Below are 104,416 nucleotides of genomic sequence, written 5' to 3'. Positions count from 1 at the left end.
CAACATTTTATTGTCTTATCAGATATCATACTATATCTTCTTGTGGCATTTAAATGAAGAATAGCAATGCCCTTGTTTTAATCAATCAATATATTTGCATTGTGATTGATCAAAAGTAAGAGTTTTTGCACTGTTACACAAAAAACATATATTAAACAAGCACAGGGGTTCCCCAAGCCTGTGTTAGCTCCCCAATTTTGTTTACACTGTTTACAAATGACTGTGTAAGTCATAATTCCAGTAACTTTATAGCAAAGTACTCAGATGACAGCTGTAATTACAGCACATCTGGAAAGTATTCATAGCTCTTCACTTTTTCCACATTTTTATGTTACAGCCTTATTCCAAAATAGATTTAATTTATTTATTTCCTCAAAATTCTACACACAATACCCCATAATGACAATGTGAAAAAACATTTTTTTAAATTGTTGCAAATTTATTAAAAATAAAAAAAAAACCTGAAAAATCACATGTACATCAGTATTCACAGGCTTTGCTCAACACTTTGTTGATGCACCTTTGGCAGTAATTACAGCCTCAAGTCTTTTTGAATATGATGCCACAAGCTTGGCACACCTGTCTTTGGGAATTTTTGCCCATTCCTCTTTGCTGTACCTCTCAAGCTCTACCGTTGCCCCAGTCTGAGGTCAGGAGCACTCTGAAGCAGGTTTTCATTCAGGATTCATCTGCATTCATCTTTCCTTCTATCCTGACTTGTCTTCCAGTTCCCGCTGCTGAAGAACACCCCCACAGCATGATGCTTCCACCACCATGCTTCACTGTAGGGATGGTATTAACTTGGCGATGAGCGGTGCCTGGTTTTCTCCAAACGTAACGCCTGGCATTCACTCCAAACAGTTCAATTTTAGTCTCATCAGAGCAGAGAATTTTGTTTCTTATGGTCTGAGAGTCCTTCAGATGCCTTTTGGCAAATTCCAGGCGGGGAGTGGCTTCCATCTGGCCACTCTACAGGCCTGATTGGTAGATTGCTGCACAGATGGTTGTCCTGTAAGGACACAGAATGCTGGAGCTCAGACAGTGTGACCATTGGGTTATTGATCACCTACCTGACTAAGATCCTTCTCCCCCGATCACTCAGCTTAGATGGCTGGCCAGCTCTAGGAGCTTCCACTTATGGATGACAGAGGCCACTGTGCTCATTGGAACTTTCAGAGCAGCAGAAATTTGTCTGTAACCTTCCCCAGACTTGTACCTCAAGACAATCCTGTCTCGGAGGTCTACAGACAGTTCTTTTGTCTTCATGCTTGGTTTGTGCTTTGACATGCACTATCAACCCTGGGACCTTATATAGACAGGTGTATGCCTTTACAAATCATGTCCAATCGACTGAATTTACCACAGGTGAACTCCAATTAAGCTGCTGAAACATCTGAAGAATGATCATTGGAAACAGAATATACCTGAGCTTAATTTAGAGCTTCACGGCAAAGGCTGTGAATACTTATGTTCATGTGATTTTTAATAAATTTGCAACAATTTCAAAAAAATCTTTTTTCACATATTATTATGGGGTATTGTGTGTAGAATTTTGAGGAAATAACTGAATTTAATCTATTTTGGAATAAGGCTGTAACATAAAAAATGTGGAAAGAGTGAAGCGCTATGAATACTTTCCGGATGCACTGTAGCCTTTTGAATGAACACAGTAACCTCTCAGTTTAGAGGTTGAAAGCCTTGTGAAATGGTGAGCTTCAAACCATCTTTTTGTCAAAACACTGTAAATCCCGCTGTTGTCATTACTAAAGATATTAAGTTAATATAACTTGACATTACTTAAAATAACAAGTTTTATGGCATCAAAACTTAAACAAGTGTGTTTAAATTACTCATAGGCAGCAAAAAAGCTTTTAATTAATATCTTAAGATCTCTAAACTTAACATTTTAATTTCTTTAAATGATTCACCACGTTTCTGTTTAAAATGATTGGTTGCGCTTGAAGTTCTGCCTTGACAACCACACTGGGGTGCTTTCTTAAAAACCATCGTTAGCCAACTAAGGTCACAAGTTCAGTCATTACAAACATAGTTTGTTGATTTGGCATTTCCCAAATAAAAAATCTGCCTTAACCTTAAATTTCAGATGTTCAATATTCAAGTTAATAAATTGAAATTAAAAACATTTTTAACGGCATATACTATTTAGTTTTATTAAATTGCAATTGTCAATAATTCAAATGAACAAAATTTATATTCTTATCGTTTTGTCATATTTTAAGCTCCATAATATGAAAACTAAAACAAAATGTAATTTTAAAATTAACTTTAAACATTTAACAGTATTAATATTTGAACTGTGTCTTGATCATATAAATATTGCAATAGTGAGCACAAGAGATGACTTTAAAATACAATTGTCGACTTCAAACTGTTGTACAGTATAGAATAACTGCCAATACAGTTTTGCTTTTTGTGCATTATTTTTGGATAAAATTTAGGATTAATCAAAATAATATATTTTTTTATAATATAAAAACACTACATAATAATGATAATAATAATAATAATTATTATAATAGTAATAATAATAATAATAACAATAATAAAAACAATAATAATAATACTCACAAGCAAAACTAATTTGAAAGACATAATTACATTTTATTGATATCAAAACAAAACCAAGAAACATTGTATCTGATTATACAAGCTACACAAAAATATCACAATAATTAAATACAACCACTGCATCAATTTACAGACATCTGAATTATCACAGAACAAAGCTTTTCCCTATAAAATATACTAAAAAGAACAATCATCAGAAGTATTCACAGTTTATAGTGTGGTTCTCAGCTAGAACTCCCTGTAAAACAGACACAAATCACATGTGAGCAGATGGATGGTGTACCGCAGTCATAATTTACCAGCCACACATCTTAGCTGTCGAATTGGCTGAGAGCAAATCCTATAAGATGGTCTCAATTTGTCTTCAGATCGTAGATTCTCCATTGCTCTGTATGTGTGGTTCATCCTGTCAAAATACAAGAAATGCATATCAGCTGTTTATCCTTAGATTAAAATAATTTTGAACAATTTAATATTTCACTCAAATCACTGTACATACAGTTGAAGTCAGAATTATTAAACCCCCTGAATTATTAGCCCGCTGTGTATTTTTCCCCAATTTCTGTTTAACAGAGAGAAGACTTTTTTCAACACATTCCTAAACATAATAGTTTTAATTACTCATTTCTAATAACTGATTTATTTTATCTTTGCCATGATGACAGTAAATAATAGTTGACTAGTTATTTTTCAAGACACTTCTATACAGCTTAAAGAGACATTTAAATGCTTAACTAGGTTAATCAGGTTAACTATGCAGGATAGGGTAATTATATAAATATATAGGGAAAATAAATAGCTGATTTTTTTTATTATTAAAAACTGCTTTTATTCTAGCCAAAATGAAACAAATAACTTTCTCCAGAAGAAAAAATATTATCAGACATACTGTGAAAATTTCCGTGCTCTGTTAAACATGAAATATTTTAAAAAAGAAAAAAAATTGAAGGGGGTTTAATAATTCTGATTTTAACTTTATGTATTTTTTACTAAGCCAATAGGTGACCTTCATTTCTGCTGAGGTAGGGAAATCACATCACATTATAGGGAGGAAATAAGTGGGTGAGAACAGAGCATGAAGTGAATGAATCTGCATTTGCAAAAATCAATCTCCTCATAGGCCTCAACGGAGCACATCAGACTGAGCTAGAACTGTGTCACAGCCATATTTTAAGCGTCTAAGGAGCAGGTCAGGACCTTTCATTAGTCTATTTCAAATTAAGTATTTGGAGCTAATTTTGAGAGACTCGCTAATTGTTAGTGCCTCACTTAAATGGTTCTGTATGTTGACACTTTAATACCATAAGATATTATGGGAGTGCTCTGGTAGTTAATGCCTCACTTGTTAAATACTTCAGTACATTGATATTTAAATACCACATCATATTAGTAAACAGACATATATTAAAAATGTAGTATGTAATATTTGTATGTGTGTGTTTTTGTGTGTGTATTTGTTTGTTTGTTTTTATAAAATATACCAGTTTTTAAATAATTATCAAATACATGTCTGGTTTGTGAATAAGAAATGTGTGGTTAATTAATATATTTTAAATATGCCATAGATCGCAATAAATTCCCAATTCCTAAAAAGTTTTGTAACATGCAATTAAATCAAGAATGTGTTATTTGTTCATTTTTTATATTTGTTATTTATTTGACAAAAGTAGCGCAAATATATTCTTATATATTTGTTGACAAACTTCAATGTATTTTGTTAATATTAAGTAATTTAGATGTTGATGGCTGCAACAGACTACAAAAAAAAAAGCTAGAATAGATGCAAAAAAAGTGAAATTGTTATACATATCGATGCAATCCAGAAACAAATTTCAACTGGTAATATGTGAGGGTTTCAGGTTTGGGAAAAAAGAAACATCTCTGTGTTTGGAAACATAAATAGATCATGGTTCATCTTTTTGATTAAAAGTCATGAGATAATCGTCAAACAAATATAAAAAAAAAATACACATATCTCAATCCAAAACCGCAGAGGTCACAAAATAATTGAGGTCTTTCAACAATCTTTGAGCCCCTAGAAGGCCAATCTAGCCACATGGGCTCAGGAGTACTTCAGTAAATCCACTAGACATGGGCCAGTATGATTCTGTTATGATAACCTTGGATAAAAATATCACGGTTTCATGATATTGTGATCACTGCTCTAAAATATGTTCTTTTTAAATGTCTGTGTAAAAAACTAAAATTTTTTTTTTTCCCTTTGAACACAATATATTTTATTTTGAAAAACATTTAAAATATTTTGGTGCAGTAAACATGTCGGACTAAATAAATCAAATAAATCATTGACCTCTGCTGTCTTCATTAGTTTCTAAAATAGATTACTTTACAATGTAAAAGGCATCTTTGAATATCTTTTCTGTTGGAGATACTTTTGTGCTAAAAACAACAACAACAACAACAACAACAACAACAACAACATACCTTAAAAACAACTATCGTCCCATAGCTAAAATCCACTGTCACTTAACATAAATTATGTATACATTCACCTATTTTTATCTGCATTTTCGAATATCACATAAAAAATGACATTGAGAAATTTTAAAAATGAATCCTACAACTGAATAAAATAAACGTTTTATCCAATAAGAAAACAAAAATGTCTGTCATTGTCTGCCTCTGCATCAAGAAAGGCAACCTGAATTATATTTGTAGCTTTTGTTAGTTATTTGGACCACAGCTCATCTCAGATAATCAGTTGGAATCAGTGGAAATGTACACTGGGGTCAGATGAATCCACATTTAAACTTGTTTCTAAGAAAAACAAACAATGAGTTCATAGTTGCAAATGTAGCAGTGTCATAAAGGCATATAATAGAATTGCAAAGAGACATACACTCCTGGTCTCTCTCCTATTGAAATTTAATGGCCCATCATGAACCAGACAATGATAAGCAGGAACTGTTGAGCAGCTAAAGTTTTGTATTGGCTCAGATTGGGAAAAAAAGGAATGAAAACAGGGCTTGCTGTGCGTCTATATCAGCCAGAACAGTATTACTGTCAGGACACCTCCTTCCATCATCATTCATCCAAATGAAACCAAGCAATAGTATTTACCTCGACCCAACACAAACAAAACACAATGAGTCTTCATCTCACCATATATAATGGGTTGTCGAACACATTCTCGATATCCACCTCACTCTGTAGCTTTGACGTTTCAGTCTGTATGAAGGAGGAAGGAATTAATACAGTTTAATGATAGATACAATCACAACTTACTGGAATAACCGTTTGGCCAAATCACAGGTTCTGTCTCTACACTAGCATGCTGCACTGTATGAAGGTCACCTGTGGGTTGGTGCTGTTTCTTATTGTCTCTCTAACTCCTCTGTGTCCTTCTCTCCCACATACTCTATTTCTTCTTCCTGTCACATCTTCAGAATAACTCCTGGTGTGTGGGTGTGTTTGGGGCGTTCTGTTGCTACAGTGTTTTAACAGCAGCATTATATTGGAATTCCTCTATCATTTGGGGTGTAGGATTTGGGTAACACTTTCGAATAATGGTTTATTATTAATGGTATGGTGAATAATGAATAATCTCAGTATGAATAATCTTGTAAAGCATTTATCAATCATAGTTCAACATCATCTAATGCATTATTAAAATCCAAAGTTGTGCTAGTTAACATTAGTTAATGCACTGTATGTTAACATGAACTTAATTCAACTTCAATAACATTAACTAACGTCAACAAACATTAATAAATATCATAATGAATGTATTACTAATCATTTGTTCATGTTAGTAAATACATTAACTACCATTAACTCATGTACCATCATTTTAAGGTGTTATCTAGGGTTTGTTATAATATATAAGTCAAAATTGTTTGCCCTTATGTGAAAATTGAATAATTTTAAAAGTAATTACCAAGTGTTGTTTGTGGTAGACAAGATTCTTTTCCAACACATTTATTAACATAATCATTTTAACAAATGATCACCCGAATGCCCATGCCTAAATCCTAATGCTAACTAAATATGAGTTTTAAACAAATTGATTGAGTGACAAATTCAATGCATGAATGAAGCTAGAATTAATGAAACAGTAAATGTTTCTGTGGCTCACTTATCAGGATATACAACCTAAATTACAAATTAAAAGTATTATTTGATTTTGCTTTCATAATGTCATATTTCTGTCTATAACATAAAGATGCATTATGCAATATTGAGAGTTAGTGATGGTACACAAGCAGCTGTCGACAGTGGGCTTTAAGCTGTCTCCGTCTCTTGAATGCATCTCTAATATGTTTCCATTTTTATTATATTTCTGGTCATAGAGCTTTGATCTCTGACCCAATTTGTTTGCTGTCAGCTGCATTATGCTGTGTTTTCCACCAACTGGCAATCCAGATTGTGTAATCCAATCCACAGGCAATCCACTGTTGGTAAATTGGCAGGTGGTGGGATCATACAGACCAAAACAAAGACAGACATTCTGACATAAAATGCACATTTGTAAGTAGAATAACTGTAGCTGAGTTTTTTAGAGATAAGTTTATCAACATTGGGTGTTTCCTAAATCCTCTCACACATTTTAAGGTATTTGATGACTTAGTAGAGTGAAAAAAAGACGAAGCATACAGCTAGTTAAAAAGTGCTGTGTGATTAAAAATAAATAAACCGAGGCAAATATACAGCTCTGATGAAAAAGTAATTTTTTTATCACTGCCCTGCAAGTGACATTTCAAAAAAGTAAATATGTAAAACTTACATATGATACATACACTCACCGGCCACTATATTAGGTAAACCTGTCCAACTGCCTATAAACACAAATTTCTAAACAGCCAATCACATGGCTGCAACTCGATGCATTTAGACATGGTCAAGACGATCTGCTACAGTTCAAACTGAGCATCAGAATGGGGAAGAAATGTGATTTAAGTAACTTTGAACATGGCATGGTAGTTGGTGCCATACGGGCTGGTTTGAGTATTTCAGAAACTTCTGATCTACTGGGATTTTCACGCACAACCATCTCTAGGGTTTACAGAGAATGGTCAGAAAAAGAGAAAATATTCAAATATCCAATTGTTACAACTGATGTATGCAGAAGAGCATCTCTGAACGCACAACACGTTCACCCTTGAGGCGGTTTTTCTTACATTTAATTTTTTATGATGTATTCAAGTGGGGGCAGCATTGTGGCACAGTGGGTAGTACAGTCGCCTCAAAGCAAGAAGGTTGCTGGTTCGAGCCTTGACTGGGTCAGTTGGCATTTCTGTGTGGAGTTTGCATGTTCTCCTTGTGTTCACGTGGGTTTCTTCCAGGTGCCCCGGTTTCCCTATTCAAAGGCATGCGCTATAGATGAAATGGGTAAGCTAAATTGTCAGTAGTGTATGTGTGTGAATGAGTGTGTATGGATGTTTCCCAGTGATGGGTTGAACTGGAAGGGCATCCGCTGCGTAAAACATGTGCTGATTCATCAAGTTGGTGATTCATTCCAATCTAGCAACCCCAGATTAATAAAGGAACCAAGCCAAAAAGAAAATGAATGAATGAATTCAAGTGGTCATGGAAGAGATGAGTTTTCAATTGCTGTTTGAATGATACCAGTAATTCAGCAGTCCGAGTGGGATTGGGAAGACCATACAATGATTAAGTAAGTTTTTAATTTATTAGGGAAAATTTTTAAGAGTGATATTAAAAGTTGGGCAACGCGGTGGCGCAGTGGGTAGCATGTTCACCTCACAGCAAGAAGGTCGCTGGTTCAAGCCTCGGCTGGGTCAGCTGGCATTTCTGTGTGGAGTTTGCATGTTCTCCCCATGTTCGTGTGGGTTTCCTCTGGGTGCTCCGGTTTCCTCCACAAGTCCAAAGACATGTGGTACAGGTGAATTGGGTATACTAAAATTCACCTTAGTGTATGAGTTTGTGAATGAGTGTGTGTGTTTCCCAGTGATGGGTTGCAGCTGGAAGGGCATCCGCTGTGTAAAACATAATCTGGAAAAGTTGGCGGATCATTCCGCTGTGGCGACCCCAGATTAAAAAAGGGACTAAGTCGAAAAGAAAATGAACGAATGATATAAAAAGTTGTTTTATGTGACTTATTATAGGCACTAAACATACAGTTGAAGTCAAAATTGTTAGCCCTCCTGTTAAATTTTTATTCTTTTTAAAATATATCCCAAATGATGTTTGACAGACATTTGCACAGTAGTTCATATATCTTTTTTTTCCTCCGGGGAAAGTCTTATTTCTTTTAGTTTGGCTGGGACAAAAGCAGTTTTACATTTATTTTAAAAACATCTTTAAGGACAATAATATTACCTTCTTTAAAAAAAAAAAAAAAATGTCTATAGAACAAAACAATATGATCCGATAACTTGTCAGTTACCCTAGCTAGCCTGGTTAACATATTAATTATTTAAGTCTTCAAATTGCACTTTAAGCTGAATACTAGTATCTTGCAAAATAACTAGTAAAATATTATGTGCTTCCACCATGGAAAAGACAAATTAAATTAGTTAAATTAGTTATTAAAAATTATTATTAAATTAGTTTTTAAATTAGTTATTAAAAATTAGTTATTAAGAATATTATATTTATCATCCACATCATCACATCATCCACATCAACACAGCCCGGACCATCGCCCTACACGGCCATCAATACCACATCAACACAGCCCGGACCATCGCCCTACACGGCCATCAATACCACATCAACACAGCCCGGACCATCTCCCTACACAGCCATCAACACCACATCAACACAGCCCGGACCATCGCCCTACACAGCCATCAACACCTCCAGCCATCTTCCTCTCCCCCCCTGCTCTTCAGATCAGTGAGGAAAATGTGCGTCAGATCTTCAGTAAACAGAAGAGAAGGAAAGCACCAGGGCCAGATGGAGTCTCACCAGCCTGTCTGAGAACCTGCGCTGACCAGCTGGCTCCCATTTTCTCCCATATCTTCAATAGATCACTGGAACAGCGCAAAGTTCCATCCTGCTTTAAGCGCTCCACCATCATCCCAATCCCAAAGAAGCCAAAGATCACAGGACTCAATGACTACAGACCTGTGGCCTTAACATCTGTGGCCATGAAGTCATTCGAAAGACTGGTGCTAGCATATCTGAAGGACATCACTGGACCCCTGCTGGACCCCCTGCAGTTCGCCTATAGAGCAAACCGGTCTGTGGATGATGCAGTCAACATGGGACTGCATTATACCCTACAACATCTGGACAAACCAGGGAACTACGCAAGGATTCTGTTTGTGGACTTCAGTTCTGCCTTTAACACCATCGTCCCACCACTGCTTGAGTACAAACTGGCCCAGCTCTCTGTTCCTAGCTCTGTCTGTCAATGGATCACCAGCTTTCTGACAGATAGACAGCAGCTAGTCAGAATGGGCAAAATCACATCCGACAGCCGCACCATCAGCACTGGTGCCCCCCAGGGATGTGTTCTTTCTCCACTGCTCTTCTCCTTGTACACCAACGACTGCACTGCAAAAGACCCCTCCATCAAACTCATTAAGTTTGCAGACGACACTACTGTTATCGGCCTTATCCAGAACGGTGACGAGTCTGCATACAGACAGGAGGTGGAGCGGCTGGCGTTATGGTGCAGATACAACAACCTGGAGCTGAACACGCTCAAAACAGTGGAGATGATAGTGGACTTCAGGAGAAACCCCCCTGCACTCCCCCCACTCACCATCATGAACAGCACTGTGGCTGCAGTAGAGTCATTCAGGTTCCTGGGCACCACCATCTCTCAGGATCTGAAGTGGGACACTCATATAGACTCTATTGTGAAGAAAGCCCAGCAGAGACTGTACTTCCTTCGTCAGCTGAGGAAGTTCAACCTGCCACAGGAGCTGCTCGTACAGTTCTACTCAGCTGTCATCCAATCCATCCTCTGCACTTCAATCACCGTCTGGTTCGGCTCAGCTGCCAAAACTGACCTCCGTAGACTACAGCGAATAGTCCGGACTGCTGAACGAATCACTGGCACTACCCTTCCTACACTTCAAGAACTGTACTCTTCCAGAGTGAGTAAAAGGGCTCGCAAAATCACTCTGGACGCCTCACACCCAGCACACTACCTGTTCGAACTGTTACCGTCTGGTCGGCGCTTCAGAGCACCAAGCACAAAAACAGCCAGACACAGGAAAAGTTTCTTTCCTCAGGCTGTCTACCTTATGAACAGTTAAATATTCCCCTACTGTGCAATAAATATGTGCAATACTTTCTCATACGCACTTGTACACAGCACCTTATATCAATATACAATGCAATACTTTCTACATTCGCACTTGTACACAGCACCTTGTAACCTGTATATTTATAACAATCTGTACATACAACTCAACATCCAGGTTTCTTCACTAACCGCATCTGTTTAATGTTCATCATTTTTTATTATTATTATTTTATTTTTTCAGATTATTTTGTGTTGTCACATGTCACTTTATGTACACTGGAAGCTTCTGTAGCCAAAACAAATTCCTTGTGTGTGTGAAGCACACTTGGCAATAAAACCGATTCTGATTCTGATTCTGATTCTGATTCTGATTTAAAAATGTACTGAAAAATCTCTCCGTTAAGCAACACTAGAGAATTTTTTACAAGAATTTAAATTTCACAGGAGGGCTAATCATTTTGACTTCAACTGTATATGACTTGTTCACAATGCTGACTTTTCCCACATCATGCTAAAATCCTAATTGTGCAGCACATTACTGGAATGACAGGAGATTTTGTAGAGTTTCACAGAGCTCTGAACTGATTTTTTTATTATCTAGCTGATAGAATGGATTGTCAAAGGCATGAGTACGCCCACATGGAATAAATGTGTGCAGAAATCCGCAGATTTTTAGCTCATCATTGAGTCCATTTATTTACTCGTGTAGATGTGTGTAAATTTATTCAGTTTTTAAATTAATTTCAGTAATATTATTGACTAATATGAAAATGTTCATATGATTTATTTACAATACAGTTTGTAAAGTGATATTTTCTGTCTTTTAGTAGATATATTTTATGAGAGACTTGCTTTGTTTACCAAATAAGATGATAATTAAATTTGAAACATTAAATAAAAGTTCAAACGTACTATTTTTCACTTCATATATTATGTTTTTAGTTATGATACTCCTAAAATCATTCAGCATAAATCCATATATTTTTTACAAAATTGTGAGCAGAAATAGCAAAAAATGTCCGCATATTCTGTCTGGCCTCAAACAAAGCTACATCATTTCCAGCATAATAAATCATGCATCATATGGTTACTGTGACCACGGCTAACCTTGTGAGACTCAGTGTTGACTGCTGTGGCATCTGCTTTGACAGAGGTTGCAGCATCATGTGGCTGGGTCACGACGCTCATCTCAGAAGCATAAAGCGGATTTTCAACACTTTCCTAAAAGTCAGACAATTGAAATGAACAGTGAGTCTAAAACCTTTTAAATGATTTAGTCCCTATTTAAATAATCGTTTACACAAACATCTGGATGAACAAGACATATTAATATATCTGAATGTATCAATATCAAATATTTGATAGTGTCATGACTAAGCATGGAGAATCAAGTGTTACAATAAAACTGTGTAAAGGCTCTATTTATATTGCCATGAAGCATCATAAATCTGAGTACAAACATTGAGGGAATTTATCACTAAATAAGATGCAGCAGACTCTTTCTGCCAGCAGAGGTCATACTTTGGCAGGTCCATTCATGACTGTGGTGGCTGTAGCGGTAGAGGCAGCAGGACAGCTCTGTGTATCTTCAGTGTATGCAGGGTTTTCAAAGTTCCTTCCTATTTTCTCCACTTCCACTGACGTGCTGGATTCCTGAAATTGACCAGAAGTTAGAAGCAGCACATAATAAAAGTCTAAACCAACTCAGATCTAGCATGATTCTTTTTTTGACTGTATTAACAATTATTTCTCTACAACGAAAAACAGTAGTATTGACAAACACTAATAAAATAAAAAGTACAGATTTTTAGTATATTATATTATAAAATGAATGTATTTGTTATTAATAAACTGTTTAGCAATCATTACTTCAATATTCAGTGTCCTGATTGTTCAGGAATCATTCTTATGCACACTCAAAAAATACTTTTGCTGCTTGTTCAAACTACTTATTTAAACCTATTTTTGGGGTGGACAACTTAATAATTTTTTACAAATTTAAGTGGATTAAACATAAAACAATTAAGTTAACATAATTGATTTGTGTTGGGACAACTTGAAGGAATTGTGTGGAACCCACCATTTTTTTTTACTGTGTTCGCTGATTTGATGCTTATTTTCAATTTCAATAAAACAGCATTTATCTGAATTATGAATGATTAAGCTTTTGTTGGATCTAATGCATTCTAAGCACACTAAAAACAGCAATATTGTGAAATTTGAAATTAAAATAACTGTTTTCTAGTTTAACATAAGATAAAATATTGTATTTTTATTATAAAAAATAAAAAAACTTTTTAGCAATCAATACTCCAATATTCAGTGTCATGGTCCTTTAGAAATGATTCTTATGCATGCAGATTGTTTTTATTTTAATAAAATAGCATTTATTTGAAATATGAATCTTTAAGCTTCTAATCTAATTTAAAGAGAACCAGTTTTACCCCTTTTACAAGATGTAAGATAAGCCTTTGGTGTCTCCAGAATGTGTCTAAAGTTTCAGCTCAAAATACCCTTCAGATTATTTATTATAGCCTCCAGAATCTGCCCATTTTGGTGTCTGAGTATACTGTAGCTGTTTTTGTGACTTTAAATGCAAATGAGCAACTTCTCCCTGCCCAGAGCTCCCATGTGCATGTTGCTCATCATGTGTTCCATCAGATAACCCCCCCCCCCCCCCACACACACACACACACACACACACGCACACACACACGCACACACACACGCACACACACGCACACACACACACACACACACACACACACACACACACTAGCATTTACTGACTCCATGCGGCTATGGAGATTATAGTGGGCAAGAATTACATGGCAATTTTATTGTCTTTATTACAAACATGCTCTGTTTTTTTAAGCGATTTAAACTTACAAAACTTATAAAATCACAGAGTTGTAACAAATATCTTAGTCCCAGTTAATTTGCGAGAAAAAAAAATGTGTATACAAGTTATAATAGAAACATGGCGTCTGTCAACCAATTTGGTGGGTGGGGAAAAAAAAAAATAAATAAATAAAATAAAAAAATTAAAATCACACTCCTACAGTATGTCCCGTTTCGGTGGGCCTCAAAATCACTGGGATTTGGGCTCTATTTTGACATCAGGAAATTTAAAAAAAGAGACTTTTTAGGTTTATATCACTCCAATATGACAGTGAACACACTCAACACATACACACAGTTCTGTCCAAACAACGTACAAAGTAATAATAAATTTCATCATAGGTGCCCTTTAAGCCAATCTAATGAACCTCTTCTTATTAAAGTAAAAGTAAAAAGAACCAAAAAGTTTGACAGAAAACTTTTGAGTGGTAGTGTATATACATATATATTTAAATAAATTGAGTACAAACCTCTTTAGGAAGGCTATTGCTGTCATTCTCAGACTCAGGTGAGTTGTTAAAACGTTCAGAGTTACCACGCCTAGATGTTAAAAAAAATAATTAATTAATGTGATACGTACTGAAATTGTGTTTAATAACAGACACTGTTTTTCACCCTTACCAGAAAGTGGGCATTAAGTTAGATACATTAACTGGCAGATTAATGTTATTCAGCCTGCTTTTGATGTTCTCCTTCTTATGTGCAGAATATATCAGGCAACCCAGGAAGAGAGCCACAACAGCTGTAACTCCAAGAGCAATAGCAACTGTGGACAGACGGAATATGGGTCATGTGGTCTTATTTGTTTTCATGACAATTGCATGATAACGTGAAGGCTGATATCATGTACTGCCATAAATTTGTACCTGAAGTTGTAACTACACCATAAACACTTGTCTCACAGAAATCTCCTTTCCATTCAGAGGGGCAACTGCAAGGGGTAATTACAGCCATATTTATTATAGTCCTATTAACAGTCATAATTAACAGCACTGCCACATACATAAGTTTACCCATGCTTTAAAGGGATAATTCACCCAAAGATGAAATTTCTGTCATTATTTACTCACACTTTACTTTACTGTTGGACACAAAAAAAGATCATTTGAAGAAAGCTAGAAATTTAAAACCTGATTTCCATAATATTAGTTTAGTGTCATGGAAGTCGAAAGTTATTTTCAGCTTTATTCAAAATAACTTACTAGAAACTCTTAATTGTTTGCTTGAGAGAGAGTACATTTTTATTTTTGGGTGAACTATCCCTTTAAACACTTTGAAATGAATAATATCTAAACACAAGTTTACATGCAGAGCGCCTTGTTGTCATCAAAATAACAGGTTCCGCCATTCTTGCACTGGCATGGAGGGGGCATGGTGGGTTCAGGATCAATCCCTGAAAAAGAAAAAAAAAAAAAAACAGACACGAGTGAATAGATATATTTACATCTGAACACTAAAATGTGCCACGCTGACAAACTAAGTAGATATTTATGACTATTTATGAATAATCATAAAAATGCAATCTTTATTCAACACCAGTAGGATTATTCCTAAATAACTGGTGTCAGCCATATCTATTAAACCTTTGAAAAGTACAATCCCAGCGGAACATTCAGATCTGCATTTACGATGCCATTGACAGTTATCACGTATAGTTATAAGACCACTTCAGTCTGTACGAACACACAGTATACTTTATTGCAAATATAAACTATACTACCTGACAAAAGTCTTGTCGCCCATCCAAGTTTTATGAACAACAAGTAATAGCTTGACTTCTAGTTGATCATTTGGTATCAGATGTGATTTATATGAAAGGCAAAGGCCTCTAGATTACGCTTACTTTACCAAAATAAAGTATGATAATGCCTTGATTTTTAATTATTTAATTAGGGCCTTAAGGTCTGACTTTGCTTAAACAAAAGTCTTGTCACTTAACAGAAACAATGTACAGTATTAAATATAAAGTCATGGTGCCGTGGAAAATTTTTTTAAATGTGTGTGACTCCCATCAGCTTAAGGACTGCATCCATACATCTCTGCAAAGACTCAAATAACTATCTGGAATGGCAAAGAAAGCATTCTTGCAGGACTCCCAGAGTTCATCAAGATTCTTTGGAGTCATCTTCAATGTCTCCAAAGATCCAAAGATCCAAATGATCAACTATAAGTCAAGTTATTATTTGTTTTTTCTTACAATGACAATGATAAGACTTTTGTCAGGTAATGTAATGTTTGCATATAAACACTTATTTCGACAGTAGTGAACAAAGTAAATCATCTTTGATCTTTGAAATTTACATTAAGTCTTTATGAGTGAGTCATTGAACTGTTCATTTGAACCATTTAAAAAAAACAATTCATACAAATATTATTTTTGAAGTATGTTTTTTTCTGGTATATATAATCATTATTGTTACTAAAACCCAGAGCCTGACATCAGCAGTGTTGGTTTCAAAAGCTACAATAAATTAGTTTATGGTCACATCATTAAGACAACTATAAAGACAGATAACGAGTATAAAATATACCTGCGTCACAAACAGTACTGCTGCCAGGAAAGAAGCTGGTGCCCTCTGGACAGGCACAGGTGTATCCTCCTGGTCTTAGCAGACACAGGTGACTGCATGTGCCCTTGCAAGGGTTCTTCACTATTGAGGAGAGACAATTCATACAATATTTAACCCACTCTACATTTGGAATATCACTTTAAGTGACAATAAACAAAACCCTAACTACTATATTTTAAAGCGATATAATAAAAGTCAGCTAAAGTTTAAACTGATTGGGTTTTACTGTATGTGATTCATCATGCAAATCTCACTTTATTGAGGTTACTCACAGGCTATAGAGTTGTATTTCTGCTGCTGGTATATGTTGATTTGGGTGAGCCAAGGTCCTGTAACAAGGAGTCTGGTTTTGGTGCCCTTGCCAAACTTGTCCTGTCTGAACACTTCACCCTTTTCCTGTGTGCTCCAGTACACATGGTCCTCAAATACATCCACACTAAAAGGGTTTCTTACATCTAAGTGTGAAGAAACAGGGTAAGATATTTGATTGTTCCTTGTTGGAAATAGTACAAGAGCATACTTTTCCAATTTTTTAAATGTACTTTAAACAATATAGTAAAATGAAAGTAATGCTTTTCGACATGTAATAATTTTAGGGTGCTTCTTTTAGCCACTTCAGAAGATTTATATATATAAATTATATTTGTTACATATTATTTATCACATTTAAAATGTTGATTTAAATGCAACATCAAAGAACACAAGACAGTTAAAAAACTTTAGTATGCAAGTCGACACATGATAATAATTGAACTTCAGGTCAAGTCACCTTTATTTCTATAGTGCTTTTTTTTTACAATGTAGTTTGTGCTAAATCTGATTAACAAGGAAGTACAGGAAGGTAATAAAAGTCAAATAAATTCACATAACAAAATTTCTCAATTTTCAGCTTTTGCTTGGTCCATATGCCACAGTGAATTACGATACATGACTGGACCAAGTCTGACTTCCAGACATGGCCCAAACATGGACCATATCTGGAGCAAGTCTTAGCCACGTTAATAACCAATAACTGGGCCTGGACTGGGCCAGATATACCCCATGTATGACTGCAGTGAAATTGAAAAACCCATAAAGAATGATGCTTTAGGTGCATTAATAATGGTAATGGCTAGTATCGTTAGTATAAACTGTAAAATAATAATTTGGTTAAAAATATATATGTAATGTAATTAAATTCATTTTTTTTGCAACAACAACAAATAAAATTAATTAGTTCAAATAATTAAGTCTTGATTGTTTCCTAGATGAAACTGGCATTTCCTGGATTGTGAAGGCATTAGAAGATACAAACAGGAAGATGGAAATGACTCAAGAACTCAAGAATAATTTTTTTGGATTTTAAATGTGCGTCAAACATACATGGCCCACATATAAATTTTTACATCTGGCCTATGTCGTGCGTGCCACCTTAAAGACAACCTCAACCCATGTTTGGCCCACATGTTGTATTCCAGTGCAGAATGAATGCCTTGTTGTGCCAGCTTCATGCCAAACCTGAACCAGAATTTTTTGCTACCTGGGAATGTATCAAGCAGGTGGCAGAACAGTTGACTACTGCTAGTGTGTGTTCTTGTACTGTGTTTAGTCCCCACACATTGTAATAGGTTGTAATACAGTATGCTGTTGGTTTCTTTGCATATGCTCATTTGTTTTTCACAGTTACTGATTATGTTCACCTATTTGTTTTGTTTTCTAGTGATCTTGATAACTCATGTGCTCATGCATGTTTTATTTTAGTTTTTTTATTCACTGAATTGGTTTGTCAGTTGGTTTGTCTGTTGCTATTAGATCTTTACCTCGCATTTTCCTTGCCACCATCATGCTACTTTTTAAAAATAACATTATCTGCAAATGCAGTTATTTTTTTAAATATTCTATATAAGAATTTATGTGGGCTGGTGGTTTAAAAGTGCACAATCAGTACAATAAAGCTCTTTTACAAGTAGATAGACATATATAGTGATTTCTACTTAAGATTTCTTCTTATTTTTGAAATTAGTAAAATAATCAAATTAATCAAAATCTTACCTATGAAAACTGATGTCTTTCTGTTCTGCCCGTCAGGCAGAATGGACTCAATGCGACTCTCCTTTGCATCTGACCAATAGATCCGGTCATCGTTTGTGAAGTCAATGGACAGGCCCGTTGGCCATCCCAAACCACTGTTTACCAGAACCTTTCTCTCTTGACCATCCAACCAGGAGCATTCAATACGAGGTGTGTTTCCATTGTCAATCCAGTAAAGCATGCTGGACCACACCATGACAAAAAGGGAAGACATTGGTATTTAAATGTACAGTTCCAACACACATGGTGACAATTTTCTTATTTTAGGATCTGCTTTTTGGAGATTTAGTTACATTGCATTATATGGATTTAGAATGACATGAAGTAAAAAAAAATGCTAACTATCCCTTGAAACAGACAGTAACAGCAAGTAAATCTCACCCCAAGCGAGGATTCAATGCCACAGAATTGGGTTCTTCCAGGTCAGTTTTAATCAGGTGCTTCCTGTAACGCCCATCTAACATTGCCACTTCCAGACGTTTGAGCTGTGCATCAGCCCAATACAAATTCCTACAAGAGTAATAAAGGCGAATGAGTATTACAGACTCATTAACACAAACTTATTTATTATTATTCAGCTTTATTTAGGGAAGTTATTTTTTTTTTTGGAAAATATTATATAAAAATCTAAAATGATTGCTTTACCTGCCAACCCAGTCCACTGCAATACCATAAGGTTTAGTGATGTACTTTATGTCCAGCTCCACAGCAGCAGCAATGTTATTATTATGGTCATCCACGTCTGGCAGAAAAGCTCTTTTAATAGCACCAGGCAATGCACCACTCCCTTCTACTGTAAAATACACCACGCCTAAAACACACCAGAGGGGTCACATATTGAGCACAAATAAATCATTATTCTATCATTAAATGTACATTAAGTAAATTTATATCTGTATTAGGGCAGCACGATGGCTCAGTGGTTAGCACTGTCGCCTCAGTGCAAGAAGGTTGCTGGTTCAAGCCTCGGCTGGTTCAGTTGCCGTTTTTGTGTGGAGTTTGCATGTTCTCCCCGTGTTAACATGGTTTCCCCCAGGTGTTTGGGTTCCCCCACAGTCCAAAGACATGAGTGTATGGGTGTTTCCCAGTGCTGGGTTGTGGCTGGAAGGGCATCCGCTGTGTAAAACATATGCTGGATAAGTTGGCGGTTCATTCTGCTATGGCATCCCCTGATAAATAAAGGGACTAAGCTGAAGGAACATGAACAAACGAATGAATAAATTAATATCTATATTAATTTATAGTCTATATTATTAATTGTGTACAGACAGCAGGTACTTGTTAAGTGTTTAATAGTGTATATTACAGTAGTCAACATTTGAAGTGGTTCAAAACCTTTCATCAATGTTGTCCTAAAACTGAGCACCCTTTATAATTTAAAAAATAAAAAAACGTTGCGATCCACTACAAATGTTGACAACTGTATATATATATTCGAGCAGAATTTATCAGCTCCAGTCCTAGTGACCCACCTAACAGTATGCTTTAAACTTTTTTTTTTTAAAATGTTAGCACATTGTTACACTTTAGGTGAAACATTTATCAGCGCAATCTTACCCACAGATTTTTTTATTTGCTTTGTTTTGTTAATCGTGGTAAGTCTGGCCACTTGCTTCCATGTTTAGAACGGTGGTCCTTCTTTGTAGAAGTCAGTTTGACAGCTTTAGTCACAAAACGACTTAAAACACTTAACCACGTATGTAATTAGTAATTGAACGCATTCTACTCACTAGCTTATCTTCATAAGGACAACTTTTCCAGAGCAGTCAGTTTGCTCAGTAGTTCACCTCGTACAGTGTTGCACTTTGAATGTGGAGCGTACCGGGTTTAAGTCTGGCTTAAAAATTTATTTTTGCAGAAACCAGGTAAAAAAAAAATAAGCAATGTGAAACTGATATTAATTTTAAGTACAAGGCTGCAATGCACTCTTCATGTTTGCTTTTGTAAACACTATTGGTTGGATTTATAGAAAGGGGTGTGTGGGTCATTTGATCGCAGGGTGATGAAGCATGAAAGAAAAACCAGCCGTTTTCTTATGAATACACATGAGAAATGATTCTCAAAAATGTACACAGTGACCTTACAGTTGGATTTGTAAGAAGACATCGCCCACAGCCACGTATTTCGTGGTGCGAAAGTAGCCCTGGGCAGTTATTTCCGATGAGCCAGGGTTGCATATTTACCAAAGAATGAATTTTATGTGTGTGTGATTCAGCGTTTAATGGACTAGAGCCATCGGTGTAATTTTTGAAGCACAGAAGCAATGTCACAGAGTGCATACTAAATCCAGTGTTGTTGTGGTCCCAGTCGTAGTCCAGTGCCACAATGCGCTCCTCTTCCTGCAAGAAGTCATGGTACTCCTCTGTCTGAAGATTGTAGCGGCGAATGCGAATGTTCTCTGGCAATAGAAGCAGTGGTCCAGGACCTAAAAAAGAGATGATTTAGGATGATAAACATGCCCAAAGTATCTTGACTTGTACTTTAAAATTTCTGTCCCACCTTCGGCCTCACACTGATTGCCTGTGCCAGCTTTCCTGTAGCCTTGGGCACAATCACAGTGATAGCTTCCTTTAGTGTTCATGCAGGCTTGTGGGCATGTGCCATATTCTAAACACTCATCTATATCTGTTGGGAGCACAATAGACAGTCAAATGAGGCATCAAATGCAGTAAGTAATAAGATGTTGGTGCATTAAGTGTTACATTTTATGGTCAAAATTTATTTTGATGGTCTGTTTGTTTAATTTAAGTTACATTGCATCTACATGCAGACTAGTTCTCATTAGATTATAAGTAGACTGTTAGGTTGGGGTTAGGGGTGGGGTTAGTCTAAGTTGACATGTACTTGCAAAGTCTCTTATAGTCAGTTAAATGTCTGTTGAAGTAGCATATCAACAGATATTAAACATACAGTTTACTAATACTCAAATGGACCATCAAAATAAAGTTTTACCCATTTTATTTACAGACTCCGAGATTCATTCTTTCAGCAAAAAAAAATATTCTCCAATCAGATGTGAGATGTGTTTAATGTGTGCATTTGTGTGTACCATTGCAAAGAAAGGTGTTATCCGGATCTACGGCATAGCCAGGTCGACAAGAACAGATGAAGCCAGTGCCATTCAGGTTTGTACACTCATGCTTACATAACTTCTCATCACAGTTGCGGTCATGGCCAAAATCTGAAAAGATGAGCTCATCAGCAACCTGATAGACAAAATCTAATGCAGTTACTTTAGAGTTCTATTTTAAATAAAATACTGATTAAATAGGGTAATATTTGTTGGCTTACTGCAGCCCAGCTCATCAGTGAGGTCTCCACAGTTGTTATTGTGGTCGCACACGTAAGGCAGAGGAACACAGTGGCCATTTGAGCATTTAAACTCATTTGGTGTGCAGGGGGCGAGAGTGGGTTCTTGGCCTGATTTGAACAAAAAAAAATCATACTGTCATTATTGCCCCATGAAGCACCAGAGCACCATATATATATATATTTAAATGTATATATATTTAAACGTATATATATATATATGTATATATATATATATATATATATATATTTTTTTTTTTTTTTATTATTTTTTTTTTTTCTTTTATGTATAACACAACAGTTTATTCAGGAAGCTTGGAGTGTTTGTAATGCAAATAGAAACAAATATAATAAAAAATAAAAAAGCCTGGAGGTCAACATTATTAGCCCTTTGATGTTAATAGTCAATAGCGTTTCCCTTTTGCTTGATTACATCCTTCAGTCATTTATTGTAGCTCTCAACAACTTTCAAGTATGCCTCCTAAGGAGTGTTAACCGCCCTTACAAATCTCTCAAGCTCTTCCAGATTTGTTGGTCTTCTAGCATGAACTGTAGACTTTAGTGTGCCCCACAGATTTTGTATTGGATTCAAGTCTGGGCTTTGTGCAGGCCAATCAAGGACTTTCACTTTGTTCTGTTGGAGGTAGTTCTTCAACAGAAGTGAGGTATGCTTTGGTTCATTATCGTGCTGAAATACAAAGCGTTGACTCAAAGTTTTGTTGCAGACTGTCTGGTTGTTTTCAAAATCTTCTGGTAGTCTTCCTTTTTCATGTTTCCTTTGACCGTGATGAGTTTTCCAGTTCCATTATACTACCACCGCCATGTTTCACTGTGGGAATAGTGTTCTTTTGGGTTAAACATCTCTTCCTTCTTCCTCCAAACATAGGCAACATCTCCAAGGCCAAAGAGCTCTAGTTTCACCTCATCTGACCAAAGGATACGGTTTATTATTTCTTATTTTTCTCTTTCTCTTATATTTCTTATTTGTCTTTTGTTGTCTCTTTTTTTAAGTGGTGTCTTTCTTGGTCGACAACCTTGCTGTCCACTCCTGTGCAGGGCCCTAGTGACTGTCTTCATTGAGACATCAATACCAGACTTGGCCAAGTCATTCACTAGTATCTTGGCAGTTGTTTTTGGGTCTTCGGAAACCTCTCTCACTAGTTTTCTTTCCAAATTTTTGGAATTCCCATCTCTGCCAGTCATGTTCTCCACAGTGTGGATCTCATTAAACTTCTTGACAATACTTCCTGACACTTGAAATCGCTTTGATAAATACAGTATGTATATCCTTTTCCTTCTTTGTGAGCCTTAACAATTCTTTTTTTTTCAAGTCTAAACTAATTTCTTTGCCATGATGACAGAATGTATTATTGAACTATTTGTTTTTCAAGATACTAAAATTAAGCTTCAAGTTAAATTTAAAGGCTAGGATAATTAGGCAAGTTAAGGTAATTAGGCAAGTAATTAGACAACAGTTGTTGTTTTTTTCTGTAGCCAATCAAACAAATAATTACTTAATAATATTGACCTAATCAGTTTTTACTTTTTAAAAAAAGTAATTATATTATTTCAGCCAATCTAAAAGAAATAAACCTTTTTCCAGAAGAAAAATACAATAGGAAATGCCGTAAAAAAGCCCTTGCTCTGTTCAACAGCATTTGTGAAATATTTGAACAAGAATAGAAATTTCATAGGAGGGCTAACAATTTTGACATCAACATATATTCAGTTAACTTTTAAAATATATATTACATTATTACTTTTTTATATATACAGCTGAAATCAGAATTATTAAACGTCCTTTGAATTTCTTTTTTCTTTTTTAAATATTTCCCAAATGATGTTTAACAGAGCAAGGAAATTTTTACAGTATGTCTGATGTTTTTTCTTTTAAAAGAAAGTCTTATTCGTTTTATTTAGGCTAGAATAAAAGCAGTTTTTAATTGTTTAAAAAACATTTTAAGGTCAAAATTATTAACCCATTTAAGCTATATTTTGTTCCGATAGTCTACAGAATAAACCATTGTTATACAATAACTTGCCTAATTACCCTATCCTGCCTAGTTAACCCAATTAACCTAGTTAAGCCTTTAAATGTCACTTTAAGCTGTATAGAAGTGTCTTTAAAAATATCTAGTCAAATATTATTTACTGTCATCATGGCAAAGATAAAATAAATCAGTTATTAGAAATGAGTAACTAAAACTATTATTTTTAGAAATGTGTTGAAAAAAATTCTCTCCGTTAAACAGAAATTGGGGGAAAATAAACAGGTGGGCTAATAATTCAGGGGGGTTAATAATTCTGACTTCAACTGTATGTATTTATTGAATGATGTAGCCTTGGCGAGCATAAAACAGAAATCTTACAAAGCTTCACTTTTAACTTTAGTGTATTTGTGGCACATTGTACATTTAGACAATTTAACTTTTCTTGAAGTAAAATGATATGAGTGAATCTCTTACATTGGTCCTCTTTTTCATCACTGCCATCCCCACAGTCATCTTTCTGATTGCACATGAGACCACTATAAATGCAGTAGCCATTATCACAACGGAACTTGGATGGCATTTCACATGTAATGTTCCCTAGTCACAAAAAAAGTTTTAACTGTAAGACAGTAACCATTTTCCTGCATAAAATTAAGCTTAAACATATAAAACACATTGTAATTATAATTATTTGAAATGATTTTTGAAATTGTATAGTTTTTGTTTGCTATGAAGTCTTACAGCAGAGGCTGAGCTGCTCATCAGAGCGGTCTCCACAATCATTGAAGCCATCACACACCCATTGCTGATTCACACACAGCTTATTGTTGCACTGAAACTGGTGTGATGGACACCAGCGTCCTCCAGGATAGCGAGTGGCTGTTGGAAAAACAGAAGAAAGTTACAAAACAATCTTAACATTTACAGTGTATGCAATAAAGATAATTTTATTGCTCCACATATTTTTACAGCCCAGAACACTCACGGCAGGTGGACTCATCAGAGAAGTCTAGGCAGTCAGCATAACCATTGCATTTAAGAGCTTCTGGGATACAGTGTCCAGATGTACACTGGAACGTTCCAGGACGACATGTCCGCAGTTCTACAAAACATTTTTAAAAATATATGAATAATTTTGTGAATCCCAAAGTAATCTAAAAAAGAAGTGAAGTGGAATTTGCTGCCATAATGTTATGATCGCCAGCGGTGTTGCCTCACAGGCCCTGCCATTTACCCAAACCACAAATCCTATAATGTCCTACAGTCACACACTGGTTTCAGTTCACCTCCTGATTATACAAACAGCTGAAGCACATCATCACTAATTATTACATGGACTATATATACACCATTCACAAACATATTCATTACGGAGTCTTGCTTCTATTGTGAACTAATTGTTTTCTTTGACCTGTGTTTTTGACATGCACGCTTAATGTTTCTTGATTGTTTGCCACCTGTCTATTTGTTTATAATTTTGGATTATTTTTATGTTACTACCTGCTCCTGTTTCGACCCTTAACTGCCTGACAAGATAAAGCTGCATTTGAATCCTACCTCTAATTGTTTCACCCCAGTTCATTACAGAAACTCAGGACCGGAACCTTTACATATAATGTAATGCATTTTTGAAATAGTATCATCAACAAGAAAAAGTATTTGGAGGGGTTGAAAAATAATGGAGAAAGTTAAAATGGAGAAAAAAAATAAAAGAGTCATTTGAAAGACATGATAGTGAGGGGAAAAGGCATGATTTTCATTTTGGGTTCAACTAAATCTTTAAGAGTAAATGGTGTTTATATTGACTTCAGCTTACCGCAGTCCCTCTCATCAGAATTGTCCCCGCAGTCATTGTCATGGTCACAAACCCAGGCTCCTGGAATACACTGCTGGTTGTCACACCGATACTCACTCTCAGAGCAAGGTCTGGGTTCTGTAAGTACATACACAAAAACTAAGCTCCAAAGCTCCATACACAAAAACTAAGCTCCTGAATACATACTAAATACATGTTGAGGTGACCTCCATACACACCTAGATTGTAATGATTGACCAGTGCATTACTCACCACAGTTTCTCTCATCAGATCCATCGCCACAGTCATTGCTACCATCACAGCGCCAGCGGATGGGCACACAGCGATGGTTATCACAGCGGAAATCTCCCAGAGGGTCACAGGTTAGCTCATCTGTGTGCAGCAAAATGTGGGAATTTATTATCATGTATTTATTAAATGTTTAAGATTAAATTTGAATCCCTGTTTCTACCTTTAAAAAATAAAACTGTGTTTTTTGATTAAATATAAAAGCAACCAACAACTGTCGAGCATAAAAAAAATCCCTGACTACTCTTTATGAATAATGAATAATCACGCTTGACAATAAACTTTTTTGATCACCAGCCACTGTGGTTAGTAGTTTTCCAACGGTACTAGCCACTCAACATTTTCCCTAGCCACAGTTTTGTTGTTGGAATAATATATTTTATGCATAAAATTACTTGATTTATATGTTATGTCCACATGCCTCCTCATTCATTTATCTGTTCAAAGAATGGTTAAAGCCAAAGTGTTTTTTTTTGTCCTGCCCATTTCAAAGAGAACCAATCACACCAATTGCTTTTCCAGGCATGGTTGCTTCGTGCAAGGTAACAGGAGCACGTCTGTGTCTCACCATGTGCATGATCATCCTCTCATTCGGTATTCACCTGCTTTCTTTTGCTTGCACGAACAGTTATTTTAACAGCTAGTCTGACTGCTTCTCGATTCTAAGATCACATTTGCACTCATATTGACAATCGGTCATAAACTATAACTCTAATCTTTTTATTATATTTTATTCTAATCTAATATTTTAGACAGCCAGAAATCTGTAAACATTGAATTTGTTTTCCCTACTCTGGAAGTCAATGGATACAGGTTTCAGCTTTCTTCAAAATTTCTTCTTCTATGTTGAACAGAATAAAAAAACTCAAAGGTTTTTGGAAATAGTGAGTAATTTTTCATTTTTGTGTGAACTATGCCTTTAACAAGATAACATTTGAAGTAATGTCCAAGCTTGTTTACTATCTGGCAGTTTAGCTCCTATTCTTCTTTTTCAGTTGTTCATTTCTGTATTTGTTTCTGTTCATGTTTCTGTCCAACCTTTTTTGAATCATTTAAAATCCGTCTGTGGGACTTACGACAGGTGTTCTCATCACTGTTGTCTAGACAGTCATTGGCGCCATCACACACAGCCCACAGAGGTATACAACGGTAGTTTCCCTTGCAAGAGAACTCGGTGTCTGGATCGCACTTATAGTCAGGACCCACTACAAAAACAGATTAAGAAAAAAGATCAGTTAACTCCAACTTGTTAAAGAAAAGTGAATTTTTCTGAAGAGCCACTCACTGCACACTTCATGCGGCTCATCTGAATTATCTCCGCAGTCGTTCTGTGCATCACACACATAACTTTGTGGTATGCAGCCTCCCTTTTTGCATTGAAACTGTCCAGGTTTGCAGGTCTTGTCTGTGCAACTGTCAGTTTCCTCATCGCTGCCGTCTGCGCAGTCCACCACACCATCACAGTGCCAAGATATGGGAATACAGTGCTTATTTTTACACTGAAACTGGTTCTCTGTGCAACGGTGGTCACCTGGATAATGAAAGAAGTTTTTAGAGAAACAACTGTTAATCCAAAAACTCCTACTAATTGAACTAGGTCAAACTTTAACATTTTCTTGTGTTAAAATGTTATTAGGGCCTTTCACACTGGGTAGTCAGAACTCAGTTACAGGAAGTAACCACTCCCAAAAACTTAATTTTTCTTCAGGACATTGTCCTGGTAGGAACTAGGAAATCTGAAGTGATAAATGCTGGCAGACAATGTCATTAAATGTGGCATTCAACAATATTAACTACTGAAGGATAGAAGATGCTGTGATCGAAGCTGTATCATGAATTTTGTGATAACAGATGGAATGTAAACCAGTAGTTCAAGGGACTATGAAAACATTCTTCTTATGTGAAAACCCCTATTAAAATATAACATATTCTTGGTTGAGATTAAGTGTTTCATACTGCAAAGTGCAGCGTCTTCATCAGATCCATCAAAGCAATCCTTGTGGCCATCACATAGGAAAAATGGGTTAGTGCAGTTCCCATCCTGGCACTGAAACTGCCCAGTTTTGCAGTAATGTGGAGGGCATGTCTGAGGCTCATCAGAGCCATCACCACAATCTGACTGGCCATCACACTTCCACCATATAGGAATGCACCTGGAGACAAAAGCCAGAGATAAAAATATAATCTTGTGTGCCAAAATATTCACATTAAATCAAAACTGGGTGGTTCTGGTTCTGGACTATAGCTATGGCAGAATTACTAAAATAAAAACAACTTCATTCAAAGCATTCAGTTACTTTTGAAGTGCCCCAATTATGATATTATTTTTAGCTATTTAGGTTTATAATTTTGTTTTGGACACATTCTACAATAGATTTATATGCATCAAAGGCCACTTTTTCATAACAAAATACAGATTGAAATACATTTATCATAATATATATTGTAGCATTTGCTCTGCTTAAAAGTTTCAGAAACTGTTCAACATCACGATATCTGAATCATAGCTCCAGGGGCTTCCTCAGCACTTGTATACATACTGATACAAACAGTAACAACACTTTTGGGAAGTGTTTGAAAAGTGAAATTACTTTTGTAGTGCTGAAAAATTTCTTTATCACATATGTAAAGAGTACATAAAAACCTTACTTAAGTAAAAGTAAAGGTAACTCACTACATTACAAGTTACAAGTCACCAATATCGGTACCACTTGAGTAAAAGTAGTGTATACATAAGTCATAAATTAAGACTCAGAGATGCACTAGTCCACAAATCTCATGAGACACTTCAGTGAAAGTTCAATTACATTGTAATCAACATAAAATGCTCTCACTCCTCCAGCTTATACCCTTGTCAAGGGTAAGCACAGCATAATGAACCACCTCAAAATGAAACTGAACACTCCACTGTTTTCACAGCCTCTTTAACATGTACAGACACTGTAGAAATGTCAGTGAAGTTCAAGTGCCCAAAATGTGTATACTGTAATAAGTACAAAGTGATCAAATAGTTACTTAAGTTCACACAAAAAATAAAAACTGAAAAGGCTCCAAAGAGTATGAAACCATCACTGACGTAGCACATGTGACTTCAGTGTTTGTGTACAAAAACCCTCATAAAATTTAGGTTCAAAATATTTACAATATTGATTTGATTGATTGATTGTGCATAAAGTATTTTTGTAGCCTAATAAAATTAAAGTTTAACCACTGAAGTCAATAAATCAATCAATCAATCAATCAATCAATCAATCAAAGTTTTTTTTTTCACTTCCACATCAGACTGCTATTTATTGCGCATTCAAAAAAAACATGTAACATATAGACCTCAGCTGTAGAACAGGATTGCCCTTAAATAGCATATTTCTTACTGGTTTGACATTCATGATCATAAGTGCCAGAATGTCTGGCATCAAAGATCGCGGTGCATGACACCCTGTGTTTACCAAGTTGCTTGGTCAGCCCTTGGGACCCATTCCTTGCTCTTCAATCAGTATTGCAGATGGTGGGTGAGAAAGTAAGAAACTTTTCCCCCTACAGTGCATCGATGGATTACTCTTCAGTATTTGGACTCTCAGTAGTGAACATTAAAACACACTGAACTGAACTAACCTGAATTTTACTCTGAAAACTGAACTGACACTTTTTCAAATCACTATAATCTCCTATGTGTAGCTGCTTTGACACAATCTACATTGTAAAAGCGCTATACAAATAAAGATGAATTGAATTGAATCTCTGCAACCCAAACACATAACACCCCCCCCCCCCCCCCCCCCCTTTTTTTTTTTTCAACACACACCAAAAGACACACACACTGCTGATTATAATATAATAAACCAAGAGAGAGTGAATCTTTGTCATGGACCATATTTCTAAAAATTAGCTTGAAAAGTTGTCTGTAGCAGGGTAGTGCTGAAGTCACAGGCAAGCACTACAAAGGCACTGTAGTCAGTTTATAGCCTAATGTGTTAGCTGTTCAATTCTTGCGTTTGCATTTAAGATCCAAAAGTGCTAAAAGTTGTATTTTCTTGTGAGGATTATCCAGTTGGACAAAATGTGTAAGTGTAATGAGCAGTGTTTGAACACAGTCTTCAAAAAGCCTATGGGAAAATCCTATGGGGATTTTATCGAGGGAACCAGTTTTATGCTAGCAGCCGATTAGCCTACAAGGTGACGTCATAGTTCCTCCACTCTATTTTCCAGCAAATTAAACTCAGTTTAAAGTTTGCGTCTCGCACATGCTCCGATCTGCGTCACAAACTCGACTTCCTAAAAGACTTCATCTTCAAAGCATCAGAGAAACTCGCACAACAAGAAAGAGACAGACCCGACCCACTAAATTCAGGTATTTAGTCGTTCGTTATGCTGTGCCCCTTTATCAAAAAGTTGTTTTTATAGTCTTGGTTATTGTTCTTAATAGTTATGGCGAACTGAGTTAGATTTGCCATTCTTTTATTTAAATACTTTTGTTTCCTTGCTTACTTTCTTATATGTTATTGTTGTTATGTTTTGTACGTTTGTTTGTTATATGTTAGACTAGTCAATAAATCACGCTATATAAGCATGTTGGATTGTCTTTGTTTTGCCTCACAGAAAAGGTCACTGTAAGGTAACAGTAAAGACCCTTAAAAATTAAGTTACAAGCTTAATAAGTTTACTAAAACTTCTAAACTATTCATCTACTTCGCAAAAAGTAATTATAATTCTCTTTCTAAATTTCATTTAAAATGATTTGAATCTGTTAAATATGATTCCAATTAACAAGTTTGTAAAAAAATAATCACATGGCACTTTTATGCAATAAAATACTACATTTTTGTCATACATAATATTCCAAAAAAGTATGATCTGGACGTTCACTGGGAAGGAAATCTAAAGACTGGTTATCATAAGCATTTGTTTATATGGCAAAACATGTCATATTCCAAAGGCAGACACTGATGAGATCAGGGTCTGGTTAATTTGTGGACTTTGGGGTGGTTTACAATGTGGTCACATGTTGATTGGACAGTCTGTATTAGTCTCAGTATTTGGGCTTTTGGTCAAGAAAGATACAAAATATGTGGTAAACTTTCGCTCTTCTCCTGCTCTGCTCCTCTCCAGCTCTGGAGTCTATCTTCTCTGGGTCTACTACTATCTTCGGGGCATACTCTCTTTGTCGTTCTCTCCCTCCCCCTGTCTCACCCTCTCTCTCAGGTAACTTTATTTTACATTTAAGCTGAGTGCAATTATTATCATATGTTTTTATCATGTCATATTTTATCATTTTACACAGTTATTTGTAACTAATTCAGTTGTAACCACAGAGAATTGGTGTCATCAAATCATTTTATTTTCAAGTATTTGTGAATTAATTTTGATTTAACATCAACACTTAACTGCTCCATATTGCAATACAATGCAATCACATATTAGCAACGCTCTCCCACATTTTTAGCTATTAATGCTGCCCTTATTTCTGTTTTTGGTATAAGATTGCAGAAGAATGGTTTGAATAGAAATGTAGTTTTCATCATCATACTGATCACTTTTTAGTCATTCGGCAGAATTACAGTTTGAACCGTTGTAGTTCAAATATCATTCTTACACTGGCATTTTTAGAAGATTATTTTAAATACCGTGAGAGATCATGAGAGAATAAATTCACATACTTCTCGTTGTCTCCACAGCGAAACTGAGTGCTGGAGCAGTCGGCAACACACTGAATCTTAAATCCAATTGCCAGACCAATGAAGTGGTCCGGACATTCACATCTGGCCTCTGTTCCACCCGGACCAATCAGACACAGGTGACTACAGGTCAGGTAATGGTCATTGCATGGATTTTCACCTAGGCAGATATTAATTATACATTCAAACAGCTATCAAACAATAGATGTTAATGGTGAAATGAATAATATGCTGTCTTACTGTGTGGTTGTCTGTAAGGGTGATAGATGTGGATGTCATTAGGGCGATGTGTGTTGTTGCCCATTACAACACGGTTAGCGCCAGTGTACTTGTGGGCTCGCTCTATGGTGTGGGTATTCCAGTCAGTCCAGTACACCAAATCCTCAAACAGGGTCAGAGAGTATGCATGGGGCAAGGAGCCTGTTATAGCTCTGTGTCTGTTTTGACCATCCATATCAGCATAACTATAGCAAAACAAATATTAGAAGGTCAGTTTTTAAAAATACACAATGCATGACTTATTTAATCCCTTTCAAGGTAAAAACAAGGCTATAATTGCAATGCCTCTGGATGGCTATTACCAGCAGACAAGACCAATTTAAATGAAGGAATAATAAAATCGCTAAATAAGTAAATAAGTAGAGCAAAAAAATAAGTAAATAAATAAAATAATATGTTTCTGATCAACATAAAAATTGACAGGAACTGAACTATAAAAAGTGTAGGTTTCTGGTTGGTTCAGTCAATGCGCACATGCAGTGTTAAGTGCCATGTCTACATGAGAGCCAGAGCTTCTGAAAGCAGCTGAACTGACTCAAAGACTTTCCCAAATTATGACTGAATTTATTTATTTGGAAAGCAGATAGTATTCTGCCACATCAACACTGGTTTTATTTTAAATTAATTAGTTTGAGATTTAAAAAAAAAAACAGTCAATAACAAATCATGAATTTCAGAAGAAAAAAGTATTTAAAATGTTTTTAGCATTTGCTTCATTTATTCAGACGAAGAAGAATTTTATCTGGGCTTATATTGGATAATAAAAAGATAATAAGATAAATTGCTGGTTTGTAAACATTCTGGATGCGTGTGCAGTGAAGTTGCAGAAACAAACAGGAACGCTAGCATTTACATCGAGGGAATGACATCCGATGCGGTTCAGAGTTTGTTGTTGTCTTAGAGATAAGTTATATTGATTACATATTATATATATTATTTGCATAATGCTTTCAGTGCATTATAACAGCTTGTCACCCAGTGATAAGCACAGTTAATCTGCAAAATTAACGTTAAAGTGAGCGGCGTTAATCTGACAGGTCCATATGCGATAGCACCCTCCCAATGGATAGTGGAAAAGACGAAATTGCCAAGCATCCAGCTCGAAATTTACAACTATCTTATTGAAACTCCAAGTGATCTTACAAGAGAGAAGTTAAAGGCCTACAAGTCTTTGGACGGCAACAATTTTGTTCTGTGTGGTCATGTTCAAGAAATAATGTTCCATGATTACCAGATTCAAAACTGAAGGAAAGAAGACAGAACTGTACAAGGCCTGATTAATCATCAACGAGCAAAACAACTGCATTTTGACAGCGAACTGCACATGTATGGCAGGGTATGTGAACTTGCATGTTTGCATTTCATTCTAAGCATTCAGTGTCCGCAGTTTAATTAACCATAAAAAACAACTGTTTTTGCTGAAATCATTGCTGCAATCAAAAATGAGTAATGTGTATGATTCAGCGTAGCGTGAGCTAACCTGATATAAAATGAGAACCGCAGAGTCGAGCATTTTTAATTAGGTCCTCACTCCATTCAACTCTTCTGATGGCTGTTTGCCGAAGATGTCTTTTTTTTGCAACCGGTATGCGCCGTTGAACCCATGTGATGTCATGTGTGACGTAGGTTGGTAATTCCCCTATTGGTTCAGCTGTTATTATCAATTTAACTTAGGAGTTTTTAAAGGGATAGTTCACCCAAAAATGACAATTCTGTCATGATTTACTCACCTTTGACTTGTTCCAAACCATTTTTTTACACAAAAGAACATATATTAAAGAAGGTTGGAAACCTTGACAAATTGACATTGACATACATAGGAAAAACAAATACTATGAAAGACAATGTTATAGGTAGGGCCAGATAGAATCTGCTGACATCTTTTTGCTTTTTCTGCGCAGAATTTTGTAAAAACTCTGATGATTTTGAATGATTTGATTGATTTTGGGAGTATTATAACTAAAAACTTAATATATGAAATAAAAAGATCAACTTATTTGGTAAACAAAGCAAGTCTCTCGTATAATTTATCTACTAAAAGAGAGAAGATTACTTTACAAACTGTATTGTAAAAAAACAAATGAACATTTTCATATTAGTCAATAATATTTCTGGTATTAATTTAAAAACTAAATAAATATAAATTAACACACATATACACAAGTAAATAGACTTAATAATGGGCTAAAAATCTGCCGAAATTTGCAGATTTCTGCTCGCACAGATTCCGTGTGGGCCTAGTTATAGATTTCCAACATGCTTCAATCGTATTTCATCGTATTTTGTTTTAAATAGAGAAAAAAAATATGTTGTCAGTGTTTCTCTAATGCTTTTGTTATTGTGTTTCAAAAACATCTGAGCTTGTGGTTAAAAAAAATATAAAATAATACCTACTTATGTAATTTGGTTTGGATATAGCACAGGTCACAACTTACTCAAGGAAATTAAGATGAGCATCGGCAAAAAATATTTTGTTGTTGGTGTAATCAATGGTCAGGGCATGCGGCCACACTAGCTTTGTAGTGATGAGAGCTGATGCTTTGGTTCCATCCATGCCAGCTCTTCCAATGAAAGCCTTCCTTCCCCAATCTGTCCAGTATAGCCATCTGAGCAGGAAAGGTAAAGTTTAGACATTTTTTCATCTAAGCAATTAAAATAAATATTCACTTTTAATTTTGAGCTCACCCATATTTAGGGTTAACAGCAACCGCCTGAGGACTGGCAAAGCAGAATGTGGAGTTGGTGTCAACACAACCTTTCAGGAGTTTTTTCCGGTAACGTCCATCAAGTTCAGAAACGTGAATGGCTCCAATAGTCGCATCTGCCCAATACAGCTTTCTGCAAGGAAACATCCATTCTTGAATTAATCCTAGTTGTTTTAAAGGGGACCATTTCATGTGTTTAATGTTATTTACGCTGTTAAAGATATGGACTCTCATGCTCAAATATGGGTCAAGTTTAGATTTATTTATATATATTTTTCCAAAAAATCATACTTTCGGATTATAACTAGTGCTTTTGAATGTGAGGCAAAGCTGATTCTGTTTAGCAATAGTTCATTTAACTCTTTCAACCATAAAATTGATATACTTCAGCTGATCTCCCTTCGAAAGTTATTTAGAACGCATCACTTTTATATTCTCATAGTGACATATCTGTTTTATGACATGACATGCCACAACCCAACACACTGCAGAGGAGATTAGAGCTGCTTGATTTACAACACGTCAACTTCTCCTACACTACTGTACATGAAATTAAGTGTCTGTTAACTGGGAATAGAACAGAGTAAACATTTTAGTTACCTAAACCGTGTGTATCTGTTGTAAATAACACACACACTGTAATAGTATGTGTAAAATGATTACACAGACATTAGTCCCACAGACATTAGCGTACATTTTAGAAAGCCCAACCTAAGGAAACGATCTCTGATGAACTTTGCGCTCATCTTTCTTTGGCTCTGCACCAGCCATTGCAGGTAGGCAGATTTGAATTTAGCAGCTGATCGATGATGTGCCCAATGTTCTATTAACACAGGAGTGATTGTACACTATAGGGACCAGCCAAGACTGATCATATTGTATTACATCATATTGAGCTTCTATTATGGATTTTTGAAAATGACCTTTTATGCAGAGTGAAATATCCAGTTAAGGCTTAAATCTGAAAGTGTGCTGTGTTTAAAACGATTGATTCATCTATAAAATAGTCGACTCATAGTGGTTTAAATGAATCGTCAGGGTAACGAATTTTTAGCCTCTCTTTTTAGAATCTTGTGTTGGTGTGACGTCGATATGGAACTTGAGCCTGCTTATTGTTGCGCGCACAGACCCGGGAAAATTGAAACCCCTGCACACAAACACTGTAGCAAAAAATGAAGAAGAATATAAACACTGTAGCAGATCCCGGTTGAATCATGTCACGAAGACCCTGTGCTCTGAAGTGTGAGAGGAAAGTGTTATTTTCCCTACCCAAAGATGAGTGAAGAGTCAGTGGTTGTAGTTTATTTTTGCAAAAATACCTCAGCATTATAGCCCCAGCCTTATGCTGTGTTCCCATCATTTTTCTGACAAGTGCTACAGCACCCTATATGATTACAATGGGGGATTTGTTGGCCATTTGTTAAAGAAAGGATCAAAAAATCTATTGATGTATGAGACTTTGTCAGAGCTTGACAGGAACTTTACAGTACACAGTTAATGGATCAGTTCCTTCCTCCATTTCTCAAACATAAGTGCAATAAAAATGGTTGCCTCCTTGTTTTCTCTTGCTTACGAAATGTGTATTTAATTTATGTTTTGTTCCTTGTGATAGCTAGAGGCTTGTAGTGTATTAGATTAACTCTTTATATTATCATATCACGTCTAAAACCACCTTGAAAACACGGCGCGTGCTGCTTCTTAACAGATTTAAACGTGTTTGTGAGCTCGCGATCCTTTGTCATTGCTATGGCAACAGTGAGCTGTTCCTACACACTTTCAGCAGTCAAGTTTCAAAATAGTTAGCTTTTGCCACTGTGTGGATTAATATTGAATGTGTGTCATGTGTGTCTCTAAGAATAGAGCAATACGCTGGTGTTTAACTGCATTGCTTTAATGCACTCTTGCATTGGCTTCACACATACACTCTGCACTCTGACTACTTCAAAATTGTTGATAAGCCATGGTTGGCGATTCTCTCTATCTCGCGCTGAGCACAGTCGACTAATCGCAACAGACTGGGTCATCGGACCAATAAGCGCAGAATAGCATAACACCAAGGAGGGCTTTGGGAACATATTCATCGCTGAACAAATCATATGGAAGTCATTGCGATAATTAAGTAAAAATAAATGCATATTATAAGACATTGAAATTTGTTTTTAAACTTGCATGCATATCAGCCTGTTGTTGGAGACCCCAAAACCAAAAAAAATGACTTATTTTAATGCATAATAAGGGTTCTTTAAAATATTTAAAAAAAACTAGTCTTTTGGGGGGAAAAATGGATGCAGTACTAATCTATAAGTACTCAAGATTAATATGAGATAGGGAGAAGTAAGCATAATATATCTCATTTAACAAGAAGAATATTAGTGAGTCAAGGCCCTCATTGACCTACCGTCCCACCCAGTCCACCGCCAGACCTTCTGATCCACCCAAGTAATTTTTCATTATGACCTCTCTTCCTGTGCCATCTAAATTCATTCTCTCAATACGGAGTGTGCCAACATCCACCCAGTATAAACGCTTCTCAGTTGTGTCAAAGTCCAGTGCAACAACATTCGTCAGGCCTTGCAGCACCACTGACATTGATGATCCAACAGCAGTCAGATTGCGGATATAGTAACGATTGCTGTAGAGGAGGTAAGGGGCGATCCCACTGTTTTGCCTGCAGGTACGTCCATCTGGCTCCCGTAGGTATCCTGGTGCACACTTGCAGTAGAAGGAGCCCACAGCATTCTCACACACCTGACTGCACACTCCCGGTACCTCCTTGCACTCGTCTATATCCTCACAGGCTTTACCGTCTGGCATTAGTCTGTAGCCTTCTCTGCAGGAGCAGTAGTAACCAGTCAAAGTGTCAATGCAGTTATGTGCACACTGGTGAATGGCTGGATTAGTGCACTCATTTATACCTGTGGAGGGTACAGAATTGCCATTCATTATTCTCAGTGGTGCAAAGTCTTTATTGGGAATTCTTAAATTCCTTGTTCAAGAAATGTATTTGTTATTTTGGGTTCATAACCACTTACCACAACCTTTCTCATCACTGTTGTCAGAACAGTCTCTTTGCTGGTCGCAAACCTTGTGGATGTCAATGCACTCCCCAGAATTGCACATGAAATCCCCAGGTGCACAAGTGGGTTCAGGGGTCCTGCACAAGCCCTCGAGTTCATCAGAGCCATCTTGACAGTCTATATAACCATCACATACATACGTTGATGGGATACAAACTCCATTCTGGCAAGTGAATTCCAGACTGGAACAGGTGTTGTAAATGCAGTTGATCTCATCACTGCCATCCCCACAGTCATTCACACGGTCACAGCTGAGGAGCAGTATTTCATCCAGATTATCGATTTTATACAGATTTTGTGAACAATTTGATTTGCATTGTTAATGAAAAGAAGAAAGAGCCAAATTAGGCTCATCTGGAAATACATGAATCTGTCTAAATTCGTCAAATAACATTTACCATTGTGCATATATTGTAAACAAGTACAGTCTTATGCAAAAAATTGGGCACCCCTCTGTGGCTGCATAATAATGTGCAAAGAATAAGAGAAGATCACAGTGAAATGCCATTCAGTTTCTAGTGAAAGCTAGATAATGTCAGGTTTTTAGACAGAAATATGTAGTTTAACATTATTGATATTTGTGAAATTAAATTAAAACTGAAAAGTAGGCTAAGCAAAAGATTGGGCACCCTCTCTTTTGTGTGGATTTCAAAACCTGTAGTCACTTAATGCTGACTGATTACAACACAAAATTGATTCGAGTGACTCAGTAATCTTTAATAATCCTAACACAGATGCAACCAATCACCATAAAGGATATTTAAGATAGCTGGTTGCTTGTTGTGCTTCTCCTTACTGTGAATCTGAAATTAACAAATGGGAACCTTAAAAGATCTTCCTAATGACCTAAAAACTAGGATAATTCACCAACATGAATTAGGAGAAGGACGCAAAAAGCTATCACATCTCCACAGTCAGAAATATTGTAAGAAAATGGAAGGCCACAGGAACAGATCTTGTAAAAGGAAAGATGTGCTAGACCAAGAAAAATATCTGAAAGGCAAAGGCGAAGAATAGTTTGAATGGTCACAGAAAAACCACAGACCATCTCCAAAGAGCTCCAGGAACATCTTGCTGCTAATAGTGTCACTGTAGATCGTTCCACAGTCCAGCGCGTTCTTCACAAAGAACAGCTCAATGGAAGGAGATGCAGAAGAAGCCTTTTCTGCATTCCGCCAACAAGAAGAGTTGTTTGATGTATGTAAAGGCTCATCTGGACAAGCCTGAATCATTTTGGAAAATATACTGTGGACAGATACCACAACCATAGGTGCTTTGCATGACGGAAAAAGAACACAGCATTCCAGGAGAAGAACCTGCTTCTTACTGTAAAATATGGTGGGGGCTTTATCATTCTGTGGGGATGTGTGGTAATCACAGTTACTAGAATCCTTTTCAGAGTTAAAGGTTGCATGGAGTCCACCCAGAATCAGCAAATTCTGAAGAATAATGTTCAAGAATGAGTCAAGAGGCTGAAGTAACTCCACGGTTGGATGTTTCAGCAGGACAGTGACCCAAAGCTCAGTTCCAGATCAACCAAGGAATTCATACCCAGACACAATACAATGTTCTAGAATTGCCATCCCAGTCCCCAGACTTGAACATCATCGAAAATCTATGGATTGTATTGAAAAGGGCCATTCACGCTCGGCACCCATCAAACCTGACTGAACTGGAGAAATTGTGAAAGGAAGAATGGTCCAAAAGGCCTTCAGCAAGAATCAAGGGACTTATCCCGGAGTATAAGAACTGTCTATAGGCTGTTATTTCAGCAAAAGGTGGCTGTATAAAAGACTGATGTCATTATTCTGTTGTGGTGGCCACATTTACTGTTTGTTTTTGTTAAGACTTAAATTGCATTGCATCTGTTAATTAAATGTATGTTATGTCAGAACTGAAATGTTGTTTTTCGCCCTAGGGTATAAAACATATCCAAATTAAATTGCTTAAATTGCACTGATTTGAAAGGCCAGCAGGCTATGGCTTGCAATAATGAAAATTATCAGGGGTGCCCAAACTTTTGCATAAGACCGTATATTTTAAAGTTTACAACATATGTACATCATCAAATATATGGTGTTTCGGATGTAGTCAGATATGCTTAGTAGTTTCATTCATTCACTAATTTTTTTTTTCACCTTAGTCCCTTTATTAATCAGGAGTCACCACAGCAGAATGAACCGCCAATTTACGCAGTTTTACACAGCGGATGCCCTTCCAGCCACAACCCAACATTGGGAAATGCTTAGTAGTTTAACTGTTATAATAATGCACTCACAATGTGAGGCATCTGGGTACATATCCATGAAACTGGATGTAAACTTAAAATGTAGAATTTATTGCTACAGTCACAATTAACATGTTTCTGAGAACATTTAATACATAATTTAGCACCATCCACTTGACATTTTACTGTGAAACTGCTGTGAAATGAATTTAAAGTCAAACAATATAATTTTGCACTATTTTAAACATTACCTTAAAAGTTTAGAAGTTTGAATGTAGACAGAGTCATGCATTTCTAATAAATATGAGTTACAACAAACTCACTGGAAGGGCAGCAGAATGCAGCGACCATTGACACAAGCAAACTCATTCATGTGACATGTTCGGTTGGGGCAGTTGTGCAGCTCATCTGCAGCATCTACACAGTCCTTCTCACCATCACAAACATAACTTAACGGAATACAGCGAGGAGAGCCAGGGTACCAACTGGGGCATGTGAAATCACCAGGGTTGCAAGTCCTTGATCCTGGAGTACAAAACAAAAGTCAGATTAGATCAGTATAGATTCATTGGTTTCTATCATTTTATAAAATTAACGACAGGCTTTACCACACTGCAGTTCCTGGGCCTCATCGCTGTTGTCTCCACAGTCATTGTTGCCATCACATACCCATGATTGCTGAATACAGTTTCCATTCGCACAGTTAAACTGCTGTGGGCTACAAGTATAAACGTGATCCTCTTTGAAAAGAAACAGAAAGAGTATTAAACAGTGATTTCATTCATTGCTTCCCAGATTTAAATAAGTAGAACATGTACCGCAGGTGGGAGGCTCATCTGTGCCGTCCAAACAATCTGGGATGCGATCACACACCCATAACTGGGGAATACACTTTCCACTATCACAGCGGAACTCATCTGCAGAGCATGTTCGTCCAGCTGTAGACCGCAAGCAGTACAGGACATGTTAAAGAGGAAATTAAATCAGAATAAAAACTTCTGTCATCATGAAGCAAATCTGCAGACAATAGAGAATTTTATAACTCACCACAAAAGAGTGGATTTTCATCACTGTTATCCCCACAGTTGTTATAGCCATCACATAGGCTGCTCGAAGGAATGCAGATGTTGGTGGTGTCACATTTCATTAAGCCAGGTGCACAGGTTCGATCCGCTAATAAATCAGATGAAATGTTATATACATATGGGAGAGCGGGGACGAAAGTAATATTTTTCATAAAAACCTAATTATATGAGATCATTTTTAGCAGAAATATATTTTTGCTGTGGTTATAAACACACAACAGTGGTCTATCAAAAGCAGATGTTATTTTGTATCAATGTAGAATAACTCCAATATAACTTCACTTTAAACAAAAGTTGCACATTGTTACACGGGTGGGTCAAAAGTAGCACAACAACCTTGTTAATTTTAACTGCTAACATATTTTGTACTTTATTTTTGCAAAAAAATAAATAAATAAATTTAATGGCATCACTGTCATTTAATATTTCAAAAGTAATCCAACAATGCAAACTGTAAATTTTGTTTTATTATTATTATTATTATTATTGGCAATATGCATTGATTCAAAACACTGAAAACTCTAATGTGGAAGTGAAAAATAAGATTTTTCTATTGGCAGTGGGACATAAATAATTGTCCCAACAGGAACTATTGCCCTTTAAACCTGATTTACTTTTAAAATAAAAAACTTAAGACATTTCAAACTTGATGCGTTATTGCACAAGATAACCTGTAGATTGATTGTGTAACGAATGGAGGAAGATCAAAAAGACATATTTCATTCACCTATACCACATCTTTGGACTTGTGGCGGAAACCAGAGCACCCAGGAGGAAACCCACGCGAACACAGGGAGAACATACAAACTCCACAAAGAAATGTCAACTGACCCAGCCAAGGCTTGAACCAGCGACCTTCTTGCTGTGAGGCGATCGAGATACCCACTGTGCCATTGTGACACCTTAGATGTGTATAGATAAGCATCAAGTTTTTTTATTGAAATTTTGACAGTGCATTCTGGCTGCAGTAATGTTAAGACTCTGACTCATGTCATGGCTCTGACAATATCATTTAAAGTGTATGATATAATAATTAACTTTTTATATATAGTTTACTTATTGCTACTTGATCTTAATAAATGTATCTAATATCTACCATATAATGAATGTCTTAGTGTGCAATAATCATCATGCAATAATAATTATGCATCACATCAGATTCTGCTTATTTTTCATTATCACATTTATTAGATTCATCATTTAAAATTGAGGTCTTTTAAGTGAATGAGGGAGTTTAGTTGGTTTTTTGGTTGAAAACATTTCATTATCAAAACTGTAGTAGAGCTGTATTAGAGTGTTATCTGAGTGAGAGAAAAGGAACATTCATACCAACATTCAAACTTTCAAACAATAATCTCCCATCACCAGCCAAAATCGGGTTGCTCAACTCCACCCTTCACTTGCGTACAGTAAACGCACCTCAGTTTTTGAACCTAATTTCCAAACCCACTTCCCACATATTTTGATCTGAAGTCAAAAAAAGTCTCTTGATCCAAATTAATTGGATACAGCAAATGTGAAACTGGGTTATCTAATCTCATCACTTATCTTAGTTACCTGAATGGTAAGATCAGTCTTGGTTGGATGAGATTGCTATACAGTATGTCAGAATCTGATGTGATTACAAGCAGCTGATATCACAACACTGTCTAGCTCCACATCATTAATACACTGAATCCTGGCATCACAGCGTCCACTCCTGAGCCCTCTGTCTGCCCTGACACAGCCACAGAGTCCATCTCTGAGGCTCCCTGCCTATCTTGACACAGTCACATAATCCATTAACCCTGTCTGTCTGAAATGGACACAGAGATCATCCCTGTTTCAGCAGATTCACCTTGGTAATATCTTTGAGAAGTTAGATTTATTTGTTGTCAAAGGTTGTATGGATTCATTTCTCTAAGTAATGCGGAAAACATCTGTCTTGAACTATTTTGAACCTTAGAATGTTCCTCAACCAATCAGAATCAAGCATTTAAGTTTCATAGCAAAATATTATATAATCAATAATTAAACTGTACTCACGGCAGTTAACTTCATCTGTGGTGCTATTGTCTCGGCAGTCATTGATCCCATCACACACGTAAGCTGCACTAATGCAGCGTCCGTTAGCACAGGTGAATTCTGTGGAAGGGTTACAAGTGGGGAAGGGACAGCCGTGCTCGTCGCTGTTATCGCCACAGTCATTAGTGTAGTCGCACACATAGTACAGAGGCACACAGCCTCCATTATCGCAGGTGAATTCAGTTGGTGAACAGGTGTGAAAAGCTATAGAGGAAATATTAATGATTATATATATATATATATATATATATATATATATATATATATATATATATATATATATCAATAAAGAGAAAACAAATGCAAACTAAATGAAACAACTGTTTAATTGCAAAGGACACTTACCACAAACTCTTTCAAGTTCATCAGAGCCATCCAGGCAGTCCCTGTAGCCATCACACTTCCAATTCTGAGACAAACAGCTTCCATCAAGACAGGTGAACTGATCTGCATGACAACGTTGCCCATTGTCAGGGATGCAGTCTTTCCCATCGTTGGCCAGATACCAGTTACCAGTGCTGGGACACTGACACTCTGGACCAGCTGGACCTGAGATTAAGTCATAAATGAAAACCATGACAAGCTTATCAAAAGGGAAATTCCATCCAAAAGTCTGGGAGTAAATATAATGGTATAATAAAATGTATATATTTATTCTCTTATGTTAATATTCATTCATTCATTCATTTTCTTTTTGGCTTAGTTCCTTTATTAATCTGGGGTTGCCACAGCGGAATGAACCGCCAACTTATCCAGCATATGTTTTACACAGTGGATGCCTTTCCAGCTGCAACCCATCACTGGGAAATACCCATACACACTTATTTACACGCATACACTACGAAGAATTTAGCTTACCCAATTAACCTACACCGCATATCTTTGGACTTGTGGGGAAAACCGGAGCACCCAGAGAAAACCCACGCACAAACACAGGGAGAACATGCAAACTCCACACAGAAACGCCAACTGACCCAGCCGGGGCTCAAACCAGTGACCTTCTTGCTGTGCGCCACAGTGCTGACCCTTATGTTAATATATTGTATTATAATTTTACTTATTAACATACAATCACTTTTCATTAGTGTGGACCCCCTTTAACACTGAATAAGGACTATTATCTAACCTCAGAGGTCACAGTACACACCACACACACAGCTCTCACAGCAAACACGTGCAAGGACAGACTCATTTCCTGCTGGAGCTTGCACTTATGGCCACAGTAATCGGAAAAGCTTAGCCTAGAGAGAGTCTGACCAGGTGTGATACAGTATACGTTCAAGCAGGGTTATCAATTATGAACTGCACTGCCAGGTTTGATGTGACTGTTTCATTATCTTGTAACAAATCTGTCACCCAGTCTTCATTACCACTTCCTCTTCCTGTACCATGTCAACCAAGAAGGGCATTTCAAAATTCTCTCTGTGTCCATTACTGAATTCCCTGCATGTCATGACATCTCCCCCTAGCAGACTGAAATCATACTGGGCGTCCTGTTGATCAACTCTGGGCTTGATTGTAGATCCTTAAACTGCACCTCTAACCTCCAAGTTCATCCCTCCACCTTCTTAGTCAGTCAGTTCCGCTTTGGCTAACTCCGTTGCCTAACTTCCTTTACTCTACCTATGGCACAGACTGCCAGGCTTTCGGCTGTCTTTCTTACACTTCCCTCCAGCAGTCTCAGTCTTCAGCTACACACATTGCACCTCAGTGGCTTCACCATAGTCATTCATTACCTTGATTCTAGATTCTAGATTTCTAACTTTAAATTTTCAGCAACAGTCAGTTGCCCCATCCATTTTCCTGATTCTGCCTAATATTTTTGAAGCCTAACATTTAACCACCATGACTCAAATCTTTCATTGGCCTGTATCATTCCTTTCCCACTCCTGGCTCCGCTCCGCTCACTCCAACTTGGTTTCTATTATCATATAATCCCATATATATATAAGTGGTACAGTGCGGTTCGGTTATGCTTTTATGGCCATTTCCACTGTCAAAAGGTACCTTAAAGAACCGTACCATACAACTTTTTGGGTATCCTTTCTGAAAGGTACCTAGCACAACAAAAGGGCACCATAAGGCAGAGCATGACGCGCAACAAGAACGCTATTGGTTTACAGAGATGCGTCACTCATTCGTGCAACAAGCCAGGAGAATAAAAACAAAGGAACCGCCATTTTTAAAAACACAGCCAAGACAGTACATGGTAATAATATATACATATAATAATGCAGTTATAATCAAATCCTGTTCATAGAAAAGTTAGTAATGAACATTTATACAAAAGTATTTATGTGTATAAAGCATCTGCTTTGTGAGAAGTGCTTCTCATATGATATGTGAACGACCTGTACAGCTTTACTTTGACATTTCCTTGAGCGAGAATGACATTGACTGAAACTTTCAGTCGTACACCTTTTGGGTTATAAAAGTTCTTTGTTTTAACATTAAAACTCACTTGTAACTTGTATTCAACAACCATGCTTTTTAGAACATTCTCTAATAGTGTGCACCATAGACACTTGGCTTAGGAAACTTGACTGACCTGGGACACAAACATGGCTGCAGCCTCCATTGAACAGCTGGCAGGAACTTGTGCAGCTTTCCTGCCTACTGGCAGAAAAGACGTGGATGTCATTGGGTCTATATTGGAGATCAGTGGCCATTATAGTCAGGCCAGAACCATCATCCTTGCTTGCACGATACACAATCCTTGTGTTCCAGTCAGTCCAATAAATATCCTGCTGGAACACTGTCAGAGCAAATGGGTACTGTGTTTGAGTAAGAATGACTTCCCTGTTTTCTCCAGTCAAAGAAGAACGTTCAATCTTATCCCTGTGAGTAACAGAGTAAAACATGAATTCCTTCAGTATAAATGTTTGCTATAAGTCTTTTGTCTGACTGGACTAAAAATTATGTTAAATAACATTAGATTAGTATAAACTCACAGTGTTGAATCAGCCCAGTACAGAAGTCGTTCTTCATAATCCAAAGACAGAGCATTAGGCTGAGAAAGACTTGTGTTTATGACAGGGATTCGGAAGTTTCCACCAAGTGTGGCTCGTTCAATTTTAGCAGGGGATCCCCAGTCAGTCCAGTACAGGTATCTAAATGAGCAAAATAAGTTTATGTATGTATGTATGTATGTATGTATGTATGTATGTATGTATGTATGTATGTATGTATGTACTGTATTTATATTTCTATTAGTATTGTCTCTTGATAATAAGCCCTTGATGCCTTGCCATTTGCTTTATATAAAAGTGTCTGGTAAATGACTAAATGTAAATACATGTATATATGCACGTATGTACATATTTACTAAAATTGTATGGACTTTTGTGCTTGTATTCAACAAGTAGAATCAGCTACAGGATAAGCTACTTCTTCTGTTGAGATTCCATATATATTGTATACATGGACATCTTTTGAGGTTGTGACAGAGGATTTGGAATAGACAGAAATTGATTATTTTGGTCACATAACAGTGATAACATGGCAGATGTAGTGTATCCAACTTTCATTCACACTACACATGCATTGTGGAGGAAGTTTTAAACCAAATTATAGATATCAAGTATGTCATTTCAGATTTTCTGCTTTCTGCATTCAAGAGCACAATTCCTACAGTTATTCCTACAGTTGTGGTCCAAAATGCCTATTCAGATTTAACAAGCTCTAGAACTGTCATGGTAACCAGATACAGAACTGTAACGCCTAGGTCCAAAAATCCCCCCCCCCCCCCCCCCATAGTTTATTTCTGGGACTTATGCTGTAAAGTAAAGCTGTTTAATCAATTTATTTATTTATATGACAATTTGTGACATAGAAGGTTCATAGATTAGGCCTCTCTGTATGGTGCTGATGGAAGAGGCCTAAAGTGTTCTTACCCATAACATGGATCCACTACGATAGCTCTAGGACGATCACCATGTGCAATTAAAGAACGGTTTTGGCCATCTATTCCCATAGACTGCACACTCCGATTGTAGTAATCTGTGAAATAAAGACGCTTGTGGACCCAGTCATAGGCCAGACCTTCAGGATCATACAGATCTAAAAGATGGACAGAAAACAGAAATCTTAGACATACTGTAATTGGCTGATTAATGCAATTTTAATGTAGTTTGAGAACATAAAGGGATCAGACTGTACCACTGGCAATGGTGACTGGTGGGCTAGTGCTGCTGGTGGTTATGATGTATCCTATTTTACTCCTGCCCAAACCCACATACTGGGTAAAGAACACTCTTTTATCCTGGAAGTCAAACTCTATGGCTAAAACACCATAGCCCATGTTAAAGGTGGGAAATGGGACACTGTGGTCCTCTGGATCCAGTCTCATGCTGCTCACACTATAATCTGTTGTGAAGATCAGGTACTCATCCAGGCCAAAGCCACATGAGACTCCATTGCTCAGCAGAGATCCATGTGCACAGGCACATTTGGGCTGCTGCTGCTCGGGCATTGCAAAACAAAACTGTTGACAACGCCCATTGTCATCGTGGCAAGGGTTGAAATCCACCAGGTTGGCAGAAGTGGGCTGAACATGTGAGTCAAACACTGCAACATCTGTCAGATCATCAATGCCATCTCTTATCACCTCAGGTGTGTCTGTATTCCCAGGTACCTTGCTGGCCTGGAAGAGTTTGCCCAGTTTGCGATCCACCCACAGCATGTACTCGCCAAAGATTGCGACACTATATGGTGCAGGGTACCGACTACCGAAGCGTACAATCTCCCGTTGAGAACCATCGGGCGCCATTCGAGAAATCATATCCAGTGTGTCATCAACCCAGTACAGGAAGTCATTGGTGTAATCAATCGTAAGGCCTCGGGGGGAGGAAAGGCTCTCAGAAGCAAGAACTGTCCGATTGGTACCATCCAAAAGAGCACTTTCAATCTTAGGTGACTGACCAGCATCAGTCCAGAAGAGAAGACGTAATTTGGGGCTCACAGTAAGATCTAGGGGACGATCTGCTGAACTTTTCAGGAGGATCAGTTGAATGCTTGTGTTCAAACGTAGCACTTCAATGTATGTCTGAGTGGTGAATGTGTTAGTGAAGTACAAGTTTCCTGACATAAAAAAGAACTAGTTCAATATATATATATATATATATATATATATATATATATATATATATATATATATATATATATATATATATATATATATAAACACCTACATTTTTCATGGTGTACATTAATTTCACTATTTACTACAATTTGGTGTAACTTACCTGCGATCCAGTCTACCGCTAAGCCCTGAATCCTTCCATTGCCCAATTGACTGATGACCGTAGAATAGCGTGAGCCATCTGTCTTTGTTCTGTAAATGCCTCTGTATGATGAGTAGGTGCTGTTATCAGTCCAGTACAGGAATCCAGAAGCGACGTGCATGTCCAGCTTGTCAATAATTGAGTACGTATCTACGAAATGAAAGTACATGATATTTTGATGTTCACAATACAGTTCACAATGTTATATCACAGGACAAACATACTTGCAACTAATTATAATATTTGGGTCATTATCACTATGAAATGTCTTTGATGTCCCACAAGATTGGATCAGTCCTTTATGAACAACATAATACGAAATAATGAAATTCTGATGTTTTAAAATGATTGGGTAAATCTTTACACACATGCAGGTAGAATAATAAGTGTTTGAAATATATTTGTGTCAATATTTGCCATATTTTTTCAGTGAATGGATATGATTTTGCCATGTCCCACACGCTGCTCAGCCAACTTTAGTGAGTCTAAAAAATAGGTAAATTAGATTAAATTTAAAAGATTTTTTAAATTCTCATTGTCTTTAACAAGTTATTTGATAAAATAAGTAATTTTGATAACTTTTATTTGGTTTTCAGAATATTATTAATCATTTTGCATGTGTCCTTGAAATTGTGTGTCATCATGTGGTAAATGCCCCTTTAAGAAACCATCTGATGTACTCACTGGCATCCCCATGCCCATTTTGTCTTTCTTCGTAAGAGGTTAAAACATCTGACGTGCACACAGTAACTATCTACACTTGTGTTTCCTATTTTTCCTCATATTGTGTTTGATACTGAATGTTATCAAGCTTAACATGTCCACCCTGTCATAATGAAATATTAATTAATATTTAAAAAATCAGAAATCAAAAATATAGCTTTTAAACTGTGTACAAAAAGCTTAAATAGGAAACACTTTACCAGCTGCAGGTACAACATGTGTTGAATAAATGCAATCTTTAGACAAAAGTGTCCACCCTGTCACAAATATTTCCTTAGCAGGCTGGACATATGCAATATTTATTTATTTATTTATTTATTTATTTATTTATCTATTTATCTATTTATTTATTCAACCCTTACCTTTTGGCAATATCGGTCTCAGTCTGGAGCTTATTGACTGTTTAAAAATACATGCCAATGTCCACCCTGTCATCTTTTCCACAATTATGTTCAACTTTTATGAAAATAAACAAATTATTTATAAACTTAGCAAAAAAATTGTGTGATTTCTTATTTAACCAATAAGGGCCAGTTAATATTGTTTAAAGTTTGACAACATATTTTAGATCTTGGGTTTTATTTTGAACAGAATGTGCAACGATTGCATATTTTATTGAGAAATAAATGTTTGTCCATTATTTCATTATTATAAATAAACTTTTTTCATAATCTAAAAAGTTGGGTTGATAAAGGGACACATTACCTTTCTAAAAATATACATTTTATATTGACAGTGCAATGAAAATATACTTATACTACTTTGAATTTGTCCATGACAGGGTAGACACAATTTGGGGTTTGTTTACTGTTTTTCTGCTAGCAGTTTATTTATAAAAAGTGCTGGAGCATGACCAACATTAATTTCTTACAGCGCAAGGTCTAATTAATACAACAAGTACGTAATTGTACTTTTTTTCTGAAAATTCTGACATCTCAAAGGCACTTTATAGTGATAATGACCCATTTATTGTTGACACTTTTTGTTGCTAAATAAGCTTTTGTGTGTTTTGTTATATTTCTCATTCTTTTTGCTCACATCTTAATAAAAAAGCTAAATTAATACAGAAATAAATAATAAACCATGGATGTTCATTAAAGCAAAAGCTCACCATAAACTTTGGAGTTTTAGCATAGCACTTTAGTTTTGAAAACTAAAAGGATCAACTGCTCAGCATGCTGTGAATAATACTCACTTGCCCCTACAGGAACCATGGCCTCAGAGTGGTCAGAGCTGTTGATGTGGAATCCTCTAATAAATTTGGAAGATGATACTATAGCGTAAGAGTCATACTGCTCACAGTGAGATCCATCTTGAGATGGGATAAATCCTGTTGTGCAGGCACATGTTTTCTGTCCTTCAGGTTTAGGCAAACACAAATGGGGACACCCTCCGTTGTTTGTACTGCAGGCGTTGGTAGTGCCAGCAGAATCTGTATTTAATGAATTGATTGTTAACAGAACATAAATGTTTATAAATTTTTATGACACTTTTGATTAATCTTTGATTGTATTTAGTACAATAATATATTTATTATGCTGTTTTTCCCAAAAAATAACACTTGTTTCTGATTGGTCAAATCTGGCAATTAGAGGTTTAATATATTTAATATCTAAACTGAATATTGCACTACTGTCCATGACAATGTACAGTAATTCTACTCTTGTATCACTCCATTGTAGATTTATTTCACACCAACATGTTAGTTAATATAAAGTTTATTCAGAAGAGATACAACATTGTCCTTTAATTAAAATCAAGTGTAAAGCTTCACTCACTGTCTCTGGCATGTACTTTCACTGACCGCAGCCCTGCCATGCCACTTCTCATCACCACCATATCTGCACCTGTGTTCTTGTCCACTCTCTCAATGACCTCAAAGTCAAGGTCAGTATAGTAAAGATAGTTTTGGTAAACAGTGATTCCCCAGGGGTGAGACAAGCCACTAACAATGGTCACCCTGCTTGCACCATCCATAGTTCCGCACTCAATCTGTCAATCACAAAGAAGAAAGCCAAGCCAATTTTTTAATAAGTTCATAATCTATTATTTCTGCTAACAGATTTAAAAGATGTACATGCTTCTCACCAGCCCTGTTTGATGAACACCCCAGTAGATCTTTCTGGCCTCTATATCTGCAGCAATGAATTCAACTTTCACCAGGTTACCAGTGTAGAGGTTTTTGACGTTACCACCATCCATGTCTGCACTTGATATCTTTGGTGGAACTCCACTGTCTGAACCTCTGTCTGTCCAGAACAGTTTCCTATATTGTACATGATAACAGTACATTAATAACTATTAAACAATTGCAATGAAATGGTGTTGTAGTAAAATAAAATGAATACCCCCTAGCTGGATCAAGAGCTATTCCTATTGGCTGTCCAGCTCCTTCTGGCTTCCCAGTGTTTGTGATGATGGTCTTTCTGTAATGTTGGGATCCATCAACTCTGATAACCTTTTGGGGAAGAATAGCAGTGAAAATAAAATATGAAACCAAAAACACAAATAATTAATATTTAAATGTAATAAAACTGATATGTAGCATGTTAATTTTACTATGGTAAAGTATAGTAATGAACAGAAGACATCTTGTTGTTCACCTCAATGGCCTTAATAGTGGGATTGGTGTAGTACATGATTCGTGTTATCCAATCAAATGCGAGACCAGAGGGGGAACCAATTATAGCAGCTGGTGCAAACTGAGTTCGATTGGCCCCATCTGTCTTACTTCTATAAATTGAGCCCTGTAGGAAAAAAAATACTTTAGTTTCATGATAAATAGTAGATTTTTTTCCCTAATTTTATTGTTTTTCCTTTATATTACCAAAATGTTTTCAAATAATTTGTTGTTCATATTCAGCATTATTTTGCATCACTAATTCATCTGTATAATACTATCTAATAGTTATAAATAGTAACTGTTTATGAGGTTGTGGATTAATTTTTAAACAAGATCGTGTATGTTCTAAGAGCGTGCTCACAATGGGCACAATTGCCTTGAACAGCGCTGACATGGGCTTGTCCCCATTCCCTCTCCCTCTCGGCCAGCACTCACACTGCATTTTACATTCCGAGTCTGAGCACACTTACATCATCGATAATGCGACTGTTCATTTTAACAGAAAAAAAGGGCTCACACTCAGCACATTGGACATTGCTTTAGTTATATTGTTTTGTGTTATTTTAGTCCTTTTGGGATGCAGTGACAGCACAGACTGTAAAAAACATAGACGTAGTATCCGTGACGTCACCCATAGGTTTCTGAAGAACACAAAAGAAGTTACAAGTAGTCATGACCAACCGTCGCCATTTTGTTCACACGTCATCACAATGACCGGGGAATATCAAACAAGGGCAAAAAGGCGGAGCGTGAGCAGAGCAACAGGCGCTTCTAGCATTTTGCTTAGACAGGCTTTTCTGTGGGAGTAACGCTTTATACTTTATATACTTTATACTGTGCTCGGTTGCACACTATATCAATAAAGTGTTTAGACTTTTATAAACCCTTTTGTAATACATTGAGCCACTAAGCATTGTTCTTATGATGTTTTTCTACAGGAGGAAAATGCGAATTACTTCCAAACACTTAATATACAGTCTGTGTTAGTAAATTCAAGGCTATTTATGAAATCCAGGCATAACATTGTATGAAAACGTTTCAGCTGACTGTTCTAGAGCCTTCAGAACAGATCATCTTTCAGATTGTAAAGTGCATTCAAGTTCTAAAGAAAAATATAAATGATAACCTATCTTAAAAAAAACAAAAACATTTATAGAAATGGTATACAAGTATATAATTTCACTCAACTGGGAAATGAAAGCCACGTGAATGGTTTGTGAACACAATTAAGTGCACACAGCATGCCATATCATCTGATAATTATAAGAAATTATTCCAAAAAGCAACTGACTGTGTAAAGCCACATAAAACACAAAAATATGATGTATATACCGAGTTCAGCGGCTAATCAGCCGGAATCAGCTGAGTGATGAGACGGCAACCAGCGAGACCTATCTGTCACTCAAGTGGCCATGCCCTTAATTATGCAGATTTAATATAACTTAATATAAATGAAACGGATAAGTTATAAAAAAGATTCACCCCTAACAGTTGTCATAAAGGATAATATTAGCTATATAAACTAAAATCGTTTTTTGTCCCAGGCTGTTAACACCTTTTTTTTCTGCTGTAAAGTTGGCCATTTTAACAGTGGGTTCAATAGAAATTTGCTCTATTATGGAGCCAGGACTAGCAGAATATCGATGAATTGCAGTTTCAGTAACTTCCATATTTGCTTCATGAGGGAGTTGCCGCTTGATTGAAATACAAATACTTTGCTGAACAGATCCAGCACTTTTGATGCTCTTAAATGTCATGAAAGTCAACGTGCAGCAGGTATTAGGGGGTTTGTATCTTTAATAAACTATGACAGTTCATTGAAAAGTCAAAATGATTAATAAATCTATATGAAACCGTCCCTTAAAAGTGACATCCGTCTTAAGTTTCAGGCTCAGGTGTGCTTTGCACTCACACTACAAGTGTACCACGACAATGCCCAACCGAACAGAGCTCTGGCATCCCTCTTCCAAACAGGCCAGGGCTGGCCAACTGAACCTCGCCTTGGCCCGATTCGGAGCACTCACATTTGTCAAACGAACAGGGAAACGCGCCTGGGCACAATTCGGATAGCCTAGTGTGAGTACATCCTAAGACATATTTACTCACAGTGCCTTGAACCCAGTAGACAAACTGCTCTCGGTCATCAAAATCAATATCTCGCCCCTGTGTAATGCCAGAAATTGGTGCCATGGCATTGTTGGATGTGTCATTGGGGTTGAGCGGTATTCCCATAATCACTGTATCTCTGACAACCATCAAGAACGGTGTTTCGTCTAGGTAAAAAGCATCATGAAGTCATGTAAATACTATAATACCTGTAGAACTTATTTGGTGCAGTCTTTTTGTCAAAACTCCTTTTGTACCTTTAGTGCAAGTACGACCATCACTGGCAAGGATCCAGCCAGACTGGCAGTCACATGTGTAGTATCGGGGTCTTAAGATTGATAGCAGACACAACTGACTGCATGGATTGTTCTCACAAGGATTAAATGCTGTATGGGAACCAGCAGACTATGTTAGTCAAGTGAAAAACTAACAAAGAAAACAGTAAGATGTCTTAATTAACAACTGGCATAAAAGGTTAACCTATAGGTTGCTTGATGGGGTGATCCATTACAATTCCCATGCACTGATAAACACCGGTCAGAAGAGTGGTGATGTTTCCTCCATGGAATTTATTAGTCCTCATGATTTGGCTTGTGTAACTGTCACTCCAGAAGATGTTGTCTTCAAAGATGGTAAGGCTGTGGGGTTGTTGAAGAACCTACAGGTACAGAGAGAACAGAGTGAAAAATTCAACACAGATGAATTTAGACTGTGACCTTGTGTATCATGGTAAAAAATAGATAGATTTGAACTCTTACTATGTCACTCGCAAAGACTTGATGCCTGTTTTTGCCATCATAATCACAGTAGTCAATATATTTCAGGTAGGCATCAACAAAATATACTCTTCTAGTTGTGTAATCCAGTGTAAGTCCATTAGGCCAGTATACTTTGCTAGTCACAATTGCTCGTCTTCCGAGTCCATCCATACTAGCCTGTTCTATACGAGGGTTCTGACCCCAGTCTGACCAGAACATTAAATTTGTACTGAAAAAAAACAGAAAGGAATATATTTATATAATTATTAAATAACTATATACAGCAAAACTACTGTTGCAGTTATTGTTTATACAAATAATAGTAACAAATAAATGTGTATATCCAAAGTTCATACTGATTGCGGGGGTCTAGAGCCAGTCCACGAGGGCTTGTGACATTCTTGGTAATCAGAATCTTCCGAAAGTGGCCATCCAGAGTTGCTACTTCAATGTTTTGCATGACAGAGTCGGTCCAGTAAATGTTTCTACCCACCCAATCTACAGCTATGCTTTCAGGTACCATCAGGCCCGAAGAAAACACCTAAAAGACCAGCATCATCACATGAATTAATCCTAAATTGTAGTTGATTAAGTTACATATCCACAAAAAGAAATGCATAAGCTCTCCAAGACAACTAGACCAATCACTTACCTGTTTTTTATCTGTGCCATTCTGGAATGAACTATAGATCATTTTGTCAGATGAATCACCCCAGTAAACTCTTTTATTGACATTATCAAAGTCTACAGCAACAATACTCATGCCGCTAACTATTGGACTGATGAGCGGTGGCCAGAAGTTGATGCGGTTGCCGATGATCTGACTGCGTCTGGCCACCAGAAGTAAGGCATTTCCTGGGCCTGGAACACAGGCAAGACACAGACAAGACGTTAGTCTTTCTCCAGCCCAAAATGTATGTCCGAGCTGTTTCAACTAAAAAAAGGGCACTGACTGATCGTAAAATATATTTAGTTGGTTTGTTTTGTTTTGTCTCAACATGGACAGCAGTTTGTATTTGTATTAATGAATGAATTTATTTTTTGCTAATATATTTTTGTTTATTGTAATTGTACCCCCAGAGTCCAAAGACATGTTCTATAGGTGAATTGGATGAACTAAATTGGCCGTCGTGTATGTGTGTGCATGTGAAAGTGTATGGGTGTTTCTCATTACTGGGTTGCAGCTGGAAGGGCATCCACTGTGTAAAACATATGCTGGATAAGTTGGCAGTTCATTTCGCTGTGGCGACTGTCCACAGCGATGATAAAGGCACTAAGCTGAAGGAAAATTAATGTATTCAACCCAGGCTCATTCTGATTGCATACCTCTATATACATTTCTGGAGAGAGCAAAATATGTCTCAGGAGCTATGTTTTTTGCAGTTTTTGTTTTCATAAATCCACCAGAGGTCGCTGTAGACTGACTGACTTACTGACTAACCAACTGACCGATACCCACCCTCCCTTATCCCTAAACCCAACAAGCCCCCTGATTTTACCACTTTTTTTTTTTACAGATTTTACCACATTCTTACCGTTATTTACTTGTTTATCTTTGCCTTCTTTTTTTGTCTTACCTGCTTTCTGGAACCGTTCTTCACCAGACTCAAACCCTGTTGTTGTGGTCAACTCTGCTCTGCGTTTCAGGCAGGGCTTAATTTGTGCTGGAACAAGCTGGATCCGGATCCGGCACCTCTGAAATCTGATCTGGCACCTCATTTTACCGATCCTCCTCCACACACGCACGCCCGCCCTGCGACTCCCTAACCCTCTTAACCCCCAACCCCCTCTTCATTTTCATTCCCGACAACCCCAACCCCATGACACCAACCACCCCCCACACCCCCGCTCTTCACTTTTGTCTTTGACAACCCCCCCCCCCTCACCCCCCCGCCCCCCTTTTCATTTGCAACAATCCACCCGCTCTCCACTTTTGTTCATGACTCCAACCACCCCCCACACCCCCGGTCTTCACTTTCATACGCAACACTTCTCCCTCCTCTGGAGGATCAGTTATCTCAGTCTTTTCTGGGACCTCACGGTTTAATAATTAAGCAATCTTCTCAAGTCTGTCGACATATATGTCGAGCTACCAGACAAACTGGTAACATTGGAAAAGTCGTCCATACGGAGGTAAGTGGTCAGCTGGTAATGGAGAAAAGGAACAGCATCATACCACCCTGTAGCATTTGTGAAATGCAGGCCTACATAATTCACGATCTCCAGAAATGTATATAGGGCTACGTTTTCAGAATGAACCTATGTTGACTGCATTTGAATTGTTGTTTATGAGCCTCTGTCTGAAGACAATTTTCTAAACCCTTTGGGATAGACAATAGCATTTTCTTAATTGAATTTAATTGAAAGTTGTGTTTTCTGCTAAGGCACATTTATAACAATTAATTAAAGAGCACCCATTTTATCCCTTTTTCAAGATTTAAGATATGTCTTTTGTGTCTCCAGAATGTGTCTGCAAAGTTTCAGCTCAAAACACCCATCAGATTATTCATTATACTTTTCAGAATATTGGAATTTTCTGCTTTGAACACATTGTAGATATTTTTGTTGCCTGTGCCTTTAATGCTGGTTCTCCCTGCCCATCGTTCCCACATGCCTGTCTGAGTGTGCCTCACTCTTCACTTCAGCTGCATCAGCACAGTGACAGACATGAAGCAAGCAGATCTCACGTAACATTTACAAAAAAAAAAAATAAAGTAAGACCTGACCCAATGATTATTATTTGATGTATTTGTTGTAAAGTTGCAACGACGAGTCACACACAATGTCGTTACAAAGTTCACGCACGCACACACAGCGGACACACACAGTGGACACACACACAGCGCACACGTTTAACTTTGCACTGTTTTGCAGAGCAAATATGACAGGATACAGGTTAATATCCACTGCTGTATGGATATCCGTTATGTTAAAGTACGAAATAAACCTGATTTAACGTCCACAAACCAGGACTGAAACGTCTTCTTTTTTAATTGTACTGACACGTGGCTCTAGTGATAAAAGTAAAGCTGAAGTAAATCGCTGTAATTCATTTTAATCATGCACTGTTTTAAAAACATTTTAAACTTGTAAAACTCATTCTTGATCACATTTAATGATGATTGATGATCACAGAGAGCTAAACAGATCTTTTAATACTAGTTGCTTTACGCACATCCTGTCTTGTTGAGATGATTATACGTGTTACTATGGAGACATGTTAATACGCGGCTATCAATCAACTCAGTGGGCAGGGAAACCGCACTCCTACGTCACGTTGAGGTGGGCCTCAAAATGGGAGGGATTTGGATCCTATTTTTAACATCCGGAAATTTTAAAAAAGAGGTTTATTGTCTTTATATCACTCCAATATAACTGTGGACACACTATACCTGCACACAATCCTGTCCAAACAGCTTAAAAAAGATGATTTTCATCATAGGTGCTCTTTAAATGTCCTAACTAAACAATAGCCTAGCATTTCTTGATTATTATGTTGGAATGTCAGTCAGGCTACTTCCTAGCCATATTGTCCTAGAAAATAGAAACTGTTGGTCTTGTTACACAATAAAACTACAGAAGAGTCAAGTTTTAAATAGTAGGATTATCAACTTTTTTAGTGGAGCGAGATGTTAATGGTTTAATCCAATTCAATGATTTATGCTAAGCTAAACGTGCTCACACCAGACCTGAAGATCAGTTAAAAAGATTTTTAAAAATGGTAAAACTCAACTCTAACTTTAACTCTAGGGAAGTTGTAAAATGAGCCTATTTTAAAGAAAAGTGGAATGTTTGTTTAAAGCACTATGAATTAGTTATGTAGTTGGAGCAGTGTGCACTGGCCCTAAAACCATTGAGTTCTTGACCATTAAATTAAAAAAGTAAATTCAGCACCTTGTTGTACTTTAACAAGTTTGACTGCAATCATTGTTTGATGAATAATTATTTATAAAATGTATCTTACTGGTGGCTCTGCATGTACGTCCATCAGGCTCCAGCTGGTAGCCATCTTCGCAATAGCAGCGGAAGGAACCACGCTCATTGAAGCAGGTTTGACTGCAGAATCCAGGGATGAGACACTCATTTATGTCATCGCAGGTCTTCGAGTCATTCAGCAACTGGAATCCTGGGTCACAGGTACACTGAGCTCCAAATGGACCCTGAATACAGCCGTGACTGCAGCCTCCATTATTTAACTTACAGTCATCTTCATCTATAAAGATGAAAAAATTGGAAATATTAGGCTGTGAATATAAATATTATTGGTTGAATTTAGTTTCCCCAAACAGCAGCAGAAATACTCACTGCAGAGGGGAGATTCATCAGCTCCATTGGGACAATCTCTTTGACCATCACACACCTGGGCATTCATGATGCACACCTGGTCTGTAGGACACAGCCACTGGCCTGATGGGCAGCTGAATGGTGGAGTAGGGCAGTTTGTTTCGTCGCTCATATCCCTGCAGTCATTTTCCCCATCGCACACCCAATTCTGGGACACACAATTCCCATTAGCACACTGGAACTGCACAGAACTACAGGTACGCGGAGGGCAGCCGTTATGCTCATCAGAGCCATCCACACAGTCTGGATGGCCATCACATTCCCACTCTTTCGGAATGCAAAATCCATCAACCTGGCACTGGAACTCATTGTCATGGCACAGACCTGGCCTACGTGTGGCTGCACAGAAATCATCAGCCTTATTAATTAACAATAATTAATTTAATGAAAGACTTATTTTTTGTATAATTTAATTTTGATTATTTTTATTATTACTAAATGACAAAAAAGAAGAATATTGAAAGCATTAAATTATATTTAGACTGAAAGTTTGAGCTTGTGATTTTTTTTTGTGGAAAATATAACTATTAATAAAATTCTTATTTAAATAAATAAATAAATAAATAAATAAATAAATAAATAAATAAATAAATAAATAAATAAATAAATAAATAAATAAATAAATAAATAAATAAATAAATAAATAAATAAATAAATAAATAAATAAATAAATAAATAAATAAATAAATACAGATTCACTTCCAAACACATTGCGCTTCCTTAAAATTATTCCATATATCTTCATTAAACATTTTCTAAACCCAAGCTGAAAAGACATGAAATTAAAACTTACGACAGCCACTCTCATCTGAGTGGTCCCTGCAGTCATAAACCCCATCACAGCGGTAACTCTGGCTCACACACTGATCTCCGCTGGCACACGCAAACTCATATGTTCCACAGGTATACACTACCCAAAACACATCCATGTTATCCATGTTAATTAAAATCGAAAGGAAACAGTGGGAAGCAACAGATCTTTTAATCTTGACAAGAATATTAACAAAGGTTTACATCCTATGCATTGATTGTTGATTGGATTTTAAGATGTAAGCGTTTGTCTTTGAAATGGAGGCAGATGAACAAAAACCTGCTTACTGGAGAAGTGCTGAAAATTAATTTATTATCATGGCTTAATGTATTGATCAAAGAAGTACTTGTAAAAACATAGTTTATGGCTATGACCAAACTAAATCAGAAATGTATTTTCATTTGTGTGGCATACTTTTGTCATTTCAAGAGTTCCCACTTAGATATGCTTGGCGTATAAAGCAGGTTTGGCATGCTGTCCCGGGAGAGAACCCTGAGCTCGGAGATATTTGAGCCCAGGGCTCCCGCCCGGTCGATAAGCATATCAGGAGATCCGAGATCAGGTAGGTCTCGAGAGCTCCCCATTTTAGAAAAGGGAGGAAAAGGAAGAGAAGGGGTGGAAGGGGGGATTCTTCCAAACGAAGATAAAACATTAGGGAGAAAATGATCCATTTATAGTAAACTAGGATCACTCTGATTGGATTATTACTGATTACTGATGAGTGGCCAGACGTGCTCAATCATATCACGTGCTCCTCTCGAAATTGGTTTATAAAACTTCACTTAAAATCAGAAATGTTAGAACTGCAATGAAAGGTAGGAAAAATGTACAATTTCCAGTATCTCTTTTTACATCCCTCCTCCTTCTAATTTACTATATATAATATTCACATTTTACTTCGCTGTATTTTTCGAAAACATATACAGTATTCAATATTTAAAATTGACTATAATATAAGACAATTGTTTTGTTTTATATTCATTTGTGCATTAAATGCATCATATTAAGAAACAATTTTTTTTAAATGCTAACAACAATCCTTACACTGTAAAACCCAAAATGTTAAGGTAACTCAAACCATTTGAGGAAACCAATTGCAACAAACCATTTGAGTTCAAAAACTAACCCTAATGAGTACTCTGAACTTAATCTATTTGAGTAAATGAAGCAATTTGAGCACAGTAAAACCCAATAACTGAAGAGAACTCAAACCGATTACTGTAAAACCCAGTAAGTTAAAGAAACTCAAACTGTTTGAGGAAACCGATTGCTACAAACCATTTCAGTTAAAAAATAATCTAAATGAGTACTTTGAACTTACTCCAGTTAAAGTAATGAGGTATTTAATTAACTTATTACTTTCAACACTGAGTTAAAAACTCTTTTCAAATGAGTAGAATTAACTTTAAGTAGAATTAATTTTGAGTTAACTGCACTCATTTCATTTGATAAAGTTAACTGTTGGGTTTTACAGTGTAGTAATCATTAAATATATGAACATAATATAAGCAAACAATATATCACTAAATAAATGCTATTAATGTTATGTTTTAACATAACTACAATGTTGAAGAGTAAAAAAAAGGAAAGACGCTGGAGTTTCCGGGTTTCCTCCGGGTGCTCTGGTTTCCCCCACAATCCAAAGACATGCGGTACCGGTCAATTGGGAAGGATAAATTGTCCGCAGTGTATGAGTGTGAGTGAGTGTGTATGGATGTTTCTCAGAGATGGGTTGCGGCTGGAAGGCGATCCGCTGCATAAAACATGCTGGATAAGTTGGTGGTTCATTCCGCTGTGGGGACCCCGAATTAATAAATGGACTAAGCCAAAAAGAAAATGAATGAATACATTTTGAGTTAACTACACTCATTTAATTTGATAAAGTTGACAGTTGGGCTTTACAGTGTATTAACTAATTGTTTAGTGAAAAACATTTGCAAATGTTATATTACTTTTGTATTAATAACAATTCCAAACCAGCCTGCAACTTGTGTTTGATGGCACTGTGCTGCCCTATGTGTGGGAAATTAATGGCTGAATGATTTGCTGTTCATCAGGACAACATCTCATCTTGAATTACTCTCTCAAAATTAAATACAACTTTGAGTACTGTGTGCTGATTAGACCAGTGCTTCTCAACCACGTTCCTGGAGGACCACCAGCACCATGTCTCCTTAACCAAACACACCTGATTCAGATCATCAGCAAAGACTGAAAGACCTGTAATGGGTGTGACAGAAAAAGGAGACATCCAAAACATGCAGTGTTGGTGGGCCTCCAGGAACGTGGTTAAGAAACACTGGAGTAAATCATTTGTATATGCCACATAATTGTTTAGCAAAACATAATTGTAACAATTATGACCTTTTGGGTAACATTTGACCTTTTTGTAAAGTCCAATGCGAACATTTGAGCACATGCATTGGACCACACAAGACATGTCACTCGTGTAGTTTTGAATAGGGATAAGTGTAATGGTCAATATGAGTATTGTATGCCCGAACATACTGCCGAGAGGTGTTTCAGAGATTGTCGCAGAGTTAAATGACTTACCTTAAAGGGACTTTGATTGGACATTACAAAAACAAGCTACTGCATCTGTATTCTTTAAATTGAATGTTGCCAGGAGACCATCTTGCAATAATTTGCTCTGTCTAATCATTTTTCTGTTTCATGTTGATCTGTACTCTTTTGAGAGCATGCTAATATCTTAAAATCTGATCACTTTCTTACCACAATCCTTCTCATCAGAGCCATCCAAACAGTCTTGGTCTCCATCACAGACATATGAATTATAGATACAGCGGTGATCTGGACACAGGAAGAAGCCAGGCTGGCAGGTGGTGATACTGGAATCTGGAGCAAGAAAAAAGATAAGGACATTATATATTAACTAAACTTAAAATATTACATATTTTTGCATATTCTAATAATAAAAAAATGTTGCTCTGTTATAAAATTGTCTTTATGGGCATTCCTAGTTAGGCTTTTGAAACCTATTTTCCAAAATGTCTTTGTGCATAAGTGTTTCTGCATGGGAAACTTAATTTAGTAATGTCATTTATAAGGGATTTATAAAGCATAAATAGTCCGCACTTTAGATTAGGTCACAAAATTGCATGAAGTTGAGTTAATAAAGCATTTATTGACATATTAATTAACTATTAGTATATGCCTGAATAATAAGACATATAAACGTTGATTTAGACGTTGACAATAGTTTATTAATCATTTACTAACTCATTCTGAATGATCCTAAAAACCCTCAACTACTTTAAATACAACTGGTTTGTAAATAATGCGATACTTAATTTAGTAATGAAAAACAAATCATTAGCAAAGTATGAAAGTACAAGTATAAAGCACATTATAAATATGTTTATAAGTCAAGAATACAGCATCTGTAGCTGCAGTTATAAACTGCTTACTAACGTTTATTAATGTAGAGTTAATGCTTAACAAATAATGAATTCACTAGATGATAATGCTTAATAAATGATTTATAGTGTGTAGTTATTATAAAGTGTTACCAATTAAGATATTAGATGAAATTTAAGCAGTGGTGTAAAGTAACAAATTACAAATACTCAAATGACAATAATTGATTAGCTTTTCTCTGGAATTGTAATTTACTAAATAGTTTTACTAAATGTGTACTTTACTTTCCCTTGAGTACATTTTTATTGCAGTATCAGTACTTTTACTCCACTACTTTCCTGCCTCTACTTAACCTGCAGTCACTACTTTATTTTTTCTTGCCTATGGGGATTAAAAAAATCAGTCCTGTGATTCCTGTCCAATCAAATCACACATAGATGGTAAATCACATCATACTGAAGTACCTTTAAGACATGGACGATTTATAATTGCAGCAAATTATGGAAGCATTAAAAGTGTCCAAGCAGATGTCCAAAATCTTTTCACATAATGACCCAGAGACTGTTTAGATGCATGTCACTGATGCAAAGATGACTGATGTTTACTGTATGATGACCGAAATGGCCTTAAACACCCATCAGGCACAAGACGTCAACATGATGTCAGATTGACATTGTACCCCAATGTTGCATTTTAATAGGAAATGAAAATCGGGTTGACACCAGAACCCAACGTCAGGCCTTGTGGACGTTACCACTATAACGTCTATCAGATTTTAGATTTTGGTTGCCATACCTGACAAGTGAATGTCAGTATTTGACTGCAATATGAGGTTGGTTTGAGATGTTGGGTCGACGTTGGATTTTGGTCACTTTCTAACACAAACTATAATCAACCAAATATCAACGTCATTTGACATCGTTATTGGACATCAAAATACCATCCTTGGACGCTCGCTAAACTTGAATTTTGGTCACTTGAAGTTCCACAAACACTTTTGTGCATCAGATAACTGTAAAAACTTTGATTGCCAATGTCTTCTGTATCAGATCAGGGTGTGCATTTACTATGTGCAATACAATGCTTGCTTGTCGCACTGCTGTCTCTAATGGCAGTACATGGTTACTGCCCTTAGTAAACATGCATCCTGATGACGTGATGTAAGAGTGAAGATATAGGCAAACATATAGAGTGGTATTTACAGTTTTTTTGACACAGAAGCTTCATATGATTACAAATGAACCAGACAACACATGAAGTCACATGGAATGTTTTGACAATATATTTTTGGTTCTTTTTCTGGACTTTGAGCATCTCAGAAACATTGATGCCTATGGAGGGTAAGAGATAGGGCTGGAACAATAAATCGATCCATTGCCAATTGAATCAAGAGATGAGAAATTTTCCGAACATAGCAATTCTCTCTTGAATCAATTTTGAGCTTAGCTTTTACCACCAGATGGTGCTGTATGCTTTACAAACAGCCACACTCTGCCAATCCAAGACATACCACCTGACAATAAGGTAAAACAATCAGTAATAAATTTAACAATTTAATGTTTAAATGAATTCCAAGTGTTCATAGTGAGCTGTTTAGATGAATCCCATGGAATAAAGGTTACAGTGCAAGTATGTTTGAGCATAAACAGTACATGTCTGAAACAAGCACACAAGCACTCTTACGCCAGATTGACACGGGGCTTCAGCGTCATCGCTTGACAGAAGGCGTGTTTGCAGTTGGGGCTGACGAGATCGTCATAGCAGTGTCAGCCAATGAAATTAGCTCACAATCAACTACTGTCTGAGCTGGTGTATTTGCATAAAATGATCTGATTGGCTGACATGTCTGTAGGCACTTCAAAAGTTGAGAAATTCCCAACTTCTGCAGCGAGCAACGTCAGTGAAGCGGCGCCGACAGATCCATAATGCAGTTCAGCAACGCTGGACGTCACCCATTCAAAGTGAATGGGAAGCATTGAGGCTGACGCCCCGTGTGAATTTAATGGACTGTTTCATATTTAAGGGACTGTTTCGTATGGGTTTATTAATCATTCTTACTTTTGAATGAACGCAAACATAGTTTATTAAAGATGCAAACCCCTTGCTGCACCTTCAGCAAACCTCCTACTATGTGCAGCACAATGACTTTCATGAACATTTATGAGTGCCAAAAGTTGTGGATCTGTTCAGCAATAGATTTGACTGTGTGTCACTGCATATCAAATGACAAAATGATACTAAACAATACAGCTAAAAAAATCTCCATATGGAGCGAGAGCGCTTTTCTTCTGTTAAACTAAACAGTCATCATCAATGACGTAAGCATGCTCAGGCTTGGAAGCAAAAAATGCAATGTGAGCGCAGAGTGGGAGAGGGAAGGTGGGACAATCGCATCTGGGCATGGTTCAAGACAACCATCCTAGTGTGAGTACACCCTTATTCATGCTAACTAAGGGTGTACAATTAACTACTCCGGGTGCTCCAGTTTCACCCACAGTCCACAGACATGCACTATAGGGGAATTGGATGAACTACATTGGCTGGAGTGCATGAATGTGTGTATGGGTGTTTCTCAGTACTGGGTTGCATCCGCTGCGTAAAACATATGCAGGAACAGTTAGCAGTTAATTCCACTGTGGCGACCCCTGATAAATAAGGTACTAAGCTGCAGAAAAATAAATAAATGAATGAAGGCTACGGAGAATTGGAACAACCAAATGTGTATTTTTGAGTGAACTTAAACTTCTGTTTCTAAAACCTCCTCTTCAATACTCACTGCAATTTCTCTCATCAGAACCATCGCCACAGTCATTAAAGGCATCGCAGACCCATGTTTTCGGGATGCAGTTTCCATTGGTGCAAGCAAACTGGCTAGATGAGCAGGTGGTTGGACCACGGGTTGGGCAGTTGTTCTCATCAGATCCATCACCACAGTCATCATGCCCATCACAGCGCCATCTAGCAGGGATGCAGTGCTTGTTCCCACAAGTGAAGGCATATGGGGAGCAGGTTGCACCTGATTAAAAAATGGGAAAAATATATATAAATCAGACATGCCCATGCTCCAAAATAGGGCTATTCTATCCAAGAAGAGATAAAGACGGAGGTGGAAGGGGGTCAGAAAAAATTACGTTGACAGAGACCATAATTTCTAATTTAATATAACATGTTTTGTCTTGTTTTATTTTCAAACTACAAAAATGTCAACTGAAATGTTTAAATTAAATGTTGTCAATTAATCTTTTTTGTACAGTACAAAAAAAATACAGTGCAGTTACATCACAGATAGAGTGGCAAGGCACAAGACAGCTTAGTATAGTATTTGGCAATGAACTTTATTGTTTTATAAAAAGCAATGGTTATATTTTGATTCTAATCATTTAATTTGGGTGTGTTTAATTTAAGTGCTCAAGATGTGACAATTTATGCAAATCATGGGTTAAGTAACCCTTCACACTTCTGTAATAAGTTTCATCTGCAGTTGCTGCAAACAGTGTACTGCAAATCTTTGTTTTAAGTGAAGAAAACTTAAAGTTAAGCCAGTTTCCCCATGTTCAGGGCTCAGGTACATACAAACCTGGACCAGTGCAGTTGACTTCATCTGTTTTGTCAACGCAGTCGTTCACGCCATCACAACGGTAAGAATTTGGCACACATCGACCCCCATCACAAGGAAAGGCATAGTCTCCACAGTTATCATCAGGAGGGGGCTCAGAGTCATCTTTCACACAGTCTCTCTGGTTCTCCTGCAGCTTCATACCATAGGGACATCCACACACACGGCTGGACACAGGTGTAGGAAAGCAGAAGTGGCTGCAGCGTCCGTTTGAAATCATATTGCATCTGCTTTTAAACACTGTAAAAAGTACAATAATTCAGTACAGTATCACTGTACAATACAGATCACAGCAATTCATTATCACTTTGTACATTCAAATTTAAAATGGAAACTTCTCACTATTATGAGAATTTATTTAAATCCATTTTGATATTGCTTTGGTGTGCATGAAGTCAAATATATCAGTGTGAGACAACTCTTGTGACATCACAATGAAGAAATAATGTTTTTTTTTTAAAAATATAGACAGTTAAAGTCAGAATTATTCGCCCGTTTGTTTTTTCCCCAATATCTGTTTAATGGAGAGAAGACTTTTCAACACATTTCTAAACATAATAGTTTTAGTTACTCATTTCTAATAACTGATTTATTTTATCTTTGCCATGATGATTTTACTAGACATTAAGACACTTCTATACAGCTTAAAGTAACATTTAAAGGCTTAACTAGGTTAATTAGCTTAACTAGGCAGGATACGGTAATTAGGCAAGTTACTGTATAACGATGGTTTGTTTTGCACTCTCAGAAAAAAAAAAAAGGCACACGGTGGTACAAATAATGTTCCTTGATAAAGATTTTTGTACCTTTGTAAAAATTGTACCATATTAGGTACCGAAAAGACCTCTTATGATACTGTTCTGTGCCTTTTATGGTACAACTGAAATGAAGGTACACAATTGTTCTCATATAAAAAGGTACAAAAGTGTTGAACTACTCCTTCTTTTTACAATATATATGAAAATAAATATTACTGGAAAGGCAAAGTGATTTTATGAACAATTTCCATATTAAAACATGCATCATTGTTTAAAAGTATGTTTGAAAATACAAAACTCATAAACATTAATTATTAAGTTCTATAATACAATAATACAAAACAGCTGGTAAAACATCAAACTACTGTATAGGTATTGTAAACTAAACATTTAAGGCATTTTAAATAATGTTCGGTAAGCATTTTTAACACTGTTAAGGTACAAAGTGTCTTGTTACTGTAGTGGTACCTTTATGAATCACATTTGTACCTTTGATGAAGGTACAATATTGTATCTGCAGGTTTTAAAAACCAAAGTTACATTTTGGCTTCCCATGGTGCAAATCAGGTGCTTAAAGGTACAAACTGCAATTAAACAAATTTGTTTCTTTGTTTTAAGGTACAATTCTGTTCCATAAAAAGGTACTGCCCCAGTGACAAGAGTTTGTACCTTCTTTGGTACAACATTGTACCATTTTTTTCTGAGAGTGTGTAGACTATAGAAAAAAATATTTTTTAACCATAAAATGGTTTTTAAAAAACTAAAAACTGCTTTTATTCTAGCCGAAATGAAACAAATAAGACTTTCTCCAGAAGAAAACATTATCAAACATAATGTGATAATGTCTTTGCTCTGTTAAACATCATTTAGGAAAATTTTTAAAAGAGAAAAAAAAAAAAAAAAAAAAAAAAAAATCAAAGGGGGACTAATAATTCTGACATCAACTGTATAAATAAATATATATAATATACATACATACATACATATATTATATATATTATAGGTGGGCATAGGTAAATTTTTTTTAATCTAGATTAATCTCACTGTAATTTTGAAATGAATCTAGATTAAAATGGCTAATTTCAATTCTGCCGAAGGCATTCAGAATATGTGTGCTACCCAAATAATAAGTCTTTGAGAACGGGTTTCTTAAGCCAGGTGGCGCATTAGACCATTGGCTCATCTCCTGTTTCCAAAAAGCATCAAACTGCTTGAGAAACTGTTCTACTATGATAATTGGTGATGAAAATGTAATGTTCAATAAGATGTACTTGATGGGCAACGCAGTGGCGCAGTAGGTAGTGCTGTCGCCTCGCAGCAAGAAGGTCGCTGGTTCGAGCCTCGGCTAGGTCAGTTGGCGTTTCTGTGTGGAGTTTGCATGTTCTCCCTGCGTTTGCGTGGGTTTCCTCCGGGTGCTCCGTTTTCCCCCCACAGTCCAAAGACATGCGGTACAGGTGAATTGGGTATGCTAAATTGTCCATAGTGTATGTATGTGTGTGAATGAGTGTGTATGGGATTCCCAGTTATGGGCTGCGGCTGAAAAGGCATCCGCTGAGTAAAACATATGCTGGATGAGTTGGCGGTTCATTCCGCTGTGGCGACGCCAGATTACTAAAGGGGCTAAGCCGAAAAGAAAATGAATGAAAAATGTACTTGTGTTTACTAACTGTTTATTCAGGTAAACATGAATTTTGAATTGTAGGCCTACATAAGCTCGAAACTGACTAAAGTCATAACTGAACTAAACAGAAATGGGATTAAGACATGTGGAGTATGCATTTATTTGTGACATTATTGAAGTAAACACCGCAATCACACTAGTACCGTCATGTAGGACTTTTCGCCATATTTTCTGACCAGATCCACACACGCAGCTGTCAGTAAAGGACCACACACACACATACACATCTTTCCATTTGGCCTGCGATATTAAATTCCAAAACCCTCTCACCAGTCCCTACTTCTTATTTGCATGAACTACCCCAGTTAATCACGGGGACATGAATGAAATGTTCATGAGTGAATGTGAAACTGCCGAACTGCAGTTAAAGTCACACAAAATTACAGGAAACTCTTACATGAAAGCACTTCATGTAAACACCTTAATTATATTATTGTCTAATAAGGCAAATAACTAGATTACAGATGTCCATGTAAGCGTAGTCTAGTCTATATCTATTCTATATATTAGTTTTGCGTTACTTATTCTTATTTTAAATACGACCCTGGACCACAAAACCTTAAGTTTTAATTCTTAAGTATGGGTCAAAATTGTCAAAATTGCCGAAAAATATTAAAGCATTATGTAAAGATTATGTTTCATGATGATTCTTCAATACATTTTCTACAGTAAATATTTAAAAACTCAATTAGTAAAATACATTGACAAATGATGATTTTCTCAATATTTATTCATTTTTCCTTTATTTTAGATTTCATATTTTCAAATATTATCTCAACCAAATACTGTCCGATCCCAACAAACCGTACATCAATAAAAAAAACTTCATATGATGTATAACTTAATGAATAAATTTGGTCCCACTTTATATTAAGTGTCCTTTACTATTATGTACTTACACTGATATGAGTATTTCATCTGTAATTAATATATGTATGTTCATATATTATTACATCGTCCCTTACAGCTTAACCCACCATTACCCATACCACCAGACTTTGGTAACACTTTTGTTGGTCCATTTGAGTATTAGTAGACTGTCTGCTTAATGCTGTATCTGTTAATACTGCTCCTTCAACAGACATTTACAGTAACTGACTATAAATGTATGTACTTTGCAAGTACATGTCAACTTACACTAACCCTAACCCTAACAGTCTACTTCTAATCTAATGAGAATTAGTTGGCATGTAGATGCAATGGAACCTAAATTTAACAAACAGACCATCAAAACAAAGTGTGACCCAGACTTTTTCGTAACTTTACCAATATCCCACCTAGTAGTTACATAATACATAGTAGTTAAATCCACTTAATATGAAGTGGGACCACAAATCTCAATTTCAAAATATGTATACTTATACTCATGACACTTGTGATTGTTTTTTTTTTATGGTCCAGGCTCACAAATTTCTTACTTGTTATTGACCCAAAACGATTGTTATTGACCCGTAACATTAATCATTATATCAAAACATGTCTAAATAGTGCAGTAAATGAGATGAAATTATAGTACATTAGATAAACAGTCACTTACAGTCCTGGAGATCAGCTGAATAAGCCTTGATGTTCATTATGCCGGAGATGCCCTTTCGGAGCATTATATTTTCTCCACCGTCCCTCTTCCTCATTCGGAAAACAGAATTTGTCCGCCAGTCTGACACAAATAGATGATCTAACAAAAGGTGGAGATAGAGTAGTCAATGTCAATAAACAAAATATATAAAAATTGTATTCCAGTAGTTTAACATCATCTTAACATCAAAATTATAATGTGGTCATGTGATGATTAAACAAACACAGAAGCACCAACCAGTGTGTATCGTAAGTGAGAAAGGGTGAGTGATTTGTCCGATGCTGGAGAAGGCCTGTCGGTCAAACCCATCAATGCTCACATGCTCTATCCGGTCCAGCTGCGCATCAACCCAATACAGCCTATCCATCCTGTGAAGCACAACAAATCATTACAATCCAATTTAAATTCAATCCAACCCATCTATCATCAAACCCAAACTGATCCCAGTGTCTGAATGAATTTAGAATGAAACTTTAATAAAATAAAAAGACCTCTTTTAGAAATCAGTTAGGTACAGTAAGGCACTGCTGATTGTTAGATAACTTCCTTACATGTAATCTATGGCAAGTCCATTAGGCCAGCCAAGTGTTGTGTTGATTAGTGGAACTGCATTGCTTCCATCAGTGTATGCTCTGGTGATCACAGCTGGACGGTACCAGTCAGACCAGAACAGGTATCTAGGGATGTAACACATAGACATCTAATAGGTGTAAATCCTCAAATCTGAAGAAATGTTAGTGGCTGCATCCAAAAGCAACAAGGCATATCCCAATCCTTAGATTGTGTCACATCTTATAAGACTTTTATTATTTGACTTTTGGCTTTGACACAATCTACATTGAAAATCTAATTAAAAATGTATCTTTTGTTTTAGTTTAATATTATTTGTTTTATTTTTCCATTAATATATTTTAAGTTCAAAACATTCATTCATTCATTTATATGTTTTACACAGCAGATGCCCATCCAGCTGCAACCCATCACTGGGAAACACTCATACACTCTCATTCACACTCATACGGAATGGAGGAATAAACATTTTATGGAAATGTTTGCTTTGATTAAAGCTATATCGGTGGTTCATTCCGCTGTGGCGACCCCAGATTAATAAGGGATTAAGCCGAAAAGAAAATTAATGTTTGAATAAAGCTATAACTTCCTGTTTAGAACAAAATTTTAAGAATTTTAATTAACTGACTTTCTTCAACAAGCAAATATGCTTTGTACCAGGTTATATAAAATTGTTCTCATAGAGGCAGAAAATATTGTTTAAGGCAAATAATTTATTTTTCATTGGGTCAAGTGATAAAATGAAGATGTGAACCATTACCCTAATTTCGTTTTTTTAAGTGAATGAATGAAAGCTTTTTTTTCAGTGTGCATTGTGTAAAGTGCTATAGAAATAAAGATGACTTGACATCTGTCTAAGATTTCTTTGTCTGGGGTGCGTTTCCCAAAAGAACAATGTAGTGATGAGTGTTTTTAAAAACCCATAGTTTCTGTCACAAATCCATCAATTGAACCACGTTAGTTATAACGTAAAACGCCCATAATGATGCGCTAAACGGGGTTGAGTAACTACTTCTTTAGAGAAGAACCCCAAAAATCTTTTGTGCAAATTATATTGTTTTACACTCACACGCATAAAAAAAATACAATATTAGTTTTGGTAAAAACATGCACTTGTTTTCCATATTAATTAAAATATATGTAAATGGCACAATGTTTCCTTTACAAATATTATTGAGAACATTACATATTCTCTTCTAAAACATAAAATCACTTACAAAAGCTAACAATTATTCTAATCTCATAGATAAATCATATAAGTGAATAAATAATGAGGCTATTTATTAGGACATAAAAATGTAATATTTATTATTTATTAGGAAATGAAAAAATCCTACATTAATAATAATATTAATAATATTAATGATGATGATGATTATTATTATTATTGTTGGTATTATTATTATTATTATTATTATTATTATTATTATTATTATTATTATTATTATTATTAAGTAGGATATTGTTTATTTATTTAATATTTTTTTGAAAAGTCTACCTTTACAATTTGACATATGCAAATCACTGCAGAAATGTTCTAACCAACAGGCCCATGTCATATACCGTACAGATACTTAATAAATAACCTACTATAAATTAATAGCATTAACGTGTGCTTTGTTTTTTGTTTTCACAAGCTTTGGAGACATAACATAAATTCCACTTTTAAATACTAGGTCTTTACCTACTTTACCTATTTACCTACTTTACCACTTTTTAAATACTAGCTTTCGTCATGAGCCACGGCTGTGTTCAAAATGACATCAATGTTTTCAAAGTGCACTATGAAGGGAGCACAATTGTAAACATGAAGACTGAACTGAACTGTAAAAATACTTTGAAAGCAAACTACACGTAAGAGTGATGACTTTAATGCTTTTTTTTTTTATATAATTCCAAGTTTAAATGTTAGAATGTTCTAAGTGAATAGGGCATATGGGGGATAACTGGGAATGGAACACAGTCAGGAATTATGTTTCTAACTACAGCTCCAGAGGTGTAGTTGCAAGCATACAAGTTTGCAAATGTTCATTGGAACGATGGATTTGGGAATCGACAAATCAATGAATTATGTTTGTAACAACGGAACTTGCGACGTTAGTTGGCTAATGATGGTTTTCGGAAACGCACTCCTGATGAATTTTTCAAGACAGCATAGATGTAGCATTTGCTGCCTGGGTTTTCCCACTATCCCAATGCCAATAGTCTCATGACTATTCTGAACTTTTTGACTTAGTGAGGAATTCATGTGAGCTTGTACAGATTAGTATAATATGATCATCCGCAGTGACAGTTGGGTTAAGGCATGGGTTTTGATGCCTTCTTTTAAAAAATCATACATTTTCATACGACTGAACTTTAATGAATTCATATGAATTAGCCACTAAACTGACAAAAGGCAAAACTGTTACATTTCCTTGTGGGATCCGACTGACTATCCTGTGCATATAATTCAGTAACAGTTGAAATCTGCAGGCTGTGTTTGTAACATTTTCACTTTTGATGTAATTTCTTAAATATTAGTTTATTACCAGAGCTCTTTATGTTTTGTTGGTGATCATTAAACCTTTATGCTGCTTTGAAAGTCTGTCTGAAATCTGTTTCAAAGGTGCCCTAATGCTCAGATGCTGCTTGCAAAGTCATAACAGTCCAGCGAGACAAAATGCTTTTAGATGCAGCCAATCATTATTTGGTCCATATATATAATTAAGTTATTTTGTATTTAGCATAAGATTGTTTTTAAACTATGTTCATACCCTGCACTGGGGTGCACAGCAACACCCCGGGGGTATATCAAGTTCTTAACAATGTCCCGTCTAGATCCATCTGTTACTTTAAATGCAGAGACAGATCGATAGGTGCTGGAAGTCCAGAAGAGAATCTTCGAAGTCCAGTCATATGCCATCGATTCCACAGCGCCAACTCTGTAACCTGTCAGGACCTCATGACCTGAGATACATCAACAAGATTGTGTTTAGTGAAAAATTTATTTAGTGAAGAATCTATTTCACTTAGAGTGACAAGTGATAAGTGAAACTCATTTGTGTTATGTTATAGGTAAAACTCTAAAACATAACAGAACAAAATCAATTCATCCAACTAATCCTTCAACTGTTACTCGCACCTCAACTGTAAAAGTTTAGGAAACTACAAGAATTAATATAATTTTAATTTTATTTTAATATTTTGTAAATATTTAAAAACCTTCTAAAATGTATACATCTTTAATAATATGATCTATAGTACATGGAAATAAAAAGTAAAAGTGGTCGTCTTAAAGTTTGGGGCACTTAAAGTTTGAAAATTTAATTTATTTATTTATTTTATTTTTTGCAGAAAAACTAAAACCAGAAGCAATGTGTTTTTCAGTGACTCACTGGTGCCATTGATGTTTGATTTGTATATGAGCTGCCGCATTCGATCATTGTAGAACACACTCTCCACAGACGCATCATACTCTACTCCAGAACCAGAAAAAGTATCAGCCAGGCCAGAAAGAGGTAAGGTGACATCCTCCTGAGAGGAAACATTGAGTGGAATCCCTCTGACCGCTTGTGCGTATGCCACCAGTAAATAATCTTTAATTTCTGAAAAAAGAAAGACATGTTTGTTTCAGAGAATCTGGTTGCATCTGAGAAATCTTTCAGCCATTTATTCAACAATTAAATTAAGCCATCCAATTCAAGTTTCTCATTTAAAAACAACGAGGTTCATGATTTGGTAGGAAGGATCCTCGTCTTACTAAAGCAACTGCGGCGGTCATCCTGAAGGTCATATCCTAAGCGACACATGCAGCGATAACCCAGCCCGTCATTGTCCGTGCTGTGACTCAGAAGACAGATTTGCTGACACCCACCGTTGTGTCTGCCACACGGGTTTATCACTGCGGTCAGAAAAATGGCCAATTATGATGTATACTTACACAGCAAAATCCTCTGAGCAAAATGTACTCAGTTCAGAGAGTATTTGGTCCCTCTTTATATAAGGGTAAACAGGTTGGTAATAAGTAAAACTGCTGTTTGTGTAGTTGCTTAATTATCCTCTGCTGAGATTTTGAGAGATTCAATGTATTATATTTTAGCTGATGGTGACAGGCGGTGACTGAAGTCAGTTGTAGTTTTGTGTTTCTCTTCTGTGTTTCTGTTTATTAACAGCAGGTGTTCATCATCAGTGCTCAATCATCACCTAATTAATCCTGTCATTGTCTCATTGACTTGATTCTCATTTAATTGATTCTCATTAAATTTTACTCAAGAGGATTTTGATGTGTAGTATTTCAAAGAGTCAGTCTTGCTATTTTATAAGCATTTTAGAGTTTTCATAGACTTTTTGTTCACTTGTCTCACCAAAGGGCTGAAGAGCTGGGTGGGAAACCACAATTTGCCCAGGTCGGTTAGTAGAGCGGTACAGGAAAGTGGGGTCACTGCCATTGAAGCGGTTAGTCCGAATCACACCCATTTTGACCCAGTCAGTGAAAAAAGCATGGTTCTCAAATACTGAAATTCCGAATGGGTGAGGAACCTGATGGCCTCCATTCAATACTGTTTTCCTAGTGGCACAGTTAATAGCACAAATACAAATATTAAACTAACAAACGCTTTTTTCTTTTCTTTCTTTTTTTTTTTTTTTTTTTTTTTTGTTGTAATTCATCTTGGATTTTCCTTTGTCTTCTGGTTGAGAATTACTTATTTACATACACATGAATGGTTTAAAATGGCAAATTGCAGAATCACCTGTCCAAGCCACTATATGTGACGGTCTCAACCAGGTTAAAATGACTGTCTGTCCAGTAAACCCTCTTGGTGACCAAATCCAAGGTGATTCCGGTAGGGCTACCTAATCTGGTTTTAACCAGATCAAATCGGTTACTGCCGTCCATGAAGGCTCGCTCCAATTTGACATCATCTGTGTTATAGCCAGAGTCTGTGAAGAACATGTATCTGTAGGGGAAAAAGTTAGGGCAAACAGACCATAAACAGATGAGACATGTTTATTTAAAGGTGCCATAGAATGCATTGATAAAATGTTAAATTGCTCTCTGACATCAAAACAGAAAGCATTTGGTTTAGATGAGTGCAGGAATTCTCCAAGAAAGGGTTTTAAAGCTCCATTTTCAAACCCTAATAACTGAACCTAATATGAAATGGCTAGTTTTTATCATATTTGGATGGGTTATGAATATTAATGAGCTCTGCTCTGATACTCCAGCAGCTCACGTCAGTGAAACTCATAAGGGTTTGGAACCACCTGAGGGTGAGTACATTATCTAAATGAACTCTTTTTTTAAATGTTTTAGAAATAGTTTTAATATATATGACAACACAGGCAGGAATTCATATCAATCTCAGAATAAAGTTGAGTTTTTGAAGTTTATTGGCATCCTTTAACTTTATTGATATCACAGTAACAACTGTGTGATATGACGCAATGCATGAATGTGCATTAAACAGTTATAGCCACCATATTTAACACATATACATGTTTTTATTGCCTCATTACAAACATACACATGTGTCTGTTGCCTCATTACAAACATATGCCACACATATTTTACTATACATATTTATCTATGAAAATATACATTTATAAAGACCTTATGCCCCTCCGGAGGACATTAAATAAATGTATAATCCATAACACCCATTATTTTGCATTTGGACAAGCTGTAAAAAAAGTGAGAATCTGTAGTCAAACATGGTTGAGTGTTTTGTTCCAACTGGCCTGATATTCACCAGTATATTGTAATGAGAATGAGAAACTATGGTGTTTGAGGCTTACGGTATGTAATCTCTATGTACTGAACTCATTATTTAGCTATGCCTAGATATTTCTAGATTTTCATTCTTTTACCTTTAAACACATTCAATCACATTCACATAAACTGTACTCACCCCACAGTTGGGTCCAGAGCAAGTCCATGAGGAGTCACCAAGTTTTCTGCAATCAGTGTGACACGGTTTCCCCCATCATAATCACATGCTTCGATTCTTTCCACACGTTCCTCAACAAGATACAGTTTAAAGTTTATCCAGTCCACAGCTACATTCTGTGCATTGTGTACTGCTTCAGAAAGCACCTCCATCTTATCACTCCCATCAAAATTTATGGAGAAAACCTGAAAAAGATACATACAGAAAAATATGTTTTGAAAATTTATTTGTATTTATGTGTATCTATATTATGATTTCACACTGTAAAACTTTAACCACCTTTTGAGAACTCGTGTCTGTCCAGAAGATCCTTTGAGTGTGCCAGTTGTAACCAACACCCACAGCATAACCTTTACCATCTGACTGGACTAGAAGTCTGACAAACCGCCCATGTATATCTGCCATTTTGATATCACGTCCATCTGTGAAAATCAGCTGTGGTAAACCCCCTGTGACAAAAAAGAAAGGAGAAGTTACAAAGTATTATCAGAAATACAGTCCCACATAAGTTTTTTTTTTTTTTTTTTTTTTCCTGGAACAATATTTCTAAAGGGACTGTTGACATGGAATTGACAAAACAATACAAACATAAAAAAAAAAAAAAAAAAATCTGAAACTTTAGTTACATTGAATAACAGCTAATATTAATTTGCAATGATGAAGGGCAGAGGGTTGCTGAAGAACTACTGAGGGATTTCAGCTGCTGTCTGGGCTTTCACTGCCTTTCTGCACCTACCTTTCTTCATGTGTTCAATAATTTTCCCTGTTTCATTTGATTTTATTACAGATAGCTTAATTTGTAAACTAATTCGTTTCGTTTTCTTTGCATATATGGATTTCTTTAGTGGTTAAATACATCCGGTCAACATTTCAAGTCAACAGCACATTTAGATATATGTTTTCTAAGAAAAATAGTGACATGTTTAATACTCAATTCCCCTACTGTATATACTGTATATGCATTATGCCACTCATTTGATGAAGCCATCTGAGCTGTATGGCAGACATAAGAAAAAAGCAAGATGCAATTAATGTAACTTAGATGCTTTAGGAGGATTCATGGTTCTCTGGGTGGGAAAATAGGAAATTAACATCATATTCATAAATACTCATTTTTATCACATATTCAGTTCTAGTTTTCACTTACCTGAAATGTTGGCCTTGCAGACATGACCTTGCTCCAGGAAGTATCCATCAGCACAGCTGCAATGATGTGTGCCAGGACGATCCTCACAGAAATGATCACAGATACCCCAAATTTTACAGTCATCATAGTCTAAAAATAAAACCACATACTTTGGTCAATGACATGACTAATTTCTGTTTTTCAAAATTCAGATCTATTTAGTTGATTAAAATATGTCCACGAAAGCAATGACCTGAAAATATTTCACATTTCTAAATTTTAAATAGGGTCTTTTTTTGCCAAGATTAATGTTATGTCTAGTTGAATGAGTGTGTATGGATGTTTCCCAGTGATGGGTTGCAGCTGGAAGGACATCTGCTGTGTAAAACATATGCTGGATAAGTTGGCGGTTCATTCCACTGTGGCGACCCCGGATTAATAAAGGGACTAAGCCAAAAAGAAAATGAATGAAGGAACAATAGGAAACTAAAAAGCACTTACCCACACAAGTGCGGCTATCATTGGCCACTGTGAAGCCGTCAGGACAGTAGCATGCTCCTCCCTGTGGGGTGGGATGACAGCGGTACTCACAGCTCAAAGCAGAACACTGGTGTAAATCTAAACGAGAAACAGATAGCAGTGGTAGTTAGCTATTGTAAATATCTGAAGCACCTGAGCAATCACAGCATGTCTGTCACATGCATAACGTGACATGAGTCTCACACCAAAGGCCATCCGGTCATCATCTGTGTTATAAATAAAACGTGAATCACCTGCTCACATGTGATTGAGGTAAGAACTCAATCCACATAAAAACTCAATAAAACACATTATGTACTCTAAATTGTCCAGTAATACTGAGTGTACAGTTAAATTTTATGTTCACAGCATATCAGGTTATTATACTGGCTTCTAGTAAACACTTTGCCTGCTGCAAGCCTTGTGATTTTAATGAAAATTAAATTCATTGGTCCAAACAGGGGGTCCTGGCTCAACAGGAGGCCTCACCAAGCTCTGTGAGGGACATATTTTGAAAAGTGTTGAAGTGTAAGCATTAAGGAGAGCGATCATTATTATATTAGACAATTTTATTCATTATCCCATCCTTGCTAAAAAAATCAAACTGCATATGCTGGTAAAGTAGGTTTTGATGCTTGTTTGCTGGATTAAGCTGGTTCTTGCTAGTCATGACATGAGCTATTTTAGACCAGGAAAGAAGCAGAAAGAACTAACACATGACCAGAAAAAGAACCAGCAAGGTTCATGACTGTCAAAAGGCCCCTGAAATGTGCCTGTTAGTGTTATTTCTTCTCCTATTTAATATTGAGTGTCTGTCGACAGAGTCCTGATCTGATACTTGTGATTTCTAGTACTGCATTGTAAAAGAAATCTGTTATTTTACTTTATTTTTTGGCAGCTGGGGTGCCAGAAAAAAACGTGAAATAACGACTGTTAAATTACAGACATTTACCGTAAAATAACAGATAGTAAATTACATAAATTTACTGCAAATCTAAATTTGAGTACATTTCTGTAAATCATTGTCCGGTATTTTACGGTAAATGTCTTTAATTTAACAGGCATTATTTTACATACAAAAAAAACCCCTTGTAAAATAATACAAGTACTTTAAAGCTTTAAACTTTAAACAAAATATGCTAAATGTATATAGGGATTCAAATGTTCACAAGTAATATAAAATAAAGAGGGAAAAAGAAACAATTTCTGGTATTTTAAGTATAACAATTTCTAAAATGTACCTTATATGTACCTATAATGTATAGGCCTATAAAAATTTATTAAATAATATTAAAATTACACTGTATATTAAGTTTTATATATTTTCATATCTTACAACTCTGTTGACCTTTCTGTCAGATGACATGAAATAAATTAAGAACCAATACCCATCACTTTAAAACAGTTCATTTTTCCCAATACTGAAGCTTTAGGTCCGCTGTGGACATCTTAGCTTTTTTACTTTAATGCAGACATCATTTCAGCAACGTTATTCCATCAAAAACATTACACCAACATTTGGGAAACTATTTTTGATTCTGTTCTTGGCCTTTTTGTCTTTAAAACATCCAGTTTTGAAAGACACGCTGCATTCAAGTTTAGGAAGTGAAGTAGTGTTTGCGTAGCAGTTTTGTATATTCCAATTAAACACAGCTGTAATTTTCTGTAGGTAACTTTGGTTAAAAAATTCTCAACAACAAAAGTCACTCAATGTTAAAAAACTCAGTTACAGTAGTGTGAACAATGTTATTGTTGGATCCAACATATTCATCCTCATCATTCATTTTTAGTCTCTACTGGTATTTACCGCAGGTCAGATGTGCTGTACTATTGCTCTCATCTGTTCCACCAGGGCAGTCAGGGTGTTCGTCACACACTTTGTTTACTGGCACACACAATGAAGAACCTGGGCAAGGCCATTCGCCTGGGTAACAATCTCTGATACCTGGGTCTGAAAACATGAAATGTTTAGCATTTAGGTTCAAATAATTTAACTTTTATAGCTGTTTTTGAATCTGTTGCACGTTGATTAGAGAGATGATGAGGTGTCTGTCTCACCGCATCCATTCTCATCACTAAAGTCTCCGCAGTCGTTGATGCCGTCACACACCCACTGTTGTGGCATACAGCGTCCATTGCTGCAGGCGAACTCTGACCCACTACAAGTCCGATACTCTGGCAAAGAAAACAACATTCTCTAGTGCATCAACCCTTTTAAAATGGAACAAATCCTGTTTCTCATTTTCTTAGGATGCTGGATATTTTGTCAGCTAAAACATGTCATTTTCATTCTGTCAACATTTGTCAGCTAAATTCTTCAGCTAAATGTTTTTTCAATGTTTTTAAGAGTTCCTTAATCATGCCCAAGATGGTCTCGTTTATGGTTCTTCCCACATTTATATTGAGTAGTGTTTTCAAACCATTCTGCTACTGTATACTGTATACATTAGCTATAGTATTTATAACACTTTGTTAAAGAAAGTTACATCATGTAGTATTTATTTACCGAAATGAAAAACACTATAGTATTTATATAAATGTGGGAAGAACACAACTGATTTGTGCTTTACTATAGTATAGTTCAAAACCAATATAGTATTTATTATAAATCAGTATTTTCTTCACGTGGGTTGTTTACTTTGTGGTTTTAGTTTTTTAGTAGTTACAACTCTGCTCACAAAATGGTTGAAGTGGGACATGCTATTGATACCAGCTAATTTGTGGTTTAATGAAATTATAGAGCTTGTTTAGTTTTTTATGCCTATAGAGATTTTGGTTAATCCAGCCCATAAGAGACAACAGTAACTTTTCCTCTTTTCTTTATTTTCAAATGTGTCAATAAAATGTATACAAATGTACAAAATTTACACCAAATAAAGTTTCGTGAGTTCACAGATATTTCACTGAATAAGAAAAATGTGTATTTGTCGCACTGTCTGAGGAGAAGGCTCTGAGCTGAAAGACACCATAACCTATGTTATTCCCCTTGTTTTGAGGGAGAGAGATAGGAGTTCCCAATTGGTGTGGTGGAGGGATGCTGAATTCAAGAGATAATGGAGATATGCTGGGTTATTTATGCTGATTGGATAGTAGAATAATTGTCAGTGATGGATTAGCTGCGTCAAAACATGTGCTTATGCTTCTCCCAAAATTTGTTCATAAAACATCACACTTGAATATATTTAACTATAAAATACAGATATGTGAATTCATTTACCTGGAATTGAATCCCTGGATCCAAACAAAAGATTTGCAAAATTATGAAGCCTTACAAAGTAGTGTTTCAAAATCACACATAACTATGGATTATTCATTCATTCATTTTCTTTTCGGCTTAGTCCCTTTATTAATCTGGGGACGCCACAGCGGAATGAACCGCCAACTTATCCAGCTTAAGATTTACGCAGCAGATGCCCTTCCAGCTGTAACCCATAACTGGGAAACATCCATACACACTCATTCAACTAGACATGACATTAATCTTGACAAAAAAAGACCCATACACTCTTGCATTCACACACATACACTACAGACAATTTAGCTTTCCCAATTCACCTGTACCGCATGTCTTTGAATTTGTGGGGGAAAGCGGAGCACCTAGAAGAAACGCACGCGAACGCGAGGAGAACATAGATTCTCCCCTACCATAGATTAATGTGGTTTGTATTGGTGATTTGTCTCTTAATCAATGGATTTTTATCATTAAAAAGCATTTCTATTCAATCCCGCCTCATTTTTGTGACACACAGTTTTGAATCACATCAGGATATTTTGAATGACTACTCATTTTAACTTCCTGGAAAATTATTTAAATGTAATAGCAGCTTTGGTAGAATATGTGAAAAAAAATTGTGGAACCCACCACAGTTTTGCTCATCGCTATTGTCTCCACAGTCATCCCAGTGATCACAGACGAAGGGTATTGGGATGCAGAATCCATTAGCACACTCAAATTGATGTGACTGACAATGCTGTGCTATTTCAGGGATGAAAGACAAAAATATATATTAAAGATAAGTACAAAAATATAAAATCCTGAATATACATCTTAACTCTAATCACTGGCATCTCTGATTATTAACTATTACAACTCACTGCAGTTGGATTCATCCGATCCATCTCGGCAATCTAGTATCCCATTACAATGCTGAGTGTTATTGTAACAAGCGCCATTAGCACATGTTTTCTCTGTGCAAGCTGGGTAATCTGGAATAAATGAGAAATAAAATTGATGTATTTTATTGCCATTACAAAATCTGATGATAAATGAATTTTACATCACCCAACAGCGTTCACCTGTCATTTTGGTAACTGATTTATCTTGAGATTTTTATGTGTACTGGTCCATTGCAAGTAGTCATATGTTTTTTCTTGTAAAGATAACGTTACTTTACTTTAACCATTAAGGTAAAGGTTACTTTACAGTATCTTAACCTTTGTGACACTCATTACTCAGAATATTTTAGATTTTAAAGACTCAAATTTATTTTTGACTATAAAAGTAATATAATATGAAAATAAAGCAATAATCTTTTATGTTCTAATATTGTGGTCATGTTTTTTAACTACAAATTTGAAGTCCGTATTGCTACTGAGGAATAGTAAACAGAAAATTGCTGAAAGTAATAAAAAATGTGTATTTATTTGTGTGTATTACAGCCCTAGACTAAAATAAATAGTTATTGTACATTCTCAGAAAAAAGGTACACAGTGGTACAAAACAATGTTCCTTAAGAAATTGTTTTGTACCTTTGTAAAAGTTGTACCTTAATTAGTACAGAAAAGACCTCTTATGATGCCGTTCTGTATTTTTATGGTTCATTTTAAATGAAGGTACACAATTGTTCTCATCAAAAGGTACATAATTGTTGGACAACTCCTTCTTTATTACAATATCTATGAAAATAAATATTGCTGGAAAGGAAAAGTGATTTTATAAATAATTTACATATTAAATCATGAATCATCAAAAGTCAGAATTATTAGCCCCCCTGTTTATTTTTTTCCACAATTTCTGTTTAACAGAGAGCAGATTTTTCGACACATTTCTAAACATAGTAGTTTTAATAACTCATTTCTAATAAATGATTTATTTTATCTTTGTCATGATGACAGTACATAATATTTTACTAGATTTTTTCAAGACACTTCTATACAGCTTAAAGTGGCATTTAACGGCTGAATTAGGTTAATTAGGTTAACTGGGCAGGTTAGGGTAATTAGGCAAATTATTGTATAATGATGGTTTGTTCTGTAGACTATGGGAAAAAATCTAGCTTAAAGGGACTAATAATTTTGACCTTAAAATGTTTTTTAAAAAACTGCTTTCATTCTAGCCAAAATAAAACAAATAAGACTTTCTCCAGAAAGAAAAAAAACCGTATCAGTCATTCTGTGAAAATTTCCCTGCTCTGTTAAACATCATATGAGAAATATTTTAAAAAGGAAAAAAAAATCAGGGGGGTGGTGGTTGGGCTAATAATTTTGACTTCAACTGTATGTTTAAAGAAACTTATAAACATTAATTATTAAGTTCTATATTACAAAACAACTGGTAAATCATAAAACTAAAGGTATTGTAAACTTAACATTTGAGGCATTTTTAATAAATGCTTGGTAAACATTTTCTGATGGATACGTTTTCATTAGTGATATCCACTATCAATTTGCTTTCCACTATGCATGTGAGCTGACTAAAGTCCTGCACATGCACAGTGTTCATGCAGACATTTTAGTGTTGTAAAGCTAATCAAACATTGTGCATATCTCATTACAATTCTTTTGCATAATTCTATTTCTATTTTTAAACTAAGTTAATTAAATGAACTTTAAGTAATTACAAAGGTATTGTGTGAAAATTGGAGAAAAAATATTTTTTATATTGTACATGGGGGAATGTGTTTCTGTAACATTTTGTGAAGTGTGTGAAATGTTTAGCAAAAAATAGATCTTTTGATTTATGTTAAAGTATTTTTTATTCTTTATTGTAAATGGAAAAGCTGCATTTACATAAAATAAACTTTTTTGTAAACTGAAACATTGTTTAATAAATCTATTTGATGTTTGATATTTACTTAAAATAAATTGAAGCATTTTGTAAATAGCAAAATGCTATAAATAGTTCTTGAAGGAACACATTTGACACTGTTAAGACACAAAGTGTCTTGTCACTGTAGTGGTACCTTCATGGATCAGATTTGTACCTTTGATGAAAAGTACAATATTGTATCTGTAGGTTTTTGAAAAAACAAAAGTACATTTTGGTTTCCCAAAAAATCCTGTCCTTAAAGGTACAAACTGCATGGTACAAATTTTGTTTCTTTGTCTTAAGGTACAATTCTGTTCCATAAAAAGGTACTGCCCCAGTGAAAAGGGTTTATATCTTCTTTGTTACCACATTGTACCATTTTGTTCTGAGAGTGTAGAGTTTAGTTATAGAGATGAAGGCTAAATTATTAGCCTTCCTGTGAAATTTTAATTCATTTTTAAATATTTCCAAGTGCTATTTAATAGAGTGAACATTGTTTTCAACACATTTTTAAACATACTTTTAATAAATAGTTTATAATAGCTAATTACTTTTGTCTTTGCACTGATGACAGTATACATAATATTTTACTAGTTAATTAGCAGGATACAAGCATTTAGCTTAAGGGTACAACAAGGTGTAAATTAGGCAAGTTAGATTAAGGCCCAATCCCAATTCTATCCCTTAGTCCTTCCTCTTACCCCTACCCCTGTTTATGTGAAGGGGTAGGGGTGTCCTAATTCTCTTTAGCTTAAAGGCGTAGAGCTAAGGGGAAGGGCTAGATACCCCTACAAATGAAGATTTTTCAGGACCACACTCGAAACCAAGGGGTAAGAAAATTTCCCCGAATACACCAGCCACAACGGCAGGATAGTTGCACCCAGAAGTAAGGAGATCCACAAATTAGTATTTTTTGTCATTATTATGAATTTTTACAACAAACTAGCACATGTTTTAATATATTCATAACCGCGTTCGTGTTTTACCGTCATGCTTTAAAAAAAAACCACTAAAATAAAAACCGCTGAATTTTGCTATCTATAATCCATAATAATAACTCCTGTCCAGCAGTCCCACAACATTCTGACACTTGATGACACCCGAATACCCTGTCAGAAAAGTCTAGTGGCTGGGAATAATCTTTTTACAGTGTCTGCTATAAAGTTAATGTTGTTTTTGGTGTGTTTACATAGATAAATATGGCCACTCTGTAGATGCACAGTATAGTTACGTTCTTATTGCCACATTAGATCATTATGACAACATAATATATGCCTTCAGTGATTTCCAACTTGAATAACTAAAGCAGTCGCGATCGTCTGATCTCATATAAAGCAAGAGATCATAATGACATATGATGACGTGTGCAGGTGCTGTAGTGCTGTCCCATTTCTGAGGGGTAAATTTTGAAGCCCTTTTCCTTCACACTCGGTTTAAGGGCCAAGGGGAATGGGAAGGGGTACAAAATAGAACTGGGATTGGGCCTAAGTCATTTGACAACCAAGGGTTTGTTTTGTAGCCAATGTGGGCAAAATCTGTGAAATACTGTGAAAATGTCCTTGCTCTGTCAAACAACACTTATTTGAAATATTTGAAAGTAATTAAAGTGTTATCATTTTGCCTTCAACTGTTTTTATACAAGCACATACCTACTAAAGACCTCTGTAAGGCATGACATTCATTACAGATATAAAAATAAAGCATTTGTTATTCAAGTTAGACCTGGATTTTTCTACATTTCTGCCTGATTTGATAATTATTACATACTGATATTTACATCCATATTGCTACAGAGGAATACTAAATAGAAAGAAAGGTTCTTACTGCAGTTGTTCTCATCAGAGTTATCCACACAGTCTGGCACATGGTCACAGTTGTATTGTTTGGGAATACACTGCCCTTCTCTACATGTGAACTGGTCTGGGCTACAGGTCTGACCACCTTAAAAATAAAAAGGTGGGATCATAGACCACCTGTGTTAATACACATGCTTTTATTTCTTATTTTTAATGGAATTAACCAAATTTTAATCATGTAGACATACTACAAGTCCTTTGCTCATCAGAGCCATCAGTGCAGTCTGCTTCTCCATCACATACAAACTCAAGAGGAATGCACTCTCCTCCTGTCAGACACTTGAACTCCTGAGAGCTACAGGTGGGTAATGCTAAAAGAATGAGGTAAATAATTATAATAATAAATGCATTTACATTAAACAAATGCTTTGACATCACATCTTGTCATGGGTCAGTGTTCGTCCAGAGATACTCACGGCAGTTGAATTCGTCAGAGTTGTCCGTGCAATCCTTCGTTCCATCACATCTCCAGTCTTGATTTATGCATTGACCATTGCTACACTTGAACTCACCACTCATGCACTGACCTACACAATGGTTAATAATGGATTACTGTGTATGACCAGATCCAGCTAACCTTATTATAAGAAAACAGCAACTACAGTAATATCATTTGATAGAAATGAACACGTGGCAGATATATTGTATGTATATATACTATAAAAAGTATCTGTTAATTAATAGTTTCCATATTATGTGTTTTCTGAATAAGGTTGTGAATTGTATTATGGGATGTTAATCTCTGCTCTCTTGACTTTTAATGTTGAAAATTCAACTCTGCAGTTTAACAAAGTGACTTTCATTGACATTTTAGTAGTTTGAGACAAGATATTGTTTAAGAAATAATATATAGAGAACTAAGTTTGTAAAATAACAGAAAATGTACTGGCAGCTTATTACCAGTTTTTTTTGCAGTGTAATATACAACATCAACCCAGACAATATATTACTTCAAACTATATAAAATGGTCATAAAAGTCACTTTTTAAACTTAACAAGGATAAAAAGATGTTGAAAGAAAGACCAATGCCCCATAATGCAATTCAAAAGCCTAAATAAGTGAAAAAAAAAGCTGAATCACAAAATACGGAAAGCTGTCAATTTACAGATATTTTTAGCCAAAAGAATATGTTTGAGAGATGTTCCAATGCCCAAGGACCAGAAGAACAAGCTCATACACTGTAAAACCAAAATATCAATCTTTATCAAATGTAGTTAACTCAGCCATTGTAGTTAAAGTTAATTCTACTCATTTGAAAAGAGTTTTGAACTCAGTGTTGAAAGTGATGAGTTAATTAAATATCTCATTACTTCAGCTTAAATGGGGTAAGTTTACAATACGCATACAGTATAGATTAGTTTTTTTATTTCAAATGGTTTGTAGCAATCAGTTTCCTTAAACGGTTTGAGTTGACTTAACTTATTGAGTTTTAGAGTACTCGATTTGAGTTCTCTTCATTTATTGGGTTTTACTGTGCTCAAATTGCTTCGTTTACTCAAATAGATTAAGTTCACAGTACTCATTAGGATCAGTTTTTGAACTTAAATTGTTTGTTGCAATCGGTTTCCTCAAATGGTTTGAGCTACCTTAACTTATTGGGTTTTACAGTGTAGGCTATTAGCATAGACCTGTTGAGTCTAAAAAAATGTCACATACAAATAGCAAAAAGTCTGATTAGAAGAACAATTGCATAAAATTCGTTTATTTTATTCGTTGCATAAAATAAAGTTTAATTAATTACCATCAAATATAAGATTGTGTTTATGGTAAACGATAGACACAATTCACAAAATTATTGTGCAATATGGGTTTTAATGGACAAAAATATATTTATTTGTAGTTTATTAGCATCCATTCTCCTGCATGTTCCCAATAAGCATAAAGACATTTTACACTCTTAAAGTAAGCTACACTGTAAAGAAATCTGTTATTTTATGTTTTTTTTCTGGCAGCTGGGGTGCCGCAAAAAAATAAATAAATAAAAAAATAAACCTAAAATAACAAATGCGTAAATTACAGAAATTTCCTTAAATTAAAATTTCCAATAAATTTAACGTCATTGTTTTTTTTTTACATTTTTACAAATTTATTTTAAAATGTAAAATAACATGTTTTATAGTGTACAATGATGCAATGTGCTTAAAAAAAATCTAGATTGACAGAACAAGGCCAAAAATATAAATTTTCCTAGATTGAACATCACTTTTGGCCACTACTGTAAATGTTAATGACCCTGGGCACTTGTGTTTATTAGGTAATTTGGGGGTCACGTTTGCAGGAAATAACTGATCAATGAGAAACTCTGTTTATGGGTTTCAGAGCTACTGTTTACAACTTCTGAATTATACATCATGTGACATCTGAAATATGCTGGAGAGAATCAAATTTGACTTTAAATGCCACCAATTTTTTTTTGTAGACCAATGATTGCCAGTATAACATGTTACTTTAAGCAAAGTACCAGTATACTGTCTAAATGCTATATTGGCTTCTGATTTTCTCTCTCATTTGTAGTTGCTTTGTAAGGCTTTATTTAATTCTAATGAACAGGTTAGGTATAAACATCTAATCATCAAAACATCTAAATGTTTTATTGGTAATGTATGCTAAATGTTGTTATTGACCCTTTTGGGTAAGGTTAAAATGTGCACTCATGAAGGGCAAAAAATTGACTACATTAATACTGAAAAATTAAGAATACTGTAGGACTACTGCAATGTATAATAATCAGTCATATATAATTAGCAGAGTATTTATATATAATATTTGTCCAATAACAATAATCATCATCATTGCAGCAAAACATTCCAAGACATTTAAAAAATGTTTATAAAACATACCTTGCACAATGTAGGGTCCATGGATTAAAAATAGCACTGCTAAAATATAAAGACCTAATTGGTCCATTACTGTTTGACTTGGTCAAAACTTAAGAGCTAAAGAAAACTGGCCATAGAAGAAGACTGATTCTACTCTACAACAGTGTATCCACCCAAAGTGCATCTGTCTTGGAAAAAAAAGGTCTTCGATGAGGTTCTCGTTTTAAATAAGCGGGGACTGGATGAAGGAGACAAAGGTGAAGCCATTTATGACCCTGACTCTGTATAACTTTAATCTAATATTAACTTTTTTCTAGTTAAACATGTCAACATCAGCAAAAATTCCTCAATGTCATTTTAGTGTAACAGGAGTACCAGCATTTTACTTGCTCTTTATTGGTAAGATTTTGCAACTCCTGCAGGAACACATCCAATAAAATGTAATGACTGGGAAATAAATGAACTACATCCCATGTTTACTGTAAAACCTTTCTATACAGGCAAAAATAGCAAATATAATAATAATTACAATAAATAAATACATGTGCTTTACAGATCAAACAAAAAAAGTTATTTCTCTTTCAAATAAAATTTTTTTCTACAGTCATAGAAATATTGTTTCAAATCACACCTGGGTTTTAGGTAAATACAGGGGCGTCGCTAGACCCACGTGCCCCAGTGAAAATCTCCAGTGCCCCAGTAAATGCATTGAGATATGATTTACTTCATATGCAAGTGTATTTATTAAGAGTAATTCCGAAATAAAGACGTTATTCTCTATGTGTAACCGAACCAACGCTGGTGAAAGCAGTGTAATCAAACAGCAAACTGACGCATCTCCGCGTGTGCGCAGAGAACACGCGCGCCTCTTGCACGCGCGCCTCTTGCATTCGATGCTCTTCTTCAGCGAGTCCCGGTAGTTAACATGCGCGCCAAAAAAGCAGGCTGCTTGTTATGCGCCGCTCATGCATTGTAAAACCAGCCTAACAGCCTTTTTTGTTTTGCAAGTGGGCAAAACTAAAGTTTAAACCAGGGATCACCAATCTCGGTCCTGGAGGGCCGGTGTCCCTGCAGGATTTAGCTCCAACTTGCCTCAAGACACCTGCCTGGGTGTTTCAAGTATACTTAGTAAGACCTTGATTAGCTTGTTCAGGTGTGTTTGATTAGGGTTGGAGCTAAAATCTGCAGGACACCGGCCCTCCAGGAACAAGTTTGGTGACCCCTGGTTTAAACAATATGATGGTGACCTTACTAAGCATGTCTCCTGATAGATTTATTTTGTATGAAGCAAAATGGAGGGATGAGGAGTCAGGGAGGTAAGACTTAACAAACTTAATTATCTGCCATGTGTCAAGTCTACAACAGATAATCCTATAACACATTTTTTTTTTTTTGAATTGTCTATAGAATTTCATTCAAATGAAAGTAATATTTATGCAAAAGTAATTTCTTAAATGATCTTAGCATCACTCCAGTTGTCTTAACATTGTTTTCCAGTTACATTTAAGATTATTTTGAAGAATAATAAGCCTTTTTCACACTTCCTGGTTCCGGTAAGCGAAACGGCGGACCACAACATCCGGTTCCAATGGAACAGAGTAAGATAGAATGGCAGAGTCGTCTTGTCGCTGTTATTGCAGCATTCCTGGCTGCTCCAGCTTAAAAAAAAAAAAAACTACATCCTTACCTCAGTTTCCACGAAAAGACACAGGACAGAGGAAATCATGGGTGAAATTAATTAGACGGAATGAATGCCCTTCATTTCAAGTGATATGCCAGAGTATGCTCATGTGCAGTATGCACTTCAAAGCGGAGATCATTATGTTTTATCAAATATTGGTGGTCTTAATTTTATTTAGATGTGAAATTATAATATAGACAACATTCCAGTTAAGTTATCTGCCTTCTGCAAACAAGTACTCCTATCAAGATCATTAATATATAAGCATAATTTTCCCCCACATTGGAATAATAGACAACTAATACAAATGCAATTTTTTTTTACAACAAAATTAATTTGGTTAGTCAGTTTTATAATAAAGATGGTATACTTTTCTTACAATGAATTCCTTTCTCATCACAGTATTATTGTAGTAGTTATTGGTTAAATTTTTTCAGAGACCCATATGTTATTTAGTGGTATTAATCAAGACCATCGTCCTTCTGATTTTACTAAATCTTATGTTGGCAAAACTTGTTTTACAGTAAATACCAAGAGTAATAATTGAGGTTTTCAAACTCTATTCCAAAAAGAAATCACTACTGTTCCTTATATACAATTTTATTGGATGTCTTTATTAAAGGGTGACTTGATTTGCTGAAAAAAAGTGTGGCTGTTACCACAGAAATATCAGGTTAGAAACAAAATTAAAGAAATATCCTGTAAACTTCTCCACAGATTTTATCAAGCAAAACATTATTTACAAAAATGTAAAAGTGGAACTGATGTAAATTGTATTTTTGTAATGAATACGAGGAGACGGTTTTACACTTATTTTGGCATTGTACATTCTCAGTCAAAAGGAAGAGCTGCAAAAAACTATTAACAATTTTCAGTGTTCAAAACCTCTTTCATCATTGTGGGAAAATGTACTTTTTGGCTTTACTGTCTAATTTACCAATAAGCAACAAAATTTTAAGGTATTGATCACTGAACTATGCCTGTATATTACCAGCTTCAGAGACTCTTTGAACAAGGAAGCCTACCCACTTTAAAAAATTGTAAACTCTATAATGTATTTATTTAATATGTGCATTTTGTATATTTGTATTTTATTTATAATTACCCCCTGGCATGTATATTTTTTGTGTTGTAAAATGTTATTTGCTGTTCTTTAAATAAATAATAAAAACATTCAAAGCAGATGAACAAAATGAAGTGGAGCATGAACTAACTTTAACCTGAAGATTCAGAAACACACCCTATAGGCTACAGACTGACTGTTTTGAACATATTTGCTTTAAAATTTACAAATTTAGTAATTAGTGTTAAACTGAAGTACTTTAATTGAATCGTATTCAAACACTGAACACAACAACAATCATCTTTATTTTTTCCGGCGAGTTGGAGCTAAATTATGTTTCCAGACTTGAGTAAACCTTATGAGCATTAAGCAACCTGTCATTATGGGGCTCCTCGTTCTTTCGCATTGACCGATAGCAACTCGCCTGTATCTGACCCTGAATACAAAGGAAGGAGGGGGTTAGCACAGCTTACGGACAACTACTAACATAAAACTAATCCTGCTGGATGTTTAGTAGTTATTTTTGCTAACGAATGGCTTGAGTTAGCAGATCTTATGCTGTTGGCTGCGCACCTTACTGTAACCTAATGTTGCAAACGCTTCGTGTAAGACACATTTTCTGCACAAATTCCTTTTAAATGCTGATTTATTTAGGCTACATCGGTTCATTAACCAAGCGAACAACCTGTTCTTGTCCAAATTAAGGCAAAGTTAACAGTGAAAATGTCATCCGATGTCCTGAGGCTGTCATGTTTCTGCGACTGTCAGCGAAACCAGAATTAGCTAGGCATTGCTTCGAAGGGCGCTTCCGGTATTCAATTCTGCTGTGAAAAAGGTCTATTGTATAATAATAAGAATACTTTTATTTATAATAAATATAATATACATATGTATATTATATTTATTATAAATAAAAGTATTCGGTAACACTTTATAATAACTACACACTATAAACCATTTATTAAGCATTAGCAAATAGTGAATTCATTATCTGTTAAGCATTAACTCTACATTAATAAGCGTTAGTAACCAGTTTTTAAATACAGCTACAAATGCTCTATTCTTGACTTACAAACATATTTATAATGTGCTTAATACTTGTACTTTCATACTTAGTTAATGATTTATTTTTCATTACTAAATTAAGTATCGCATTATTTAAAAACCATTTGTATTTAAAAGTAGTTCAGGGTTTTTAGGATCATTCAGAATGAGTTAGTAAATGATTAATAAACTATTGAAATCAACGTTTATATGTCTTATTTATTCAGGCATATATTAAGGGTTACTATGTATGTTAATAAATGCTTTATTAACTCAACTTCATCTAGTTTTGTGACCTAATCTAAAGTGAGGACTATTTATGCTTTATAAATCTCTTATAAATGACAAATAAAGGCTCAGTTATATTCTAAACAGGAAAAATGACATTATTCATTCCTTTTCATTTAAAAATACACAAATAAAACTGTACTTCACATGAAAAATAAATCTTTGCAACCTTCTCTAAAATAAAATAACTGTAGAGTTTAAACATTGCATCTTATCATATTGTTAAATTATTATATTGTTGTTTTATCCAGTTTTATGTCTTGACACTCCTGTTATTTGACAACGTTTAAACTTTACAGTAATTTTATTTTTTAGAAAAGATCGCAAAGATTATTGTTCATTTGAGTCTGAGCCTTTAATTGTCATTTATAAGGGATTCATAAAGCATAAATAGTCCTCACTTTAGATTAGGTCACAAAACTGGATGAAGTTGAGTTAATAAAGCATTTATTAACATATTAGTTAACTTTTAGTAAATGCCTGAAAAATAAGATATGTAAAAGTGGATTTCAATAGTTTATTAATCATTTACTAACTCATTCTGAATGATCCTAAAAACCCTCAACTACTCTTAAATACAACTGATTTGTAAATAATGCGATACTTAATTTAGTAATGAAAAAGAAATCATTAACTAAGTATGAAGCTACAATTATTAAGCACATTATATAGGTGCTTATAAGTCAAGAATACAGCATTTGTAGCTGCAGTTATAAACTGCTTACTAACGTTTATTAATGTAGAGTTAATGCTTAACAAATAATGAATTCACTAGATGCTAATGCTTAGTAAATGATTCATAGTGTGTAGTTATTATAAAGTGTTACCAAGTATTCTTATTATTATATAATTATTCTTCAAAATAATAGTGAACAATAGTGTATTTATATATATAGTGTTTTTATATATATAGTGTGTGCGTATATATATATATATATATATATATATATATATATATATATATATATATATATATATATATATATATATATATATATATATATATATATATATATATATTTTTTTTTTTTTTTTATATATATATATATATATATATATATATATATATATATTTATTCTCATGGTATGGGTTGGTATCTGCTACAGTAAAATGCCCTTCTTAGTGTACGTAAACTAGACTGTAAGACTGACCAACCCGGGCCAGTCCTCCTGCACCCTGGCTCTCTGATGTTCTCCGTGAGCATCGCTCAAAACTTCGGGCTGCTGAGAGAAGTTGGCGAAAAACTAAAAATCCTGAACAGCTCATAACATACCAAACTCTTCTGTCTTCTTTCTCGACTGAGGTTACTTCTGCAAAGCAGACATACTTCCGTCAGAAAGTCAACAGTGCCACCAATACTCGCTTACTTTTTAAAACATTTTCCTCCCTCCTCTATCCTCCTCCTTTACCAGCATCCTCCACACTCACTACTGATGACTTTGCTACATTCTTTTGCACCAAAACTGCAAAAATCAGTGCTCAATTTGCTGCACCTACAACAAACACGCAAGATACACCACCAACACCACACACACTCACCTCTTTTTCCCAGCTCTCTGAGTCTGAGGTGTCCAATCTCGTGCTATCAAGCCATGCAACCACCTGTCCGCTTGATCCCATTCCCTCTCATATCTTGCAAGCTATTTCTCCTGCAGTCATACCAACACTGACTCACATAATTAACACATCTCTTGACTCTGGTCTATTCCCTACTTCATTTAAGCAGGCGACTTGAAAACTACCGACCGGTATCCCTGCTTCCATTCATGGCCAAGATTTTGGAGAAAGTAGTGTTCAATCAAGTCCTAGACTTTCTTACTCAAAACAACCTCATGGACAACAAGCAATCTGGCTTTAAGAAAGGCCACTCAACTGAGACTGCCCTGCTCTCGGTCGTGGAGGATCTCAGACTGGCTAAAGCAGACTCTAAATCATCTGTCCTCATCTTGCTGGATTTATCAGCTGCTTTTGACACTGTAAACCACCAGATCCTGCTATCTACGCTTGAGTCACTGGGCGTCGCAGGCACTGTTATTCAATGGTTCAGTTCCTACCTCTCGGACAGGTCATTCAGGGTGTCGTGGAGGGGAGAAGTGTCCAACCTACAGCATCTAAACACTGGGGTACCTCAGGGCTCTGTTCTTGGGCCACTTCTCTTCTCTATCTACACAGCATCTTTAGGAACAGTCATCCAGAAACATGGTTTTTTCTACCACTGCTATGCTGATGACACCCAGCTATACCTCTCTTTTCACCCTGACGATCCCTCGGTTCCAGCTCGCATTTCAGCCTGCCTGTCAGACATTTCACACTGGATGAAAGATCATCATCTCCAGCTTAACCTCACGAAAACGGAAATGCTTGAAGTTTCTGCCAACCCGACTCTTCACCATAACTTTTCAATCCAGATGGACGGAGCAACCATCACTGCATCCAAAATGGTAAAAAGCCTTGGAGTAACAATTGATGACCAACTGAACTTCTCTGACCACATTTCTAGAACTGCTCGATCTTGCAGATTCGCACTCTACAACATCAGAAAGGTCCGACCCTTCCTATCTGAACATACAGCTCAACTCATTGTTCAAGCTCTTGTTCTCTCCAAACTGGACTATTGCAACTCTCTGCTAGCCGGGCTACCAGCTAGTTCTATCAAACCTCTTCAGCTGCTTCAGAACGCAGCAGCACGAGTGGTCTTTGATGAACCCAAAAGAGCACATGTCACTCCGCTACTCACCCGTTTGCACTGGCTGCCAGTTGCTGCTCGCATCAAATTCAAAGCTCTGATGTTTGCTTACAAAGTGACCTCTGGCTCTGCTCCTTTGTATCTGCTCTCACTTCTGCAGATATATGTGCCCTCCAGAAACTTGCGTTCTGTGAATGAACGTCGCCTCGTTGTTCCATCCCAAAGAGGGAAGAAATCACTTTCCCGAACTCTCGCATTCAATCTGCCCAGTTGGTGGAATGAACTCCCTAACTACATCAGAACAGCAGAGTCACTTGCTGTCTTTAAGAAACGACTAAAAACGCAACTGTTTAGTCTCCACTTTCCTTCCTAATCTGCAACTGCCTCTCTGGCTATACCACTAACTGTGCCCTCTCTCTCTCTCTCTCTCTCTCCAAAAAAAAAAAAAAAAAAAAAACATTTTTTACTAATGCTTTGCTTCTTAGACTTTACACACCTGAAACTTGTCTATAGCACTTGCTCACTGCTGCTCTTATAGTTGTGTAAATTGCTTCCTTGTCCTCATTTGTAAGTCGCTGTGGATAAAAGCGTCTGCTAAATGACTAAATGTAAATGTAAATGTAAGTAATTGTTCTATTTGGCAACCTTGTAGTAACTCTTGGGGATTAAACAGAGTGTTCCACTATACTGTTTCCTAAAATATATTGCAAAGATGTTAAGTCATGTCTGTTTTATTTACATAAAGCTTTAGAAAATACAGTTTCACAGGAGCTTCACAAAAATGCAGTTGTTCTCATACAATAATATTTACTTTCATTCATTCATTCATTCATTCATTCATTCATTCATTCATTCGTAAAATAATTTTCCTTCGGCTTAGTCCCTTATTTATCATGCACTGCTGGGAAATTTACTAACACAATTACATCATTTGTATTTAATCTTTAAGCTAAATTGTGATTTTATGATTTCCTACAAAATGGTTTAATTTATTTTGTTTGGAAAGAAAACAGTTTATACCTTTTTAGATTCTTTACTGTTACACTGAGAATTATCATGAATTTTGGATCCCATTGGAAACTTTGTTATCTATAGCATTAAATAACATTTATATATATATATATATATATATATATATATATATATATATATATATATATATATATATATATATATATATATTTTTTTTTTTTTTTTTTTTTTTTTTTAAATAGAGTCTATTTAGAAAACAGAATGACATTGCAAATATGGCATGTCAAAGTAGTAAGATTTGAGTTTGTTATATAATATTTAAATGGCAGTGTGGAATACGGTTATTCTCAAGTTTTATTACTCCAAGATGGGATCATGATTTTGGAGTTACCTTGAAAAGTTTGCTAATTAAGAACTCTTAATAAGCCTTGTCTTGGCATCCTGGTGTAGAACCACTGTTGATGATTTTTCAAACATGAAATTGTTAGCCCTGGGTTATCCCAAACCCTGGATAAATGGTATCCTGGATTATGTGTGTCACGTTTCACAGTGCTCATACTATATCTAACGGATAATCCTGGGTATCCATTAACAGATGTTTCACACTGTACATTATTTGCATTATTTGCATATTTGTTGTGTCACTGGCACTGGTTAGATGAACAGCACGCAACCTTTTATACACTGCATTTGCACGTTTAATTGTCATTTGCTGAGTAGGTTTTGCTTTTTTAAGTTTCAGAAGATGCATGAAGGCAGGTCAAACCTTGCAAGGTCAAAGTCAAACCTTGCAAACAAGCCTGTGCTGATCCTTAAGTTCCCCTGTAGCAGGCTGCAAGCGCAGGGCCCATAAGAGGTTGCTCACTGGCAAAACATTGGCCACTTAGTGCTGGCCCTGCATGAGCAGCCCTCACCTATCCCCCAGGATGCCCTCACTAGGCCTACACAATTCCTGCACTTAATACACAACAATTCATCAATTCAATTCACCTTTATTTCTATAGCGCTTTTACAATGTAGATTGTGTCAAAGCAGCTTCACATAGAAGAATATAGTGAATTGAAACAGTGTCAGACTAGTTTACAGTTTAGCTCAGTTCAGTGTGGTTTAATATTCACGGCTGAGAGTCCAAACACTGAAGAGCAAATTCATCGAAAAAACTTCACCAATTGCCGAAAGTGAAGGATAAAAAAACCTCGAGAGAAACCAGGCTCAGTTGGGCACGACCATTTCTCCTACAGCCAAACGTCTTGTGCAGAGCTGCAGTCTAGGCGCTGGAGGCTGGAGAACGTCAGCGAAGACTCGTCTGTCCCTGGAGCGTTACAGGAATCAGTCTCATGCTCTCCACTCCTCCATGACCACCACAGCAGCTGCTCAGGATATGGCCTAGTTCAGGATTATGGAGACCTTGGGATCATCGTGTCGCGGGTCTTGGATAGCACCAGTGGCGCTGCAGAACCTCTGGGGACCTCGGAAGAGTAGTCCCAGGTGAAAATAGAGAATAAAAAGAATAATTAGCGTAGCTGCTGTTCATCGTGTATATAAACGAGATGCAAAATCTGCATGGAGCACATTCATGCGTCATACCGTTATGTGATGCATTGAGTGTATTCTTCTGTTTCATTATAAATATTTTTCAGTTCACTCATAATACATCTGGATTTATTATTTTACACAAAGCCATTCCAGCCCCTGTGGCTGTGTTTATGGTGAGGACCAGTTAGTGTGTATGTTAATCATCCTTAACAGAAGGTGACAATTTTTAAAATAGGTCAGAATTTTGTTGTGTAAAAGGTTTGTTAAAAGAATAACACAAATATATCTGTTGTATGATTGACTGGTGTATTCACAAACTTTCACTGGGCTTTATAACAGCCCAATATAAATGCAGTCTATTGAAAGCAAACAGTTCAATGTGTGCCATTCCCAAAAGCCCAAATTGAAAAAGTCCAATTAAAATGTGCTGAAAATTGAAAGAGCTTTCAATCTTTAATCTATAGGGGTGGCAACACTAAAGCATCCATTATTGTGCTAGTTTTTTTGAAGGACTTGAACATGGACTTTTCACAAGTCCAACTTGGTAACCATTTGTTCAAGTCTGCCCTGTGATTAGTTTAAAAAAAAACAAGTCTCTTAAAAAAAAAAAAAAAAAAAAACAAGTACTACTTTTCTTTTAACTGAATTTCAGCTTTGTGCGTCATTTGTCATTATGTGTTTTGCTGTGTAGAAGGAGAACAGAGAAGTGATTTACTTCTCCCAATCTGCAATCTGAGGTGATTTTCATGAGATTTCATCAAGGTAACAACTCACACTGTATGGGAAGATATATGGTGAAAAGCCAAAGCTCACAAGTCATGTGCACACACTATACAATCCAGTTGTTCAGCACTGACTTGACTGACACTATGTATATGAAATCAATGTCACACCACCACATCTCCATGCATGTGTTGTATTTATGCCAGCAAATGAGAAGGAGTGTAAGGCTCAGGTGAAAAGAAATTAAAAACAAAGTAAAAAAATAAATTATTTATATTTTTTCTAATCAGACCTGCATCTTAAAAATATTTGAATAGACAAAATGGGATCACATACAAAGAGAACAAAACAACAAAAAACATGAAAACACAATGTGTGCGTGCATGTAAAGGTAACAAGTTGGATAGTCTGAGTACATACATATGGGAAAAAAAAAAAAAAACTCCAATGACTACTACTATTGATACTACTACAACATCTACTACAACTGATACTACTACAACAACATTTACCACTACTACAACATCTACATCGATAACATCTGCTACTTCTGATACTACTACACCAACGACAACTACTGCTACTACAACATCTACTAATTCTGATACTACTATACCAATGACGTCTACTATTACTGATACTACTACAGCTATTACTTCAACAACCACAACTACTACTTCAATCACTACTACAACAACGACAGCAACCTGAATAATGACAATGGCAGAAATACTTATGATAGTGATAATGAGGAGATAAGAGGAGGATGAGTCAAAACATTAATACTAATAATGGTAACAAAAGTAGAAGTAATAATATTACTGATGATAATGAGGAGGCAGGGGGAGGTTTGGAAATCAGGAATAGTAATAAAAATAATAATAAAAAATAACAATAATAATAGTAATAATAAGTAGAATTAGAAGAATCTAGAAGAAGAAGAAAATAGAAGAATGAGAAGAAAAGGAAGAAATTGAAAAAAGAGAGAAAAAATAGAAAGTAAAAGAAGGAAAGGAAAGGGAGAAAAGTAGAAAAATAAAGTGCAGCAGACAAAACAAAGAGAATAATAAATACAAATAAAGAATAAAAATTACAAGAATATATATATATATATATATATATATATATATATATATATATATATATATATATATATATATATATATATATATATATATATATATATACACACACATATACATACATATACATCTATACACACATACATCCATGCACATATACATATATACACATATATGCACATGCACACATACATACACAAATATACATATACATACATACGTATATACATACACTTACATACATACACACATACATACATATACACACACACACACATACATACACATACATGTAATGATATTAATATTAATAATAATAATAATAATTATTATTATTATTATTATTATTATTATTATTATAAAAGTAAATTTGAGAGGGACAGAAAAGAAGAATGAATAGAACAAGAGGGAAAAATAAAAATGTACGTAAAGACCGAATTACATTGTGGTAAAATACTAATAAATTTAATACAATCTTTTTTTTTTATTATTAATATTAATTTTTAATTAATTAATTTTAATTTAATATTATAGACAGTTTCTGCCTCTACCTGACCCCCTCTCACCCCTCCCCTCTTGTTTATGAACAAAGAGGATCTTCAATAGAGATGTATTCTGTTAATAAGTTTTTTCCAGTGTAAGATGTGAATGGTTTTTCTTGATTTCCAGTTCATGAGGATAGTTTTCTTGGCGATAGTTAGAGCCACCAGTAGTAACTGACCATTTGAATTATTTATATCTATTGTGTATATGTCACCTACTATACAGAGTGAGGGACACAGTGGAATGTGACATACCATAAAGTTAGAGAGTGAGTCAGTAACCTTTTCCCAAAATGATTTAATTGAAGTGCAATGCCATAAGGCGTGAAGATAAGTATCTGGTGTTTTGTGTGCAATGTGAACATGTCTCTGACGTGAAACCCATTTTAAATCATTTCTGCCCAGTTAGGTGAGATCTGTGAAGTACTTTATACTGTATAAGTTGCAAGTTAGCATTTTTAATCATGAAGTATATGTTTTTGCAAATTTGAGTACAGAATGCAGCATTGGGAGTAATAGATAGGTCTGTTTCCCATTTAGCAGTTGGTAGAACTAATGCGTTGTCTGATTTTGATATCATTTGGGAGAGCAATTTTTTGGTGAAAGATATAATAATAAACTCTGAGATTTGAGGGGGAAGGTCTAGATTGATTGATTGATTAAGTAATTTTGATTTAATTTATGTTTTGATTTGTAAATATTCCAAGAAGCAATTACTCCCAGTGCCATATGTCTGGACTATATGCGAAAATGGTGCCAGATTATTATTATTAAAGATATTCTGAACTTGTGTGATTCCCTTATCTGCCCATGTGCGAAAGTTCAGTGGCTTCTTGTTACTTAGGAATTCAGGGTTATTCCAGATTGGGGTGTATTTAGATGGTGTGAGTGGGGAATTTGTGATCTGATGGAATTTCCACCAGGCTGTCAGAGTTGCTTCTATTGTCTGCATTTTAAAACAGTGATGTTTTTTGATTGTTTGACTGTGAAAAGGTAATTCAGAAATGTTAATGTCTTTGCAGGTTGATTGTTCAATATGTTGCCATATGTATTCTGATGAGTTAGGTTTGATCCACTTGTGTATATTTTGAAGCTGATTTGCCAAAAAATAGTTGTAAAAATGTGGTGCTTCTAATCCTCCTTGTGATTTTGGTTTCTGTAGGGTTGTCAATTTAATTCTTGGGGTCTCGTTTTTCCTGTAGAATTTTGTGATAAATGAATCTAGAGATTTGAACCAGGTATGAGTGGGCTGTGTTGGAATCATTGAAAATAAATTGTTTATTTTGGGAGTATGGACATTTTGGTTACTGATATTCTGCCCATGATGAAGTTCATCCAACGTTGAAGATCGTCATATATTTTTTTAAGTAGCGGGAGTGTGATTGAGGGCAAACAACTCTGACAGCGTGGGGGAAACATTGATACCCAAATATGTGATGTAGTTGGTGTACAGAGGAATTTGTGATGGTTGGGATGTCACATCCACACTGGTGGAATTTAATGGGATTATAGCAGATTTATTCCAGTTGATTGAGTATTTAGAAATATTTGAGAAAGTGTCAATAAGTTTTATTGTTTCTTGTAATGACGTTTGGGATTTTGTAAGTATAGTAATATATCATAAGCATAAGGACTTATTTTATGGTGTATGTTTAATGTTTGAATTCCTTTAATGTAGTTGTTTTGACAGATAGCTGCTTCAATTGGTTCGATGAATATGGTGAATAGAGAGGGAGAGAGTGGGCATCCTTGTCTAGTTCCCCGGTGTAGAGTGAAGCTGCATGATGTTAGTCCATTAGTAATGACGGTAGCTGAGGGTGATGTGTAGAGAATTTTAATCCAATTAATAAATGATTCCCCAAAACCAAACCTCTCTAATGTGGAAAACAGGAATTTCCAGTTTACTTTGTCAAAGGCTTTTTCTGCGTCGAGGGTGACTATGATAGATTTGTGTTTGTTTATTGATGAGTGGTGTTTTAGGTTTACGAGTCTGCCTGTATTGTTTGATACTTGTCTACCTTTAATGAAAGCGGTTTGATCTGGATGGATTATAGATGGCATGATTTTTTTCTATTCTATGGGAAAGTGCTTTAGCAATTATTTCAGTGTCTACGTTGATTAGTGAAACTGGACGATAGCTTGATGGTAATGTTGGGTCTTTATTGGGTTTGAGGAGGAGTTCAGTTGTGGCTGTGTTCATGGTATCTGGATGTTTTGAATTTTGCTTTGATTCATTTATCAAACGGATGAAAAGTGGTGATAAAATAGACCAAAAGTATTTATAGAACTCAGCAGGGAAACCATCAGGAGGTGACTTATTATTAGGCATAAGTTTAAGTGCATTAGAAATTTCTTATTCTGATAAAGGGGATTCGAGAGTATTTATTGGCTGTTCGTTTAGTTGAGGTAAGTTGATATTGTTAAGAAATGAATTTATGTTATCCTGGGATGGATTTTTTTCAGAGGATTATAATTTACTGTAAAATTTTTGAAAGATCTGATTTATTTCTTCTGGTGAGTTGGTGGGTTTCCCTGCTGAGTCCTTAATGACTGATAATGTTGTTTTTTCTTTATTGTGTTTGATTTGATTAGCCAGATATTTACCAGATTTGTTACTATGATGAAAGTGTTCATGTCGTATTCTGTGAATAAGGAATTGACTGTGTGCATTAATAAGTTTATTTAATTGTGATTTATATTTTCTTAGTGTATCTTGTGTTTCTTCTGTTGAATTATTTATGTTAATGTCTTCTAGTGCTTTAATTTTCTGTTCCAGTTCAGCTTGTTGTTTTTTCTCTTTCTTTTTTTTGTAAACAGAGTATGAAATTATTTTTCCTCTTAATACAGCCTTTCCTGTTTGCCATAGAAGAGATGGAGATATTTCAAGGGAGTAATCTTTAGAAAGCATGCCCACTCTCTTTTAAAATAACTGTCGAAATCATGGTCTTGTAGAAGAGAGGTGTTGAATCGCCATCTAGAGCTAGGTTTATATGCGGTGGTTATATTCAGTTTTAATGCTACAGTAGCGTGATCACTAATGATTATTGGGTGGATCTTTCAGAAATATTGGATATAATAGGATTACTGGTGAGAAAAAACTCAATGCAAGAGTACGAATGATGAACTGGTGAATAAAATGAGAATGCTTTAATATCCGGATGCTGGAGGCACCAACTATCGCCAAGACCAAGATCACCCATAAACTGTTTTATAGTACCAGCAGATTTCCTGATGCGTTTATTGCTGATGCTGTTAGATCTGTCTGTAGCTGAGTCTATAACTGTGTTGAAATCACCTGCTATTATGACTGGGCAATTAGAAAGATTTGAAATGGAGGAGAAGAAATTTTGAAAAAAAAGATGGGTCATCTGTGTTTGGGCCATATAAGTTGCCTATTGTGTGTGGGCTATTGTTAGCTGAAATGTTAATTATAATGAAACGTCCCTCTGGGTCAGTGATGGTGGTGTT

General features: G+C 35.8%; 1 protein-coding gene across 1 annotated transcript; it reads right to left on the bottom strand.

Moving 5' to 3' along the window:
* Positions 1-2,601: 2,601 nt before the first annotated feature.
* Positions 2,602-89,509, bottom strand: lrp2b (low density lipoprotein receptor-related protein 2b). The gene is made up of 79 exons (XM_056469077.1): positions 89,352-89,509; positions 86,927-87,037; positions 86,699-86,821; positions 86,479-86,595; positions 82,722-82,832; positions 82,489-82,602; positions 80,685-80,801; positions 80,434-80,577; positions 78,609-78,725; positions 78,129-78,257; positions 77,261-77,430; positions 76,943-77,166; positions 75,785-75,991; positions 75,398-75,600; positions 74,794-74,934; positions 74,429-74,638; positions 73,808-74,000; positions 71,033-71,158; positions 70,719-70,849; positions 70,443-70,580; positions 66,428-66,706; positions 65,627-65,866; positions 62,206-62,328; positions 59,455-59,571; positions 58,623-59,000; positions 58,282-58,530; positions 54,970-55,178; positions 54,674-54,858; positions 54,318-54,546; positions 54,040-54,217; positions 53,817-53,945; positions 53,560-53,726; positions 51,434-51,577; positions 51,179-51,288; positions 50,919-51,096; positions 50,609-50,822; positions 50,026-50,262; positions 48,069-48,257; positions 46,984-47,904; positions 46,719-46,884; positions 45,777-45,935; positions 45,374-45,663; positions 43,171-43,374; positions 42,787-43,029; positions 40,724-40,849; positions 40,495-40,614; positions 40,285-40,416; positions 40,000-40,201; positions 37,405-37,700; positions 36,771-37,287; positions 34,353-34,505; positions 34,103-34,273; positions 31,629-31,852; positions 31,371-31,548; positions 27,673-27,869; positions 27,002-27,247; positions 26,793-26,921; positions 25,681-25,800; positions 25,429-25,545; positions 24,598-24,714; positions 24,354-24,491; positions 24,087-24,209; positions 21,604-21,732; positions 21,362-21,493; positions 20,812-20,937; positions 20,594-20,737; positions 18,958-19,123; positions 18,694-18,822; positions 18,274-18,494; positions 16,515-16,697; positions 16,204-16,323; positions 14,978-15,065; positions 14,539-14,603; positions 14,294-14,438; positions 14,143-14,212; positions 12,293-12,424; positions 11,879-11,992; positions 5,713-5,778; positions 2,602-2,995 (listed from the first exon to the last, which is right to left on the bottom strand). Exons 1-79 carry the CDS (start codon positions 89,416-89,418, stop codon positions 2,954-2,956), a joined length of 13,809 nt encoding a protein of 4,602 aa, XP_056325052.1. The 5' UTR covers positions 89,419-89,509; the 3' UTR covers positions 2,602-2,953.
* Positions 89,510-104,416: the final 14,907 nt, after the last annotated feature.

The sequence above is a fragment of the Danio aesculapii genome, chromosome 12 (assembly GCF_903798145.1).
Source record: "Danio aesculapii chromosome 12, fDanAes4.1, whole genome shotgun sequence".
Lineage (NCBI taxonomy): Eukaryota > Metazoa > Chordata > Actinopteri > Cypriniformes > Danionidae > Danio > Danio aesculapii.
This window is presented reverse-complemented; position numbering and strand designations above follow the sequence as displayed.

Bases quoted from the DNA above. Each gene is read 5' to 3' on its own strand.
- lrp2b (XM_056469077.1), bottom strand. From the start codon at position 89,418: ATGGACCAATTAGGTCTTTATATTTTAGCAGTGCTATTTTTAATCCAT. The intron at 74,001-74,428 runs GTGAGTCACTGA...GATGTATCTCAG, and splicing joins ATCAAACATCAATGGCACCA to GTCATGAGGTCCTGACAGGT. The intron at 40,202-40,284 runs GTAAAGCCTGTC...TTTGTACTCCAG, and splicing joins GGCCCAGGAACTGCAGTGTG to GATCAAGGACTTGCAACCCT.